At 39.9% G+C, this 130,170-nt stretch overlaps 1 protein-coding gene and 1 pseudogene across 2 annotated transcripts; one reads left to right on the top strand and one right to left on the bottom strand.

Annotated features, from left to right (window-relative positions):
* Positions 1-20,334: 20,334 nt before the first annotated feature.
* Positions 20,335-21,357, bottom strand: LOC129251467 (putative nuclease HARBI1; annotated as a pseudogene).
* Positions 21,358-24,923: 3,566 nt separating this feature from the next.
* LOC129251499 (eukaryotic translation initiation factor 4E transporter) lies at positions 24,924-105,494 on the top strand. Of its 2 annotated transcripts, none has more exons than XM_054890836.1 (7): positions 24,924-25,197; positions 25,532-26,453; positions 84,136-85,202; positions 85,266-85,494; positions 88,494-90,101; positions 90,159-90,530; positions 104,934-105,494. In XM_054890836.1, the coding sequence occupies exons 2-7, from the start codon at positions 25,637-25,639 to the stop codon at positions 105,185-105,187; spliced, it is 4,347 nt and encodes a 1,448-aa protein (XP_054746811.1). In that variant the 5' UTR covers positions 24,924-25,197; positions 25,532-25,636; the 3' UTR covers positions 105,188-105,494. The 2 variants fall into 2 exon arrangements, with proteins under 2 accessions (XP_054746811.1, XP_054746810.1); XM_054890835.1 differs by having other exon boundaries at positions 25,419-26,453.
* Positions 105,495-130,170: the final 24,676 nt, after the last annotated feature.

Here is a 130,170-nt window from a genome sequence, read left to right as displayed (position 1 = left end):
AATTTAGAAATACCATTAAACATTGCGTAGGTGGTATGTTGCAAATTTGACTTTTTTCCGCAAAATCCCCAGTGTGCGACGTCCTGTTGAAAGGGCCTGATGTGTTGGTGTGGCGTGCTTATGCACTTTCGAGAGCAGCGTATCGCGGTTTCCGACAATATACGAGAAATGTTTCACAAATCAAGGTGCGCCATGAAGACCAACCTGTTCAGAAATTTGTATGGCATGACGGATACAGAACGCGTTCTACTGATCTGTATGTCATGCAAGTCGTGGCATTTGGTGCCTCATGCTCCCCCTCTTTAGCCAACTTCATAATGAAGTATCAAGAAGTGATTAAAGGGATTCGCGAAAACACCTTCGTATATGATTGGCTGAACAAATTTGGAAGAACAAATGCTACTTTAAAACAAATACATGCTGAAGGTGGGTACGAGATAAGGCATTGGCTATCAAATTCAGTGGGTATTGTACACTCATTGGGTAAAGAGAGTGAATCGCCGGCTAAGAATATTGCCGCTTCCGTCGAGTTTTGAGTAAAAATGCTAGGCATGTGGTGGCTACCTCGTGAGGACTTGCTTACGTTCGGAGTGAAGTCTGAATTAATCGCTAAAACATAGACAGCACCAACAAAACGCCGGGTTCTAAACGCAGTCAAGTCAATTTTTGATCCGCTTGGACTTCTTGATTTCTTTAACGTACGTGCCAAAATTATTCTCCTAAATATCTGGCGATCTGGAATCAGATGGAACGAGGCACTGAAAGATGACGACGAGGCGGACCGGCAGCATTGGATAGAGTTGGTGCCGAAGCTTAACGACGTGCGTATAACTCGTTGCATGCCCTTTGGAATCTACGCCCAGTCAATTCAATTGCATATATTTCTAGACGCGAGTATTTATGTGTGGCAGTAGCATTTCTTGATAGCAGCATTTTTGGGGCTTCGACTAGCATTAAATCTGAAGCATCTATGTATACGTATCAATCATCGCATCTTTTAGACAGATTCAAATGATTTGCTTTATTCGATGATGCGCGCATGTTTCAACAGTTCGTAGCAGTTCTCATGGGCGAAATTTTTTGAAGGATCTGACGTAGATAGCTGGCGCTGGATTCCTTCAGCTCATAAACGAGACTAAGTGGGTAACGGATCGACGCATTGGTTTACAGGCCCTGGGCTTCTACGTATGGATGAGTCTCAGTGGCCGCAGTTGAGTATGAACGTTGAGTCCAGCAAAAGCAATATCCTGTGTCATGCCATAGTGAATCCTGCAAATCCATCAGCTTTGTTCTACACTTTACCTGATCTCAACCGACTCAGCAAGTTGGTTTGATTGATAGCTACAAAGCGGCACGTACTGAACTTTTCACGAGCTATACGGCAAAGGCATTTCAAGGCGCTACTCCACAACATTATACAGCTGAAGGGTGACCATGAAATGGATGTCGTTCTCATGCGCGCTTGCCAAGAATAGGTGTTCTTCTACAATATCAATTATTTAAAGGCTGGACACCCTTTGACCGATCGAAAGAGTGCGTTGTTTAAATGCTCGCCGTACTTGGGCGATTATGGAGTTCTCCGTGTGAGAGGCCGCATCGAAATTAACGTAAAGTGCTCCGTGATCCTACCCCGACGGCACCGAATAACATACCTAGTTGAATTTTACCACAGAAAGTACCACTATCCACACAGCGAGATCATCGTTAATGAGGTGCGGCAGCGCTACTGGATTTTTAGTTTAAAGCGTTGGCAAGGGAAGTTATAAAAAACTATCCAGCGTGTCCCATACGTCGAGGCTAACCCTAGCCGTCAGAGATGGGGAAGCTTTCTGTTGAGCGATTGTCGCCTCACATTCGGCCGTTCACGTTTACGTACGTGGGCTACTTCGGCCCCATAGACATTGTGATGGGTCGGCGCCGTGAAAAACGATGAAGAGTCTTCTTTACAGTCCTTACTATACGGCCTTTTTACTTAGACATCGTTCCTTCTCTCTCCACCGATTCGTTTCTGATGGTGCGGAAGTCTTTTACAACGCGACGTGGCGTATCTAACGAATTCTTTCTGACGGCGGGACAAATTTTCGGACAACTCAATCAGACTGGCACCGGGTTAGCCAAAGATTTTCGTGTTGCTGCCCAGATAGCTGATGCGTTTTGGAAGAGGTAGCTACGCGAGTATTTTTTTTATTTATGTATTTTATACTGATTGTGCTTATTTGTATTATATACTCGTATGTGTGTATACGAGTGATATAAGTGAAGTCGTAAGATCCTATGAATAATCAAACAAAAGGAAAGGGAATTACTTGTGTGTGAAAAAGAGTAGGCAATGGAAACTACCAGGCACAAGAAATTATACGCATACACACATACTTCCTTACCGCGGCGTCTTCCGCATAAAAACGAAAACAAACTGTATTTGGAGGCTTTACATTAATTTGTATTTTCACAATTTTACACACGGCACTTCGTTTTCATTAGTTTGTATAGTTTAAATCTCACAAGCCACAATATTATATAATCACTGAACTTTTACAAGCATGTAATTTCTCCTCCTTTTGTTTGTTTTGTATTGGGAAGAGAGCTTTTTTGTGTGAGAACGCGCCCAGGATCTCGTTTCAATACTTTGCAGCATTGCCTATCCCCGGGCTGATGAACAGCTTATAATCGAAATGGCGGGCTCCCACAAGTAAGATACCAAAAATTACTAACGCAACAGTTCGTATTTACATTAGTGGAGAAATATTTGTATTTAAATATTTATAATTATTTGTTTTGAATTATAATATGTATGTTCTATCTTCGTTATACTTATGTATAATATGTTTTTCATAAGAGCACTGATAAATTTAATCACACTTTGCTGAAAACATTTTGTATATAGGCAATTCCATTGAAATCTTATTGTTGATTATAAAGCTTTCACTTATTCTGTTCCTTGTTAATTTGTTTATTTGCCAACCACTTTTTATGTTATCTTCAAAAATTTTAATATTTTATGTCTTTTCGTGTTTATTACTCTTGTGTTTCAATTTTGAATAATTTCATTTAAATCTTAAAACTTTAATTGTTTGCCATATTTATATATTTTATACTTATTGTTCTTATTTTATATATGAGTCTGCGGGTAATATACAGGGTCTGGCACTCGAGGTGTAACAACTTCAGACCGCTTGCGCAACTGATGCGCGGGCATCAACTGTCCGTTAGTTGGCTAAATGACAGTCCAGAGTATTACTTACAAGCGCGCAGAAGCATTTTGCCGAGAGTAAACGCGAGAAAAAGAAAATCAGTGATGGATTTCAAAAGCAATAGTGTGATTGCATTATATTTGGCTGAAAATCTCAACCAGCTATTGTTCGTGAGCTTGAATAACTTAGAGTAAATAAAGTTTTTATTCATCGCACTACTACTCGTCACAGTGATAATGGTAGCATCACGAAACGTCATGGAGGTGGTCATCAAAAGACTGCAACGTCACGTAAAATGGTTCAATAAGTGAAGAAGCGACTTGAGCGAAATCCCAGACGAAGTGCCAATCCAATGGCGAAATAACTGAAAATATCTGACAGTAGCATCCGCCGCATACTAAAGAATGATCTTAAAGACAAGCCGTACCAGATCCAAAAGGCGCATGATCTCACTCAAAAGCAGTAAAAAGGCAGACTTGAGAAAGCGAAGACTTTCGCTTGGCGGAAAGCGGCCAATTTCCTAACATTGTGTTTTCTGACGAGAAAATTTTTTACAGCAATTCGTAAACGCCCAAAACGATAGGGTTTATTTGACCGACCGTTCATAGGAGAATTTGAGTCATCGATTGGCCACCAGGAGGCAGCACCCGGCACCGGTAATGGTTTGGGCCGCTGTAACCGCAGATGGGCGCTTTCCAATCGTTTTCATCGAGCCTGGCGTCAAGATAAATGCGAAATGTTATCGGGAAAGTATTCTGAAGGTTGATTTGAAGCCGTGCGCAGACAAACATTTCGTATGCCACCATGAGCGTTTCAAGAGGACTCGACACCGTCTCACAAAGCTCGAGTGAACCAAGAATGGCTAAAAATCAACGATCCGAACTTAAACTTAAAATTAATAACGTCCACACAATGGCTCTCAAATTCCCCAAACGCGAATCTGAGATGGCAAACGATTTTTAGAAAGCAGTTAACACTTCAGTAATGATATTTTCGAAATCTTCATCATTAATAAATATTTCGATATCTAAATTAAGATAGTCCTGCATATCAACTTGGACTTCGCTGAGCAAGTGCTGATAGCGGAAGCTCATCTTCTCCGTCTCACCGCTATCGTTATTGGGCATATCTGTTATCCCAAACCCAGCTGTAATGAAACAATTTCGTATTGCCTGTGGACTCACTTGCTTCTACGTTTTTTGCATGAAATAAACCACATCTAATAACTTAATTTTGACAACTCCATCGTAGAACTCGTCGCTACCATCCGAAACAAAATGTGTTTTAAAAATAGAAATTTGCAAGTATACATGAGCTTAAAGTTTTTTATAACGCCTTGATCAAGGGGCTGACAAAATTCTGTTGTGTTTGTTGAGAGAAAAATAACTTTAACATTTTTCAATTTTAGATCGCGAGGATGGGAAGCCGCATTATCTAGAAACAGAAAGACGCTCCGCTATTGAAGCTGAATGCTTTTGAACGAAAAAATATGTCATCAAACCAGACACCATCCAAGCTTTTTTGTTTGATCGCCCCGTAACGAGTGAATTGTTCGAATTTATGTTGCGAAATGACCGAGGTCTTGCAAATTTCCCAATAACAAAAAGGCGTTTCTCCAAGCACATTAACGCAGTGTAAAATCGTGAGCCTATCCTTAGGTCTCATCTGCATTATAAATGTTTCGCCAATCAAATCCTTCAATCAAATATGGTAGGTAGGTGAAATGGTTGAAGTGCCAATCTGGCACTCCTCAAGTAGCACTAAAGCGCCGTTTTGATACCATTATGAGACCTACACCAGGCAGATATCTACAGCCAGCCAGAGCTGTTGATATAATGGAGGACATTGATTGGATTTAGGTTGGCGCACTGCCCCCGGCAGTCGAAGAAAGGAGTCTCCAGTTACCTTAGTCGTCTAGCTGCCAAACCCGAACGTTTTCAAAGAGTTCAACAGTCTCCTTCTCTGAAAGGTCCCCATAGCTTCTGCAATGGGGGTTAAATGGCAACCCAAACTTCTCCGGGTGTGTGCCGATCGTCCAGTGATCTGTAAACACAACTAAGAGCTTGGAAATTGTTTGGCGAGGAGACCAAAGTACGTTCTGAGTCCTTCGAATTGGGGCCAAACGGTTTTCGAAATAGACATGAAGAAATCGAGCTCCATCTTTTCTGCGCTTTCCTGAGAAATAATTTGTGCAGTTCCACTTTAACGACTGTGAGGGGGATGCCGATGACCGGTAGGAGGTCTGTGATGCCAATTTAGTCCCCTTCCTGGCTCATTAGCAATCTCATTTCCCTCTATGTTCCTTTGTCGTGGAGCCCAGATCAGATAAATGTTACCTGCACACTCAAGAGATTTGATCTCCTCCTTACAGGAGTTTACTGATTTCGTTCTACACCATAGCCTCGTCAGAGCCTTAATCGCGGCTAGACTATCGGGGAAAATGTTAATATCTCGCTCGCTCCCGCGAGCATTTTGCATGCCTGCAAGATCGCAAAGACTTCTGCTTGAAAAACACTAGCAGTGTTCGGCAGTTTAAAAGAGATAGACAAGTTGGCTGATTTAGAGAAAACCCCTCCTCCGACTTCAGATTCCATCTTGGAACCGTCAGTGAAGACAGAGGTACAAGCTTTGGTACAGATTTTCCCCTCGATCCAATTCTGCCTATTTGGAAAGATTGCCGTGGCGCGACCCTCGAACTCTAGGTTGCGGATAGAGAGACTGTTCGAAGTTCGAAGGAACACGGTGTTAACTTCCCGAAAATGCTACCATATCCCTTGAGTGATTGCCTCCAGAGGCCAATCTCCTTTGACCTGATTGCACTTTGAGCTGCGATGGAAATAACGGAAAAGTCGATGGGAAGTAAGTGTAAAAAACCCGTATGGAGTTGCCTGACCTCCCATCGGGGGCGTCCCAGGTGGTGGATAGAGAAGCCCTGACATCACACGAGTGGCCTTCCCTGATGGGCTAGGTTCAACACTCGTGTGATGACTCAAAGTTGGCATAGAATCAGGGTGCCATCCGCGAACCAAACTGGCTAGGGAGGAGTCCCGAATAAAAACCATTAACACAAGTGGCAATCCACCCGCTTCGGCGGCAGGGGCATGGATTCTGGAGGCCCCAATCATTACTCAAGTCTCTCAGCTCTATGAGGGAGAGCGCATCCTGGAGGAGACGGGGTTGCTATCGTAAATTTTCGTCAGTGGAGGATGAGGAGCTGGACCTTCGCCCAAGCACATCCAAGGGTGCGGCCAAGCGATCTATAGCGAGAAGGCTGCTGGCCCACGACCTGTAGCTGTGATTGGTAAACTGGGGCCTGACCATCAGCTGACGGATCGACTGACCATCGACTGATGCGTCAGGTTGTTTCCTCCGGTCCTGAAGCCAACGCGAAGGGCTAAGAGACAAAGTACGGCACCATAAAGGTGGCGTGCGCGCCTCTGGCCTACTTCGAGTGGATCAGGACCGTGGTCAATAACGTGCCCCCCATGGGGAACACTCGCTCCGCATTAGCACGATACTTTGGCAAGTCCTCTCGTACACCAAGAGCAAAAACCGGGAAGGAAAGGAAGGGTCTGCTCTTGTGGTGCGACTGGATGAGGCCAGTGTTGATGTCATGGGCTCACGGTTCGGGAACCGTCTGAGTCTCTTCTTTGGGACTGTCACTTTCCATGTCTATCCCAGATGAGTGGCTCGGACGGTCCTTGCAGCTAAAGTCCCTTGACGGTGACGCAGATTAACTTGCAGCATTCCAAAGACGCTACTGCCCTAGGTCTTTAGGGGCCGCCTCTGTGGCTAAAACTCGATGAAAGGGGCCACGTTATTATATGACAGGAGTTCGAGTAGACCTAGGACCGGTCTTATAGTATCATCCCATCTCACTGTAACGGGTCTTGAGCAACTTCGTTGCCAAGACCTGGTAGCGGCTGAGGTGTGTTGCATAGGTAGACGCGTATGGTCGAAGTTGCATCTGCTTAATTTCCTTACGATACTCTGGAAGGGTCACCACCCGGGAAGGCCACTAGTCTCGTGAGTTTCTGTGAGCGGCGCAATCAGGACCTCATCCTATGTTGCGATGCTAATGCCCAGCATACAATATGGGGCAGCAGCAAGTGCAGTGGACGGGGCTCTCGACTATTCGAATTTATCGCGTCCTCTTTCCTAGACATACATAACAAGGGCTCACAGCCAACGTTTATAACAGCTAGAAGGCAGGAGGTGATTGATCTCACCCTATCAAACTCGAAACTTTGGTGGTCAATCAAGAACTGAAGAGTCCTTGCTGAAGATTCGTGCTCGGACCACAGGTACATTGGGTTTCAGTGTGGCGAGGAGGCACAAATGCCATTGCCCTCTAGAAACCCCAGAAAAACAGACTGGCAGAAGTTTAGGGGGGCGTTGCGGGACCTTAACGTTATGCCACCAAGACTTCGAAAAGAACAAGCCATTGAGGCAGCTGTTGTGAAACTCAACGCTTTTTTAACTGAATGTTTTGAGTCAGCCTGTCCAATTCGACCTCTCCCTAACCGGACTCCCTTTCTTTGGTGGAATCGAGAGCTCCAGACGTTGAGGCGTGAGTCGAGAAAGCATGACTTCTTTCATGCTGAAAAGTCTCGAACGACTCATGGAATTGCGCATACGTCAAAAGTCGCTGAAGGCTCACCCTCTGTCTCCATTTCAGCATGGAGTAATCCTCGATAGTAAGCTCCTATGGAAATCACACGTTGAAACAAAGACATCCAAAGCACTAGCATCTTTCTGGCAGTGCAAAGGTGTGTTTGGGAAAACGTGGGGTATTTCTCCCATCGAGGTCCTATGGATCTACACGGCTATGATAAGACCTATTATCACCTATGCATCTGTGGTCTGGGATGAGTAGACTCTCTCTCGTGGTAGTCAGGAGGATCTTATCGAGACTACAACGCACTGTGGCCCTCTGTTGCACCAGAGCTTTTCCGACTACTTCAGGCCCGGCATTAGATGCTCTTATTGGTTTGACACCACTTGATGCTTCCATCCAAGGAGAGGCCTTGAAGGCCATCTGCAGGCTGAAATACAGTGGGAACTGGAACGGCCCCTGTCTGGCATTGGAAAACAGAGAAGGCATGGACGCCGATCCAACGATTCTCTCCATGCCATCAAGAGTCGTACTTGAATACAAATACTGTTTTCGCATTTTTACGGATTTACGGATTTCCAGGACCGAGCATGGCTCCAGCTCTGACGTCTACGTGGAATCCATCGGGACAAAACTGCACTTTGCTCTTGGAATGCATGCATCTGTGTTTCAAGGGGAGGTGTATGCAGTTCAAGAAGCGACGAACTTTGCTGTGCAAAACCGATGGAGAGGCAGATCTATATGTGTCTGCAGCGACAGTCAAGCTGCGCTTATGGCCTTAGACAGCCCCCCAACCATATCAGGGGTAGTGAAGTCCTGTAAATCCAGGCTGAACTATGTAGGTAGACATAATAGCTTGATGCTACCATGGGTCCCGGGACACGTGGGTATCGCGGGTAACGAGACCTCTGACTCCTTAGCTAAGATGGCCTCTGAGGCCAACTTCAACAGATTGGGCATCTCAGACAGTGTACTCTGCCCAGCTAATGAACAGGACTTTGAGACGACGGACCACATTCTGTGCATCTGCCCCTCCTTCGCCCGAATCAGGATTGAGGTCTTTGGCACTGATGTGTTAAGAAGCGACCATCTTGGCTTCTTGGCACCACAAGATCTACTCAGATTTCTTCGGAGATCGGCAAGATTTTAAGAAAATTAAAAGGGATTCCAAGTGTAGTACAATGGACTTAATTCATGTCTGAGTGCAGCATTTGTTAGTTGACCCGACAAAAAAAAAAAAAAAAAAAACGTGTGAAAGGACATTCAGGTCAGCGCTGGGGCAAGTTTTACATGCTCCGGTGATGCCAATACATGCAGTCCCTAACACCCTCCCCAGTTCTGAAGAGCTTCCCACCGAACTAGGCATCCATAGGTTAAAATTGGCAAAAACACTGCGTTGTACATCCACACCCTCCCCAGTTCCGAAGAGCTTCCCACCGAACTAGGCATCCATAGGTTAAAATTGGCAAAACCACTGCGTTGTACATCCACACGACCTGTGGCTTGAGTCCACATTTTTTACCGAACATAGATTTGCAGGCGTAGAAGTCTATCTGTCGTTCTTCACACGATTTTCAATGTGTAGCCTCCAATGGAGCTTGGAGTCAAGTATCACTCAAAGATACCTAGCTTCCGATGAAAGTAGGAGAACGGGGTTGTTTATTTTGGGAAGTCGAACGTGTGGTAAATAGCACAAGCTCTGTTTTGTCAGAGTTGACTCGGAGGTCGTAAGAGGCAGCCTATTGACTGAGTACAGTCACAGATCTTTCTAAAATCTCTGCCATGACTGAGAGAAACGGTCCCGATAATATTAGGACTAAGTCATCGGTGTATGCTACTACCTCAGACCTTCGTCAATAGCAACCAGTCAAAGTAGAGACGAAATGAAACCACCCTGCGGCGTCCCACTGTGTACGAATCTAGTGACTTTAGCCCCGCAGGGACGAGATGCAGAGAGAGATAGGCTTTCCACCTCTAGTCTATCTAACGCAGTGACAATTGACTCGCCCTGATTTTATTAAAAGCTCCCTCTATATGTATGAAGACCGCCAAAGTGAATTGTTTGCTCTCCAGAGATTTTTCCGTGGATTTCCCTTTCAGGTAAGCATGTTGTGCTGGAGACAATTTGGACTCAATGTACTCTCGGATATGATAATTAATCAATCTTTGAGCTATAGGAAAGTTAAAAAAAAACACACGTAAAAATCAGAAAAATTCATGACATTATTATTTAAAACGATAGTACAGTCCATATAATTTAATGTGTGAAGATTATTTCATGCAAATGTTGACCGCGACTGCGCTTAAAAATGGTCCATCCGCCTAGTCCAATTTTGGCATACTCTTTCCAATGTTTCGGCCGGTATCTCACATATAAATGCTTTTATGTTGTCTTCCAATGCGTTAATTGAAGCAGGCTTGCCTGAATAGACATGAGCTTTAAGATAGCCCACAAAAAATAATCTAAAAGCGTTATATCGCACGATCTGGGTGGCCAATTGTCAGGTCCCGAAATGTTCACCGAACTCGCCTCTCAACAAGTCCATTGTTACGCGTGCTGTGTGGCATGTGGCACCGTCTTGCTGAAACCACATGTCATGTAAGTCAATCTCTTGCATTTTGGGCAAAAAAGAAAAGTTGGATATCATTTCACGGTAGCGCTCACCATTCACAGTTACGTTACGATTCGCAGCATCTTTGAAGAAGTACGGTCCAATGATACCTCCAGCCCATAAACCGCACCAAACTCAGACCTTTTCTGGATACATTGGTAGCTCTTGCAATTCTTCTAGCTGATCTTCACTCCAAAATCGACAGTTCTGCTTATTTACGTACCCATTGATCCAAAAATGAGCTTCGTCGCTCAACACAATTTTTCGATAAATAAGTGGATCTTAAACTTTCTTAACAGAACACGCATTTTTATAATAAAATTCAATGATTTGGAAGCGTTGTTCGTTTGTAAGACGATTCGTGGTTAAATTATAGACCACATCGATAATAGCTAAAAAATCACCCGTTAGATTTCTTGCAGAACAGGAACCACCAAAGTACTTGTTATCTGAAGCATCACAGGTAAGATATTGTGGGAACCATGAGATTTTAAGGGCGAAAAACTATTGATTGTCCAAGTGATATAAAAAGCTTTGGAAAAATCTAAAATCTCACTTCAATTTAAATTATTACGTTTCAATTGAATTAATTTTAAGCCAAATAATTATAAGCATTCCAATCGCGGTATTTTCCGATTAAGAAAAATCTATTTTCGTCAATTATTTTTGACGCGTTTTTTTCTGGCAACCCGTAATTTCGCCTATCAGCTGTTCATTACATAGATAACTAGATGTGAAACTTATTCATTTTGAGAGAGAGCGCGCCCATGAGGACGTTTCAAAACTTGGCAGCACTCACACATTATGGGATTTTGAACAGCTGATAGGCGAAATGGCAGACTGCCAGAAGAAACGCACCTAAAATAACAGACGAAAACAGTTCGTTTTTGCTTAATGGAGAAATGACGTGTTGAAATGTTTATAATTATTTGTCTTAAAATTAATTGAATTGAAATGTAATAATTTGAATTTACGTGAGTTTGTAGAATCCAAAGCTCGTTATATCCTTTTCTACTTCTACTTTTAATTAGTCTTATGTACATAATGTAATTTTATTGAAAACTGTGTGTTTGTTTATGTAAATTTGTACAATATATACGTAAATATTCTATGGTTGAAAAGCGTAGGTAAGGGAACTGAATTTGTGTTTGAGATATTTTACAAAAATTAAAGGTAATCTGCTTTAACTTATTCTATTCGTTGTTTGAGAATTTTTTTTTTTTGTTACCCAATTTCTGTGTTATATTAAAAAATCGCAATAAGTCATGTTTTTAATTATAACTTATGTTTTTCGCGTTCATTACTTTATTATTATTAAATTACTTTTGTATTTCAGTTTTAAATAATTTCATTTACATATAAATTTTTAAATTTTTTGCTTATTTATGTACATATTTCATACGGATTGTGCTTATTTTTAGTATATGTAGGTGTTTACGACTGATATAAGGCTATTGGGCAACCGCACACTAAATACTAACCTCAATGGTGGTGTGGAAACTAAAAATTCCAGACCTTTGGTTCAAAAATACCCAATTCATGTTTCTACCGGTGTGGCAATATTGGAAAATGTTATAAAAAATGCACATTTTTCAGCGCTCTCACGAGAAAAAGAGTTTCACATCTAGTCATCTATGCCATAGAGGTTAGTATTTAGTGTGCGGTTGCCCAATAGCCTTATATCAGTCGTAAACACCTACATATACTAAAAATAAGCACAATCCGTATGAAATATGTACATAAATAAGCAAAAAATTTAAAAATTTATATGTAAATGAAATTATTTAAAACTGAAATACAAAAGTAATTTAATAATAATAAAGTAATGAACGCGAAAAACATAAGTTATAATTAAAAACATGACTTATTGCGATTTTTTAATATAACACAGAAATTGGGTAACAAAAAAAAAAATTCTCAAACAACGAATAGAATAAGTTAAAGCAGATTACCTTTAATTTTTGTAAAATATCTCAAACACAAATTCAGTTCCCTTACCTACGCTTTTCAACCATAGAATATTTACGTATATATTGTACAAATTTACATAAACAAACACACAGTTTTCAATAAAATTACATTATGTACATAAGACTAATTAAAAGTAGAAGTAGAAAAGGATATAACGAGCTTTGGATTCTACAAACTCACGTAAATTCAAATTATTACATTTCAATTCAATTAATTTTAAGACAAATAATTATAAACATTTCAACACGTCATTTCTCCATTAAGCAAAAACGAACTGTTTTCGTCTGTTATTTTAGGTGCGTTTCTTCTGGCAGTCTGCCATTTCGCCTATCAGCTGTTCAAAATCCCATAATGTGTGAGTGCTGTCAAGTTTTGAAACGTCCTCATGGGCGCGCTCTCTCTCAAAATGAATAAGTTTCACATCTAGTTATCTATGTCTATGGTTCATTATCCCATGATGTTTGATCGCTGCCAAGTTTTGAAACGAGCTTTTGGGCGCGCTCTCACTCAAAATAAAAAAGCTTCGCATTTCATCATCTGACTTAGTTTGCCATAATTGTACGACCATTACTAGACATTTTTTTTCATTTCACTTTGTGTTATACACCGGGCCTTTGGGTACATAGGTGGCGCCTTTCCAAAACAATTACTTTATGTATCACGATTTTGACAAGTCTGACGCCAGTTCCCTTTCCAATACAAACCAAACGAGCAAAACAAACAAAAGTGGGAGAAATTACATATTTGTGAAAATTCAGTGAATGGCTTGGTAATATTGGGGTTTGTGAGATTTAAACTACTGACACTGATGAAAACGAAGTGTCGGTTGGTAATTTATGAAATCACAAATTAATAAAAAGCCTCTTAATGCAGTTTGTTTTCGTTTCTATGCGGAACACGCCTTCTCGCGTATATATGTTGTTGTAAATCCAACGAAAGTGCCCAAGCGCCAAGTAACGAAGCGAGGTTGTCGGAGCATAACATCGCAGCGAATTCGGGAACAGCAATCTCTTATCCTATCATTCTTGTATCATGAGTATTCTCGTCTTCAAAGACGCCCAATTATGGTATTATGAATGATATCAGCCTTTCGGCTACAGGGCTGTCTTATGAGTTTTGAGCTTCTTTATATGTAGTTCACAATTGCACAAATTTCTACGTGCCTTATTTAATGTTTCGGACATCATTCTAAATCTATATGGCGAATTTATTACAGGTAACAGCAAACACATATAAGTAAAACCCTACATGTATTTGTTGTTGCGTTTGGTCCAAGCATCACGTCAAAATCAGTAATCAAATGTAAACCTACGAATGTAAACATACCAATACATACAAACAAAGCATATCATGTTGACGTAAGCCATACCTACGGCGAAAAATTCAGCTGGGTGAATGCTGTCACCTTAATAAATCCACCTTGATAGGGGTATTCACATTGAGCTAGTTGCTTCGTTACTTTGGTGAATTGAATATCAAAGTTGGCGCAATTACAAAACAGTTACTTTATTTATCGCGATTTTTACAAGTCTGACGTCAACTCCCTTTGCAACAAAAACAAATAAAAGTAGGAGAAATTAGGACCGGACAGGAAATTGGCAATTGTACAAAGACAGTCGGAGACAGTCGGAGACAGTACAAGAAGAAATAATTAGGGCCGCCAAGAAAGAGAGCTGAAGCGAATTTTGTTCGTCAATCGAATCTACTAGAGATTCCTCTAGGCTCAGCCGTGTTCTTTCCAAAGACCATTCAATGGCTTCTTGGGTCAAGAAACCTGATGGAACTTGGACTGCTATAGCAGAAGAATCGCTAGAGCTTCTGCTAAACACGCATTTTCCGGGATGCAGCGCTTACGAAAGTGAGAGGGGAAACATTAGGCGGAGCCAATATAATCCACAGCATCTTGCAAATGAAATTATTACCAAAGAAAAAGTTGCATGGGCAATCAACCCTTTCTCACCCTTTAAATCTCAGGGGCCAGATGGGATCATTCCAAAGATGTTACAGGAAACCTTGGACTGTATCCTACCATGGCTAGTGGAAATTTTTAAAGCGTGTTTAAACTTAGGCCATATTCCAGATAGCTGGAAACTAGTCAAGGTCGTCTTCATACCAAAAGTAGGTAGAAGAGGACATGAATCAGTGAAGGACTTCAGGCCAATCAGTCTTTCGTCTTTCCTGTTAAAAACTTTTGAAAGACTTTTGGATACGCACCTCAGAAGCTCTTTGGAGAGCTCTGGTATATCAATTGCACAACACGCATACCTTAAAGGCAAATCTACGGAGACAGCGCTTCACGAGGTAATCGGAACAATAGAGGGCTCTCTAGAGAGCAAACATTATACCATGGCGGCATTCTTGGATATCGAAGGCGCCTTTAACAATGTTAGCACAGATTCCATCCAACGTGCGTTGATAGACCTGGAGGTGGGTAACTGGGTCATCTCCATGCTAGAAACCAGGATCATCAAAGCTAATATGGGTAATATCAACATAACCAAGAAGGTCCACGGGGGCACTCCACAAGGGGGAGTATTATCTCCACTTTTTGGATATGTGTGATCAGCAAAATCTTAATAAAACTTAACGGAGGTGAGGTAAAAGTGGTGGCGTACGCTGATGATGCTAATGGTGTCAGGACTGTGTCCAAATACGATCAGTGGGATCATCCAAATGGCGTTAGGCGAGCTTAACTCTTGGGCCACAGGATGTGGGCTAAGTTTAAACCCGCGTAAAACAGAACTTATGCTTTTTACCACCAGATAATTACAAAGTACCAACTTTCACCCTACCAAATATCAACGGACAAACTCTGTCACCATCAACCAGTGCAAAGTACTTAGGGGTAATTCTGGACTCCAAACTTAGCTGGAAGTTAAACGTCGAAGAACGGGTAAGGAAAGCAGAAATTGCTTTATATGCCTGCAAACGTATGCTAGGAAGAAGATGGAGTCTTCAACCTAAGCATACATTATGGCTGTATAAGGCGGTAATACGACCCATTTTATCGTATGGTTCGGTAGTTTGGTGGAAAGCTCTAGGGAGAGAGTGCAATACCAAATTACTCGGCAGAATACAAAGATCAGCCTGTGCAATAACGGTCGGTGCAATAAGATCATGTCCTAGAGAGGCTCTCAATGCACTGACACACGTTATTCCAATAGACCTACATATAAAGAAGACGGCAACCATGAGTGCATTTAGGTTAAATGAAGCCGGTCGCTGGAGGGAAAAAACTTATGGTCATGCTAGTCTATTATTGCGACAAACTCAGTTAATCTCGGTGAGAACTGACTACATCGTCCCGACGGTAACTTTCAATAGGAATTTTTCCACTCTCTTTCCAACTAAGGAAGAATGGAATAAGGGATTCTCTCTAAACAACTTCGACACTACAGTCTATACGGATGGAAGTAAAATGGGCTGCGGTTTTGGAGCTGGTATATATTCTCACAGACTTAAAATTGAGAAATCTGTGCGACTCCCTAATACCAGCAGTGTCTTCGAGGCGGAAGTACTGGCATTTAGGTTAAATGAAGCGGGTCACTGGAGAGAAAAAACGTATGGTCATGCTAGTCTATTATTGCGACAAACTCAGTTAATCTCGGTGAGCACTGACTACATCGTCCCAACGGTAACTTTCAATAGGAATTTTGCCACTCTCTTTCCATCTAAGGAAGAATGGGATAAGGGATTCTCTCTAAACAATTTCGACACTACAGTCTTCACAGATGGCAGTAAAATGGGCTGCGGTTTTGGAGCTGGTATATATTCTCACAGACTTAAAATTGAGAAATCTGTGCGACTCCCTAATACCAGCAGTGTCTTCCAGGCGGAAGTACTGGCATTTAGGTTAAATGAAGCGGGTCACTGGAGAGAAAAGACGTATGGTCATGCTAGTCTATTATTGCGACAAACTCAGTTAATCTCGGTGAGCACTGACTACATCGTCCCAACGGTAACTTTCAATAGGAATTTTTCCACTCTCTTTCCATCTAAGGAAGAATGGGATAAGGGATTCTCTCTAAACAATTTCGACACTACAGTCTATACGGATGGAAGTAAAATGGGCTGCGGTGTTGGAGCTGGTATATATTCTCACAGACTTAAAATTGAGAAATCTGTGCGTCTCCCTAATACCAGCAGTGTCTTCGAGGCGGAAGTACTGGCATTTAGGTTAAATGAAGCGGGTCACTGGAGAGAAAAGACGTATGGTCATGCTAGTCTATTATTGCGACAAACTCAGTTAATCTCGGTGAGCACTGACTACATCGTCCCAACGGTAACTTTCAATAGGAATTTTTCCACTCTCTTTCCATCTAAGGAAGAATGGGATAAGGGATTCTCTCTAAACAATTTCGACACTACAGTCTATACGGATGGAAGTAAAATGGGCTGCGGTGTTGGAGCTGGTATATATTCTCACAGACTTAAAATTGAGAAATCTGTGCGTCTCCCTAATACCAGCAGTGTCTTCCAGGCGGAAGTACTGGCGATTGGGGAAGCTTGTAGGCTACTAATCGCAGATTTCTCTTTTAAGGGTAATATCGCTATTCTCTCGGATAGCCAAGCTGCAATCCAGGCACTGGGTTCGGCCACAACAACCTCCAAAGTGGTGGAACAAAGTAGGAATAGCCTCACCATCTTGAGTGAAAACCATAAAGTTACCTTAATCTGGGTCCCGGGACATCGGAGCATTGAAGGTAACGAAAAAGCAGATGAACTGGCAAGAGGGGGATCTGCCATGAATAACGCTCTTGCAGAATCGGTACTCACACCATTAGGTGCAGTCAAGAGCACAATTTCCCAAAAATACCTCCGAATCGCTGACTGTAGGTGGAAAGTCCAGACGAAATGCAAAATTAGCAGAACGTTATGGCCCACCTACAACCTCAAGCAATCGTCGGCATTAATAAGAATGAAACGACGGGACGCCTGGAGACTAACGGCAGTCATAACTGGCTTTTGGTCTATCGGAGAACAAGCAGCCAAAATGGGTATCCCTCACAATACATATTGTCACAGTTGTAAACAACCGGAGAAAAAGGAGACAATATTCCATTTCCTCTGTGAATGCCCTGCCCTATGGAAGGACAGAATGTTAACCCTGGGCCAACCACTGTTCGAGAATCTCGAACAACTATCTGGCTTAGACGTTAACAACCTAATAAGGTTCCTTAACCGCACAGACTGGATATAGTTATGCTGTAAAAACCGTTAAACAAGTTGGCAACGAGGATGTGGCAACAAATGGCGCGGAAGCGCTAGTTGGATTCTGGAAGAATCACCACTTTAACCAACCAACCAACCCAAAGGACCGGAAGCAAGGTGGATTTATTATAGGTGACAGCATTCACCCAGCTGAATTTTTCGCCGTAGATATGGCTTACGTCAAAATGATATGCTTTGTTTGCATGTATTGGTATGTTTACATTCGTATGTTTACATTTGTACGTGGAGGTTGAACTTCCAGAAGATGTGAAACGGCTTTTTTTCAAATGTAGGATTTTCTTCCGCATACGCAATCTCAACAAGCGGTTGAGATTAAGAAAGCGAAACAGAGGATAAAGGGCTACAAAAAGTTCATTAAAATTAATCTTTGAATAGTAAACAGACCCTATTAAAGTAATGTTTTTAAACATGTTTTCTAATCCAATTCAAGTTGTGTTTTAGACTCAAATAAAGTACCTGTCCAGTGAAGTATTAGCAGGTGAAAACACGAAAACTGTCCGTCGAATAACTACAGTATTTGAGAATTAAAACATCGTACAAAGCATCATTTGCTGATTATCGAAAAGATGTACAAAGAATTGGCAATAATTTTATCTAGTGGTGGTTTATATACTGCTGCATTGAAGCTGCTTACTGGCTTCGGATTATCACCTCTGTGAAGCGTGAGGGTGGTCACAAGAAAATGAAATGGCGGGTGAGAAAAAGCAGTTTCTATACAAACATTTTCTTTCCTTTATTATTTTTCCTATAATTTAGATTTGCCTCATCGCAACCAATATGGCCCGGTCACTGTTACAAAAACTCATTTATGATTATGAGTTAGAAAATTCTACTAGCGTACGTAAATATATAGCAAACAAACTGCTAAGTCTCAACGCTTTTATACCGCAATGGCTATATAGTATAATGACTACAAGGTATGGAATTTGCTATAAAAACGTTTGACGTAATTTGTTAAAAAAAGGAATACCAACAGTTGGCGAATTGTCCAGAGCTATTGTATTTGTTCGTCTAACATAATCCCTTAATTGAAGCTGCCGAATTATCACATGCACTGTTGGAAGCTAGAAGCGAATACTCAGTTTCAGATATCGAGCAGGTATGCATAATAATAATTCGAATAATAGGCATAAATAATAATTTGTTTTTAATATCATCGGAGCTCACAAATTTAGAGGCCGATACCACACAGCGCACAGCAATTAAAATATCCAAATAAATGAAATAACATTATAATAAATTTAATTAAATAAAATACTTTATTTTTAATCAATTTTTCAATGTTCAATAACTTATGTTCTGTATATAAAATCAATAAAGTTGAATTATATAAAATGAATTCACAAGCATGTTACAAATTTGCCCTGTTCAGGGCCCTTACTCTGTAATGCGATGCGAAAGAAAAAATTCACAAAATCGCAAAATCGGTATTTTGACATTCGCATTCACATTTTGCGCTTTCGCAAGTTTTTCTCCCTTTTCGCATCGGCAGCACTCTGTATTGCCAAAGTGAATGTCAAACAGCTGTGACTATCGCATTTTTCTTGCTACAATATACAAAATATATAGGGCAACTCCAAAGACCAACAAGCAAACACAAAAGAAACAATTCGAAATCTTAGTGGACTTCATGACAACACATCCAGATTTGGCAAAGGGACTAATAAAGACGCCCAACGCAAAAACAACAGTCGATAATTTATGGAAGAGAGTAACTTCCCAACTAAATGCTGCTGGATCACCGATGCGTGATATGGCCGGCTGGAGAAAAGTAACTTTAGTGACATGTGTATTTTTTATTTCTATAGTGGGGTTATTATAATTTTCAGGTTTGGGCTGACTACAAACTCCATTTGAAAGCCAAAATGCGTCGGAACAAAACCAATATTGCCGGTACAGGGGGCGGTCCGTCTGTTTATTCCTCACTGAACCAATTAAAACAGTGAGTAAAGGAGTTGCTATCTATAAATAAATCTGTGGGCGGGATAGGTAGCACGCGGGAGTTTGGTGCGCGTCAGACGGATGTACCAACTAAAAGTTTAGGAGCAGCTTTTAATGATAGCGATTTAGTCGATATGCCCGAAGAGGAGAATGACAGCGATTCAGTCGATGTGCCCGAACAGGTGACTGAGAAACCTTCCTGCAGCCGTTCGGTACTCACTCCACGCAATAAGCAAAGCTTACTAGAAAAGCAGGTGGATAATCAAATTATGTACCAAAAAAATTCAACAGAAATACTGACTGAGATTAATGATTCCTTAAAAAATATTTCCAAAACCATGGAAATGGCATATAAAATGGTATATAAAATAGAAAAACAAAAGCTAAATTTAGCAAAAGAGCAGTTCGTCCATAGTCAAAAAATGGACTGTGATAATTTTAAGTTAAAACTTATATTAGCAAATTAGAAATTCAAAAACAAATGTTGGGTGTGGAGTTGCAGACAAATAAGACACATGAGAAACATGGAACTTCCTTTTAATTTTTTACTTATGTACGTATGTGCCTACACATACAAGTGACTTAGTTTTGATGTACCTGTCTATGCAAGGCACTGTGCATCGAAGTATTATAGCTTAAAAAATGTATACAATGTATATAATTTGTACACTATTGCTATTAGTTTTAATATATGTACACACTTTGTAGACCTAACTTAAATAAAAGACTGAATTCATATTTACTAAAAAACCATTTCATTTAAAAAAATTTTTCATACAGAATTTCGAGTGGCAATCATATCATTTTTTATTTGGTCTCTTACACGTCTAGCTATATTTCCAAAACTCAGATTTTCTACATTTTCTATATTTACCATGTTCACTTGTTCCGGTTCGATTTCTAAGCTGGGAGAATGAACTTTGAACATTATACATATATTATGCAGAGCACAACAAACATTTAGTATTTGCACAACCTTTTCTGGAGCATAGTGCAACTCCTTGAAGCTGGAAGGCAACGAAATCGGCCTTTCAAAACGCCAAAAACTCTCTCAATTAACTACCTTCCCTTTGAATGTTTTTGATTAAAAAAATGTTCGTCTGAATCCTCCGTAGAATTCCTGTATGGAGTAAGGAGCCATGGTTCCAACGGATATCCTGAGTCCCCTGCAGATAACAAAAATTTAAGGTATTTTTAGTTGAATAACAATAAATTACAATAGCCACATATGTGCATATGCATGTTCATAAGCATTTATTACATGAAAATGCATATACATATACATATATATGTGTATTAACAATTATACATATGTATGTTATATACTATATAAGACAATATTAATACGAGTATACGGACCACACATTAAGGTCATATTCTCGTAGTATATTAAAAAACTTACCAAGAATTCGTTGGCCAGAGTCACCGTTTTCATAGGCAGTTTTTAAATATTCGCGCTCACCGGACAAGTTCCATATGTGCGAATCATGCGATGCACCGCCAAATCTACCATTCACAATACCTTTTCAATTGATGTCAGGGATAGCCGTTGCTCTCGTTGGAGATTTCATCTCGCCCTTTATGCTATTTAGCACATACATAAAGGCTTCCTTACTAAGCCGAAAATTCTGCACAAAACTGATGAATAGAACAAACTGATGAATAAAGCATTCGTAATTCTTTAAAGTTTAACTTACCTTTGATCGCTGAGACTCATAATGTTGGAGTTATCTCTTATAAATCTCCGAGAAATCCTTTCCTCAGATGATTCGTCCCATAAAGCTACAGAATCCATTACTTTATATTATTTAAATATAGGTACTTTAGTTCCAATCGCTCGTTTGTTTTGGTCGCTTTCTTTGACATTTCGGTCAGTGATGCATACTAAAGCGAAAAATAAGTGAATAATAAAAAGAGCAACACTTTCAGCGATGCGATAGCGCTACAGAGTACCAATTACCCTTCGTAACGCAATTTATTTTCGCATCGCATTGCTTTTCGCATCGCATTACAGAGTAAGATGCTAATCATAGCGATCGATTTTCCACAAAAAACATGAAGCAAACTTTTTTATGCAATATGGTATGCGCATCTCAACAGTATTTAGTATGAAGTCATCATAGTCCTTAGCAGCCAAATTGGATTTCTGATAGCCATCAATATCCTATAAGGATAAAGAATTATACATGTAAAAATTGCAAATTAAAAATGTGATACAAATACAATTGAGCTCAATATTACATACATTACTTTCTGTACGCAGTGAGACTTTAATTTTGCCCTTGTTTCGAAGTTTTTTTGCGTTATGTTTCTCTATTTTAAACTTTTCCGGGTCCGAACTTCACTCTCTACATTCAATTTCCCCTTATGCATGCCCGTGGCAAATTCTGAAATATGTATGTATTAATAATTAAAATACCGCAAACTCAAATGATTTCTTTCATATCCACAAGAACTTACAATTCACACATAATAAATCCACCTTGCACATTAGCTACATACGAAATCTTCAATGAACTGTGGGAAATGTGGCGACTTTTTATTTTGTGACTATTTCCAGCGTACGTTTCACAAGTAAATCACACTGCAAATGAACAGCTGATTTTGACGTGATGCTTGGACCAAACGCAACAACAAATACATGTAGGGTTTTACTTATATGTGGTTGCTGTCACCTATAATAAATTCGCCTTGACCGGAAGAAACGAAGTTCTGTTCACGTAGTTCGCATGTGATTCCGCTTATCACATTAACAGAAATAAGTCAAAGGGATTGCATAGCTAAACACATTTGCCGATAATAAAGATAAATTACTTATTTGTAAAAAGTCAATGAATGGTTTGATAATATTGTGATTTATGACATTTAAGCTAAACAAACAAACAATTGCAATGTATTTTTATACGGATGGCAAGAAAGTGCTTTTATTTTTTTTTTTGTTTTAGCTCCCTTTATTACATTACATACATTTTTTACATATTACGTTTGAAATCTATGTATTAATTTATTAGGCATACATTTTTCTAATCTTCTCTAGGATTTGATTGAGTGGCAAGCCGACTGCTGTATCGCTGACTGATTCTGCAGATTTCTTCGTAAATTGCCGTAACATTTTGATCTCGGTGCAATGCTTCGTTTCGTACAAACCATGGCGCATTATCACACACGCGTAACACCTTTGATTGGACTCCCTGTAGCATTTCTTGATTAGATTTTGAGGCCGATATATCAACTCCGTGCGTCCATAGTGGCTTGAGACTGATTTGTAGACAAGTAATTAGAAAAGTGAACGCAGTCTCAGCCCAAGTTGTTTTCGCTTGAAAAATATATATATAAATATATGCGATCTCCACGTTTGACGCCTTCTAGCAGAATACCTAATTATTTGGCTTTATCTGCCTGTGGTACTGGGGCGTTATTTAGAAATACAGCAGGACATGAGCCATAGCGAAGAATGAAAGTAATCTGCATAGATTTAGTTTCGTTAGCTTTTATACGACAGGCTTTCAATCAGGAACTAATGCTATTGAGGTTTTCTTGTAAGTAGTAAGAAACAATTGAGGCATGGCTACTTTTGGACATTATACCTGTACCATCGGCAAAAGTGGCTGTATATGTGATCTTCGTGAAGGGTAAATCGGCTGTGAACAAAGTGTGCAAAAGGGGTCCTAGGATATTTCCTTGTGATACACCTGCTTTAATTTCGTGGAGGTTGGTAGTTTCATCGATTTACTTTGACAAGAAAGTGTCTACCATTTGCACGATTTTAGAAGCATATATAGTAATTATGCGGTAGGCTCATTTTAAACTTATATAGCAGGCCTTCGTGCCATAACTTACCACCTTACCAAAAGCTTTTGTAATATCTAAAAATACTGCAGTACAGTATTCCTTTTTTTCAAGTGCTTCTCTAGCGAATTTGTATACGCAATTATAGTCGAGCAATAGTCGAGTGATGTTTGCAGAGTCCAAATTGGTTTGTTGGAATGAGTTTTCTTTGCTCAATTATCGGATTAAGCCTTTTCAGAAGCAACCTTTGCAAGCAAAAGTTTACAAACAATAGGCAGCAAGCTACTTGGCCTATAGTTGGAAACAAAGTTTGGTGGTTTCTCAGGCTTTAGAATAAGAATAATTTCAGCAACTTTCCACTGAATGGGCAAGTACTCGTTTTTGATCATCGCATTAAATATGTAAGTGATGTATTTAACACACATGTGGGTAACTCTTTTGAAATCTTACTTGTTATGAGGTGCCGTTGTTGTTTTAAGTTCTTTGCTTATCGTGTGTTTTACTTCTTTCCGCATTTTGACTCTGAAATGGTACAATAACCTTCGAACTCTATAGTTTTTTCCATGTCAGTTTTTGCCAAGATTCCCTTGGACGTTTCCATCGGTGCAATATCAGACGTTGGCTGTAACAGGGTTTTCGTTGCCTTCCATAGTGAATAGTCCGTAGCTTGTGTAGGCGAGAGATTGGATTAAGTACTCTTGAGTTTCTGCATTCTTTGCGGCTTTTAGTCGGTTTTTAATTGTTTTGTGAACTTGTTTAGCAGTATCCAAATCAGTGTTGGTTTTTATGTTGTTGTTGTTAACAGCATAGGTAGCCCTGTCAGTGTAGGCATATCATCGTTCGTCTTCGTCTAGCTCATCTAAGGGTAGGCCCAGGAAACATGCTGTTTCGACAGGTTGGGTCCAAAGGGAGAGGGGGGTTAGATGAGTCGGTTTGAGGGGGCATGTGAAGAGGTGGTTAGTGTCGTGCGGGGTACCTTCACATGCCGGACATGTGTTTGATATGTCGGGGTCGATTCTGGATATGTAGGAGTTTAACCTGCTACAGTATCCAGAACGTAGTTGTATACTAGCCCTGTCTAGTGTTGGTTTTTATCGGAATATTTAGTGACAACGAGTCCTCGACCAAATCTGTATAGCATACTGAGTCTGTCTCTTTGTGGTGCAACCTTGCTGCAGTTTTATTTTCGTAAAAACATGATGTTAAAGTTAAAATCAGTGGCAAGAGGTCTTATGAGAGCTCGGGACATGTACCTATGGAGACCCTATTTTTGGATACACCTTTGCTTATGCAGAAATCGATATCGTCTGGTATTTTGTTTGGGTCGCTAGGCTAGTAGGTAGGGTGCCCTGTGTTTATGTATAATTATTTATGTTTGGCAATTTTTATTGCTTTCGCTTACTCCTCTTGTTCACAAAAACGTATCTTCCCTTCCACTTGTGTGTATATTCTTAAGCGATTACGTCGCAGCGAATTCGGAAGGCGCTATCTTGTATTAATATTTCGCTAGATTTTAGCAATGTTTGGCAACTCTATTTCTTGTGCACTTCGGAACGATTATGTATAGCTAGTCTATTCGATTTGTTTCGTTTCATATATCGCTTTACTTTTTACGTTCGTGGGGAGTAGGATATATCGTTTAGTTCGAGAAAGTAAAACGTATTTTGTTTATTCAGTCCTGTGCATAAATAACTATTATACCTCGAGAGGAAAATACAATTTAATACTGGCGAATGACACGCTACTCTTACTATTGCCCTATATAGCTGATGGGTTATAAATCCTCTGGATTTATATGTATACAATTTGCAGCAAGCCAGTTCTCGACTTGTATTTGTTCTTTAAAGTAAAGTGGATTTTTTATATACACTCTTAAGTAATAAAAGTGCGAAAAATATACACGCATTAGAAGTCTCATCATAACTGTGTTGTTAAAACTTACGCGTTGAAAAAATTGATTTTTTCATATCTATCGTCATCGATTTTTATTTAGTATTTTCAATGTTCATTGAAATTAAGAATTTCTTTATTGCAAGTATATTCTTTAATTTCATCGATAGTACCTAGTGCCAATAGTAAAATTTTATTTATGCTGCCAAGAGAATAAATCTTAAACAAACAAGAAATTGATGTAAAGAGAAAAAAACTGAAAGTAGAGTAATAATTAATTCTACATTTAGTGAGAATGAAATAAAATCGGTGAAATAAATAATTCTTTGTAAATATAAAAAGTATTCCAATAAGCTAAAGACAAATTTTAATTAATCTCCATTCAAATAAAATATATGGAGATGAGTTCGTCACCAACACCGCCGTTGGATACGGCAATTAACAGACACGTCCCTTTTAAAAGTTATAATTATCCGTTAGCTGACTCCAAATTTTCCAATACCACTGTTTCTATCTGTGATACTATCAAACGTTATAGTAGATCACAGCTCTTTGATCTTCGCAACGATTCACATTCTCGTCGCCGACCTGAACCTAACCTACAAGCTGATCTGCAGTCTCTTGGTATATGGAAATTTAATGCCAGTGGTAGCGTACATCAAAATGGGGTTAACGCAAGCAGTGAAGGAGCTTCGGTATCTGCCAATTTATGTGGCGGTAGTCATTCGGTACAAATTTCATCTACTTATTTGAATGTTCGTTCACAACGCTCCCCTTCAAGACGTGAAATAAATACGGCTGTAAACATTACAAATTCATCATACCAACATAATTTGTCTCATCACAGCCTTCACAAGACTTACATAGATCATCGTAGCATTTCTTCGTCTCATCTCATGCCAGCGTTTGCGAAGAGGCGAATAGCTGCTTCGTCCACAACCTCAAGTAATGCAACAGGAATGGTTCCCCAAAATTTACCTGGAAGTGGAAATTCTTCATTTGGACCCAATTCTCCTGTTGGTATACGCTCGCAAACCCCAACAGATGGAAAGGATGGCATATTATATAGCAATATTTCTGGCGGAAGTAATGGTAATATGAGACAACGCACTAAAGAACAATTATATAATTACCGACAAGGTGGAAGTACCACTGGCCATATTGTTGGAGAAGATCACAACTTATTCTTATGTCCTCAACGAAATGTATTGGGTAAGCTAAAATTAGGTAATATAAAGTGAAATAACAATAAATTTGAAAGAGTGGGTGCCTTCGGCAAAATATAGGTTTTTATAAATTCAAATCTAACGGTAACAACTAGGATATATTTTTATCTTTGTAGCACTTAAAGCGAAATTAAGTTCAGGATCTGATTTAAGTAACATTTATTTTAAATATGACATGACTTTCTTCTCCATTTTAGTTGTTTTTGCAAAATGTTTATGCAGCTCAAGAGGCTAAACTTTCCATTACTATCACGATATATTTGCATGGGGGGCGGAGGGGGAGGTGGCGCCCATTAGAAAGAGCAAGGCCACACCATTATAACTGAAAGTCCCAACCTCCTAGGGTGCCTATAGAACCCCCAGGCGAAGTTTAAAAATTAGGTTGTTTACGACCGCATTTGCAGTTTGTACTGAAATACAGTTGAAGAGAAGAGTATACAGCAATCGTCAACCCAGCAAGCATTTAACTTAGGTTTTATAATTCATAGCACTTATGAAAACGTTGTTTTATCGTAAAAGTTATGAGTGCCGATGGCGAAAATTTAGGCTATGTAATATGTACAGTGGGGAGCAAAACTGAGTACATGTTCGAAGACTTTGCACAAAAATGCCCACAGAATGAAAACGATCAAAGCAAATGAAACAATTTTTTTTTCTTTATTCAATAACAAATAATTAACAAAATTTCATAATTAAACAAAAAAAGGAATATGAAATATAAATGAATGGTACTCGTATGTACTCAGTTTTGCTCTTTTTGAAAGTGCAATTTTGTTGGCTTTTTTTTAATACTTGGTCCATAGACCTTTATTTTTTATTTTCTACCAAATTATGCAAAATGTCGTGGGGAATTTTTTCCCTTCATAGTTTATTCTTTGCCATAACATGTCGAGGTTAGTGGGAGGAGTATCATATTGTCCCAACCGTCGCTTCACTATTGACCACAAATTCTCAATCGGATTGAGGTCGGGACTTTGTGGGGGCCACTCCATCAACTTAAAACTTTGAGTCGTAAGCCATTCCTTAACCACCTGTGCTGTATGCTTGGGGTCTCCGTCCTGTAAGTTCAGCTGACTGATATGCGCATACGTTCACAAAGCTGGTAAGATGGGTTTGAAGAATACTCCTTTTTCATTATGCCATCTATTTTTACTAAGGGACCAAGCTTCCGCCACGTAAAGCAACCCCACGCCATAACATTGCCGCCTCCGTGCTTGACGGTTTCCTTTATATGGCGTATTTGCAATGATTCGCCTGGACGCTTCCAGCAATATTGCTTCCCGTCGGACTGGTAGCGGTTAAATTTGGACTCATCTGACCAAATAACTTTTTTCCAGTCGTCTATGGTCCAGTCTCGGTGTTTTTTGGCAAATTTTTAACAAGCCTGAACATTTTTTTAGATAATGCCGGTTTTTTCTTTTTGATCTCAGCCACGTATCCGATTTTTTGAAGGGCTCTTTTTGTTGTCCATCGACTAACATTTTTGCCAATAGCAGCCGCAGCATCTTTTGGTGTTAGCTGAGGGTCTCTCTTCAAGTTTGTGACTATGAGCCTTGCGTCACCATCTTTTAAAATCGTGGGCGTCCACCAGAATTTTTTTTAGAGGCAACTCCACACCTTTTCTGCACTCTAATTACCACCGACTGACTAATATTTAAAGCCTTTGCAATTTTTCGAGACGAAGAGTCTTGTTCTGTTAGGCACTTGATATTATTCTCAACGTCAAAAGCAATTTTTTCATTATTGATAAATTTTAAGAACACTTCAAATATTAATGCAATTGATTGCACTGATCTCACCGAAAGACTAAAATAAAATAAATTACATATTTCTTTCTTTTTGGGATGATTTTGCTGCTTGATAACTGTAAATCAAGATGCATTCGGCACAGACGAAAATTTGGACTAAAAATCGCGCTATTTTTATTCCAAATTTTGAGTATTCGTAAAAATATTTTTTTTTTTATGATATGTAGGTATATTCGAAATCAAAAAAGCGTGTCCCTATAAATAATACAAAATAATAATAAAAGAGTTCTTCCCTTTTGGTTGACTGGGTTTTTCTTATTTCCCTCTGTTCTCTCTCTCATCGTTCGTTTGACAGTTCGCTTCTCACATTTACACCAGATTTACGCACGGAGACATCTGGAAATTCTCTTTTCATGTCTCTTTTGCGGTCACACGAGCAAAATTGTTTTCGGTAACATTTTGACGTTTACTACCTTAGCATCTTCTGGTTCGAATATATTCTACAACCCGCTAACATGTAAAGCGGAAAACGTTCGTCAACAATTTCTTAAATATATGAATGAAAAATGCAAACTGGTTAAATAATAAATAATTTGTTGTTTTTTTCTTTAAATATATTTATAAATTTTTGTAATTGAATAAAAAAAATTAAATTAAAAATACTTCATATGTAAATAATTAACTTGAGTATCTAGAAATGCGGGGAAAATTAGAATTCAACATAAACATGCCCCATAATATATTTTAAATTATACTTACTTTACTAGCAAAAATAATCGTGCATTTCCCAAGCAGCGTTCGGATGTTTGTCATCGTTGTTATCTTCCGTTTGATTGAAAACCAACACATAACTCAGAACTTTCTCCCACAAAAGAAGAAAACAAATGAAGCAACTGTCAAACATTGCTTTAAGATTGGAAATACGAATAAGAAGAGCAAAGCGTGTCGCCAGTACAGGAGACAAATTCCCTTCTCTCTTCCGCGTCCGTCCTTCACCCCCGAACAAAATGTTTCCCTTCCAAATGTTTCCGTGTGTAAATGGGCACTTATTCTGCACGGTATTACAAACGTTTAGAAGAACATTTAGAATAATAGAATTTGGAGTATTATTTAGTAAAAATAGCTTTAAATCGAATCTTCAATTAATAAAGAGTGTTTAAAGTGAATATTGTTATAATACTTTTCTGTGTTTTTATTTAAATAAAATAAGCGTCTGTAATAGGGCATTTTTTCAGCTTATGCAAAAAATAAGTATTTTTAACGTTAAATATTGCTATTAATTCTTAATTGTAATTTATAAAAAGTACTATAATTCAAAAGGCTGATATAGTGACTACATTTGCGTGTTATGATTTTTAAATTCGGTCCACGCACTCAGACATTATAAACAACTTTACGTGGTAGAAATGGAAAGCCAACCCGCTCAAGATAATGTGCCGATGGCTCTCAGATTTTGAATGATAAATATTATATGTTACCACTACAACTGCAATTACTTCGGCCCTGAAGATTGGTTTCGGGAATTAAGGTGTCGTTAAATAGATGCTGTAATACGTGGGTGGTATATGATCGTATTTGTAGTGGTAAAGACATGTACGAGGAACATATTGTATTGGCACACTCGGAAAATCAAAGTTCTCAGTGCTATAACTTTTCTCCTAATGAAAGTATAAAAAAATAAAAAAACTGTGTTTTCTAAATGTATTTATTTATTACGCATGGGAGAGTAATTCATTGCAGCTGTAACGCGCTAATACTTTGTGTGTTCCCCTTTAGACTGTATAACGGCCTGCAAATGTCTCTTCACACTATAACCAGATTTGAAGGTTCGGAAGGTGTTATTTTATTCCATTCAGCAATTATTGCCGCTTTTAGAGAATCCTTTGACGTTATGTGGTGAGATCGTATCTTCCGCTCCAGAAGATGCCACACATGGTCAATAGGATTTAAGTCCGACGATTGAGGGGGTGTTTTTTTGAGCTGTTTACAATGGTATATGAACCACTCCTGCACAAGATAAGATTTATGTTTTGGGTCATTATCTTGTTGATATTGTCGAGTTGTCCTATTAGGGCCCAGTTTTTCGACACTTGGACTTAAATTTTCTTTAAGAACGTCGCGATACACATGCTTATCCATTGTCTCATCTATGAACACGAGCTTTCCGACACCAGATGCCGTGAAACACCCCCAAACCATCACATTTCTTCCACCGTGTTTAACAGTTTTGAGCAGATTATTTTCTTGAAGCTCTTTATTTGGCTTTTGCCGAATCTTTTATGCTCCATCTGATCCAAATAAATTGAATTTTAACTCCTCACTGATGGTGTTCCAAAAAGCGTTGGGCTTATTTAAATGCTGTTTAGCAAATTCCAGCTTCTTTTTCTTATTTACCTTCGAAATTAAGGGTTTGCGTCGAGGAACCCGGCCGTGATACCCAGCCTTATATAGGGTATTCTGATCACTTTGGGGATTGAAATTGATTTCAATTGAATTTTGCAGGGTCTCGGATAATTTGCCGGCGGAAGTTTTTGGATTTTGTGCCACCGTGGACACCACAATTCGCTCCTGTCGTTCGGTTAATTTATTTGGGCGACCAGATCTCTCCGAAGCTATTTTGCCAGTAATGCAATAAAGCATACCGATGTTTCGTCGTGATTTATCGACAAGTTTGCCGATTTCGCGATAGGATTTTTTTTCCCAAAATACAGTTTTATCATTAATTGACGTAGTTTTAGGGAAATTTCAGCACCACGGCCCATTTGGTCTATGTATGTTGAAATCGCGATCAAAAGTGATCGCGACCGTATACAATTCCTAAAACGTACGAATAAGTAAAAGGCAAGAGTGAAAATAACGGGAGTTTACCGTTATAACGCCAAAAGCATAAGCTAACATAAATACTTTGTGCCAATACTTTTTTGATGTGAATTTGTGCCTTATTTTACCTTTCAAGTTTGAGCTTGTAAACCTTTGTCGAAATAATTTTTTTTTTGTTCAGGCACGTAATAAATAAATACATTTAGAAAATACCGTTTTCTACTTTTTTATACATACTATACTTTCATTAGAAAAGAAGTTGTAGCACTGAGAACTTTGATTTTTCGAGTGTGACAATACTTTTTTGACTCACTGTATACTCGTATAATGTCTTATGTCGCACCCTTTGTTGGTTGGAAATTTTTTTTTATAATAATGATGAATTTGATAAAACAATTCGTTGTTGTTGTAGCAACATAAACATTCCCCATACGTGTACGGGGAGGGCTTCTGAAGTGACAGTCATTGGTCGGATATAAATCCGAGTCGTTCCGGTAACGTTGAACCGACTGTGTGAGAACGACAATTTTTTAAATCTAAATATCAATTCGTCATCTGAACCATTAAATTCAAAAATTTTGTTTCACAAAATAGGAGGCACATGGAAAAAGGTTTTCAAACAAAGTCGAGAGGCACCCGGCTCTGGCCAGACCTTTTTATAATTTGGACGTGAATTTAACATATTTCTATCATAGTTAACGACTTAAGCTTCCATGTAGCTTCCTAAAATCAAATTTCCTATCTATTTAAAAAGAATCTTCGAACAGGACGAAAAAAAGGATTTAAAAACTTCCACCATCGGCTGGGCACCTTGGGTCGTTTCTTTGCTGTTTTTGGTATACTGCCTGTATATATATTCAGCGTCATTTCTATTTATCAACCAGTCAGCAAGTAAACGTTGAACACTTAACACGTTATTGCCAAATAAAAAGTAATATACGCGCAAAATAAAGTATCATAATGGGCGATCAAGTAGAGTTTGTTTACAACACAATATCACGCGGAAGAAATCTGAGTGTTGATATATATAAACGACTTTCTTTCTGATATTCGTCGAGGAAGTACAGATGAAGATAACAATAATGAAGTGATTATTTGCCTGAGGAAGATGCATCCGATATTGAACAGGAAGAAATAATCGAGCCAAATGAAATACTTGACAGGAATAAAGAAATTGAGCACGATTTATTGAATGAGACGACGACTCTGCCAGATCCAAGATCTGACGATCAGTTTTTTCGCGGCAGAGATGGAACAAATTGGAAGAAAGATGAGCCCTCTGCGACAACACAATATTCTGCGACTTAGCTCGGGACTAAAACATAAAAATTCCGTTCCTATTGAGGTATTCAAGAAATTTTTATTCAAAATATTTCATTCATTATTATTTCGGAAACAAACGATGCGCCATTCAAAAATGGAATGAAGCACATCCGTATGCAAAAAAATACGTTTTGATTGATTATTGGTATTCTTTTGGTGGTGGGTGTAACACACAATCATATGCGGAAATTTTTAAGCATTCGGATGATTTGCCCATTTTTCGAGCAACAATGTCGATTCAAAATTCGGACACGATATATTCGTTTTGATAGCGGTCGAACACGTGAATTTCGCCAAAGAACCGATTAAGCTGCACCCATTCGTTATAAAAGTTATTGGCTTTTAAGCATTGAAACTAATATTTTTATTTTAATCGCTAGTGCTCTTGTTTATTTTATGAGCTAATTACAACTGAAACTTAAAAGTATTTTCACCAACTCATTTGTTCCTATGCTTCGCACAAATTCGGTGACAGTGTTGCTGTTGTTGGTGCAGTTCACGCTGACGTTGTTGTTGCAGAAGTTCGCACTGGCATTGTTGGTTCAGGTTGCGCTAACATTGTTGTAGCATTCGCCGGTAAATGGATGGGATTTATATGTCGTGGCATGACACGAGCAGTTCACGCACTTGCACACTGGCAGAATTGCTACGCCATCGTCTGCTCTGTGGTGTGACGGTGGCAAGGGTTTTCATGTGTTAAAGGCAAGCTAAGGAGTTCCAAGTGTTCCGTTATTTTGACGAACTGAGTCGATGGGATTCCAGGGGGAAGTGTTGCCATCGCTTTGTAGTTGACAAATACGGTATCATTTATGCGGATTTCTTTTTCGAAGGTTATTAGAAAAGTACCACTTATAGTGACCAAAGAATCGTTTGCCTCTCGAGCTTCGATAGTTTGGTCATTTATGATGATGAGACAACTGTTTATTTCAGTTACTGAACCGAGTTGGCTGAACACGATTATACACGATGCCTTGTGGTTATTAAACAGCTGCTGTACGCTTGTGGCATCTGCTTTGATCTTACAAAAGCTAGCAGTTGGTGCTATCGTGCAATTAGTGATAGGAAATGCTGGGTTGCAATTGCGTTGGTTTCCAAAAATATTGTCGTTTCGTTGTGTGCCACTGGAAATACCCTAACTAAACTGCAAATTTCCTTCATTTTTGGAAACTTAATAATAAAGTAAATGAAATCTTCATTTTGCAAAATTTTTAACTTAGAATAACTTAATATATCGCTTATGCCAACATTAACGCTGTACGCAGTTATCAATATTTTTGAAATTTCATTTGAGTCAAGAAGGACTTTGCTAGCAATGTTTATTTCTCCTAAAACTATAGAGTAAATGATATTTTGCAAATCCATTATTACTGCTCTATTTTTAGCTGAAAGTAATCCAAATAACTTCCTTATAGCTATTGCATTTACTTTGGTGGTTTTTAAAATTCGTTTGACTGTCTCAGTAATTTGGTTTAATTGTAACTGTATTTATGTGTTGATAGAGAATTGACGTTCAATGAGCGCCCTCTCCCTGTATTTACCTCATTAAAGTCGTACCTATTACGTTAATACTTCGAGCATGTGTAGAATGAATTGGAAGCGTATCCATTAGTTCGGATAATTTGGTATAATGTCCGCTTGGATAATCTTTTTCATATGGGATTGAGGGAATATGTGAAGTATGTTTTCCGTGTCCTTTAAAACGTTACGGGAAATCCTTAAGTTTGTACAGTGCGTCATATAGTCATAACTTTTCCAAATTGCTACCTTTCCGTCTGTTATTTTGCTATGCAATCCCTGACTTGAGGATGGTTCCATGTGTAGAAGTCCACGCAAGTGGGGAAAGTTACTGATCGCCATTCACTTGGGAATGGCCAGGACGATTCTTCTGCATATGGTTCAAGCAGCTCACAACGGCCGGGATTAGCCCACGTATCCTCTGGGTAGCTTCCGAACACCCGTTCGGGAGTGAGCTAAAGTGAGAAGGCGAAACACTCCAGGATAGCTGGTTGTGCGTTGGGTTTGGGACCCGCCACTTAAAAATCCCCCCCAATGAAAACTTTAAAAAAGCCTCGGATGAGACCTCCCTATACTGATGACGACCCCTGCAAACGAACTAAGGAATACGATTTGAGGGCATGCACCTGGAATGTCCGGTCCCTTAATGGGGAAGGTGCCTCTGCCCGGCTGGTTGATGTCCTCGTGAGAGTAAAGGCTGACATCACTGCCATCCAAGAGATGCGATGGACGGGGCAAGGAAAGAAAACCATAGGACCTTGCGACGTCTACTACAGCTGCCATGTAAAGGAGCGCAAATTCGGTGTCGGATTTGTTGTGGGAGAGAGACTTCGTCGCCAAGTACTGTCGTTCACTCCGGTGGACGAGCGTCTCGCAACAATCCGCATCAAAGCCAGATTTTTCAACATATCGCTAATTTGCGCCCACGCCCCGACGGAAGAGAAGGACGATGCGACCAAAGATTCCTTCTATGAGCGCCTGGAACGTTCCTATGAGCGCTGCCCCCGCCACGACATAAAAATCGTGCTTGGCGACTTCAACGCCAGGGTGGGCAAGGAGAGAATTTTTGGTCCAACAGTCGGAAAATTCAGCCTGCACAACGAAACATCCGGTAACGGACAGAGGCTGATCGACTTCGCCGGGGCCCGAAACATGGTAGTCTGCAGCACCAGATTCCAGCATAAGAAGATTCACCAAGCCACCTGGCTGTCTCCTGATCGAAAAACACGAAACCAGATCGATCATGTTGTGATAGATGGAAGACACGCTTCTAGTGTATTAGATGTACGTACGATCCGAGGACCCAACATTGACTCGGATCACTACCTTGTTGCAGCCAAACTGCGCATACGCCTCTGTGCAGCAAAAAACGTGCATCTACCTACGCAAAGAATGTTCGGCATCGAAAAGCTGCAATCACAACAGACAGCCAGAAGATTCGCCACTCGACTCTCACTCCTGCTCTCAGAGAGTACTGCCCAACAAACCGGCATCCACGAACAATGGAGCAACATTTCTCGTTCTCTACGTACCGCCGCCGAAGAAGAAATCGGATTCCGGCGAGCCCGAAAAAACAACTGGTACGACGAGGAATGTCATGCTGCCGCAGAAAGAAAGGATGCCGCCTATAGAGCCACGCTGCGATCGGGCGCAACGCGAGCCATGTGGGATCGCTACAGAGAGCTGAAAAAGGAAGAGAGACGTATTATCCGAAAGAAGAAACGAGAGGCCGAAATACGTGAGTGCGAAGAGCTTGAGATGCTGGCCAACAGGAACAACGCCCGAAAATTCTACCAGAAAGTTCGGCGGCTTACAGAAGGTTTCAAGACCGGGGCGTTTTCCTGTAAGAACAAAGACGGCGAACTGGTGACTGACGTACAGAGCAATCTTAGATTATGGAGGGAACACTTCTCGAACCTATTAAACAGTGACAGCTGCGCATGTCACCGAGAAAGTGAAGATCCCGATACCCCAATCGTTGACGACGGAATTGTCGTTCCGCTACCCGATCATGACGAGGTGAGAATAGCGATAACGCGGCTAAAGAACAACAAAGCCGCGGGCGCCGACGGACTGCCGGCTGAGCTATTCAAACATGGCGGCGAGGAGCTGGTAAGGTGCATGCATCAGCTCCTATGCAAAATATGGTCGGATGAAAGCATGCCTGCCGATTGGAATTTAAGTGTGCTCTGCCCAATCCATAAGAAGGGCGATCCTGCAATTTGTGCCAATTACCGCGGGATTAGTCTTCTAAATATCGCCTATAAGGTTCTAGCGAGCGTATTGTGTGAAAGGCTGAAGCCCACCGTCAACCAACTGATTGGACCTTATCAGTGTGGCTTCAGACCTGGAAAGTCTACCATCGACCAAATATTCTCAATACGCCAAATCTTGGAAAAGACCCATGAAAGGAGAATCGACACACACCATCTTTTCGTCGACTTCAAAGCTGCATTCGACAGTACGGAAAGGAGTTACCTGTATGCCGCGATGTCTGAATTTGGTATCCCCGCAAAACTAATACGGCTATGTAAGATGACGTTGCTCAACACCAGCAGCGCCGTCAGAATTGGGAAGGACCTCTCCGAGCCGTTTGATACCAAACGAGGTTTCAGACAGGGTGACTCGCTGTCGTGTGACTTCTTTAACCTGATGTTGGAGAGCATCGTACGAGCCGCAGAACTTAATCGCTCGGGCACAATTTTTTATAAGAGCGTACAATTGCTGGCGTATGCCGATGATATTGACATCATCGGCCTTAACAACCGCGCTGTTAGTTCTGCCTTCTCCAAACTGGATAAAGAGGCAAAGCGAATGGGTCTGGTGGTGAACGAGGACAAAACGAAGTACCTCCTGTCTTCAAACAAACAGTCGGCGCACTCGCGTATCGGCACCCACGTCACTGTAGACAGTTATAATTTCGAGGTTGTAAAAGACTTCGTCTATTTAGGAACCAGCATTAACACCGATAACAATGTCAGCCTTGAAATCCAACGTAGAATCTCTCTTGCCAACAAGTGCTACTTTGGACTAAGTAGGCAATTGAGTAGTAAAGTCCTCTCTCGACGAACAAAACTAACACTCTACAAGACTCTCATCATGCCCGTCCTAACGTATGGCGCAGAAGCTTGGACGATGACAACATCCGATGAAGCGACGCTTGGAGTGTTCGAGAGAAAGATTCTGCGTAAGATTTTTGGACCTTTGCACGTTGGCAACGGCGAATATCGCAGACGATGGAACGATGAGCTGTATGAGCTTTACGACGACATAGACATAGCGCAGCGAATAAAGATCCAGCGGCTACGTTGGCTGGGTCATGTCGTCCGAATGGATACAAACGCTCCGGCTTTGAAAGTATTCGATGCGGTACCAGCTGGTGGTAGCAGAGGAAGAGGGCGGCCTCCACTGCGTTGGAAAGATCAGGTGGAGAAGGACTTGGCTTCACTTGGTGTGTCCAACTGGCGCCGGTTAGCACGAGAAAGAAACGACTGGCGCGCTTTGTTAAACTCGGCCAAAATCGCGTAAGCGGTTATAGCGCCAATTAAGAAGAAGAATCCCTGACTTGACAGTAACAATACAAATCTGTCAAGAAAAGTAAAAATTAAAAACTTATAGGTTGCATTTATGAATCTTCCTATTGCCTATTAGAACGCTGGAACTTATATCCTTTTGTACCGTTTTTTTCTATAAATGCTTTAGAAAACTAATTTCTATTCTTTTGTTTGTCTTCACACAGACTTTATCCTCTGGATTGAAAATTCGCGTAACTTTATCCTTATTGAGTGTTTTCAACTTACTTTCCTGAGCTTTTATTAATTTTGCTTTAATTTGTGTTCTAAGATTAGTGGGCATGGAAGAAAATAACTCGATTAGTTCGACAGTGTCGTTCATAACCTGTTCTAATTTAGTGCATCTAGCAATTTCCGTAAGAGTGATATGGAATCTTTCTACTTGCCCATTGTTTGTGCTATGGAAAGGAGGAGTTGTAAAAATTTCTGCTCCAAAATGGTTCTTAAGAAGGGACCTTACAGTCTGGGAATTTATTGATTTTTCATTATCGAATGTATAATAATATTTTTTGGATTTTCAAAACACTTAAAAATAAGTAGTAAAGCATGTTTGACGTCGACAATGACCCTCGATTTAATTGGAATAACAATGACGAATTTTGAGAATTTGTGTACACAGGTTAAAAAATTATGTTTATTAGTGGAATAGATATCCATATGCAACATTTCCCCATGGCGAGAGGGTACCGGGGTCTTTCCCATTTCTGGATTAACTGGATGTCGTTGGTACTCTTAAATTTTATGTTAAGTTCTTTTAACTATTTGTGCATGTTTGGAAAATAGTAATCATTTAAGACTTGCTTTAAGATTTCCCGGACAGAACGGTGGGCTCTAGTGTGCTCCATAATAAGGGTTTCATTCCTGGTCATCCTCGTCAAAAATGTCAGTCTTTTTCGCAGTATACCGAAATTTTACTGATGGCAATTTCCTTACAATTTTATTTTGAATTTTGCCTTTTGTGCTGTCGGGACAATGCATCGGCAACAAGATTATTCTTGCCGGGTTTGTAAAAAAACTTAGGTGAAAATTCCTCAACACATGCTCTCCAACGCTTTATCTTTGTATTTGGATTCTTATCCGAAACAGCAATGGGTAGAGATTGATCGTCCGTAAATTCATGTATTCAAATCCAAGTCCAATTTAATTTTTACATTTTTTAATTGATTAGCCCCAATGTGGCCATTGTCTCCTCTTAAATACTTGGTGAGGGGGTTTAGTATAGAAGCATAATCTTTAATAAATCTTCTATAGTAACCTGATAATCCTAAAAATGATCGCAGACCGCGAAGAGTGCCAGGAGTTTGATAAGATATTGTGTCATTGAATTTATCGGGGCATGTTTTATGCCTTCCTTTGAATAAAATTTAAAAATTCAACTTAATTCCTCATAAACTTAGATTTTTCAATTGAAACCCGAGTCTGAAGTCATTTTATTTTCTTGCGGAAGCTCACCAAATTCATTAAGTCCATCTTTAATAATCGTGAACTTGACTAAGGTTATTTATTCTTTGCATTTTAGGAACGTGCTACCTGTCACTACCGCATATCTGGCATGATTCGCCTCTAATTCCTGAGCCAATGCTAAGGCACTAGGCGTGTCCTTTGACTGCGAGGACACAAAAACCCCTAGGTCATCGTGCTATATTTGTGACATAAGGATGTTATTAAAACATAATAACTTTATTTATGATTAGAGTCAACTTTTTCTCGACCTCGTCATAGTCCCGGGAATTGAGTATTTTCCTTGTCGAAGGGTTGACATCTCCTGTTCTACCAAATGGACCGGTCATTTGTCCTCGTAAGAGCGATAATTCCCTTTAATTTTAAAACCGTGTTAAACTATGACAAAACTTGATCGGCCGAACCAACAATTTTATTCCTTATTATTGCTACCACCTGATAATGCCTAGAGCTATTCTGATAATTTTCAAATAATTTATAGGCAGCAAATGCAGCTTGCCTCCAACCTACATATAATTTTATTCGAGTGGCCTCGCATCGAACGGCAAGGTCTATAGTCACTGCTTGATATTCCTCAACCAATACTGGAGTCTCTAAAATCCTTAGTCTTTCCATCAGTTTATTTATTGTCCTTTCAAATGTTGCCCTGGTTCTTTCTGTAACTGCGGTGAACGCAGCAGTTACCTTTATTCTGAACTGCTCTTTATTAATTTTAATTTTTCTCTGACTTGGGTACGAAATAAAACAATATCAATAGTCGTTTTAACACTTATATTTTTAGCTTTGATATGCACTTATTAGAAAATTTTCAATTTAATGCTATGTGCAAATTCACTTCATTTTTGTTCTTTTTTTTCGCTTTATATATAGTATAGGGTGATCAATTAAGAGGAGTTTTTTTCATTTGCGTTTTTTTTACAGATCGCGCGCGAGTTGTGGCAAACTGTCATCGTGGATTTGTTGAACAGCGTTTGGCATTTCATCATGGAAAGACTCACACCGCAACAACGTCTACAAATTGTTCAACTGTATTATGAAAATCAGCGTTTGAAGAAGATCCGCTGTTTTCGAGCAAAATTTTGTTCAGCGATGAGGCGCATTTCTGGCTCAATGGTTACGTCAATAAGCAAAATTGCCGTATTTGGGATGAAGAGCAACCAGAACAGGTTCAAGAGCTACCTTTACACCCAGAGAAAACAACGGCTGATAAACCAGCTACGATTGAAGCTCTGGAAGCCAACATTACGCGTGTTATTCACGACATACCAGTCGAAATGCTCGAACGAGTGATTGAAAATTGGACCTTCAGAATGGACCACCTTAAGCGTAGTTGCGGCCAACATTTGAATGAAGTCATATTCAAAAAGTAAATGTCAAAGAATGTCCTTTCAAATGATAAATAAAGGTTTTGAACATAATTTACATTTTTGTTTTTTTTAACTATTGAAAAAAGCACCCCATGATTGATCACCCTATATATATATGTCACTGAGTACTTACATTCAAAAGTGGTTAATCATATAAAATTATATTATACTAAATTTTGTTATGGCAGAGCTGCAAGCGACTGGACACAGGCTGGTTCAAGTTGTTCCGAAATTATTTTAAATGTCTCGTTTTCTTTTAAATTTTTAAAATTTTTATTTAAACGGCTTTAATTTTCTTTGTTAAAATTTTTTGACTTTATATAAGAATTTGATTTTTCGTTGTTTGGAAATTATTTTAAAAGCCTCTTTTTTTTAAGGCTTTAAAAGTTTTATTCAAACGGCTTTAATTTTTTCGTTAACAATTTTTCACTTTGTTTATGAATTTGACTTTTCGCGTTGGATGCCAGTTATTGGTTTTTAAGCACTATGTGCTCATTGAAACTAATATTTTTATTTTAAGCGCTTGGCGCCTATACTCTGGCCGAATTACTAAGACATCGTCTGCCCTGTGGTGTGACGGTGCCGAGAGTTTTCATGTGTTAACTTATATGGAACTTCTTCAATGAAAACCTCATTGATAATTATGATCCGCATGAAAATATTATTGACGAGCAACTACTTCCATATCGAGGCAGAACTAAATTCACACAATATGTTCCATCAAAACCGGCGAAATACGGCATAAAAACCTGGTGGGAATATGATTCCCAAATAAAATATCCGTTGCAAGGAAAACTATATTGTGGCCGACCATAGGGAGAAGAGCGTGAATTTGTTCAAGGAAAATGTGATGGTACAATCACCCAACCAATATGCGAACAGTGCCGATAACTTTTTCACATTAAAAGGAATAAGCTCCCCGCTGCTACAGCTCTTGCTTTAGTTGGCACCATATGCCGCATTCCACTAGAAATGAAAAAGAACAGTTGTTCATTATTTGTTATTGTTTCCTTGTTACAATCACTAGCTATGTACCAATTACGAAAATAGTGGTAAATTTACTTTCCACCGTACATTATACTAACGATTTTGAAGGTGAAGCAAAAAAACCATCGCCCGTGTTTATTATAATACACAAAAAATTGGCGTCGATAACATGGATCAAATGGCCACACATTTCACATCAAAATGGCCAACAAGTCGATGAACCTTTGCTATCTTTTGCAACATGCTGGATATCATGGCAATAGCAACGTTTTGTATTTGCACGGAAGTTTTTGAGGGCTTTACCGAACACATTAGCCCTTGCCAACACCGAAAATCGGATGAATAATCCAGCGAAGAGAGATACCTCATGAAAATAAGTATATGTGCATGACAATTTATGTGAAAAAAATATATTTCAAATGAAATAAAATTTATTGACTTATTTTTTACTTATAAATCTAATCAAAACAATTAAAAAACAATAATAAAAACTTCATTTTTTTTTTAACTTACAAAAATAAAAAATAAAATGAAAAAGTTTAATAGGAAATAATTATATGTGCATTTCACAATTTTGTCGCATTTCTTGCCGAAGTTCAATGATTTCAACTAATTTTTTTAATTTAATTATTAATATGGTTGCCTTTGGCTGAAATAACTTTGTTTAAGCGAGTGGGCATTGAGTCGGCCAATTTTTCTAGCGTGGATTTGCTAATTTTTCCCCACTTAGCGACCACAGCATCCTTGAGGTGCACAATGGACTCAAACTGACGTCCATTTTTGTAAACCTTGGCAGAAAGTATGCCCCAAGGGTCCTCTATTGGATTAAGGTCAGGACTTAATGCTGGCCACTCTAAAACATCAATATTTCGTGATGAAAAAAACATTTTGGACAAGTTTGCAGTATGTATTGGAGCATTGTCTTGCTGAAAAGTCCACTTGTCAGGATAAAATGTTTCCGAATAATCAATGAGCTCTTGGTCAAGAAGCTGTATGTACATTTCCGCGTTGGTTCTTGTCGGAATAAAGCATATTCGGGACTTTCCGGCATATCCAAAGGCAGCCCATACCATTAACGACCCTCCACCGAAGTTGCGTTTGTGACGGGTTTGTCGGGGTAGTCTTTTATCTTGCCAATACTTGTGGCAGCCATCTGGACCGTCTAAATTAAATTTTTTCTCGTCGGAAAAAACCACATTTCGGAACTCGTGAGTCCAAAATTTGTATTTTTCCGCGAATGCCAAGCGGGCCTTAAGGTGACTTGGTAGTAGCTTTGGTACAGGCTCTCGCAAAGCATATGACAGATTCTTATTTTCGCAAATTATTTGGTTGACTCGTCTCCTGGAAACGTTGAGGTTCAGATGGCTGCAAATTTCGCTGCAGCACATCTCTTTTTGGGCAGCAAGACGACAAATCTCCCTTTTGGAGCGTTCTTTAAAAAAGCGTTGGTCGGCCGCTGCGCTTGCTTTTACCATAACTGGATGCATTTTTGCAAAAGTTTGCTATGGTGTTGATGTGACGATCTACGCGGGAAGAAATTTCTGCAATTGTTTTGCCACTTTCTCTCATTCACAGGATCAAACCACGCTCTTCAGCGGTCAAATGGGTCCCACGTGGCATTCTACAGTTCAATTCAACAACAATATGACAATTTCTAATTGCTCACGCTTTTAATTAATTACTTACGTGATTAATAATTAAAAAAAAATTAAAAAGAATTGCCAAAATATTTTAATGTGATCGCGATCGCTGCCAAATACCCACTAATGTCATATTGCACATATACTTATTTCCTATGAAGTGTGCTATGATGACACACAAAACTATGATAACGGTACCGCGAATGGTGACGAAGAAGAATTTTACAGTAATATTCTTGCAGTAGGCTCAATTGTGTATACCAAAAATAAATAAAAAATAAATGTACCGTTAATTTTAGTAGAGATACAGAAAAAAAAATTTGTGCACATATACTTATTTCCATGAGGTAGTCGTCCTTTTCTAGAAGGAGGCGAAAAGCTTCGTTCGTTTCTATTGTATTGCATGCAAGAATCCAGTATGTCAACAGCTCTCGAAAATCTCGTATACATGTTTTGCTTGCCTTCCACCGAATCCATAAATAAATATCATTTCATATTTTACCATAAATTTCATTGCATTAAATTGTTTTTCTTCAACCTTCTTCGAAATAAATCAAAATAAAGATCAAAACAAAAAAAATCATTTTTTTTTCTCCTAACCAAAATATGTTCAGCCATTATTTTCTCTCTTTAGCTCAATGCATGCCAAAACCAATGATAAAAGGTAAGAAATTAAAAATATTTACCTGCGATACTTAAAAATTATTTGTAAATGTCGCCCATTTGTCACATATTCCCATACAAATGCATATGGGTCTGACCAAACCCGGGTGCCCAACGAAGGTTTTATAAAAGGTGCTTAACGGAGGTTAATAATCTGAAAAAGCGAATTAGTTTATTTTTCACTATTACTCTTTTCTAGGTGTAATATATTTTACGTATTGGTTAGTTGGTTAAAGTGGTGATTTTTCTAGAATCCAACTAGCGCTTCCGCACCATTTTGTTGCCACATCCTCGTTACCAACTTGCTAAACGGTTATTTACAGCATGACTATATCCAATCTGAGTGGTTTAAGAACCTTATTAGGTTATTGACGTCTAAGCCGTCGTTTCATGCTTATTAATGTCGACGATTGCTTAAGGTTGTAGGTGGGCCATAACGTTCTGCTAATTTTGCATTTCGTCTGGGCTTTCCACCTACAAACCGCGATTCGAAGGTATTTTTGGGAAATTGCATTCTTGACTGCACTTAATGGTGTGAATACCGATTCTGCAAGAACGTTGTTCATGGCAGATCCCCCTTTTGCCAGTTCATCTGCTTTTTCGTTACCTTCTATGTTCCGATGTCCCGGGACCCAGATTAAGGTTACTTTATAGTTTTCACTCAAGATGATGAGGCTATTCCTGCTTTGTTCCACCACTTCAGATGTTGTAGTAGTCCAACCCAGTGCCTGGATTACAGCTTGGCTATCCGAGAAAGAATCTCTTATTAGTAGCCTACAGGCTTCCCCAATTGCCAGTACTTCCGCCTGGAAGACACTGCTGGTATTAGGGAGTCGCACAGATTTCTCAATTTTAAATCTGTGAGAATATATACCAGCTCCAACACCGCAGCCCATTTTACTGCCATCTGTAAAGACTGTAGTGTCGAAATTGTTTAGAGAGAATCCCTTATCCTATTCTTCCTTAGATGGAAAGAGAGTGGCAAAATTCCTATTGAAAGTTACCATTGGGACGATGTAGTCAGTGGTCACCGAGATTAACTGAGTTTGTCGCAATAATAGACTAGCATGACCATACGTTTTTTCTCTCCAGTGACCCGCTTCATTTAACCTAAATGCCAGTACTTCCGCCTGGAAGACACTGCTGGTATTAGGGAGTCGCACAGATTTCTCAATTTTAAGTCTGTGAGAATATATACCAGCTCCAACACCGCAGCCCATTTTACTGCCATCTGTAAAGACTGTAGTGTCGAAATTGTTTAGAGAGAATCCCTTATCCCATTCTTCCTTAGATGGAAAGAGAGTGGCAAAATTCCTATTGAAAGCTACCGTTGGGACGATGTAGTCAGTGCTCACCGAGATTAACTGAGTTTGTCGCAATAATAGACTAGCATGACCATACGTTTTTTCTCTCCAGTGACCCTCCTGCCTATTTTTGGAATGAAGACGACCTTGACTAGTTTCCAACGATCTAGAATATGACCTAGGTTTAAACTCGCTTTAAAAATTTGCTCTAGCCATGGTTGGATACAGTCCAAGGTTTCCTTGTAACATCTTTGGAATGATCCCATCTGGCCCCGGAGATTTAAAAGGTGAGAAAGATTTAATTGCCCATGCAACTTTTTCCTTTGTAATTATTTCTTTTGCAAGATGCTGTGGATTATAGTGGCTCCGCCTGATATTTCCCCTTCCACTTTCGTGGACGCTGCACCCCGGGAAATGTGTGTTTAGCAGAAGTTTCAGAATCCCTGGTGGATTCGATTGACGAACACAATTCCCTCCAGCTCTCTTTCTTGGCGACCCTAATTGCCTTCTTGTACTGTCTTCGACTCTCTCTGTACAATTCCCAATTTCCTGCCGAGTATCTGAGGTTAAACGCTGATCTAGAATTTTCCCTTAGTTTCGAGAGCTCACTGCTCCACCAAGGAGGGTGGGATTTTTTTGCTAAATTTTATGGGGCAGGACGTTTTTTAGACCCTACTAAATGCCGTCTCCAGCGTTGTAATCCTACTCTAAGGTTTTCGGTGAGAGTGATTTGGTGGATGGTAATATCTCCTATCCTTTTATTTACTATGTTTCTGAACCTCTTCCAGTTGGTTCTTAGTGGATTTCTATACGGTAAGGGCGGATCAACATTAAGATCCAGATCGTACAAGATGGATGCAGCTGTGATCCGAAAAAGACCTTTTATTAGAGACCCTCCAATTGACTAACCTTACTGAGCTGTTTTCAGACAATAGATCGTCGATCACTTCCTCCCATTCCCTGAAGTACTCTAAACTGGGAAAGGTGAAAGTGGTAGTGTTACCCCTGTTACATACCGACAAGTTAGTGTTAATTATGAAATCATAAAGAGACTCACCTCGGTCGTTTATTTCGGAGCTTCCCCATAAAGCGTATCTTGCATCGCATTCGAGAAGTAGGGTTTTGTTTGGGTTTTCCTGCACAAGTTTGCGGGTCTCCTCAGGCGGTGGTGGTCTCTCATGTGGCATATACTCGTATACTACTGTGGGCAAAAAGTAAGTTGAATTTATTTGTCAAACTTCACGGGATTAAAATTTCGCTCTAGTTATTTTTTTTCATGAGTTGGCACTGTTAATAACATCTGGGCCAACTTTCATGTGAATGTCATTATCGGTAATATATTTACGCTTGTGTTTACCAAACGACCATGAGTGCATTTTTCGATTTTTACCATGTCTGATTTGATTGAGCAGAGAAGTGCCATCAAATTTTGTTTGCGGAATAAAATTTCGGCTACGGAAACGTTTAGCATGTTGCAGAAGGCATTTGGTGATTCGACCATGTCGCAGAAAAATGTTTATAAGTGATAGAAAGACTTCAAAGAGGGTCGAGAACGTGTTGATGACTTGGAGCGCTCCGGACGACCATCGACGTCAACAGATAACGTCACAATTGGATAAGATCGAACGTCACAATTGCAGCACCCGTAGAAACTGGTATGTCCCCATCTTTACGCATGATATTTTTAACTTCGATCACTTTTTGGTCAATCAACCTTTCAGTTAATTCTTCTTCAGAGAGGTTGATGAAGTTTCTCGAAAAAATTTTGCCTTGCATTGTGTTGAAACCTTTGTGGGGTGTAATCTTCACAGGTATGTTGCCAGCCCCGTTCATGGCGTCAAATGTACACGATTGCAATGTGTTGATTATTTGTGTTTGTCTTTGTGGTTATTATTTATTTATTTATTTATTTATTTTTTTTTTTTTTTTTTTGTTTAGTTTTTTTTTGGTTTGTTTTGTTTATTTGTGAGGTGTTTGCACTTTTAACTAACTGCAACTGTAAGGGAAGCGGTAGCGGTAAATAAATAGTCAATCGCAAGAGAACGCGTGAAACGGGACGTGTTAACGCGGCGGTTGCCCACTATCGACTAATGGAATAATGGAATTAAAAATGTGTTTAAGTGTTTTTTAGCTACAATACATGTTCTGGAATTACCTTCTATCAGTTTATAGTAGATATTGTAGTTTTTCCCAGTGAATCGTTTCACCGCGGTGCTCTGCACCCAGGGTTCCTGAATTAATGTAATGTCCACGTTGTCCTCCGCCAGGAGAACGGTTAGGTTGTCCATTACAGTCTGTGAATGCTGCAGATTAATTTAGACAACCTTTAAACCCATGTTTATTGGTTTCCTTTTTCGGACTCGGTGTTATCTAGCTGCATGCCAGTCAACAGTTCGTTGGCACCATCGACCTCATCCTGCTCCTCTTTCGCGTTCGCGGAAGGGAATATCTTCAGCTGGGCCTTCCTAATGCCAAACCGAGGTTTGCTTTCCACTTTCTCCAGTGGTCCCAGACTCTCTTCTGTAATTAGAAGGAGGAAAGACATGCTGTGCCTTTGCGGAGCTTCCGCTTTAATGATCGACCGAACGGTTATCGGCACCGAGCGATTTTGCGCCTGAAGGTAATTGATTGGCTTCAAACTCCATGTTTGGTGCCCAGATGGGAGCACTTGGCCTTCGTGGAATCTCGCTAGCCGGAATTAGCTTGAGTTTCAGGCCTTCCCAGGATTTTATCAATAACGTTTGTCAGAAAATGCAGTGAGAATTGGTCATCACATTTTATGACACGGTAACCGTGAACTACCTCCACCGAGTCGAAACCTGGTGTTTGGCCCTCCGGGTTCGCCATGACATGGTCAACGACTATGCGAGACAAGCGTGCCTCAATCTCTGACTAGTTGTCAAGCACTGGTTTTCCGCGATTAGAAGTTTCATCTACCAATGCCATTTGAAGGTGGTCCCGCGCCACCTCACTAAATCGCTTGGTAGGTTTGGAGGCAACTGCACCCTGATCCGATATCTTGTGCTTCTTTGTTACCTTCCCAGTTTCGTCATGCGAGCGGTTTCGTTTTTTGGCATCTGGCTTGTTGGCGGATTGGAATGCCAAGTATTTTTCAACCGCGTTTTGACATCTTGCCTTGTCGGTCTTATCTTTGGGATGAACTTTACCTTCGGCCTCGTTTTTTCGAATCTGCCAAGGATAGCGAGAGACCTCTGGTAGAGTTTATACCTCGAGGGACTTTTATTACCACGCTTTTGCCCCATGGCTTTAGCGGATGTTGTTGGTTGATTTATGGTTGTTGGCGTACTGTGCCCCACAGTTTTGCCGTCAACTGTTTCTTGGCTGGAGGCCAAGAGCTCATCCTCTGAGGGTGACCCTTTCTCCTGTCTATCTGTTTGCTCGTCCTGTGGTTTTGTCCGCGTGTTTTTTTTTTATCTGCCCGTGCTGTCGATGGGCCCGTATGTTTTCCAGTAATTTTGTCCGTTTGTTTCGTGCTTGTTTTTCCGTCATCCGAATTGTTATTTTGTTTTTTTTTTTTGAGCATTTCATCTGGTTCGTACGGTCTCCTGCCCGCCAAGGGAGCTGCGCATGTCGCCATGCGCGGTGGCCAAAGACGATTAAGGGGCAGCGCCCCATACCATGGCAAGGCCACCGTTACAACCTGAGGCGGCCTGATATCAGGAGGGCTCCGTTCGAAGACAGCCTTATTTAGTCCCCCGGCTGCCAAACCCACCCAATAGGCACGTGTCGCATCAAACCTTGGGTTGAGGTTGAGTTTTTTTTAATGAAGCTTACGTCTTCGACCTATGTGGTTCGCGGGAGACCTACTCTCCTACCTTTCATATCTGGGAGGCGTTCCCCTATCCACCACCTGGGGACGCGCCCTATAGGTATAACTGGTTCCCAGAAGGGATATTTTATATTACCTATATTTGCCAAACAAGTTCGGTAAATATTGATACCTTAAATATATTGATAATACAAATATATACAATATATAACGAAATGATGCTTGACATTGCCAACTTATTGTTGTGCACTGGTTTGTACCACGCGAGTACGACCACTTCTTTTTCAGCCTGTCACTTCAGATGTTTGGGAAAAACGATTAATCGTGCGGTAAACAAACATTCTTTTTCAGCAATTCGTATATCTTGCTTGCACTTTTACTACACTTATTTATTTATTTATTCAGATGATTCAATCCTAACACAGAAACGATAAACCTTATAATTATTAGTGCTAGTCAGAATAGGCTTAAATTTTCAAAATTTTACGAATATGTTTTAAGTTTCAAAAGAAAAACAAATTAAGTTGACATTACTTATGAATTACGTACTTATTATTGTATTAAAATTATCTCTCTTAGTACTAATATATCTCTGAACTGAAAAAGCTTCTCTAAGGACATGGAGTAGATTGTGTCAGAAAGATGAGAAACGTGGTATCTTGCCTTGATGCCGAACATATAACGAGTAATATTATTAAACAAAACATTCAACTTATGTTTACACGCATAACCACAATTTGTAAAGACTTTACAACCATATAATGACGATGACATAACATATGTTTTAACAATTATGATTCGAATGCGTAGAGCAGTCAAGTGTTATGTAGTCCAGAGCGCGCGAAGCATTCCGTACATCTTACCTACGACTAACTGATTAACTGAATCGAACGCGTTTGATTGGTCAAGTAGGGTAAGAAAAATGACTTTTTCTTCGGCAATGGGCTCACGAATATCTTCGATGACGTTGTTGTTGTTGTTGTAGCAGCATAAACATTCCCCATACTTACATACGGTGAATGCTGCTGGAGTGACAGTCTTTGGCCGGATATAAATCCGGGTCGTTTCGGTAACGTAGAACCGACTGTCGTGGAAACGTCGATGACGTCAATCAGAGCAGTTATACAATTATGTCCTTTTCAAAAAATGGTTTGCTGTTTGTGTAAAAGAGAGTTCTTAGACAGAAAAGCGATCAACTGCATAACTACCTCGAATGCCTTTGAAAGATAGGGCTTTTGGGATGGCCGTCGGCTTTAGGGATGGCCAAAATTTTAGCGGTCTTTCAAAATTTTGGGAAAACGGACATTGTTAGTATCATGTTAAAACAGTGAGTAAAATATGGAAGTATAATTGGTCGAACAGCTTTTAGAAAAATAGAGTGTATACCATCCAGGCATCCAGCATCCGGCATTTGACTTGATCTAGAGAAAACATTCAACGACCTCAGACTGATTAAAACACGAAAAGCTAAATTTTAGATCATTTGGTAGAGGGCTAAAAAATTGTATGTTAATGTTCGTGACTCGAGGTGGCGAAATATTTACAAATTTTTCATTTATAGAGACAAGATTTAACAAGCTTTAATAATTTTTGACTTTACTTTTAATAAGACCAATGGATTTGATTTTTTGCCAAGTTTGTTTGCTGCCAAATGCCCTTGCAAAACTGTTTTCCAAGTACTTGGAACTACATAGTAACGACTTTCCTTATAGCTAAAAACTGGTTGCGAGAATCATATGTTTTGTATATTTTCCAGAGACCGCCTCTCTATAGCTTTTTTAATTTCTGAATTGAACCAAATGTTGTCATGATTTCACTTAATAATTGTCGTGAGTGTTAAATAGATTTACTAAATTATTTTGCAAATATTGCATTTGGTCGTCGGTAGATATCATATTCTTAATAGAGTGCCAGTCAATTTTATTTACGTCATGTTTAAGCTTAACATAGTCTATATTTTTGAAATCTCTATAGCTAAACTGTTGAACGTCATCGGTCGTATTGACACAAGACAAACGTCAAGAAAATTAAGTCTTGTTTGGAAAAAAAAGGCATAGCTAGTTGGTCATATAATAAAATTCATTTTAAGTTATTGTTGTTGTAGCAGCATAAACATTCCCCATATTTACATGCTGGAGTGACAGTCCTTGGCCGGATATAAATCCGGGTCGTTTCGGTAACGTACAACCGACTGTCGTGGTTCGTATAGAAGTGGTCAATGAGAGATACACTACTATTCGTGAAGTACATTGGTGTTACTGAATTCACTGGTAGAAGACCAAAATTGCTCATTATGTCAGCTACGCAGTGTTCAACCAACAAATTGCAGTTGGAATCAGCAGCAACAATACCATCTTTATAAGATAACGATATTTTCTCAATGGTATTCGCTAGGGGGGCACAAACTGTAGGTCCCTTCATTTGTGGAACAACATCAAGACGCACGCCACAAATAGGAGAAGGAGCTCGGCCAAACACCCAAAAAAGGGTGTACGCGCCAATTATATACTATATAATATATAATACTCCAAATTCTATTAAAATTCTATTATTACAACTGTTCTTCTAAACGTTTGTAATACCGTGTAGAATAAATGTGAGAAGCGAACTGTCAAATGAACGATGAGAGAGAGAAGAACAAAGCGAAATAAGAAAAACCCAGTCAACCAAAAGGGAAGAACTCTTTTATTATTATTTTTTATTATTTATAGGGACGCTTTTTTGATTTCAAATATACATACATATTATAAAAAAAATATTTTTACGAATACTCAAAATTTTGAATAAAAATAGCGCGATTTTTAGTACAAATTTTCGTCTGTGGCGCTTTTTTGATTTCAAATATACATACATATTACAAAAAAAAAAATATTTTTACAAATTTTGAATAAAAATCGCGCGATTTTCAGTCCGAATTTTTACCTGCGGCGCTTTTTTGATTTCAAATATACATACATATTACATAGCCCAAATTTTCGCCAGTGGCACTTATAAATTTTATGATAAAACATTTTCATAAGTGCTATGAACTATACTAAACTGTGTACACTTCTGTAAACTGTATACACTTCTCTTCAACTGTATTTCAGTACAAACTGCAAATGCGGTCGTAAAAAACCTAATTTTTAAACTTCTCCTTCTATAATGGTGTGACTTTGCTCTCTCGAGTGGGCGTGGTGGGTGGTGCCACGCCCCTTTCCCCTCCACTCCGCATTCAAAAACATATATCGTGGCAGTAATGGAAAGTTTTGCCCATTCAAATAACGCAACATAAGACATATTTTCAATTTGATAAGTAATACATTTCATAAGAGAATTTACAGACATCAATCTACATATCGCTGCGTAAAAGAAAATTCTCTTCGACGGTTCCCCCTAAGTGTCTCAGTGTTTGCATAGATAGTAATCAAACTGGTGCCTCGCTAACAGAAAATGAAAATTTTCCCACGCCTTGTGAAAGATGAGAAGATTTGTTAATGTTTTTTTAAGCACACCGCAGTTTTCAGCAAAGTGTGATTTGCTTAAGGGGTTACGCCACTCTAGCTACTGTAAAAAAGCAGTTTTTTAAGGATTTTTTTTACATTGAAAGAAAGGTGCCAGGAAAAAACTTTTTAAGTATATTATTAAGCATGTATTTAAGTGTAATTACAAATATTTTTATTGAAAAATATTACAAAATGGCGCCTTTGGAGTGAATCTCTGAACGCGCCCTGCGAAAAAGGCACTTCACGGCAAGCAGTACAACTGACGTAAATGTCCACCTAAACCAAATTAAAAACATTCTTCTCAATCGACGTGAGTATAGCTGTAGAAATACGTACGGGATTTTAGAAATATTGAAATTTGTGTATTTTGCAGATGTTTGAAGTCAAAAGTAGAATTTTTCGTCTAAAATGGAACCGTTAATTGTTTATAAAAATTTTTCTAATTAATTAATAAAAAAATCCGTACGTATTTCAGTGCGGAATAATGTTCTAAAGATCCTTGTACAATTACAAGTGAAAATATTAAAAATTGTTTGTGTTATGCTGCTTGCCGTTTTGAAAAATCACGTTTTGAGATAAACACGCTTTAAATTTGAATAGTCGGTTCAGAGACGTCAGAGGCGCTCGCGCAAAAGTGCGAAATATTAGAGATAAACATTTTTTTCACGCATAGGACTTTTTGTTTTATATTCTAAAGAGTTTAAAGCATCTTTTAAGCATTAAATTTCGATATTTTGAAAATCCTAGAGTGGCCTAACCCCTTAAGGCAAGCATTCATTAGCGTAAATTGGTATGTTGGAGTCGATGCCTTAAGCACAATTTCTGAGAAATGCTCCCTTCTCCTTAGGAGAGCTGAACTTTAAAATGATCGGAGCGTCAGTTTTTATGTTGATAGATTTGCGCCTTAGAAAAATTCTTTTTACCTCAGATAGCATAGTATTAGTTCAGCTATAAATATTCAGCAGGCACCGCACACTTCTCTTTTTTTTTGCTGGTATGCCGTTTAAAGATGCATCAGTAGCGATTTCAGCTCTTTCATAGCGATCAATCTGCCTTTGCAGTGAACAGACTTCAACGCTAAGAGAAGTATTTGCGCACATCTCCGTTTTAAGAGTACCAACGCAACTTCTCTCATTCGGCACAGTCTCGTTTTACTGTTTCTACTCTTCAAGAGATTTTACTGTTTGCTTTATTCTTGTGAGCTCAGCCGTAAGCTCTCCTATGGGTAGCCGTATGCGCCCATCTGATTCCCTCGTTGAGTCCTTCACTGCACCTATGATTTTTGCCTCCAGCTGCGCGACTCATGCAGCGCTAGGCTCAGATTTTGTTCTGTTGGACTCAAACAAGTGGTAATTTTGTTTGTTTGTAGAAAACTTTAGACAAAAAGAGCAGGAGAAATTAATAATCCGCTTGAAGGCAGTAAGAGCGTGTCAGCGGTAGAGCAGTAGCAGTATCAACGGACAAACGAAAAACAAGTTTTTGCTTACGCGATTTGTTATTTATTATTTCTCTTTTTGTATGTAAATCACCACTTATTCTGATACGACACAGCTCAAAGAGACTTTGAAATGCTGGTTATAGCTCTCAAGCAAATTTTAGTTCATGATTAGAAAAGGACCGCAAAGATTGGAATTTCTGTGCAGAGCGAGAAAAAAGACGTCTGTGCTCTCGAACAACTTGTTTAATTTTTGTAGTTTTAGTTTATGTAATGCAATTACTGCAATGCGATTTTCCTTAGCTCCCCACTCCATTGAAACAAGCCAAGTTTGCCACAAAACTGAGTATAATTTATGAGTAGTCAATGTGTCTAAATGTATTTATTTATTACGTATCTGAACAAAAAAAAAAGTAATATCGACAAAGGTTTACAAGCTCAAACTTGAAAGGTAAAATAAGGCACAAATTCACATCAAAAAAGTATTGGCACGTACTTTATGTTAGCTTATGCTTTTGGCGTTATAACGGTAAACTCCCGTTATTTTCACTCTTGCTTTTTACTTATTCGTACGTTTAAGGATTTGCATACGGTTGCAATCACTTTTGATCGCGATTTCAACGGACATATACCAAAATGGGCCGCGGTGCTGAAATTTCCCTAGAACTACGTCAGTTAATGATAAACCTGTATTTAGAAAAAAATCCTATCGCGAAATTGTCGATAAATCATAGTCCAGCGTCCGCCCAAAAAAATTAACCGAACGACAGGAGCGAATTGTGGTGTCCACGGTGGCACAAAATCCAAAAACTTCGGCTGGCAAATTGTGCGAGACCCTGCAACATTCATTTGAAATCAATTTCAACCCCCAAACTGTTTAGAATACCCTATATAAGGCTGGGTATCATTCCTCGACGCAAACCCTTCATTAAATAGAATTTGCTAAAAAGCATTTAAATAAGCCCGACGCCTTTTGGAACACCATCATATTTAGTGAGGAATCAAAATTCAATTTATTTGGATCAGATGGACCACAAAAGATTCGGCGAAAGCCAAATAAAGAGCTTCAAGAAAACAATCTGCTCAAAACAGTTAAACACGGTGGAAGAAATGTGATGGTTGGGGGTGTCTCACGGCATCTGGTGTCGGAAAGCTCGTGCTCATAGATGAGACAATGGATAAGCATGTGTATCGCGACATTCTTAAAGAAAATTTATGTCCAAGTATCGAAAAAGTGGGCCTTAATGGGACAACTTGACAATTTCAACAAGGTAATGACCCAAAATAGGCGTCTTATCTTGTGAAGGAGTGGTTGATATGCGGGTGCAGGGCAACGTAGTCGCGCGTCCACTCACGGGTGGTGCGCAGGCTAGAGCACCTCCGCAAGTGGTACCAGCCATTGCAGGAATTGCACCTGACCGATGTTCGAGGAACCCTGGTCTGACACACGGAGCAGACTGTGCGTGGGACCAAGAGTTGCTGGCTTGTCCCCGCACTAGGGTTGGAGCAAGAGAATTGTGGGTCTGAGTTCAGGAGTTGTGTTGCTCCGATGGATTCCTAACCGTGTAGGTTTGATTTGTGGCGGCAGTTTGCAGTGCCAGCACATTTGACGGTAAAGCCGTTGAAGCAGGGACCGCCTGATGGCGATAGCAACACGTGGGTACATATCGTGTGTCTTAAAGTCTGAGCAGCTCTTAAGATGGCACCTCCCATTGCACTTGTTACACCTAACCGAGGTTGAGTTCGGGTGGAGCCCTTTGTGGCAGATGCAGCAGTATAATACTTCTGGTCCAGGGTTGGATTCGATACCAGCTCCGAAGAAAAGTGTTTGGAGCAGACTTCCTGCGTAAGATTGCTCCTGTGACGATAGATTAGGGGTGAGGTACGGTACACTGGACAGTGCTAGTTTACTGGGGCACCAGCATTTGATCGGGAAAAAGACGAGTCATTCCGGTAACGTGGAACCGGCTACCATGGGAAGGATTATTTTTTAAGATTTGTCGATATCTTTTGGGATGTATCGATATTGGCTGCATTTCCTATGTCGTGATGTAGGTATTTTACGATATGAGATTACCCATAGAATATAACTGTTAAAAGTCGTAAGCTCTTTGTACTTGAGAGCAAAAACCCTTGTATATTGTTGTTTTCTTTCGTCGATGTGAGTCAGAATCAAATATATAAATTATTATTTTTAATATCCCACGGCACTCTCCCCCGCATGCCGCGTGAGTTGGGTTCCATTTTCACCAAGCACGAGGTTTTTAATTGCTACTTGTTATGTTTTGTTTGAGATTTATGAATTTTCTTGCTAAATTGCACGTTTTAAGAATCAACCATTTCTGTATTCTGTAGTGATTTTTTTTAGTGTATTTCTAAATGTTTCAGATTGCGAAAAAAAGGTTTGTGCAATATACCATTGACTGATGTTCTAAAAGGGAATTGTTCGAAAACTTTTTGTTTCCATATGCATTTTATTTCTTTTGTAAATTCATTGATACCTCTCTGATTAGTATTTTGTGGGGTAAGTACCTTGCGGAAAGCACGTTAGCCTGCGTGCACATCGGTGGGGATGGGGAGAGCGGCGAAGGTGTTCTCGGTAAATTCCGCGAAGACGGCCTAATTAGCTTTGTTGAAGCTAATATATTACCGGTGATCCGCGGAAACAAACTCAGCAGGTCTCTCATTCGAGATGATAATGGGTAAGTGGTCTGATGCAAAGAATATCATAGGTCGCCGGTTGTTCTATTTTTCATCAGACCAGCGCTAGCAATTGTTATATCATGCGAGCTGCTGCGAACGGCTTTGCTGCAGGGGGCAGGGTAGTCGCGCGACCACTCACGGGTGGTGCGCAGGCTAGAACACCTCCGCAAGTGGTACCAGCCATTGCAGGAATTGTACCTGACCGATGTCAGGTTCCGAGGAACCCTGGTCTGACACACGGAGCAGACTGTGCGTGGGACCAAGTGTTGCTGGCTTGTCCTCGCACTAGGGTTGGAACAAGAGGTTATGGTTCTGAGTTCAGAGAGTTGTGGCGACAGTTTGCAGTGCCAGTACATTTGACGGTAACGCCGTTGACGCAGCAGTATAATACTTCTGGTCCAGGGTTGGATTCGATACCAGCTCTGAAGGGAAGTATTTGGAGCAGACTTGCTGCATGTTTACTCCTGTGACGATAGATTAGGGGTAAGGTACGGTGCACTAGACAGGGCTAGTTTACTGGGGCGGCAGCCCTTTGTCGGGAAAAAGTCGAGTTATTCCGGGAACGTGGAACAGGCTTCCATGGGAATGTATTCCATTTTCACCTAAAACGACGGCAAGCCGTGTCAGCACTCGTTTTTGTTTTTGTTATGTTTTGTATTATTTTTTCTGATATTTATGTTAATATTTTCCTAACAATGTTGCATGTTTCTAAAATTACTGCTTTTTGTATCCTGTGATGTATAATTGGTTCGATGTGGACTTCTTTTAAGTTTTTAATAATTGTTTTGTGGAGTAATCCAGTTGCTGAAATCAGAAATGGGACTGTTTTTACAGTATTTTGTTTCCACATTCGTTTTATTTCTTGTGTTAGTTCACTATATTTTTAAGTTTTTTCTAGGTATTCAGTTTTATCAGTGTGTATTGTAGTGTCCCAGTATAGGGTATATTCTTCATTGCCTATGATGTCTGAAGGGGTATATTTGTAATATGGGTCTTTGTTTTCTGTTAAATGTTGTTTATTGGTCATTTCTTGATGTATTATTTTGTAACTATCATATAATAGAGTTGTATGTATTATGAATTTTAATAGTTCTTGCGGCATTATAAATCCTTCCGATTCATGATGAAGCTCTCCTCTCTGTAGCCAGGTACAGCTCATCATCCTGTCAAGATCTGAGTCTTCCATAATGTGTAATTGTTTGCCATATAACTCTTTCTGTGCCCAAGCAGTTTTCTTCAACTATTGTTTGGGTAAGGTTTAGTGCTTGTCTGCAAGGACTATTGCTTTGTGTAGGTCGGATGTGTGGTGGAATTTAGTTGTGTTTTAAGTATCTGGTTAAGGCGTTTCTTGTATTGCTGTGACAGCTGATTTTTAATAGAGGTGTGGTCTATTTTGTACTTTGATGTAGTCTAAGATATTTGTACTTTATAAGTTCTTCCATGTTTTCAACGATTTGATCGTTTAATGTTTCAGTCATTGCGTCAGTCCATTTTCTTTTCTACACATTTATGATTTACATTTACCAATGCCAAAGCACATTTTTATATCGTTTGTTATTGGTTTTGTAATTTTTGAAAGTGTAATTTTATGTGTGTTTGTGTTATTGTATTAGTTAGATCATTTAACAGTGCGATATTGTGTTGTGGTTGCAGTTCTTCTTGCCGGTATGTCTCTTGGCGAATCCATGTACCTGTGTCGTTCTGCTGAGCAGGTTGTTGTAGTTGTAACATGTGGGTGGTGTAGTAAAGGTGGGGGTTGAGCAGGTATTGACCATAAGTTTTTCCAGTAGTTTGTTATTTGTTCTTTGGAAGAGGGGTTCTATTTAAAAGTCTTCTGCACATGCTAATTTTTTGTAAAAGGTTGTTTTGGAAAAGTTCGTAATAAATTCTCCTTTTGTTGGATTCTCTATAACGTGCTAGTCTGGCGGCGTACGCCTTATGTTTTTATTAATGGGTGTTCATTATTTCGTCTAATAGTTTATTATTTTTTTATTGTGTGAGTCGTCCTAAATGTCTCCGAAGTTCATTTACAGATAACCCTCCTACAACGCAGTCAATAGGTTCCTGAAAAAAGTCGCGTTGTAGGAGACTTTTATATATACATAATTGGCTCGTAGACCCTCTTTGGGTGTTTGGTCGAGCTCCTCCTCCTATTTATGGTGTGCGTCTTAATGTTGGGACCTACGTCAAATGGAGGGACCTACAGTTTCAAGCCGACTCCGAACGGCAGATATTTTTTATGAGGAGCTTTTTCATGGCAGAATACACTCCAAGGTTCGCCATTGCCTGCCGAGGGGCGACCGTTATTAGAAAAATGTTTTTTTTTAATTTTGATATTTCACCGATATTCGAACCTACGTTCTCTCTCTGAATTCCGAATGGTAGTCACGCACCAACTCATTCGGCCACGGCGGCCGCCATGAGACTTTTTACTCCATACAAAAATCAAGGTTAGGTTCCTGTTCGAAAAAAAAAAGTTTTATTTAACACATTGTGTGAGGGACACGTAAAAATACGTTTTTCGCAAACTGTGGGTAGAGCGCGGGTCACGTAGTTATACGTTTTTATAGATGGGTGGTAGAATAAGGGAAATAAAGATATACGGGTTATTAATGTTTGTTGTTACCCTTTCTCATACCTAGTATTACGATGTACAAACATATACAAATCAAAATAACGGTAAATTGTGTTTAACAGTAAACATCATACGAGCAAATTTAAAAGCAATTAATTTCAAAACAACTCCTATTTCAGTTTTAGTTAAGTGGCGTAATTCACAGTATACAGAAAGTAGCTTTATTTATTATAATAACGATAGAATAAGAAAATAAAAGTTAAACAAATAAATCAGAGCCTTTTTAAATTTATACTGATTTTTAATAACAATAAAATTCGCGCACATTTTTCAATAAATTACCCGCTCCAGCCGTAATGCACTGGCACAAAACGCCCGACCACAATGTGTTAAGTTAGTTTTCCATTTATTCAATTCAATATAACAACATAAATTAATACCAATTCATTTACGTAAAGAACACAAAACAAAATAAAATAAAAACTGAAAAAAAACGGAATTTCAAATGTACTGAATGAGTTAAACCGAAATTCCAATCACAACCTTCTACGAAACTTCCTCCTTGGGGTCACTTCTTATAACTTGCTCGTGGTCGTCCTAATTCAAAGTCAGAGCTTGATCCACTATCAGATTGATCCTTTTCAGCGATTACTGATTTTAAAAAACCTTCTATTGAAATTTGTTTCCCCTTATTTCGTAAATCTTTATAGATTTCCTGGTAGGCAGATAAATTGTTTTCTAGATTTCTTTTGAACATTTCTGCTCTATCCCTTACAGCAGTGGTCGCCAACCCGACGATCGCGAGCTACCGGTAGCTCGCAAAGGCAATTCTGGTAGCTCGCGCTGCTCACGTTGCAAAAAATCCAAAAGTCTGAAAATCATACCAGTATTAGCAAATTTCAGAAATTTTCATAATAAATAGATAAACAGCGGCAACACTGCGGTAAGCGATTTCGCGCCGACAAACACGACGCGAAGTCGCGTCTCCGTTCTAGGATCGGCTAGAACCAAGGTGGATTTATCAAGGTGACAGCATTCACCCAGCTGAATTTTTCACCGTAGGTATGGCTTACGTCAAAATGATATGCTTTGTTTGTATGTATTGGTATGTTTACATTCGTATGTTTACATTTGATTACTGATTTTGACGTGATGCTTGGACCAAACGCAACAATAAATACATGTAGGGTTTTACTTATATGTGTTTGCTGTCACTTGTAATAAATTCGCCTTGGCTGGAACCGATTAGCGTGTTCGAGAATTTTTTGGCTTTATATATACGCAATGCACATCGACATTGCGCTCAGTTTAATACTGAACGGCATTATCAACGTTCTGCGTGCAGCGGTTGGGTTAGAGTTCGAAACATTATGGCAAGCAGTAGTAAGAAGGCGAAGACATACCATTTCCATTCGGAATAGGAAGAACAATACTTTCTCACAGAAGTTAACCCTTAGGAGCATGGGGGGAAGCCAGGTTCCCACCTTCTTTTTTCTCAACTTTTCTCCACAGATTTGATATTTATGAAAATGGGACCGAGAAAATTTATTTATATGATAATCCATATATCAAAGAATGTAACTGAAACTAAGAAAATTGTTTTGCGTGAATTTATAAACAATTACAGATAAACAAATTGAAAAAATCGTCTATTTTCAGGAAAAAAATCATTTTTCAACAAAGTAATAGGACTATGAATAAGTTCGTGCGGTTTTACAACAGATGGCGTAACTTGATTATTATTCCATCGATCCACATTTCCAAACATTCATTGGAGAGCTACTGTCGTAAGGCACAAACGTCAGTATAAGTTTTTTATTTGAAGCGTAAACAACAATATTTTTACCACACTTGAAAATGTCGAATTTCGTGCCAAATAATGTGTTTTTGAGGGGAATTCTTCTTCATTATTTTAATATGAAGAAAAAAGCAGCCGAAAGTCATCGTATCTTGGTGGAAGTTTATGGTGAGCATGCTCTAGCTGAGCGAACGTGCCAGAAGTGGTTTGCACGCTTTAAAAGTGGTGATTTTGGCTTGGAAGACGAAGAACGCGAGGGTGCGCCGCCAAAGTTCATGGATACCGAATTGGAGGAATTGCTCGATCAAGATCCGGCTCAAACGCAAGAAGAGGTTGCAAAAACTTTGGGAGTTGATCAATCAACCATTTCCAAACGTTTAAAAGCCATGGGAATGATCCGAAAGGTAGGCCATTGGGTGCCGTATGAATTGAAGCCAAGAGACGTTGAACGCCGTTTTATGGCATGCGAACAACTGCTTCAACGGCACAAAAGAAAGGGTTTTTTGCATCGAATTGTGACTGGCGATGAAAAGTGGGTCCATTACGACAATCCAAAACGTCGGGCAACGTATGGATACCCTGGCCATGCTTCAACATCGACGTCGGCGCAGAATATTCATGGCCTGAAGGTTATGCTGTGTATCTGGTGGGACCAGCTGGGTGTTGTGTATTATGAGCTACTGAAACCGAATGAAACGATTACGGGGGATGTCTACCGACGACAATTGATGCGTTTGAGCCGAGCACTGCGAGAAAAACGGCCGCAATACGCCGATAGACACGACAAAGTTATTTTGCAACATGACAATGCTCGGCCACATGTTGCACAAGTGGTCAAAACATACTTAGAAACGCTCAAATGGGATGTCCTACCCCACCCGCCGTATAGTCCAGACCTTGCGCCATCCGATTACTATCTCTTCCGATCGATGCAACATGGCCTGGCTGACCAGCACTTCCGTAATTACGATGAAGTCAAAAAATGGATCGATTCGTGGATTGCGGCAAAACCGACCGAATTTTTCACAAAGGGAATCCGTGAATTGCCAGAAAGATGGGAAAAAGTAGTAGTAAGCGATGGACAATACTTTGAATATTAAATTTGTAACCATTTTACGTCAATAAAGTTTCAAATTTCGAAAAAAAACGCACGAACTTATTCACAGTCCTATTACATAATGTATAAAGATGGGACATGATACTATAAGGTTTTTGGGGTTGCTGATTACGAATCTGAGGTCAGATTTGAGAAATTCAATATGGCGGATACAAAATGGCGGACATATTTTTTGAAAAATTGTTGGATACTTACCAAGTTTGATATTAGGGAGTTTTTGGTATCCAACAAGTTTTCAAAAAATATGTCCGCCAGCGACCCCTGAAACCCTTAAAATTACATGCAATCATAAAAGCGGTTGGTAAGTAAAATGTGTGCTTCAAAGGGTTAAAGGCAAAAGTGTTTGTTTGTTATGTAATACATCTGTGTCAGTTCCTAAAAAAGGAAATATTGAGAGGCATCATAAAACTGTACATTCGAATTTTGAGAAGGCATTCCCGTTAAATTCTGCCACCAGAAAAGAAAACCTGAAACATTTAAAAATCAAGTTAATTGGACAACAGTCAATATTTTTGAAAACAATCGACAAAAATAAGACTGCAACTGAAGCATCTTATCGTGTTTCCCAGATAATTGCACAAAAGAAAAAACCTTATGAAGACGGGGAAATCATAAAACAAGCATTTTTGGAAGCTGCAGATTCTTTATTCGCCAACTTTAGAAATAAAGACGAAATAGTGTCTGCTATAAAATCTATGCAACTTTCTGCTAATACAGTGATGAGGCGAGTAGAAGTAATGAGCAATGATATTTTTTTACAGTTAAGAAGTGACTTAGATAACTGTATTTATTTTTCACTGCAACTGGATGAATCAACAGATGTAGTTGACACCTCACAGATGGCCATATTTGTCAGGATGGCTTTTAGTGATTTTACAATTAAAGAAGATCTTTTGAAGTTTATTCCACTCAAAGGACATACTACGGGGCTAGAGCTGTTTTCTCATTTAAAAAATCTCATCTCTTCTGAGAAAATTCCAATATCAAAAATGGTAGGCCTGACTACTGACGGTGCTGCAGCTATGGTGGGTTGTGAAAAGGCGCTCGTGGCGCTATGTCATAAGGATGAAAGTTTTCCACAATTTCTTCTGTATTAAACATCAGCAAGCATTATGTGGAAATTTCTAAACTTGAACAACGTGTGAAACTGGTGGTGAAAATTGTGAACAAGATTAGAGCTCAAGCGTTACAAAGAAGATTATTTAAAACCTTGGCTGATGAAATTGACTGTCAATACGGAGAGTTACTTCTTCACTCTGAAGTGCGATGGTTAAGCAGAGGACGAGTGCTCAAACGTTTCAATGATGTCCTGCCTGCTATACTCCAATTTTTCAAAGAACGCGATGAACCGATTCCTGAACTTTAAAATTCGACTTGGCTCAGAGATTTTGGTTTTCTTGTGGACATTACAGAGAAATTAAATGAGCTTGCAGCTTCAAGGCAGGGAAAAAGAATTAGCGGAAATGATTTCTGATATAAATGCATTTATTACAAAACTTGAATTTTGGGAACAAGACCTAAAAAACCGCGATACTAAGCATTTTCCTATTCTTTCCGAAAAGATATCCAAAAATCTATTAGAGTCCTATGACAGTAAATATCATATGGAAATAGTTTCTAACTTGAAGGAAAACTTCAAAAATCGTTTCAAGGATTTCATCAAAATTGCTTTAGTGACGCAATTTGTTGTTTCACCCTTCATGGACATTGATATACAACAGTTTGCAACTTGTGTTATGAACAACTTTGGCGAAGACATTGCTGTGACAGAAATGGAACTGATTGCTTTTCAAAGTGACTTGACTATAAAATCTTTAGGTTCAAATACAAAATGTATATGGACTTTAGTAAGTAAAGATAAGTATTCAGTTTTATGTCGTGTTGCGTTGAAAGTGAAAGCGTTATTCAGTTCAACTTATTTGTGTGAATCTTCTTTTTCCAATATGAAATTTATTAAAAATAAATACAGCAATCGGCTTACAGATATTCGAATGACTGTATCAAATTATACTGCAAATATTAAAAAAATTATCGATGAGTCAGAATGTCAACCTTCTCATTAAATATGCTCTTCTTATCTGCCCATATTTTATTTATATAATAATGTACTATTACTGTTTTGTTGTTTTTTTAAGTCGCTTGTGGTTTGCCATTATGACTGCAAAAAATTTTGTTACGATTGATAGGTGTGAACATGGATGTATATTAGTTATGCATAAGTATAAGCACTATAAGTCATAAGTTTATTATATTATATATAGAACGTATATTAGTAAAATAAATAAATGTATTGTATGTCGAATATAACTGTGTATTATTTAATTTATGTTGGCTTGTGCAAGTAGCTCGCTGTTTATTTCAAAATCTTGAAAGTAGCTCAACACATTGAAAAGGTTGGCGACCACTGCCTTACAGGATCGTTTTCTAACACATACTCTTCCAACTCCTTCCCCAGATTTAAAATTTTCACACCACTTTTTAGTGAAAAGATTTTATTTTTTACATCGGGAATGTCGTAAGGGCTGTCTTCAATCGATAATGATTCATTTGTTATTGCCACTAAAGCTCTCAGTGTTAATTGTAAAGATGAGTGAGATACCAACGATTTCCTTTTTCAAAATAAAAGTTCTTGACGGCATTTTTTCCATCATAAACAGGTCTCATCAGCGTTAAATATTTGATCTAGTAAATACTCGTAATAATGTTTCTTAACAATTTTTGCGAACTCTTTTGGATATTTATCTGCTGCATCAGCAGCTGCAGATGCTCTTTCACCCTGTATTTTCAAATTGTGTAATGCATGTCGGTTTTTGAACTTTTCAAACCATCCTTTGCTAGCCATGAATTGATGGCTGTCTTCATCGGTTGATGGTTGTCCTATTTCCTTTAAATAATCGAATATTTTAATGCTTTCTAAAAAAAAAAAGAATAAATAATTGGCGCGTACACTTCTGTTAGGTGTTTGGCCGAGCTCCTCCTCCTATTTGTGGTGTGCGTCTTGATGTTGTTCCACAAATGGAGGGACCTACAGTTTCAAGCCGACTCCGAACGGCAGATATTTTTATGAGGAGCTTTTTCATGGCAGAAATACACTCGGAGGTTTGCCGTTGCCTGCCGAGGGGCGACCGCTATTAGAAAAATGTTTTTATTAATTTTGCTTTCACCGAGATTCGAACCAACGACCTCTCTGTGAATTCCGAATGGTGACCACGCACCAACCCATTCGGCTACGGCGGCCGCTTAATTACATTTCCATCTAAGGGCAATCACTTTTTCGTCATATCTTCTATCCACACCTTGTTCCATTTGTTTATTATTTTTGCTCTTGGACGAGAAGTGATTTTTGCGGGTACCGATGATCCAGATGATATCGAAAATCTTCTTTCCTCTTCGTTTTATTTTAATGTTTTTGTTGTTGATTCATTTAATTTAAAATGTCTAGCAATATCAGCTACCCTTTCTTGATTTTGAAATCTATCCAAAATTTTAATTTTGGTTTCCATTGTGATAAATTTTTCTTTTAACGGCGTACCCTCCTTTCCTTTTCGCATTTTTATACCATAAATTACAATTTAATTGATTTAAGCTATAAAAAAATTAAAAGAAACTGATTATGAAATGTATTCACATTAATTTCCCCAAAATAAACTTGTATGACAAAAAATACAAGCTCATAAATCCTCTACCTTTAAAAGTTTTGAAATATATTTTATGAAAAATGTAATTCTCACTACTTCTCTTTACGGTGAATGACGAGAAAAACATAAAAATCCAAAAACTCTTTAAGAATTCAATTTTCGGGAAATCCCCTTTTTATAAATAAAAATGCGAGTGTAAATGTTAAAAAAAAAAATTGCGTTGTAACTTTGCCGTTAATTTGAAAATCGCGTTGTAGGAGTACCGCGGTATAGGAGGGTTAACTGCACTTTATTTTCAATTCGTATTTGCAACTTATCTTTTCGTGTGTTACATATTTTATTGTGTTGTGTTATTATAGGATATTGGTTGCCAAGTATTGTTGTAGTTATTGCAGCTATGTACGTATATGTGTGTGAATGTTTGTTATTGTGGTGTTATAATTTATCATTGTTGGTAGTTGTTTATAGTTTCGATGTATTTAGTGGTGTCTCTTTTAAATATTAATTTTGGAACTCGACGGCGAGTAATTGGGCTTACCCCTTCCAACTTTATTCGACTAGTGTTTATTTTATTTAAAATGTTTGCTATAATATAGTTATCCGGGTTGTTTGTGATTTCAGCACTGTTTGTATTATTGTTGGGATTTTGTCCTTAATTATTGTTTGGGTATATTGAATCGTTTGCTTGGTTGTTATTATTCGAATTTTGTGTAGTATTTTAGTTCTATACTGTTGCTATGTACGTTTTATTGGCAACTTTTTTTAATTTTTTCAATGTTAACATGAGTTAAAAGTTTTGTTTGTCACTATTGCTATTTTTTGGCGTGATACTCCTTGTGCAGTTATTTTATGTTCGTGTTGTGGATACACGAGTAATTGTATAAATAGTTTATGGATTTGTGTTCTGTATCCTGTTTTTAATGTGTCCAATTTCGTTGCAGTGTACTGGCCGTGCATAATATCTTCGTTCGGTCGGGAACCGTAATTCTATGAACCGTTTATCACACTAGTAGATGGTAAGTCTATTCTAGTGGTTGACTGAGGTCCGTGGATTCGTCATTTCTGTAATACCACATAGGCATTCCTTTGCGGTTTTGGTTTACAGTTTTCCTTCAGGCATGCATTCTACCAGCCTGTATGATAGGTGTTTTAACCGGATTGCTATCTTCGTCGTCTAAACTTATGTACCATGGTTTCGTCACATCCATGGTCTCCTATCGGAGAATCCCTATTCGGTTTTTTGACTAGAGTTTCTCTAACTCGGTAGGGTTCGCAACTGCCGGAGATAATATGTGTTCCGGATATCGATATCAAGGGACAATGCTCTGTTTTTTTGTGTTCTGATGTACTAAAGGTTCTGATTCAAAATTAACCTTACCATATTACACGTTTGCAGTACGACTACTTTTTGTATTTCTTCATGTGTTTTTCGTCTGTATTCATTGATTTTAGGTTTTGTGTAAAGTGTTGTGTAATATTCCGCTTGCTGATATTATAAATGGTAGTATTTTCACTTCTGCACAATTTTTTATAAGAGTGTACAATTGCTGGCGGATGCCGATGATATTGACATCATCGGCCTTAACAACCGCGCTGTTAGTTCTGCCTTCTCCAAACTGGATAAAGAGGCAAAGCGAATGGGTTTGGTGGTGAACGAGGACAAAACGAAGTACCTCCTGTCTTCAAACAAACAGTCGGCGCACTCGCGTATCGGCACCCACGTCACTGTAGACAGTTATAATTTTGAGGTTGTAAAAGACTTCGTGTATTTAGGAACCAGCATTAACACCGATAACGATGTCAGCCTTGAAATCCAACGTAGAATCTCTCTTGCCAACAAGTGCTACTTTGGACTAAGTAGGCAATTGAGCAGTAAAGTCCTCTCTCGACGAACAAAACTAACACTCTACAAGACTCTCATCATGCCCGTCCTAACGTATGGCGCAGAAGCTTGGACGATGACAACATCCGATGAAGCGACGCTTGGAGTGTTCGAGAGAAAGATTCTGCGTAAGATTTTTGGACCTTTGCACGTTGGCAACGGCGAATATCGCAGACGATGGAACGATGAGCTGTATGAGCTTTACGACGACATAGACATAGCGCAGCGAATAAAGATCCAGCGGCTTCGTTGGCTGGGTCATGTCGTCCGAATGGATACAAACGCTCCGGCTTTGAAAGTATTCGATGCGGTACCAGCTGGTGGTAGCAGAGGAAGAGGGCGGCCTCCTCTGCGTTGGAAAGATCAGGTGGAGAAGGACTTGGCTTCACTTGGTGTGTCCAATTGGCGCCGGTTAGCACGAGAAAGAAACGACTGGCGCGCTTTGTTAATCTCGGCCAAAATCGCGTAAGCGGTTATCGCGCCAATTAAGAAGAAGAAGAAGTATTTTCACTTCACTGTATATGTTAATGTCATTAGGGACACTTACATCAATTAACTGTGTGTTTTTTCTTTGTTGTCTATGATTGTTATACCTGGTCTGTTAAAGATTATTGTCTTATCAGTGTATATGGTTCTGTTCCAGAATAGTTTAAAATTTTCGTTCTCTAGTATAGTTTCGGGTGTACATTGATAATACAGTGGCTACTGTATCGTGTATTTGCGTGCATTTTGTCCCAGCGATAATTGGGCATCCTGAGTTAAGTGATCTATTGTTTACATGTTTGTATGTTGCATTTACAGCATCTGTCGAACGTGATGGTTAAATATTTTACTATATATTTTCCGTAGTTTCTTGTTGCCCGTTATTTCCGCTTGTAGATCTCCTTTTCTTAGCCATGTGTATGTGTTTTACTATGTTGACTTTATTAATTAAGTGTGGATGTTTTCGTTTGTTTTTGTTTCCAAGCTGCTAGAGTTTCTTCTATTGTATGTTTTGGTCTGATTAGGTTTTGGTTGTGGAGATTAAGAGACGTTAGTACTCTAGTACAATTGCTTTATGAAGTGCTGTGTTTTGGTTGTAGAAATATGTTGTTAAGGGGGGAAGCTGGTCTAGAGCGCAAAAAATGGGCATATTTTATGAATTTATTTTGACTCAACAAAGGAATCAATCGAAAATCTGTGAAATAGGTTTAATTTTTCGTCTGAATTAATTTCAAAATGGCCGCTGTCCAGCAGTTCTCCTAAGGTGCCTTTTTTTCTAGTGGGTCCATTGCCGAAGACGTAAACTCCTTAATTTTTGTCCTGGATCAAAAAATAAAATTTTTTTAGTTTCTATATAACAACAGAAAGAGACGTACGTAGGATTTTTCGATATTTTGTTTTTTCGCGAAATGGTGCACGTTTGAACAAAAAGTTACAATTTTCACTATAAAGAACGACATAAAATTGTTGATTAAAAAAAAAATTATGTAATATAAATAAAAAATCCTACGTACGTCTCCGGAGAAAGGTATTTCGAATGTATTGTCAAAATTTCGTAAGAATCGGTAAAGATTTGTTCGAGTTATGTCTTCGGCCAGTTTAAAAAAAGTGATTTCGAGAAAAACGCGTTTAAAGTTGTAAATAGCGTTCGGGGCATACCTGCGAGGCACTGCCGTCGAATGAAAAATTTGGGCATTTAGACATTTTTGCTGGCATCCCTCATTTGGTATATTATTTCTAAGACCCTAAAGCACCTTTTAAGACAAAAAAAAATTTTTCGATTTTTTCAAAATTCTAGACCAGCTTCCCCCCTTAAGATATTTATTTGGTGGTTGTGTAGAGGATGGGTGTCAATAAGTCCTCTCCCTCCATTTTGCCTGCGGATTGTTATACGCTCCTTACATCAATATGGATGGTATTTGTTACATTTAGTTAGTTTCGCTCTTGTTGCTATCCTTAGGTTTTCTATATCTGTATCACTCCATTTGATTATTCCAAAGGAATATGTTAGCAACAATATCGCGAATGAGTTCATGGCTTTAAAAAGGTTTTCGAGTTAAGGTAGCTTTTCAAGATTTTTTTATGCGCGCTAGATACAGGCGTTAATTCTTTTTTATTGTTGTATGGTCTATTTTTATTTTTTGTTTAAAACTTAGGTATTTATAAAACTCATTTTCTTCCATGTTTAGGAGTGTTTCAATGTTAAGTTTTTCTATTGTGTTTCTGTCTCTCCATTGCTCGCGTTCTATATATTAGGTTTTCCATTTATCTATCCCGAATTCCATTTTTATGTGTATAGCAAGTTTTTCAATTATTTTTATTAATATTTGTAATTCTTGTTGATTTTTTGCACACAATTTGATTACGTGTTTGACGTATAATAAGTGATTTATTTTGTGAATGTTTTGTTACTGATTATTTATATATGTTTCCGTATTTTGTTTTATTGAGTATGTTTGAGAGTGGATTCAGACAAATACAGAACCACAACACGTTTAATGCATCTCCTTGAAATATTCCGGTTTTTATTTTAATTGTATCTTTTGTTATATTGTACTCATGGATGGGGTTTATAGAAGTATTTTTGTTGTCCAGTATTTCATATTTATTTTAAGAAATTGTATATATTTCGAGTGTATTTTATATATTTTTAGCACTTTTAAGAGTCAGCTATGTGGTGTTTTTTAGATCCTTTTTTTTTATAGTCAATATATCGTATGTAAAGTAGATTCGTTGCTCTTAAATGGCTTGTTGTGTGACCATTTGGTCTATTATTACTTGTTCTTTACAAGCTTGACTTTGCTTTCTACATCCTTTTAGTTCATTTGCTAACCCCTTCGGACCTCATGTGCAGAATTATGCACATAATGTTTAAAGCCTTATAATATTTTTATTTTACTTTGTTGACAACACTTGGGACCTTATGTGCATAATTGTGCACATGCCGGAAAATTCGGAAAACTTAATAAATAAAGTGTGATTTTTTAAGAGCTATAGGAAAGTTAATAAACAAACACACGTAAAATTCAGAAAAATGCATGAAATTTTTATTTAAATCGATAGTAGGGGAAGTGGGGGATACTTGATCACGAGGGATACTTGATCAAATTACAAATAAATAATATTTAAATAATATAGGTTAGTGAAAACTGTAATTTGATCAAGTATCCCTCCCTAATATTTATTTAAATAATATAGGTTAGTGAAAACTGTAATTTGATCAAGTATCCCTCGTGATCAAGTATCCCCCACTTCCCCTACAATTCATATAATTTAATGTTTGAAGATTATTTCATGCAAATGTTGACCGCGACTGCGCTTCAAATGGTCCATCCGCTTAGTCCAATTTTGGCATACTCTTTCCAAAGTTTCGGCCGGTAGGTTAGGTTAGGTTGAAGCGGTTGTCCATTGTGGACACACTCAGGCTCGTAGCCCATTGTGATGCCGCATGGGGAAACTAGCCCTTATCCCTCCTGAAACCACAGTGTACTATTCAAAAATTTTGCTAGATCCTTAATTTCGACAGAGCCGAGATCTTCTAATTCATTAAAGAAATGTTTGCCCAAATTGGCGAGTCTACGTCTGGATAGAGCAGGACAATGGCACAGAAGGTGCGGAATCGTCTCTTCCTCTTCCTCGTCTAGACAACTTCTGCAGAAGTCATGTGTTTGCACACCCATTCTCTGGGCGTGCCTACCAATTAGGCAGTGCCCCGTTATGACTGAAGTCAGTATGTTGAGACTATGTTTGTCTCTCCTTAGTAGAAGTTCTGTGCGTTTAGCATTGAGAGTCGGCCACATCTGTCGGGCTATTTTGCAAGTGGCTTCGTTTCGCCATCTTTCATTCGCTATTCTTACGATTTCCTCGTGGATATGTAGTCTACATGTTTGCAAGGGTATACCTATATCAGTGTCTATGTGCTCATCAGTCAGTTTGGTGCCGATTTTCGCAAGTTCATCAGCTCTGCAGTTCCCCTCTATGTCGCAATGGCCAGGAACCCATGCTATCGTTAGGTGAAATGACTCAGCCATCTCGTTAAGAGATGTGCGGCATTTCATGGCTACCTTAGAGGTTGTCGACTGTTTAGTGAGGGATTTTATCGCCGCCTGGCTATCAGTGAAAATGTAGATATCATCACCAGATATCGCATCACACTGTACCAGTGTCACGGCTTTCATTATTGCCATCAGTTCAGCCTGAAAGACACTACAGTAGTTGGGGAGCCGAAAACTGATGGAAATCCCCAGATGCTCGGAATACACACCCCCGCCCACCCTGCCATCGAGCTTTGAGCCATCTGTGTATACATGGATGGACTCGCCCTGTCTTACCACGTCACGCTCCCACTCTTCCCTCGTGGGTAGGAGGGTCACGAACGTTGTAGTGGCAAGTGTAGGCGGAATTGTGTAGTCCACCTGTCTGGGAAGTCCCAACGTGCCATCCAGGATTTTGCCGTGGCCATAAATTGTGTTTCACCACTTACTTAAAGTGCTCAGCCTTATTGCTGCACTGCGCGCCATGTACTTTGCCTGCAGGTCTACCGGAAGGAAGTTTAGTATCACATTTAGTGCTTTCGACGGTGTGGTTGACATTGCACCGGTGATAAGAACAGATGCAAGTCTTTGGACCCTGTCAACCCTTTCGATGTTCACGCCCTTCTCCAGGGCATTCCACCATATTGCAATACCGTAGGAGAGAATTGGCCTAATTACTGCTGTGTGCAGCCAGTGTATCATACTGGGCTTCAAACCCCATTTTTTCCCAACGAGCCTTCCACAGGAGTATAGCGCCGTCGTAGCTTTGCGTACTCTGTCTGCGACTGTGAGTCCCCAATTTAGCTTCCTATCTAGTACAAGTCCTAGGTATTTAGCGTTTTCTGTTACTTTAAGGGGTTAAGAAGTTTGTTGAAGGGTAAGAATTTGTTGAAGAGCAGGTGTTTTGTGTTTCCTGCTAAACAGTATCAGTTCCGTTTTTCCCGGATTTACTTCTAGTCCTCGACTCTTGCACCATAGTGATAGTCTGTTGAGAGCTCTTTGTTGAAGATCACATATAGTTGGAAGGTGTTTGCCAGAGATTGCTATTACAATATCATCTGCGTATGAGATTACCTTACCTCCCATTTTATCTAGCTCCTGAAGGAGATTATTGACGGTCAGGTTCCATAAAAGTGGAGAGATTACCCCACCCTGCGGTGTGCCCCTGATCGGAAATTTCTTGATGGATGTTTCACCCAAATCTGCGCGAATCGTCCGCCCGACTAGCATACGCTCTATGAGCGAAACGAGCGCTCTGTTTACTCCCATTTCTGTTAGCGATTTGGTAATTGCTTCCGGGTGTATGTTATTGAAAGCACCCTCGATGTCTAGAAAGACAGCAAGGGTGTATTCCTTATAGTGAAGTGATTTCTCAATCGTGTCGACCAGCGAGTGAAGCGCCGTCTCTACTGATTTGCCTTTGCTGTATGCATGTTGGTAAGGTGATAGCTTGTTGCCAATCTTCCCCTTGATGTGCCCATCTAGCAATCGCTCTAAAGTTTTTAACAGGAAGGATGATAGGCTGATCGGCCTGTAGTCCTTCGATCTCGCATGTGTGGTTTTTCCTGCTTTGGGAATGAAGACCACTTTTACTTCCGCCCATTTCTTGGGGATATAACTAAGTCGTACTACTGATGTAGATGGGATGTCATCACCAACTTGTCTTGAGGCAGGGTTGGGATGGCTACCAGTAGTAGGCCGCGCTGCCGTGGAGGCGATCTCTGAAGGGACGGAGTAAGAGCCAGGCCCTGGCTTAGCCACAGGCTTGGCACCGCTCGTATGCGTGGTCTTTCCTGACGAAAGACCTGACCTTCCTGTAGGGTTGGGTCTCGTTTTGTGTGTGCCTTTATCCGAGGCTACGGTTTTTTTGTGCATATTTCATTCATTATCGTCCGCGCTGCTCGACGTGGCAAGCGGGGCGGACTAAGCTTTTTAGGGGGGAAAGGGGAAACGTCGACCATGGCAGTCCCCTCTGCCATGGCAAGGTCATTCTACCTCCTGAGGTGACCCGGTATCAGGAGGGCGCCGTTAGAATACAGCCGGATACCCCAGGCTGCAAACCATCCAGTGGGCACGGTAACGCATAACACCCTGGATTAGGGGGGAGTAGGGAAAGGATAAGATGGGATACCAGGGTTAGGGACGATGGGAACGTCGGTGCGGTGATCTCCTCATAGGGATTGGCTAGCCATTCAGTGCCGAACTGGCAATCCAATCCCCATATGGAGCTTCCCTCTTAGTTCGTGGTGAGTTAGCCTTCATGATATGAGGGTTAAATCACCACTTAAGCCTCATCCCCGCGGCAAGGAGACCAACATGATGAGGTTCGGCCGGTATCTCACATATAAATGCTTTAATGTTGTCTTCCAATGCGTTAATTGAAGCAGGCTTGTCTGAATAGACATGAGCTTTAACATATCCCCACAAAAAAAATTATCTAAAGGCGTTATATCGCCATTCAGTGCCGAACTGGCCAATCCCCATATGGAGCTTCCCTCTTAGTTCGTGGTGAGTTAGCCTTCATGATATGAGGGTTAAATCACCACTTAAGCCTCATCCCCGCGGCAAGGAGACCAACATGATGAGGTTCGGCCGGTATCTCACATATAAATGCTTTAATGTTGTCTTCCAATGCGTTAATTGAAGCAGGCTTGTCTGAATAGACATGCGCTTTAACATATCCCCACAAAAAATTATCTAAAGGCGTTATATCGCACGATCTGGGTGGCCAATTGACAGGTCTCGAACGTGCAATAAAATGTTCACCGAACTCGCCTCTTCACAAATCCATTGTTACGCGTGCTGTGTGGCATGTGGCATCGTCTTGCTGAAACCACATGTCATGCAAGTCAAGCTCTTGCATTTTGGGCAAAAAAAAAAAAGTTGGCTATCATTTCACGGTAGCGCTCACCATTCACAGTTACGTTACGATTCGCAGCATCTTTAAAGAAGTACGGTCCAATGATACCTCCAGCCCATAAACCGCACCAAACTGTGACCTTTTCTGGATACATTGGTAGCTCTTGCAATTCTTCTGGCTGATCTTCACTCCAAAATCGACAATTCTGCTTATTTACGTACCCATTGATCCAAAAATGAGCTTCGTCGCTGAACACAATTTTTCGATAAAAAAGTAGATCTTCGGCCAACTTTCCAAGAGCCCATTCACCAAAAATTCTGCACTGCGGTAGGTCGTTCGGCTTCAATTCTTGCACCAGCTGTATTTTGAAAGGCGTCACACCTAAATCCTTTCGCAAAATTTTCCACGTTGTTGAGTTACAGAGGCCCAATTACTGCGAACGGCGACGAATCGATAATTGATGGTCATCATTAACACTGGCAGATACAGCTGCGATATTTTCTTCAGTTCGCACTCTACGTAAGCGTGTAGGTGGTTTGATGTCCAATAATGTAAATTTGGTTCTAAATTTAGTCACAATAGCTCGAAAGCCGCTTCAGTGGGTCGATTAAACTGACCATAAATTGGAAGAAGCGCGCGATAAACTTTCTTAACAGAACTCGCATTTTTATAATAAAATTCAATGATTTGCAAGCGTTGTTCGTTTGTAAGACGATTCATGGTTAAATTATGAACCAAACTGAAGATGTTTGACAGTGAAACAAAACACGAAACGTGCGTCAGCTGTTTAAACTAACTGTTTAAAAAGATTATAGCTAAAAAATCACCCGTTACGTATGATTTTTCACACGTTTGTTTTTCTTACTAAAAATTAGTAAAAAAATTATTTTATTATCCATTAACAATAATTATTGTTAAATTTAACTTTTTTCAGTTTCTAGAATGGCTGTACTTGTTTCTTGTAGTTTTTTATGCGCTGAAAACGAATCTGACCTTCAAAATGCTCCATCACGTCAGGATTTTTTGTAAATGAAGCCTAAAAGGTCAAAAAATGGCCATTTTAGCCATTTTTGATAATTTTTTTTGGAATAGAAAATTTTTTTTTTTCAATTTTCGACGAAAAGGTCGCATAGTACAACTCTTTAGCTTTAAAACTGATTTTTTAAAATTATTGTACGATTTAAAAAAAAAAAGTTATGACATTTTGAAATTAACAGTTTCAGTTACGCCAATAGACGTTGTACCCAACGTATACGTGATAATGTGATAATCTTGTAAAGACTGGCTAAGCATGTGATATGTCTGTAATTTGGATTATTAGTATGATCATTCTTTGGTTTAATGAATGTTATTTCTACGTAAGAAAATATAGTAAAGTGTTTGTGTGGTTTAGTTCATTTTTTATTACTTTTAACAGTCTATTGTGTGCGGCCGCCGTAGCTAAATGAGTTGGTGCGTAACTGCCATTCGAATTTCGAAGTACGTTGGTTCGAATCTCCGTGAAAAACGAAAACGAAGAAACAGTTTTTTTTTAAGAGCGGCCACCCCTTGGCAGGCAACGGCAAACCTCCAAGATTATTTCTGCCACAAAAAAGTTCTTCATAAAAAAGACCTGCTGTCCGAGCTCGGCTTAAAAATGTAGATCCCTCCATTTGTAGAATATCAAGACGCACGTCACAAATAGGAGGAGGAGCTCGGCTAAACAACTAAAAGGGGTGTAAGCGCCAATTATATACATACAGGGTGAACGATATGAAGTGTTACCAACTTCAACTGCTTGTATCTATAAAACAGCTCATGACATCAACGTCAAAATTGTTCTAATGACAGTTCAATATATTGTTTATAAGCCATCAAAAGCATTTGCGTCTCAGTTTTGTTCAATTTTTTTTTCTGTAATGTAATTCAAACGTAATAGCGTGATTGCGTAATATTTGGCTGGAAAATCAAAACCAGCCAATGTTCGTGAGCTCAGTCACCTCAAAGTGGGTAAAAAGTTTGTGTGTCGCACTAAAAAATGTTACAATGATACTGGTGGCATTGCAAAACGCCATGGAGGTGGACCAAAAAGAACCGCAACAACGCCAGAAATTGTTCGGAAAGTGAAGGCTCGACTTGAACGAAATCCACGTCGAAGTGGAAGAAAAATGGCCAAAGAACTGAAACAGGGCAAGACAGCATTCAACGCATATTGAAAAATGAGGTCAAGGTCAAGGCTTACAAGTTCCAAAAAGCACACGATCTTTTACCCCAGCAAAAAAAAGTTCGGTGCGAAAGAGCAAAGGAGTTGTTGCGCTTGCACGAACGTGGCGAATTTCCTATTGTGTTTTCTGATGAAAAAAATTTCCGAATTGAGGAGTTCATAAACACTCAAAACGATCGTGTTTACCTGACCGAACGCTCATACGAGAATCTAAACCCACGTATGGCCACTCCAAGCAATTTCCCATCGCAAGTAATGGTTTGGGCCGCAGTGACCTCTGATGGACGCTCTCCAATCGTTTTTATCGAGCCAATGGTGTCAAAGTGAATGCGACTTATTATCAGGAAAATGTTTTAGAAGCTGTTTTAGAGCCGTGGACATGCAAACAGTTCGGTCGTAGACCATGGACTTTTCAACAGGACTCGGCGCCGTCTCATAAAGCTCGTGTGAACCAAGAATGGTTAAAAAATCATGTTCCACACTTCATTTCGTCCACACAATGGCTTTCGAATTCGCCAGACGCAAATCCGATGGACTATTCCATCTGGTCCAGTTTGGAGAGTAAGGTGAGGACTAAAAAATATGCCAGTATGGATGCGCTGAAAAAAGCGATTATACGAGAATGGGACAAAATACCTTAAGATCACATTCGTGCAGCATGCAACTCATTTGTTGACCGTTTGAAGGCTATAGTCAAGGCAAAAGGTGGTCATATCGAGCTAAAGTGAATATACATATGTTAAAATTGTAATCATTTTTGAACCCTTTTGTCTTTGAAGTCAATAAAAACTAATTTCACACAAAAAAGTTATGGTGTTTTGAATAGGTAACACTTCATATCGTTCACCATGTACATTTATATAGTCTATTTGTGTTGATGTTAGTACTGTCTACCACTTTTTGTGGATGTAGGGATATTTCCAATTATCTATATTTATGATAAGGTTTTTTTGTGGTGGTATAGTACTGTGCATCTTTTCTTGTTTTATCCATATGTTGTTTTTGTTATGATTATTATGTTATTTTAATTTAACCATATGTCTTACCAGTATGTTTGTATTTGTTGTTTTGTTGGGGGATTTATCTTTAATTGATGGTTGTTTTTTGTTAGAGTTTTATAAGAAGTTTTTTGGATGTACTTATACTTTCTATTTAGTTTCTTCCTTTCATTTGATTTTATATATTTGCGTAGCCTATATGCATACCTTTCACTTTTGATTTAAAGTATCTAGCGTGATTGGAAGAGATTCGTTTTCTTTAATCAATTGTTTAGGTGCTTGGTGACTTTCTTCGATGTATTTCCTCTATTGGGTTGTGTGATTGTTGCTGTGTTGTTGTTTTTATTGTTGTTGTAGCAGTATCTTCGCCCTGTCAGTGTAGTGTAATTACCGGTCGTCTTCGTCTAGCTCATCTAACGGTAGGCCCAGGAAACTGGCAGTTTCGACGGGTTGGGTCCAGAGGGAGAGAGGTGTTAGATGAGTGGGTTTGAAGGGGCATGTGAAGAGGTGGTTAGTGTCGTGCGGGGTACCTTCACATGCTGGACATATGTTTAGTATGTCGGGGTCGATTCTGGATAGGTAGGAGTTTAACCTGCTACAGTATCCAGAACGTAATTGTGCCAAGATTACGCGGGACTCTCGGGGAAGCTGGAGCTCTTCGTCTGCAATAGGTGGTGGTTGGACTCCGATAACGGCATTCGGGGGTCGGGAGCTTAACAAGGTGGTAAGGGTCTCCCAATGAATGTCGTTAATTGTCTGTCTGTACACTGTCTGATCCTGGAGTGGTCTGTCCGTTTTGTCCTGGATCTCGTCCACGTAGTTGAGGAAGTGTCTCCTGATGTGCCTGGGTTGTGGCTCAGGCACAAGCAGGTGTCTGCATGGGTGAGGCCTACGGTAACACCCTAGCAGAAACTGCTTGCCGAGCATTTTGTTGTGCTCCTTAACAGGGAGCATGTGAGCCTCGTCATGCAAATGTTGGATAGGGGACATCAGGAGACATCCTGTCGCGGTCCTGATGGCAGTATTCTGGCAGGTCTGGAGCTTCGTCCACTGCGTATCACTGGTTCCAGGCGACCAGATAGGCGCGGCATAGTTAAGAACCGGTCGGCCTATTGCTTTGAAAGTCGACAGCAACATTTCTTTGTTTTTGCCCCAAGTGCTGCCGGCGAGCGACTTGAAGACCTTGTTGCGATTCTGTACTCTCGTTGCAATAGCGGTTGTGTGCGCTGAGAAGGAGAGCAAGCTGTCAAAGGTGACTCCGAATATTCTGGGGTTTTTAACCGTCGGTATTGGGGTATCATCGACGTGCACCTGAAGTTGCAGCTTGACCTCCTTTGTCCAGGTGGTAAAAAGGGTCGCCGTGGATTTAGTGGGAGAAAGTTTTAAGTTTCTCGCAGTGAAGAAGCGAGAAAGGCGGGCGAGGTAGTCGTTTACTTTGGAGCATAGGCCATCAATGTCATTGCCCGACGCCATTATCGTGCAGTCGTCGGCGTATGAGACGAGGGAGGACTCCTTCTGGTGGCTGGGGGAGTTTCGAAATATAGAAATTAAAAAGCAAGGGTGAAAGGACACAACCCTGCGGTACACCTTGCTTTATTTTTCTCTGTTTTGAAGTTTGGTCTCGAAATATCACCGACGAGTGACGACCACTCAGGTAGTTCGCGGTCCACCTCTTCAGCCCTGGCGGGAGTGTCGACTGTAAAATGTCATCTAGTAGCGTGGCGTGGCTGACTGTATCGAAAGCCTTTTGTAGGTCCAACGCTACTAGGACAGTCCTCTCGCAGTGACGGTTTTGGTTTAGTCCACGGTTTACCTGGGTGATTATGACGGTGAGTGCCGTGGTGGTGCTGTGCACTCTACGGAAACCATGCTGGTGTGGGGCTGGAGTCAGGTGTTCAGTGAGGAGTGGGAGTAGAAGGGCTTCAAGCGTCTTCCCTACTGGGGAAAGGAGAGTTATCGGACGATAAGACTCCCCTTGGTTGGCGGGTTTCCCAGGCTTCAGCAGTGGGACCACTCTCCCTAATTTCCACTTATCAGGAATGATGAGATTGGCCATGGACATGTTGAAGACCTTTGTGAGGTATTCTACTCCCAATGGACTCAGCTTTTTCAACATCAGCATGTTTAGTCCGTCAGGGCCAATGGCTTTTGATGGTTTCATGTGTTTGATGGCGCCTCTGAACCTCGTCACTGGTAAAAGCAAGCGGTGCACTGTTGTATGGCAGTTTGTGCAGCCGTCTGGTGGCACAACGTTTAGATCTGTCGACCGGAGGATGCAGTACAAATTGCCGGCTAAAATAGCTCGCGCATCTCTTCGGGTCCGACGAAGTACGACCGTTGAAGGTGATATCCACCTTGTCGTTGTGCTTCGTCGGGTTTGACAGGGACCTTACGGTGGACCAGAGCTTGCTCACACCAGAGGTGAAGTTACAGGACTTCAGATGCTCTATCCATTTGGTCCGCTTATGTTGGGTGACCAGTTGCCGGATCTCTGAATTGAGATCCTTTATACGAGGATCCCCGGGATCGGCCTGGCGTAGGCGGTCACGCTCGTTTGCCATAACGGCTGCTTCGGCTGGGAAATTGGGACGTAATTCCCTGATCCGTCCAGCAGGTATGAAGCGAGCCGCGGCGGCTGAGATCGCCTTGCGGAAGGCGCGTTCGCCTGCGCGCACATCGGCGGGAGTGGGTAGGGCTGCGAAGATGTCCTCAGTAAATTCCGCGAATCTGGTCCAATCAGCTTTGTTGAAGTTGATGTATGACCGGTGATCCGCGGAAACAAAGTCGACAGGTCTCTCGATCGAGATGATAATGGGCAAGTGGTCTGATGCAAGCGATAGCATAGGTCGCCAGGTTATGCTATTTATCAGGCCAGCGCTAGCAATTGTTATATCAGGCGAGCTGCTACAATTGCCCACTACCCTAGTGGGGGCGTCGTCGTTTACAGTGCTGAACGTCGAATCGTCTATCTGCCGTGCCAATAGCTGTCCCCTACGATCATTTGGCAGGCTTGAATGCCAAAGATCGTGATGCGCGTTAAAGTCACCTACTACCAATCGGTTTTCTCCCCTGATGAGCGCACCAATATCGGGGAGATATCCTGCTGGGCAGCAGGTGACAGGGGGTATGTAAATATTATAAATTTCGAGCTCGGCATCGCCTGACCGGACAGCTATACCTTGACGTTCTAAGGTGCTGTCCCTGCGGTCGATGCCTTCATCGATGATACGATACTGCACTGAATGGTGTACTATGAACGCTAGGCCACCACCGTTGTCGCGCTCGCGGTCCTTTCGGTGCACATTGTAGCCGTCCCTGGTAATCAGGGGGGAGCTAGCGAGCAGTTTTGTGTCCTGGACCGCAGCTATCTTGATTCCGAACCGACTCATGAAGTCGACTATCTCGTCAATCTTGCTCGTGAGTCCGTTGCAGTTCAATTGCAGAAGCTTGAAGCTTCGCGGGAGTGTCGTCGTAATTCGGGGGGTGAGGGATGAATGATGTTGTCTGCGTGGGTCCTGCTGTGCGTTCCGCAAAATGGGTAGTGGCCTGATGTTGTTTGAGGGCCGCGCCACGGGTGGCGGTTGCGGGTGCAGAGCTCTGCAGCAGGGGCAACGTAGTCGCGTGTCCACTCACGGGTGGTGTGCAGGCCGGAGCACCTCCGAAAATGGCACCAGCCACTGCAAGAATTGCATTGAACAGTTGTCAAGTTCCGAGGAACTACGGTCTGAACCATGGAGCAGACTGTGCGGGGGTCCAAGAGCTGCTGGTTTGTCCCCGCACTGGCTCCTGACCGTTGAGGTGTTGTTAGTGGCGGCAGTGTGATGTGCCGGCACTGAGGGCAGTGTAGCCGTGGAGGCGGGGGCCGCCTGTGAGCGGGAGCAACACGTGGCCACATACCTTGTGGACCACTCCCTGTGTGTCTTAAGGCCTGAGCAGGTCTTAAGATGGCACCACCCGTTGCACTGGTTACACCTAACCGAGGTGGAGTTCGGGTGGAGCCGTTTGTGGCGAATGCAGCAGTAGAATACTGCAGGTTCGGGGTTGGGTTTGACGCCAGCCCGGAAGAGAAGTATTTGGAGCAAACTGGCTGCAATGAGTTGCTCCTGTGACGAAAGATTTGGAGTAAAATACGGTACAGTAGACTGGGCTTGTATACTGGGGCGGCAGCCCTTGGTCGGGGATAAAAACCCGAGTCATTCCGGTAACGTAGAACCGGCTGCCATGGGAATGATTGTTGCTGTGTCTTTTCTTTTCTTGCTATGTCTTCTTTCATCAATAGGGACTTCCACTGTGGATGGTACGGTAGACTCAGGGACCGTTATGACTGACGGATATCTGCCCTCGTCCGTAACCATTGGTTCCGGCTGGGCTTCCTTATCCCCGGTAGCCTTTTGCCTCCATGGTTTCATGGTGACAGAGCTGAACAGCTACGTACGAGTCCTTGTCTATGCTCAGGTTAAGTCACGCTCCTGTTTTAAGCCGCCGTTATGAGCCTTCAGCAGCCCGACGGCAAAGCTCATCCATGATGGCCTCTTGAAGCATAGTAAAGTCTTCTTGTCCTAGCGTCTCCGAAAGATATTTCTTCGGCAGCACTGCCAAATGGATGTCTTTGAGAGCCTCCGAATAGTTTGTCTGCTGTTCATTACTATCCAGCGGGGCTACTGGGGGAGGAATATCCTGCCGCTACCTCAGCCACACGGAAGGAGGCGGGGGATGCGCTCGCTGCCTCTTAGCGCTGGCTGTCTGTGTGGTGATCTGCTCGCTTCTCCGCTTTGCAGCGGTTGCGGGCTCAACTGTAAGTTTTCCGTTTCCTTGTTCAGGTGTCATGAGCCGACATAGAATTCCGATAGCTGTGGTCCAAGAAACAAAACTGTATGCTAGCTCTTATCTGAAAACCAGAGAGGGCAAGATCGCGAGCGAGACAGTGGTGGTCGTCTAGCACTCATAGTCTACCACACTATGCAGAATCGTATCATCGATGAAGACATCGACCGCAGGGACAGCAGCTTAGAATGTCACGGAATAGTTGTCCAGTCAGACGATGCCGAGCTCAAAATATTGAATATACATTTACCCCCTGTCACCTGCGGCCAGGCAGGATATCACCCTGAAAATGGTGCTATTATCAGAAGTGAAAACCGATTGGTAGGAGGTGACTTTAACGTGCACTACGAGTTTTGGCACTTAAGGCTGCCAAACGATCGTAGGGAAGAGCTTTTGGCAGAGTAGATAGACGATTCGACATTCTGCACCCAATAACAATTGCTAGCGCTGGTCTGATAAATAGCATAACCTGGCGACTTATGCTATCATTGGCTTCAAGTCATCTGCCCATTATCTTCTCGATTGAGAGACTTGCTGGCTTTGTTTCCGCGAATTACCGGTCATATGATAACTTTAACCAAGCTGATGGGACAGGCTCGGAAGTCGATGTCACTTCAGCACCTACAGTAAACAACTCCAAAATTTTGTGCGTCATCTTTGATAGTTTGCTCTCTCTACCGAAGGTACCACACCTGCAGACATTTCCTAGAGCCTGAATCACCTCCCAGGCACCTCATGAGGCATCTCTTCAACTAGTCCGACGATATCCAGGTCAAAACATATTTACAACTATCATACTAGACCGGACAGTAAACAGACAAACAGTAAACGACATTCATCGGTAGACACTTACCACCTTCCTAAACTCCCGACCTCTGAATTTCGCCATCGGAGTCCAACCACCACCTATTGCAGACAAAACGCTTCAGCTGCCTCGTGAGACCCCCGTAACTTTGGCCCAATTACGATCTGGATATTGTAGTAGGTTAAACTTCTACTTTTCCAGAATCAGCCCCGAACTACCCAATATATGTCCAGCATGTGAAGGCACTCCGCACGACACTAATTACCAATTCACATGCCCTATCAAACCAACTCTCCTAACATCAATCTCTCTCTGGACCCAACTTGTCGAAACAACACGTTTTCTGGGTCTACCTTTAGATGGGCTTACCGTTGAATTATATCCACGACGAAGACTGATGTTTTCACCGCCTTTCGAAGGATTTTGTAAATGCTGTAATAACAACACGTCTTTAAAGGGCTAGTGTTTAAAAGGCTACCCTTTAAATATACAAAATTTCTGATGTAGGAGGTATTGGGGAAGACACGCTGATTCACGTAATGAATCAATGATAGATATTTACCTGTATTCAGAATCAACGCGCATGCTCTGCACATCGTATGATTTGAAATGCGATTTGCTAAATGCTTAAGTATTTGTAATGTAAGTAAAAAAATTGTCAAATGGAAACTGCTAGAAACACATCATAAAGACGTGTTCAACGATTTAGTGTCAAATTTTGAATTTTTTGTTAAAAAATAGATATTTAGCTTTATTAAGAATCAACGCGCATGCTCTACAAATCGTATGATTTGAAATGCGATTTGCTAAATGCTTTTAAGTATTTGTAATGTAAGTAAAAAATTTGTCAAATGGAAACTGCTAGAAACACATCATTGCGATGTGTTCAACGATTTAGTGCCAAATTTTGAATTTTTTGTTAAAAAAACTGCGAAATAGTTTTTTTAAATCACATTAAAACGAATTTATAATATTTATTAAAATCCTATATTTTACAAAGGTTTTTTTTGAATTTTGTATGCAATGCCACTTAGGTGATTTAAGCTATTTCCCGTGTACAGAATTTTGAATCTAGTGAAATATAATAAAAAAAAAATTATTTTTTTATTCAATTATTGAATAATTTGTCTATTTGGCAGATCATGATCGCGACCGAGAACAAGAGCTTCAGTCAAACAATGGCCGCTTATCTTCACCTGTTACACAAGGTTCCTCCAGACACAGTCACAATAGCGTTGGTATTGCCCATGAACGACGAATCGGAAGTGGTCGCTTACTTCCACGCGACGTCAACTGGGACTACCGTACTGTTCAAGATAGAGACAAAATCCTAAATCTGAACTCTGTTTCCATATCGGAGAAAGACGCATTACCATTAACCCATTTAGGACAGGCGCGAAGTGGTGGTCGGTACTCTGATCGAACTCATGATCGCACTGCTGGAGGTAATGGATATACGGAACGACGACCATTTGATCGTCGTGGTGGAGGTTGTGACGATAATTCTCGTGATAAATATGAGCATGTTAATAGCACACTATCACCCAATGTCCATAGTAGTATAACAAGGAGAGATATGTACGGATCAGAATTATCCACAAACCAGCATACTGCATCTCATAACCGTAATAGACGCAATCACCAATATAACGAAAAAAATGAAGAGCCAGAATGGTTTAGTGGTGGACCAACATCACAACATGATACGATTGAATTGCGAGGATTTGAAGAAACTGACGATCATTACAATGGCAACATCAGTGGTAATAACAAACGACCAACATTATCAGCATCGTCACGAAAGATAACTGAAAGTTCATCATCGCGAGCAAGTAGTACCTTGTCTACTTCGAAAGAACAATTACATGAATCGCTTGACCAGGATAAAGCAGTAAATCGCAGCTTAAATATATCTCCAAATTCATTAAAACCCTCTAATAATTTCGAACATGGGGATTCGCTGAATAAAGAAGAAGGAAAAAATAATTTTAAGCGCAATGGCGATAGTAACAACAATCATAATAATTCAGAAAAAAATATAAAAAATAAATTAACTATTGATGTAGTCATACCTGATTTCTTGGAAGAAAAAAACGCAGCAACGCCAAATAGTTCGAGTAACGTACGAGTTAATACGAAAGATTCGGAGTTTAATTTTGACGCCTTCCTAAATCCAAATCTTGATCCGCTTAAACATTCGCTCATGGTTAGTTCTGTTTACATTATTTTACAATAATAGTATTTAAGGACAATGAAATTTTTTATCTAGCGAGGAGATAATCCAAATGGGGATGAAAATGAAGTAATGGGTAGCTCACGATTTAGTCGTTGGTTTGTAAAGAAAAATGGATCCAGTGGCACTCAATCATTGTCGGGCGGCAACAATGGCAATAACATTACTTTGGGACTTCTTGAAGATAAGAGTGAAGCTAAAAATGAAACAAATACTCTAATGGAATTTTTAAACAAACTGCCAACTTTGCCGGACCCACAGAAAGGTGCGTACTGAATTTTTTTTTCGAAAAATTTATTGTTTATTTAACTTTTATTACTCGTGGCTGGCATAGAGGATTAGCTTATTATAGAACATTTAAAAAGATAGAATCGTATTGACACATGATGGTCGTTCGTGGAAAGCATGCCAGCAGTATGTTGTTGTCGTTGTTGTAGCAGTATCTTCGCCCTGTCAGTGTAGTGTAATTACCGGTCATCTTCGTCTAGCTCATCTAACGGTAGGCCCAGGAAACTAGCTGTTTCGATGGGTTGGGTCCAGAGGGAGAGAGGTGTTAGATGAGTGGGTTTTATGGGGCATGGGAAAAGGTGGTTAGTGTCGTGCGGGGTGCCTTCACATGCCGGACATATGTTTGGCGCTTCCAGGTCTGGAGCTTCGTCCACTGCGTATCACTGGTTCCAGGCGACCAGACAGGCGTGGCATAGTTAAGAACCGGTCGGTCTATTGCTTTGAAAGTCGACAGCAACATTTCTTTGTCTTTGCCCCAAGTGCTGCCGGCGAGCGACTTGAGGACCTTGTTGGGTTTCTGTACTCTCGTTGCAATAGCGGTTGTGTGCGCTGAGAAGGAGAGCAAGCTGTCAAAGGTGACTCCGAATATTCTGGGGTTATTTACCGTCGGTATTGGGGTATCATCGACGTGCACCTGAAGTTGCAGCTTGACCTCCTTTGTCCAGGTGGTAAAAAGGGTCGCCGTGGATTTAGTGGGAGAAAGTTTTAAGTTTCTCGCAGTGAAGAAGCGAGAAAAGCGGGCGAGGTAGTCCTTTACTTTGGAGCATAGGCCATCAATGTCATTGCCCGACGCCATTATCGTGCAGTCGTCGGCGTATGAGACGAGGGAGACTCCTTCTGGTGGCTGGGGGAGTTTCGAAATATAGAAATTAAAAAGCAAGGGTGAAAGGACACAACCCTGCGGTACACCTTGCTTTATTTTTCTCTGTTTTGAAGTTTGGTCTCGAAATATCACCGACGAGTGACGACCACTCAGGTAGTTCGCGGTCCACCTCTTCAGCCCTTGCGGGAGTCTCGACTATAAAATGTCATCTAGTAGCGTGGCATGGCTGACTGTATCGAAAGCCTTCTTCAAGTCCAACGCTACTAGGACAGTCCTCTCGAAGTGACGGTTTTGGTTTAGTCCACGGTTTACCTGGGTGATTATGACGGTGAGTGCCGTGGTGGTGCTGTGCACTCTTCGGAAACCATGCTGGTGTGGGGCTGGAGTCAGGTGTTCAGTGAGGAGTGGGAGTAGAAGGGCTTCAAGCGTCTTCCCTACTGGGGAAAGGAGAGTTATCGGACGATAAGACTCCCCTTGGTTGGCGGGTTTCCCAGGCTTCAGCAGTGGGACCACTCTCCCTAATTTCCACTTATCAGGAATGATGAGATTGGCCATGGACAGGTTGAAGACCTTGGTGAGAAATTCCACTCCCAGTGGACTCAGCTTTTTCAATATCAGCATGTTTAGTCCGTCAGGGCCAATGGCTTTAGATGGTTTCATGTGTTTGATGAACCCCTGAATCTCGTCACTGGTGGAAACAAGCGGTGCACTGTTGTATGTCAATTTGTGCAACCGTCTGGTGGCACGACGCTTGGTTCTGTCTTCCGGAGGATGCAGTGTAAAAAGTCGGCTAAAATAGCTCACGCATCTTTTCGGGTCCGACGAAGTAAAACCGTTGAAGGCGATATCCACCTTGTCGTTGTGCTTCGTCGGGTTCGACAGGGACCTTACGGTGGACCAGAGCTTACTCACACCAGAGGTGAAGTTACAGGACTTCAGACGCTCTACCCATTTGGTCCGCTTATGTTGGGTGACCAGTTGCCGGATCTCCGAATTGAGGTCTTTTATGCGAGGAACCCTGGGATCGGCCTTGGGTAGGTGGTCACGCTCGTTCGCCAGAACAGCTGCTTCAGCTGGGAAATTGGGACGTAATTCCCTGATCCGTCCAGCAGGTATGAAGCGAGCCGCGGCGGCTGTGATCGCCTTGCGGAAGGCGCGTTCGCCTGCGCGCACATCGGTGGGAGTGGGTAGGGCTGCGAAGATGTCCTCAGTAAATTCCGCGAATCTGGTCCAATCAGCTTTGTTGAAGTTGATGTATGACCGGTGATCCGCGGAAGCAAAGTCGGCAGGTTTCTCGATCGAGATGATAATGGGCAAGTGGTCTGATGCAAGCGATAGCATAGGTCGCCAGGTTATGCTATTTATCAGGCCAGCGCTAGCAATTTTTATGTCAGGCGAGCTGCTGCAATTGCCCACTACCATAGTGGGGGCGTCGTCGTTTACAGTGCTGAACTGAACGTCGAATCGTCTATCTGTTCTGCCAATAGCTGTCCCCTTTCAGCAGTATGTTCTCTAGTATTGCTGCGATGTTAGGTTGCAGGCTGTCGCCCTTTTCTGCCCTATGACCAAACTGGTCCAAGTGTTTTTCCAAACATTTAAAATATAGAATGTAGACTATTGAACTGACCAAAAATTTTATAAGATTGAATTTAATGAATTTGAGTTCTCCAAATTATTGAAAAGCTGTATCTTTAACACCTTCCTCTGTGTAGAGAAAACGTTTTCAAAATTTTCCTGGATTGTATCGTCTTCAGCACGACAATTACAAATTGGTTATGAGCATGTATAAAGATTTTCTTTGGAGTGGTCAGGGTAAGATCTGCTGCAGCATTTTCATTTTGTCTGTAAAGAAATTATTTTTTCTTCAAATCAATCTCTTTGTAGTCCAATCCACAGCAACAATAAGTTAAATATACATTGAAATAGTATTAATTACAAACTTCAGTTACTTTTGGCCTGCTATATCGATTGCATAGTGACACTTTTTGTTTTCGTTTTTTACTTGTGAGAATTTTCGTTTAGAACTTGATGCTACCTCATAAAAGTAATCTAACTGGAAACGATTTTGTTGACTTTGAAATTAGCATTTGTGCGATGTATTTATAAATAGTATTTTGTTTTTTAATTTTTAATTGCCAATTTACTGTATATAGTACCCACCATAACTAGTGTAGAGGAACTAGAAGCACGTATGCGTAGTATGAATACTGGCACTGGAATGTCGTCCAATACTCCAACGACTGGGTCAGAAATTCCAAAGAAAAAGGATCAAGACCTGGCCCAAGAAATAGGTCTTCCAAATGCAACCGAACCGTTCAATTGTGGACAACCTCAAGCAGGAGAGATAGAAGCGTTCAAGAAGTTATTAGAACAATTAGGGTCTGGAAGCAAACAGCAGCATACACATCCTCAACAGCATTTACCACCTTCCAATTTACAAATGAATGTGTTAATACCGCCGCAAAATCGCACTGTGCCGGTACCTCCGCTGAATGTTATGCAGTTGGGAACTATGATGTCTGATGCACATTTGACCCATCAGGGGTTAATTAAGAATGATGAGTTGAAAAAAGTAATGCATCTACAATCTCTTAACCAACATCATCAAAATAATGGAGATATTAACAATGTGTCACAATCACAACTCCAGTATTTGTCAAGTTTGTTCGCAAATCAACCACAAAAACTTTTGGAGGCACGGCATATATACCAGTGTATAACACGTGGTGAAATACCAATTCATTTCTTGGAGCAAGAAATGAACAATCCAAATGCTTCACCACATGCCAAAGAAGTAATAGCTGCAACTTTACGTGAGACGTCGGCTGGGTCTATTTTAAACTGCAATGTATCACAGAGTCAGGCATTAACTAATTCAATGCCAGGACATCAACAGAATCATTCTCCTATACCCTTGTGTCACAACGGACCGCCCATGCCCAATCAAACTCCAACAAATACATCGAGTGATTCACTACAACAGCAACAGCTATTACAACAAATTCCGAATTCTAATGCTATACTTCCAGGACAAACAGATCTAATCTCTCTTCTGCCATTAACCCAGGCTTCAAATCTTCAAACTACCCCGAATCAACGAGATTTACAATTCCATACGCAAACAATAATGCAAAACGCTATGTTGAAGAAGAAAATAGAGGAACAACAGCAGCAACAAAAAGATTCTCTAAGAAGACGTCAGGAAATTCAGAAGCAACCACAAGCGAACATCTTGTCAGTACTAAATGAAATCGATATGCAACAAGTTCCAATTTCTAATAGCATGCAACAACAACCAGCGGTTACCCAACAGCAGCCTCATATTCCGCATACCTTGCAACATCAGCATCAACAATCACGACATATTAACTCACCAACGCCGCTAGCCTTCACACCAACATCAGTGCTTCGCAAGATGACTGCCGAAAAAGATAATCCGAACACAAACACAACAACCCACAGTGCTACAAACGATGTTATACAGCAGCAAAACAAAAGTCTAACACAAACTACTTTTATAAATTCCCAAAATACACATCAGCATATGCAGCATCAGCCAATTACAACTCAGCCAAGAATGATACTTGGTGGTAACCACTCACAACAACAACTGCAAATAAGTACCAATAACCAGGTCCCTCCACAATCTTTAGCTCAGATATCTCAGCAAATACCGATGCAGTCTTCACGAAATACACTAGCTCCAATGAAATGGCCGTTACATTTGGTAAATCAAAACATGAGTGCTATTAAGCCAATGGGTAAGTCCACTAGTTACTAGTTTTAGAAACGAGAAACATAATGATATTCCTTTATAGGGCGTCCAATTTTGAAAGGTCCTTTGCCGCCACAACCAAGTAGCCAGCAACATCAGCCGCAGCAAATGCAGCAGATATCTCAACTGATGTTTACTAAATTAGATTTTCAACAAATGCAACAGCGGTTGAAAAATAATCAGACCACGCAGCATATGTTAAGCCAGTCTACACCTCAATTTCCTCCACATACAATAGCGTCACCACAACCACCGAGCCATAGTAATCTCCTGACACATGTACAACAACAGCAACAAATGTATCACCAACAACAACGTGCCCTAGCTTTGCAAAGACATCAACAGCAACAACTTCACCTGCAGCAGCAATTGCTCAAACAACAACAAAACACAGTAGATACATCCAATCACAACAGTATGTTGTAATTTTATTATTCTTTTACTCATTACTTCCGCAAAAACGTTGTTCCATAACAGTTATTAGATGAGAAATATTTTTGTATTTCGCCAATAAGAGTTTTATTGCAGCGATTATTTTTCCTGTTACTTTGTAACTATTATGTAAGAGAAATAATTTTTTGTTACCAAAAAGAGTTATTTCCCAAAGTTTATTTTTTACGGTGCCCAACAGCAGTTATTGCCGAACGTATATTTTTTACGCTGCCACATAACAGTTACCCAACTTAATTTTTTTCGCATTGGTTTATTACTCATATGCAGGAGTTTTCAATATTAATAATGATCAATCATGTAAAGTGTAAACTTTACATAACCCCATGCCACAATAACACTTATATTTCAATTGCATATCACTTATTTCTGCACATTTTACCCCCTTACTCGGTCTAATTCAATCTCATCTCTGACTTGAACTATTGAGTAACATAATCGGGGAGTCATAAATATTTGCAATAATTGAATGCCCTGTTGAAGTGAGTTCATTTGAGTGGAAGTAGTTATTCTTTTTACAGCCCCGGATTTATTATGGAGTTTAAAGCATTTTAAACTTAAAGAAAGTAAATTACGCTATTATAAGCTCCGCTAGAATATGAGAGTTAAAAAATTTGTTCGTTGAACGTCTGCTCGCTGCCACTGTTAGGTGAAACAAGAAGAATTTTTCACTCTCTGTCTTCTACCTTGTCCTACGCTAACTGCTGGTTATTAAAGGTAGTCTTGGTTGGTTGGTTAAGGGGCTGTCTAGGTGACACGCCCCAGACTCAATTAGCACAAAAGGTGAGATTTTTATACACCATTTGAATTGGTTGTTGGTGACTTTATAGCTAAGATGGCTACTTTGGCTAGCCGTAAAAATGCGTGCTTCTGATAATTGTTGTGGATGATTCCTTCTTATCTTGCACGCTTGCCTAACCCCGAGAACCTCTGCTTGAAAGATGCTATTTCAATTCGCCAGGTGAAAGGACTTGGAAGTTGCGAAGTCTTTCGAGAATACAATCGCACCAACGCCGCAATCCATTTTGGATCCATCGGTGTGAAATGCGGTGGTATCTTCCTTGACTACTTAATTTAACTCCCATTCCTTTCGCGTGAGAAACATTACCTTAAATTCTAGTTTGAAGTCTAGGGTAGCGGTAATGTATTCTAATGGATAGCCGTTTAGCTTCCACCTATCAAGAATAGTACTATGACCAAGCACCCTAGGATTCCAACAACCATCCTCTTTAATTCTGGTGACGGTATTTGCTTCCAGTAATTGTAGTTGCAAAACTATTGGTAATAGGTTCAGTATGACATTCAGTGCCTCTGCTGGAGATTGTTTAATAACTCCACTTATTCCTGCGCAGGCTGCTCGTTGTACGCTATTTAACTGTTTGTACTGTTCGTTTAATGCAGGCCACCGTACTAACGCTAAGTATATCAAAATCGGTTGTTGTTGTAGCAGCATAAACATTCCCCATACTAACATACGGGGAATGCTGCTGGAGTGACAGTCCTTTGCCGGATATAAATCCGGGTCGTTTCGGTAACGTAGAACCGACTGTCGTGGAAACGGTCAAAATCGGTCTTCTATGACGGTGTACATACAGAGTGCGAGTCTAAGCTTTAAACCCCAATTTCTGCTAATAACTCTTTTGCACATAATAAGCTACTAAGCTACATAAGCGTTTTCTACTTTCTTTTCTACATTGGGCCTCTAGTTCAGTTTTGGATCTAGCACTACTAGATAGGTCGCTCTGTCTGTCAACCTCATTCATTGACGGTAGTATAATATCTAGGTTTTATTTGTAAACAAGATTAACTAGGTTTTGCTTGGATTAACATTACGACCACTGATTGTAGCCCATTTACTTAGCTTTCCCAGAGCTCCTTCTAGCATTTCACTAACAGAGAGCTCAGTACTAAAGATGCGATGCAAAAAACCTTTTCTGTTCTGTCGTTCAAGGAGCATCTCACACGTCACCCAATGTCTCTCGATATCCCTCTCCTTCAATTGATGTGGCACCCAGTTACCTGCGTTCTGAACCATTCCCATCGCGTGCAAATGTTTACCGACGGTTGACATGTCAACATTCTACTTTTTAGACATATCATCAACATTCTAATGGTAGCCGGTTCTACGTTACCGGAATGACTCGGGTTTTTCCCGACCAAGGGCTGCCGCCCCAGTAAACTAGCCCTATTAGTCCAAGAGCTGGCTACATGAAAGTGCTTGCATCAGGTACATGGCTAATTTATTTTTAAAATAATAGTATTAGTGTAGACGAATATAAAAATGAATGTCTGCCATTGCAAAACTGGGGCGCAAAGGGGGATACGCAGTGAAAGGGGTGAATTTTGGGTGGGAAAAAATTCATAAGGTACAGGGTTTCTATGTACGGGAAAAGTTTGGTTATATATTTGAGAAAGTGTAAAAAAATTGGCAGACATTTTGCGAGGGGCTAACTCGCCGGCAGACTGCGCTGAAGATTGCAAAAATTAATTAAAAAAAAATCATAAGGTACATGAATTCCAATTATTGTATTTTAAAGTTTAAACATTCCAAAAGCCATTTACAAAATGGCAGACAAAAAAGTGAGGGCTAAGGCCGCGGCAGACGACGTTAAAAAGTACGCTACACATTAACATATTTAGTCACATTCGCAATCGGAATCTCATTCGGACGTGATATCTCCTTCGCTATCGCTATATTCATCTTCATTTGATTCGCTTTCTGCATTAACGTCTTCATCGCCTGTAACAAAGCACAAAGCAAAATGATTTTTAGACATTTAATAGAATGGAATAGTTATATGTTCTGTGGATAAATATATTACCTTCGTTTGTTCCAGGATCAATAATATCTTGTATTGTACTAGGCAGCTGTGGTCCGTCGAACCATTTAAATGTATACTTTCCCTCTACTAATATCCATCCGCAAGTTTCTGCTCGTAAATATGATGGAATTTTCTTATGAGCATTTTTCCATATTGTAGCAATATATTTGGTCCTCAATAAATGCTGCGTTAATGCAGCCTGGCTAGGAGGCAAAGTGGATGAGTCAAAATTCTGCAATTTTTTTTTTGTGGAAAGGTTCCTCCAAATCGTTGACCTTATAGGTTTTTAAAAATAAGGCGAATCGTGCATCATTTACGGAGCTCAACAACGGAAAGTTGTACAAATTACAGATAAACTTTTCAAGAATCGGGAAAACAGCGGTTTCATCACCGTCTTCATGTCCAATTTGGCCGAATGCTTTTTGTAAGTCTTCATTTTCCTTTAAAATCTGTAAAGGACGTTGCTTTCCCTTGCGAAATAATGCTGGATTAAAATCGCAGCCAGTTAAAGCATGAAATCCTGGCAGAGATTGACACATTATCTCGCCTAACTTTTCATGCAACGTCGATACGTCAATTATTCGTTGCTTATTCCAAACCCCTGTTTGAATATAAACTTTGCTATTGTGCCGAGTATCTTCGCTGCTCTGAGTATCTTCGGTGTTGAAAGGATTCATATTTTGTTTTAATATAGTTATAAAATTCTGCAACTGAGTAGTATCTTTTTTAATTTGGTGTTTTTCTAAGTCTCCGGTGATATCTTGACTTCTTTTTAAGCCTGTTACATCGAATGTATGTGATACAATAGTTGATCGGATGCCATGGCTTTTAGCCCATCTTTGCCGCGCTGAGATAGAGTTTGTAAAGTGCGTTATACCTGTTAATCGTCTTAAAGCAGTAGCATTAACCGTTTGCTCTAACGTCAAATCAACAGGCATTCGTGAAAATGGCTTTTCTGTCCTCTTCTCACCAAAAAATCCATTTTTAAAATCTTCCTCGAGGCCTGGATGTGTTATTTGCACTCTTAACAAATTATCATGATATTTTAGTAGCCATCGAGAATAATTTCCTTGATTGAAAACAAAAAATAAGTTGACTAGCTTTGGTATGACTTTTTTGAAAAGTTCGAAATCACCGAGACTAATGCTTCTTGAAAACATTAGATAGTAATTGACAAAGCGAATGTACATCGCGTAATACTGTGCAGTTTTACCGTGTTTTCCGTTTAAAACTTGCGATTCAAATATCAAGTATTCATTTAGTAAATCATTCAATGATGTATTTTGAATTTCCAAAGTCGATAAAGATGTTGATTGCAATTGATTAACAATCTCGATCAAATCATCGTCGATGGTTTTATCTTCTTTTCGAAGGAATTCTTCGAAAAGTAATGATCTCAATCCTAAGGTCACTAACGGGTGCAATCGTTTACAGCGATTGAAATGTTTGCCAGTTAAAAATCCGTTTACTGATCCTGAAGCCAATAACCCACTTTCAACCATCATATATGTTAGACCACTCTCATCTATGAATTTTCCAACAGCTTTAAAATAAGCCATCATTATATAGAAACTACCAAGATGAATGAAAAGGTTATTGAACTGTGGTTTCTCGGTACACTGAATTTGATAAGCTACTTTAGCGATTGCCAAATCATGCGTCACTTGTATGTACTGTTGCGAACATTCTTCTGCTATTTTTTGGCTTTGGCGCATTGTTTCGATGACAACAGATACGTTCGTAGGTGAAATATTAATCGGTGTAAGATAAGATGCCTTTTGTTTAACTGACTGAGCATCTACAATTTTACTATTATACCCGACCCACATAGGTGTATTAGGAATTTTTAGGTAATGTGAAATTACCCATGTTACATCTAAACTTTCGTAAAAAACATAATTACTGGCTTCAACATCACGTAAATTGCTTTCAAGAGATAATAATTGGTCAGTGAGCTTTGGTTTTTTTTTCAAGTACGGAAGTATCTCCGTCGATATAACTTCATATGTTCTTCTCCTTTTCGCAGGAGGTCCACGAATAATAATGTTTTCAGCTTCAGGTTTGTCAGAACTGGAATGACCTGCTATTATATTTTGATATATAATTCCCACTGTATCATGCAGCGTATCTTTTCCGCTACACGTTTCAACAAATCGATCGTAGTTGTCAAATGCCACTCCTGTGCAGTAGTGAGGGGATAATTCAATGCTTTGAGGACAAATTACTGATTTATTGAGGGATGAAAACGTCGCTTCCGTTTCCAACTCCTCAGCAGTATTGTAGCTTACACATTGACCGTATTTATTAAGTAAATCTATAACTTTTCGGCTACTTGTCATGCTTTTTAAGGTCATTCCAAGCGTGATCTGCTTGGACGTTTTGATTTTACCATTATGAAAAGCATAAACTAAATCTTGGGCTATAGAGTTGACTTTTCGAGTACAATTGGAACTTTTCACAGTTCTGGGATCATTTCCGCAGATTGAAGAAGTTAAAAACTGTACAATATCAGTAGGAATTTTACATTCACCTTTGATCAGGTCCTCTGAAGTCAGCTGTTGAGGTAGTGGATCTTTTTTTATGGCCATAATTTTTTTCCTCAAAACATATGCAGCTCGTTGCAATGTTTCAGTATCTTCAAATTCGCTAAATGTTTCTGCCGATATAATACATTTTCTGCTCGGTGCAATAATTTTACGGTTATGCAATTCAATTATTTGTAATTGCTTGGCAAATTTTTTTTCAATCTTTTGAAGCAATTTCGTACTCGTTATTAATGGTTCGAAACTATCATATTTCTCCGAAAACAATTTATACAACGCACTTTTGGCGTACTGTACTAAAAATTTCAAAGAATAGCATTGCTTCCTTCCTATCGTATTTTCAGCGATAAAAGAATACAGTTCATTGTCAACTAACTCATGAACGTTTCTTGCAATATGCCAATCTGACTGTTTTGGCTCCGGAGCCGCTATGTATTTTTTAAAATACATTAATTTACATGTATGTATTATGGTAATGAACAACACGATTATCCCCTAATCTCTCGATTTTCGATAATATTTCATAGTCATTTAAGGCAGTTGCATTTGTGACAATTTATTCAATTAAAATTTTACTTTCAGATCGTATCAAAAGAAGCGCTTTTTGCCCTTGCTTCTTCCTTGCTTGATTACAAAACAAACAGATACCTGCATTCTTTAATTTTTAATTTCCAGTTTGTCGTTCCACATCTAATTGTTCATGTGAAAGTTGACTGTCACTGAATACATCAGACGACCGAACGTTATCGTCATTTTTTTCTGAAACATTTATATATATTTAATTGATCAATTAATTCTTTAAAAATATTTTTAAATACCGATGCACATTTTCAAAATTATTTTCTATTAAAAGTATGTGCATACTATATACTATATAAACAAAAAAATTATTACCAGCTGAATTGTCACATTGTGAAATAATAGCTGTGGAACCTTGCAGAAAATCATCCCCTATGGATTGATTACTCACTGTAAAAATTAATAAATCGTTTGATAATTTATTTCGCGTTTAAATATATACGTACACAACATAATGTATGTAAAATATATTATTACCTGCCGAATGTTCGGCCCGCGGAGACGCAGATGCCTCAATGGACGTGTGGCCTTGTGGTGATTTTGCTACTTCCAATTGAATGTTCTCTGTACAAATTGATAATAGTTCAATTATTTATACCGAGGCGTAATTAAATATCTTATAATAACAACTTTCAACGAATATTGCAAATTTACCGTTATATTTATCTAAATATTTATTTTGGATGGATGTAAATGCTTTATATCAAAGTCGATGATAACCACTGACACCGTCCACTATTTCTGGTAACACAATATCACTGTATTTCAAATCAAAAGCGATACGAATTTTAGAAATATCTTGGCACTTTTTTAATTAGTCTTCTTCGAAAATTACAATTTTTTCACTGATCAAGCTACAGTTAAAAACGCACTCGTAGCCATGATGCAAACAAAAACAAAACAAAATCAAAAATATTGAAATATAACGTCTACTCTCTTCTACGTTTTGGAATATACTAAACTCTCAGTGGTCTTTTGCGGCATTACTTTGTACTGCGTCACTTGCTCTATTATACACGAAAACATCTGCTTCCCCCCATCAACATTTACATTATATTCCGCTCCCAAATATACCTATATACAAATCTGAGACCTTATACCTTATTTGGCTACTTTCGCTTTCAAAATTTTGTGAGCATTTACCTTCACTTTTCACAAGTGAAGAAACCAAACACTGACTAATATTAATTAATCGTTTAAAATAAATTGATATACTTATAAACAACCATAATATTAACGTTGAAAAAAAAACAAATTGTTTATAAAATTCCCTAAAAATAAAAGTTATCAAATAATGAATATCATTGATATATTTCATAAATATCGATAATAATTCTACGGCACTTAAATATCAAGAATGTGACTAAAAATGTTGATATGTAGCGTACTTTTTAACGTCGTCTGCCGCGGCCTTAGCCCTCACTTTTTTGTCTGCCATTTTGTAAATGGCTTTTGGAATGTTAAAACTTTAAAATACAATAATTGGAATTCATGAACCTTATGATTTTTTTTTAAATTAATTTTTGCAATCTTCAGCGCAGTCTGCCGGCGAGTTAGCCCCTCGCAAAATGTCTGCCAATTTTTTTACACTTTCTCAAATATATAACCAAACTTTTCCCGTACATAAAATCCCTGTACCTTATGAATTTTTTCCCACCCAAAATTCACCCCTTTCACTGCGTATCCCCCCTTTGCGCCCCAGTTTTGCAATGGCAGACATTCATTTTTATATTCGTCTACACTAATACTATTATTTTCAATATAAATTAGCCATGTATCTGATGCGGGCACTATCTATGTAGCCAGCTCTCCGCCTATATCTAGTATACCGTATCCTACATATCATCAAGGGTTGGACATGCGTGTTCATCCAATAATTGTTGGAGTTGAGTATCTTCGAATATCTACGCTGCCCCTTCGCGATCTTTATCACTCTCGTCCAAATTTCCACTTTGGAAGCGTCGAAAGCACTCGTTGTATTTGATGGAGCGTGAGTACCGTAAATATTGATCAATATACGACACCTGTCAGCTGTACTTTTCTTTAAAAGGTAAAAATGAAGCATGACTTCCCGCAAACGCTGTTTTTTCGGGACGCCAGTACACATTTTTGACGTCAGAAAAAAGGATATTTATGCTTCAAACGAATGCCAACTACTGCGATCGAGACCTTACATATACATCTTCAAATCACAAGTATATTACTAAAGCGAACACAAAAATAGTATTAGCAGCAAGACCGCTTTGCTAAAGATCTAATGTGTATATCTAAGGTTCTTTCTAGTGTTTTAAGGAGAAAGGAGGTAAGACTAATCGGTCGTAAATCTCTGCTATCTCATGTTTCTTCTTACCCACATTGGGTATGAATACTACCATTACTCTTCTCCTGCTCTCGGGAATATAAGTTAGACGAAGGCATGCTTTGGAGATGCTTAGGAACCGAATCTCCATGTGCTTCTGAAGCTTATGAAGCATAATTGACATGATGTTATCTGGACCAGCTGATTTAAATGGTTCAAAACTGTTTATTGAAAAAACAATAGTCTCTGTATCTACTATTGAATCTATCTCGCCTTCTGAGACCCTCTGGAGGACAAACAAGGTTCTTGGCATGTCGAAGGGCTTGTACCCAGTAAAGTGGGTGAAGGTTTCGCTTTATTGCTCCTTAAACAATATCTTACTCCGTCTTGCGGGAGGTTGAATAGTATAAAACAGTGATCAGACATTGATATTCTATCTGATACCATCCAATTCCTCACGGACACACTATTGTTCTCGGTCAATAGCGTAAGATCCAGGACTTCCTCCCATCCCTGAAATCTATCTTAGCTTGGGAGGATGAAAGTCAGCTTGTAACCTTTATTGTTTCGTTACTATTGCATAGGGTATGCTTAGCATTCGTGTTGCACTCAATAAGGCAAATGTCTTGTTGGTTCTGTTTAACAGCCTCTTTCAGTTCCTTTAGCGACGCTTCTCTGTCGTGGATCATGTATGACGAAATCCGAACAAGATTCTGGAACCCGGCTTCTTCTATCTTTACTAGCGTGATATTTGGTACGCTGTTATTAGAACAAAGGTAAGCATTTAAACCTTTCTTGATAAGAATGCATGATCTAGGATTTCCTGGCTCTTTTCCATAGAAAAGATTGTACGCACTGTTGTTGAGCCGAATAATTTTGCCATGTTTTATCCAGGGCTCCTTGTATTAAACTAATATGAATATCCTCTTCGCTGAGAAGGATATCTAAACTGCAAGTGGCTGCTTTTGAATGTTTCAGGTCAATACGCACGAACCTCAACATCTTTGTTGTCGTCGGTGATGTCCACGTCCTTCAGCAGCTGACCCGAGTTAATATCGCTTTCACGATATGAGAAAAAAGAAATATCTTTTTTATATTTTGACGCCGAAGTGTTTATTATCGATATTCTTAAGACTAACTTGTTACAGAAATCTTACTGCTATTTATACTATTTGAATGCGGCGGTTGTTATCGCATTGAGATAATTCGTTGCTGATTGCCTATTGTTTACTTTTACTTGTAGATAACTATTTGAATGTTTATGGTTTGTTTTGGTGATACCGAATTTCTATTGTTGTTTACTTGATAATGTATGTGAAAACAAGTCCTATCGGCTTGATGTTGTTTACTTGATAATGCATGTCTATTGACCATGGACTGAAGTGATTAGAAAAGAAGAAAGTGAGGCCATGTCGTTAACTCCCGCGAAGTCGACCTCCGCTGTGTCGTCTTCCTCTGGGCTCCCATCGCCGCTGAATATATTCATTTTGGCCATTCGGAAGCCACAGCTGATTTTCTTGTCCGCCTTGGACAACTCTTCCAGTGGTTCTTCACTGATGGCCAAAAGGAGTGGACGAGAAGCATTTTTTCACCTGGCTCGTTCATCCGCGGCAACCAAATGCGATTTCTGGGTCTTTTCAGGACCTCACTCGCCGGGATCAGCTTGAGCTTCAAGCCCCGATATCGTTTCCCTTAGCGTAGCAACACTTTCAGCGAGGAATCCAGAGGTAGGTAGGTGGATGAAATGGTTAAAGTGCCAGTCTGGTACTCCTTAAGTAGCACTAAAGCGCCGTTTTGATACCATTATGGGATCTCCAACAGAAAGATATCTACAGCCAGCCAAAGCTGTTGATATAATGGAGAAGATTGATGGAGTTTAGGTTGAGGCACTGCCCCAGGTTGTCGAAGAAAGGAGCGCCCAGTGCTCTTAATCGTCTAGCAACCAAACCCGGCCATTTACAGAAAAAGTGCTTGACAGTCTCCTTCTATCCCGGTGAATGTCGTTTATTGTCTGTCTAAACACTGTCTGGTTCAGAAGGTATCTGTTTGTATTGTCCTGGATCTCGTCGGCGTAGTGTAGTAGGTGCCTCCTGACGTGGCGTTGGAGGGCGGCTCAGGCTCAAGCAGGTGTCTGCAAGGGTGAAACCCTAACAGGAACTGCTTGCTGAGCCGTTTGTATGCTCCTGAACAGGTAGTATATTGGCCTCGTTGTGAAGGTGTTGTATTGGGGACATCAGGGGGCAGCCCGTCGCTGTCCGAATGGCAGTGTTTTGGCATGTCTGCAGCTTTATCCACTGTGCGTCACTGGTTCCAGGCGACCACACAGGCGCAGCATAGTTCAGAACCGGCCGTTGTTGCGATTTTGGACTTTAGTGGCAATTGCGGTTGTGCACCAAGAGGAGAGCTAACTGTCGAAGTTTACACCCAAAATTTTGGGATTGTTTGCCGTCGGAAATGGTGTGTCGTACACTTCTACCTTGAGAGGTGGTTTGACCTCCTTTGTCCAGGTGGTAAAGAGGGTCGCCGTGAACTTAGTGGGGGAAAGTTGAAGATTCGTCGCAGTGAAAAAGCGAGAAAGGTCGATGATGTAGTTGTTCAATTTGGAGCACAGGCCATCGATGTCATCCCCCGACACCATTATCGTGCAGTCGTCAGCGTATGTGACCAGGGAGACTCTCTGTGGTGGCTGGAGGAGTTTCGAGATGTAGAAGTTGAACGACAAGGGTGAAAGGACACCACCCTGCGGAACACCTTGCTTAATCTTCCGCTGTTTAGATGTTTGATCTCGAAAAATCACTGACGATTGACGACCGCTCAGGTAGTTTGCGGACCACCTCTTCAGTCCTGGCGGGAGTGTCGGCTGATAAATGTGATCTAGTAACGTGGAATGGCTAACTGTGTCAAAAGCCTTCTTCAAGTCCAACGCTACTAGAACAGTCCTCTCGCAGGGGTGATTTTGGTTAAGCCCGCGGTTTATCTAGACGTTTATGACGGTGAGTGCAGTGGTGATGCTATGCACTCGACGAAAACCATGCTGGTGAGACTGGGGCCAGATGTTTCGTAAAGAGTGGGAGTAGGAGGGCTTCAAGTGTCTTCACTACTGCGAAAAGGAGAGTTATCGGCCGATAAGATTCCCCTTGGTTGGCGGGTTTTCCAGGTTTCAGTAGTGGGAGCACTCTCCCTGCTTTCCACTTGTCAGGGATAATGAGGGGCCAAGGACAGATTGAAAACCCTTGTGAGAAATCCTACCCCCAAAGGTCCCAGGTGCTTCAGCATCAGCGTGTTCAGTCCGTCAGGGCCTAAGGCTTTTGATGATTTTGTTTTATTGACGGCCCCCTGAGCCTCATCGCTGGAGAAAGCAAGTGGCGATCTGTCGTTCATCAGTTTGTGCAGCCTTCTGGTGGCACGACGCTTGGTTCTGTCGGCTGGAAGATGCAGTAAAAAAAGTCGGCTAAAATAGCTCACGCATCTTTTCGGGTCCGACGAAGTAAAACCGTTGAAGGTGATTGCCACCTTGTCGTTGTACTTCGTCGGGTTCGATAGAGACCTAACGGTGGGACAGAACCTACTCACACCAGTGGTGAAATTGCAGGTCTTCAGATGCTCAACCCATTTGGTCCGTTTATGTTGGTCTACCAGTTGCCGGATCTCCAAATTGAGATCTCTTATGAGGGGATCCCCGGGATCGACCTGGCGTAGGTGGTCACGCTCGTTTGCTAAACTGGCTGATTCGGCTGGGAAATGAGGACGAATGTCCTTGAGCCTTCCAGCGGGGATGAAGCGAACCGCAACAGCTGTGAGCACCTTGCGGAATGCGCGTTTGCCTGCGCGCTCGTCAGTAGGGACGGGACGAGGGGCGAAGGTGAACTCCGCGAAGCCGGCCAACTAGCTGTGTTAAAGTCAATATAGGATCGGTGATGCGCGGAAATGAAGTCGGCAGGTCTTTCAATCGAGGCGATAATGAGCAAGTGGTCTGATGCAAGCGATAGCATAGGTCGCCAGGTTATGCTATTTATCAGACCAGCGCTAGTAGTTGTTATGTCAGGCGAGCTGCTGCAATTACCCACTACCTAGTTGGCAGGCTTGAATGCTAGAGATCGTGATGCGCATTAAAGACACCTACAACCAATCGGTTTTCACCTCTGATGAGCGCACCTATGTCAGGGTGATATCCTGCCGGGCAGCAGGTGACAGGGGATATGTAAATAATATATATTTCGAGCTCGGCATCTCCTGACCGGACAGCTATACCTTGACATTCTAAGGTGATGCCCCTTGACATTCTAAGGTGCGGTCCCTGCCTGTCGATACCTTCCGTTGCTGTAGCCGTTGAGGAAACAGACGCGTGCGGGCGGGAGCAACACGTAGTTACATACCTTGTGGACCACTCCCTATGAGACTTAAGCCCTGAACAGGTCTTAAGGTGGGTCCACCCGTTGCACTTGTTGCACCTAACCGAGGTGGGGTTCTGGTGGAGCCGTTTATGGCATACCCAGCAATAGAATACGGCAGCCCTTGGTCGGGAAAAACCCGACTCATTCCGATAACGTAGATCCGGCTGTCATGGGAATGTTCCTATGGCCTGGAACCCAGACATAGGGACCCTCCATGTTCCTATGGCCTGGAACCCAGATGAATGTTACCTGCACACCTAAGAGACTCTATCTCCTCCTTATAGGAGTTTACTAGTTTCGTTCTGCACCATAGCATCGTCGCAAAGGCTTCTGCCTGAAAAACACTATTCGGCAGTTTAAATGAGATTAAAGTTTGGCTGATTTAGAGAAAATTCGTGCTCCGAGTTCCGATTTATCTTGGAGTCGTCAGTGAAGATAGAGGTTATAGCTTCGGTGCGGAAGTCCCGAGAGTATTGATTGATCTGCGCATTTGATTACCTTATAACCCCTTAAGGCTTCCGGTGAATGAAACTTCGGGTGAGGACCTTCGGGATTGACAAGTAAGTAATTCACTACGGCTCGAGACATTCCCACATCGATCTTCACCCAAGTTTGCTGAACATATAGATCGTCTCTTGCGACCTCGCTGAAGGGCGTGGTGACTGCTGGAGCTTCGGCTTGTGGCTCATCCCCCTTTTTGGGCGTCTTGGGATGGGTATTACCGCTTTCGTTCTGAGAGCGATTCCTTTTTTATGCTTGGTTGCCTGCGTTAATAGTTTGTGCGGATGTACGTTCTGAAAACTTCTTGCACTCCTCGATCACCGCCTCGTAGACAAACTTCTGGTACCGTTGCTTCATGTTCATGCCCATGCATTTCGTCTTTTTCTGAGTCCCTCTAGACGCGACTGCGCCGGAGGCCACCTTCAATGCTGCTTTGAAGGCAAAAACTACAACTACTTCGGGGGTACTCCTCTTAATACTTTCCTACACTCTGGCTATGTTTGGCGCGATCCTGAATGCTAGTTAAGTATTCTTGACTTGAGGGCAACAGGGTGTCGTCGTCCGAGTCGAAGGCAATCTTTCCCGGAGTTCGTTCTCCTTTGTCCTTTGTCATAGCAGTGCCGTCAACTAATTTGGTTTGTTCTTTTTTTTGTGTATATTTTGTCTTTCATATTTTAGTCCCACGAGTATGCTCGGAAGGGGTGGTCACTCGTCCGCAGAGCCGGCATGCGAAGAGAGGGCACGGGTACCACAACACATAAGCTTAACGTGCTGTACCAATCTTGATCTGATACCTCATAGTAAGCCTGCGCGACATCGGTGACCCTGGCGGAATGAACGCTGCCCATTATGTCGGCATAATCTAACTCCTCATTGATGCACGCAAGCTCTTTTACTGCGGCAAGATTTTGGTACCCAAGAAGGGAAGATTATCATACATTGTACACGTAGTGTTATGTAGGAAAAATTTGAACATGGACCTTTTATAAAATTGTTAAATATATTCATATTTTTTTGGAATTAGAGTTGTAAGAGTATTTATTAATTTGGTATAGTTATAAACGTTTAAGAATTATCAGCCAGCGTAAAAGATATTCCTTGTCAAATAGCTGTTATGAAACCACTTTTTCGTCCAACTTCCGGATTGGGCAACGCTTTCAATTTGTAAATTCGAAATAACTGTTATTTGGTCTCTGATATTAATACCTAAAATTTTGGTTTTCTTCCTAGTTTGTATGCCATCATCCTTGGCAAGTGATAGTAATGCTGTGTCAAATAACGCCGCTGCCACTGCGGTGAATATAATAAATTATCGAGATGGTACATTGTCTCCAACAAGTAATCAACTGGCGCAATGGTTTTCGCCTGAGCTATTAGCGCAAGCATCTGCGGGGAAACTTCCACTGCTCAATATGAATCAAGCTCTAAGTTTAGAAGAGTTCGAAAAAAACATACAACATTCCTCAACAACGGTGCACAATTAATGCCACAAATAACTTGGCATATTTTATTTAAAATTGTGTGTTAATTGGGAATCAGATTATTTTAATATCATTCAATTAAGTTCATATGCTTGCTTGGCATATTAAAAGACCTAAAAGTATCCTTTATCTATTAAAAGTTAACCACAAAATTTGAGCAAACAAAAAAACATAGTTTTTAATATAAAACTAATAGGAAATAAAACTTTTACTGTAGCATATTCTCTTTTTATCATTATTGTAACTATTCTACCATACGTTTATCAATAAGTATCTCAATTATTGTAAATGCATTATTTAAATTGAAACGATTGTACTTTTTAAAATGTAAAAAAAAAAAAATAAATATATATACATGAACTAAAAAATAGCAAACAATAAAAGTTCGGAAATACCATTAATGATATCTTTATGCTATAAAAAATTGTTTTATATAAGATTGTCAAAAAAGTCTTGCGGTATTTTTATTGAATTTTCAATTGTTCATAAAATTGGTTATAATAAGGCGATTTAAGTCAAATATGCGCCGTTTTGTTCGATGACGAGTTCCCAACGAGATGCCAATTTCATAATGCCCCTCTTATAGAAGCTCGCTTCCCTATTGTCAAAAAACTCGGAGAGTCAATATTCACAGGACTCTCTTGTGGACAACTTCCGACTACCAAGCTCGTTCGCCATGGAGGTGGTAATCACTTGGTGCGAGATCCGGACTATACGGTGGATGCAAAAGAACCTCCCATCCGAGCTCCCGGATCTTCTGGCGCGTCACCAAAGATGTGTGTGGCCTGGCGTTGTCCTGATGGAAGACAATTCGGCCTCTGTTGATCAAAGATGGCCTCTTCTGCATGAGTGTTGCATTCAAGCGGTCCAGTTGTTGGCAGCACAGGTCCGAATTGAGCGTTTGGCCATAGGGGAGCAGCTCATAGTGGATGATTCCCTGCCAATCCCACCAAACACACAGAAGAACCTTCCTGGCCGTCAATCCAGGCTTGGCCACCGTCTGGGCAGCTTCACCGCTTTTCGACCACGACCGTTTGCGCTTCACGTTGTCGTAAGTGACCCACTTTTCATCGCCAGTCACCATCCGCTTCAAAAACGGGTCGATTTTGTCGCGATTCAGAAGCGATTCAGAAGCGATTCGCATGCATCCATACTGGCAAAAATGTTTTTTTGCATCAAGTCGTGTGGCACCCATACATCGAGCTTCTTTTTGAATCCAAGCTTCTTCAAATGGTTTATAACGGTTTGATGACTCATACCCAGCTCTTGGCCGATGCTACGGCTGCTACTATGCCGGTTTCTTTCGATCAATTCAGCGATTTTATCGCAATTTTTGACGACAGGCCTTCCGGACCGTGACGCATCTTCGATCACCTCTGCACCAGAACGAAAACGTTGAAACCATCGTTGTGCGGTGGAAATGGAAACTGTATCGGGTCCATAAACTGCACAAATTTTATTGGCAGCATGAGATGCATTTTTGCCTTTATCGTAGTAGTACTGTAAAATATGCCGTATTTTCTCTTTATTTTACTCCATGTTTGCGACACTATAACTCACGAACGACTAAAAGCAAACAACAATTAATCAAACACGTGTTAGCACGTGAAAAGAGCTTTCCAAAAAGCTTTAGCGTGAACCGATGCGACGAATACAACTAGAACTACCCGCTTGCAAAGACAAGCTTGCGGAAATACCGCAAGACTTTCTTGCCAACCTTATATAATACTTCGTGTGTCGTGCGTTCAAAGTTTTTGTTGAGAAAATACGTGAGATTCTCCCCTAGCTTTTTTAATATAACTAAAAAAAATTGCAAAACCTGGCGAATAGTAACGAGCCTTGAGGTACAGTTGGCCATGGAAAGTACGGTTTCATGCTATGAAAAATGTTTTATTTTTCAAACTATTTTCGGAAAGTTCTTAAACCTTTGAAAAGAAACCTCACAGAGCTTTTCAGCAATTATTAATATATAAGTCAATAAAGACGTATGTCATTTTACCAGCATTCCTCCAACATTCGAGTGGTATGATTCTGCCGTTACAGCAACGACAATACTGATCGCTATACAATAGCTGCTTTTTGCGATGACCTTTCTCAGTTGCTCCTGGAAACGTTTGCGATAGTTAAAAAGAAATAATGTTACCGGTGGTTCATAGCCTTCCCGAAATAAGATATTTCTAATCAATGCTGCCGCTAATTTCATAATCAACATAACTTCATTTCCTCTGTTAACTCTGAATTTGGAGCACAAACAAAGCAAGGCGTGAGTTCCAGATACTCTTGAAATTTGGTATGTAAACATCTATGAACGACTCTGTAAAGGTAGTAGTCTGGTCAAATACTGATTTTTTATAGATATTTTTAGGTGCTACAATGAGAAATTTTTTTTGAAAAATAACATAATGGCGGACTTTTGAAAAAAAGGTATGTTTTTCGGGTGGAAATCAGACTGTAGTATGGAAAGTTAGGACTGAAAATAAACGAAAGTAGCACCTGAATGACAAGCCTACAGAATAATAATCAGTTTACCTTTTTCGTTTCAGATGTCCTGTAGAGCCAAAATCCTGTTGACAAGCCACCTTTCTTTTTTTAAGACGCTTACTTTGGTGCCACACTACTACAAAAAAAAAAAAAATGTTTTTTGTATACTATTTAGTGTCAATAATAACATACTATAAAATCAAAACGATCGCATTTTATTTTCTTAAAAAAAAAATATCTATAAAAAAGGAGTATTTGACTTACTGCCGCTAAGATTCAGTATATCAAAAAAAGAAGTCAAAAGCAATAATTCATTGACAACACGACGATTGATGTATGAAACTGGAATACTGAATACTAGCGCAAGGTTGTATCACCGCAGAGTTGTATTCTGACTTGATTGCCGCATAACGCTGACAGCTAATTTAGTCGCGACTTCATCAGCTGAAGCGTCCATTGAAGGAGTGTATTATATTCAGAAATGTTTTCATGTCCCTTTCGCCAAACTCAAAATGTTTTCCAGTCATCTTATAGCATTGATAATACTTTACTTCAATCTGTTCATGAATTCAAAGATCTAGGGGTGATCTTTGACTCACATTTTTCATTCAACAGTCACATTAACTTTATTGTGTCCACTTCTTACTTAATCTTAGGTTTAATACAGCGCAATTGCTCGATGTTCTCGTACCCTTACACTCACAAATTACTTTTTACTTCCTTTGTTCGCTCTAGATTAGAATATGCAACATTTATCTGGAGGCCTTGCCACCAATTTGCTATTGAGAGAATTGAACGTGTACAGAAGGTGGTCCTTAAATATGCTCTCACGTCGTTTAAATTCTCAAATAATATCCTATCCTATCATTCCCGTTTGATTTTAATTAACTTAAAGTCTCTAGAGAGTAGAAGGGCTATATTCTCACTGTCTTTTGTTTCTAGTGTAATTAAAGGGGAAATTGATTGTTCATCCCTAGTACGTTGCATTCACTTTCATATTCCTAATAGATCTCTACGAATACTAACCCATTTCATCTTGAATTTCTTAACACGAATTATGCGCGTAATGCTCTTATTGCCCGCGCTTTAAAAGAATTCATGAGATCTCGGGTTCTATTCCGCTTGACTTTTCGGTTTCAAAGAATGAATTTTATAAATTTCTAAACTCTTTTTTTTTAATTTATTTAATAATTATCTGCAGTAATTTAAGCTCATATTAGATCTACTATAAGTGGTCTGTAAAAACAACAATTACGCTTTAGACTTGAAATAAACGAAGGGCACTTGGGGAAATCACTAAGTGGGCAGTTGAAGCGGGACTAAAAGTAAGACCCATATACTATGTACCTAGGATTAATGTTAGATAGCAAACTAACGGTGAACCTCGATGTGGAAGAATGAACGAAGAAAGAACTGAATGCTTTATACATCTTCTTCTTAATTGGCGCGATAACCGTTTACGCGATTTTGGCCGAGTTTAACAAAGCCCGCCAGTCGTTTCTTTCTCGTGCTAACCGGCGCCAATTGGACACACCAAGTGAAGCCAAGTCCTTCTCCACCTGACTTTTCCAACGCAGAGGAGAGAGAGGACTTTACCACTCAGTTGCCTACTTAGTCCAAAGTAGCACTTGTTGGCAAGAGAGATTCTACGTTGGATTTCAAGGCTGACATTGTTATCGGTGTTAATTCTGGTTCCTAAGTGAACGAAGTTTTTTACAACCTCGAAATTATAACTGTCTACAGTTACGTGGGTGCCGATACGCGAGTGCGCCGACTGTTTGTTTGAAGACAGGAGGTACTTCGTTTTGTCCTCGTTCACCACCAAACCCATTCGCTTTGCCTCTTTATCCAGTTTGGAGAAGGCAGAACTAACAGTGCGGTTGTTAAGATCGATGATATCGATATCATCGGTATACGCCAACAATTGTACACTCTTATAAAATATTGTGCCTGAGCGATTAAGTTCTGCGGCTCGTACGATGCTCTCCAACATCAGGTTAAAGAAGTCACACGACAGCGAGTCACCCTGTCTGAAACCTCGTCTGGTATCAAACGGCTCGGAGAGGTCCTTCCAAATCCTGACGGCGTTGCTGATGTTGAGCAATGTCATCTTGCATAGCCGTATTTGTTTTGTGGGGATACCAAACTCAGACATCGCGGCATACAAGTACTTCCTTTCCGTACTGTCGAATGCAGCTTTGAAATCGACGAAAAGATGGTGTGAGTCGATTCTCCTTTCATGGGTCTTTTCCAAGATTTGGCTTATTGTAAATATTTGGTCGATGGTAGATTTTCCAGGTCTAAAGCCACACTGATAAGGTCCAATCAGTTGGTTGACGGTGGGTTTCAGCCTTTCACACAATACGCTCGCTAGAACCTTATAGGCGATATTTAGAAGACTAATCCCGCGGTAATTGGCACAGATTGCAGGATCGCCCTTCTTATGGTTTGGGCAGAGCACACTTAAATTCCAATCAGCAGGCATGCTTTCATCCGACCATATTTTGCATAGAAGCACCTTACCAGCTCTTCGCCGCTATGCTTGAATAGCCGCTATGTTTGAATAGCTCCGAGTCGATGTTGAGTCCTCGGATCGTACGTACATCTAATAGACTAGAAGCGTGTCTTCCATCCGCCCGTTACCGGATTTTTCGTTGTGCAGGCTGAATTTTCCGACTGTGGGACCAAAAACTCCCTCCTTGCCCACCCTGGCGTTGAAGTCGCTAAGCACGATTTTTATGTCATGGCGGGGGCAGCGCTCATAGGAAAGTTCCAAGCGCTCATAGAAGGAATCTTTGGTCGCATTGTCCTTCTCCTCCGTCAGGGCGTGCGCGCAAATTAGCGAGATGTTAAAAAATTGCGTTTTGATGCGGATTATTGCGAGACGCTCGTCCACGGGAGTGAACGACAGTACTTGGCGACGAAGTCTCTCTCCCACAACAAACCCCACACCGAATTTGCGCTCCTTTATATGGCAGCGGTAGTAGACGTCGCAAGGTCCTATGTTTTTCTTACCTTGCCCCGTCCATCGCATCTCTTGGATGGCAGTGATGTCAGTCTTTACTCTCACAAGGACATTAACCAGCCGGGCTGTGGCACCTTCCCCATTAAGAGACCGGACGTTCCAGGTACATGCCCTCAAATCATATTCCTTATTTCGTTTGCAGGGGTCGTCATCGGTAAAGGTAGTTCTCAACCGAGGCTTTGCAATTCTTTGCATTGGGGGGAATTTTTAAGTGGCGGGTCCCAAACCCAACGCACAACCAGCTATCCTCTAATGCTTCGCCTTCTCACGTTAGCTGACTTCCGAACGGGTGTTCGGAAGCTACCCAGAGGATACTTGGGCTAATCCCGGACGGCGATCAGTATTTTTCCCCACTTGCGTGGACTTCTACACATGGAACCATCCTTTATGGAAAATGGTCGGTAAGACATTTATCTCCACGACTTGCACATTGGATTTACATGGCGGTAGTAAGAACAGTAATGATTTATAGCATTCTAGTATGGTGGACAAGTTTGAACAAGAAGACATACGCTAAGATATTAGAGAAATTACAAAGAGTTGACGAGCTGTTTATAACGGGTGCAATGCGCACCACTCCTACAACAGCATTGGATAAGATACTTCACCTTCACCAAATACACTGCGTGTGCAACTGGGTACGACAGTGCCGGAACAGGATGAATGAGCTAGGAACTCAGAAACAAATCACTATGTACTGGGTTCTAGGAGACAAGAAAATTGAAGGAAACGGGAAAGGGGTTATGCTAGCACTAGCGGTCGCCCCTCGGCAGGCAATGCCAAACTTCCGAGTGTATTTCTGCCATGAAAAATCTCTTCTTAAAAAATATCTGCTGTTCGGAGTCGGTTTGAAACTGTGGGTCCCTCCATTTGTGGAACAACATCAGGACGCACGCCACAAATGGGTGGAGGAGCTCGGCCAAACAACCAGTAAATGGTGTAAGCACCAATTATATGTATATATATATATGCATATGTTTTTGTGTACTTTTTATCCGTTGGGGAACCACGTAAAGAAATATACCAAGCCAATATTTACAAGCTATCAGAGAACAATAAGTAATTGTTTCGAAAATTGCTCTAGTATCGAAATGTCCGGGACAGAAGTTTATTACCAGCTATATGTAACTGTGTTTAACAAGCGGGAGGTATCCTGGGGTTACTTTCTCTTCAAATGCTCTGATGATATGAGGCCAGTATGAGGAATTGAAAAAATTTTTATCGTCCAATGTGACGACCGCATAGTATTTTTTATCGCCTTAATTGCCTTACTCGTAATATTCGTCACTTTTCTAAATGCATGGACAGTTGAGCGATGTTTTCTGAAGCCGATCTGATTTTCTGAAAGGCCGGCTTTTTCATTTTCCAGATGTTGCTCCAGACTCATACAGATTAATTTCTCAAGTTCTTACCCATCGGGTATATAATGCAGAGTGGTCAATATGAACTTGGATCACCTGCTGGTTTATTTGACTTCTGAAGTAGGACATGTCGCTGTTTCTTCCATAGTTTGGGAATTATACCTTCACTAATAGACTTCGTGTAGAGGTCCACTTTGGATTGCGCTTGATCACCAGTGCTTTATATGGTATGCCGTCAAGTCCCGGAATATTGGTGTTGCCCAAGCTCTCTACAGTCTTAATCACCTCTGCATCATTGATTGCCGTGCTACCGTTTACTTTAGAGAGCCTGGACTGACTTTGCGTAACACTTTGTCTAGAAAAATCGGACAAGTTGGTGTCTGTTCAATCCTGTACGCATCACCCCAGGGGCTTTCGTCAACATTGTGGCATAACTCCTTAAAGCTGATCACCTTGCAACTTTTTATAGTTTTTTTTTTAGCTCTTTGTGCTTATTTTTGTAGTCCTCGTGGAGCCTTGTATGTTTCACCGACCCGTAACTCCTTTGAGAAAGACGCCTTGCTTTGGGACATTCTCCTCTTGGAGTGCTGCCCTGTTCGTTCCACCAATATACAGACTTTCTCGACGTGGTCTGCCTATTTCAGCATATGGCGGCATCACAGTCTCTATTTATGTGCTTCACCAGTAGCCTCGCATGTAGGTCTACAGCATGATCTTCCTCGTCAAGCGTTTCCACCCTCCAACCCTTGTTGGCTGTTTTCCTTATGGTTCCTGGTATCCGGACGGGTTCGTCAAGGTTCATCATAATGGGAAAATGATCGCTGTATGTATAATAGTCGCACACCTCACAATTTGCCGAACAAAGAAGGGCTTTGCTGACGAAGGCAATGCCGATTATTGATCCTCCACCATTCATTTCGAAGGTGTTACTTCCATCCGTTTTAACAGAAGCGCATCCAATAAAGAGAACGCTTTAATCAGGGCATCACCCCCTTTATATGTAAAGGACACATATTTGAGGTTCGTATCGCGAACGTCTTTCACCGGCTCATCAAGGAACTTTTCAAATTCGTCTTGCGACAACTTCGGCGCTGTAGAAGTAGATACTACAATTTTTTTTCCTGGAAGGTATTTCTTCCAGATGCCCATGTTGCAGATGTGCCTTTCCAATCGGAGATCAATGTTAGGTTAAGTTGAAGCGGTTGTCCTGACACGCTCCGGCTCATAGCCCGTTGTGGTGCCCTATTTCTCCTAAAACCAGTGTGTGCTTTTTAAAAATTTTAGAATATCTCCTATTTATGCAAGATTGTCTCCGCCTCATCTAGACAATTTCTATGGAAGCCATGCCCATCCTTTAGGAATGCCTACCTATTAGGAAAGGCCCCGTTATGACTAAAATCAGTGCGCTAAGACTGTGTTTATTTTGACTTAGCAGATATTCTTTGCGCTTAGCATTGAGAGTCGGCCAAAGTTGACGGACATCCTTCGTTTGCTTTCCTTACGATTTCTTCAAGGATGAGTAGCTTACATGTTTGTAAGGGTATCCCTATGTCATTGTCTATTTACTCATCGGTCAATTTGGTGCCAAGTCTCACTAGTTCATCAGCTGACTGCAATGACTCAATGTCGCGATGGCCAGGAACCCATGTTATTTTTAGGTAAAATGACTCAGCCATTTCGTTAAGATATGTGCGAAATTTCATGGCTACCGTGGAGGTTGTTGACTTTATCAGTATCAGATCCATTTTTTCCAGATTTACTTCAAGTCCTCGACTTTTACACCAAAGTGATAGTCTGTTGAGAGATATTTGTTGAAGATCACATAATGTTGGAAAATGTTTCCCCGAGATTGCTATAACAATATCATCGGCATATGAGATTATTTTCCTTCCCATTTTTTCAAGTTCTAAAAGAAGATTATTGAAAGTTAAGTTCCATAGAAGTGGAGAGATTACCCCACTTTGGGGTGTACCGCTGATTCGGAATTTCTTAGTGGATATGTCACCTAGACTTGCGCTTATCATTTGCCTAGTTAACATTCGTTCTATAAACGAAGTGGTATTGCTTCCGGATATATATTATTAAAGGCACCCTTAGTGACTAGAAAGACACTCATTTGCCTTTGATGCATGCGTGTTGGAACGGTGAAAGCTTGTTGATATGCACATCTAGCAACAGTTTTAGGGCTTTTGACAGAAAGGATGGTAGGCTAATCGGCCTGAAGTCCTTCGGTTTCGTATGTGCGGTTTTCCCTCGTTTGGGAATGAATACCACTTTTTCTCCTGCCCATTTTTTGGGGATATAATTGAGTCGTATCGTTGCCTCGAAAATTAAGGCGAGTATAGGTGCGATCATATCTCTTGTATGTTGCAGATCAGCGGGGATGATTCCATCTGGCCCGGCGATTTGTAAGGTTTAAAGCTGGCAATGGTGAATTTTATGTTATCATCCGTTATGAAATCTGTTCCCCCATTCCCGTTGGGAACTATAGGTTGAGTTCTACTGTCTTCGTTGCAGAGGAAACCTGAAAAGTGTGTCTGCATTTGTTATTCTAGTGTTTCTTCACTGCTAGTTGTACAATTGCCGTTCTCTTTTATGAGGTAGCCAATGTTGCTGTAACTCGGTGATAAAACTTTCCGGAGTTTACTGGTCTCTGAAAGGCTTTCTATCTTTTGAAAGAAGTCTCTCCAAGACGGAATGTTAGCATTCTTTGTATCCATCCCACGAGTTAGTTCTCCTCGCTTCGTTATATATTACATAGTTCTGCATTCCTTTCTAAGGTCTGCTATATCAGTGGACCACCATGGTGGAGGTCCTGGATTTTCTTTCAGGATGTTCCTGTACACCTTCCAAAGACTCCTGTTTATCAGGTCCCAGTTTTCTTGAGAGATCGCATTGTGGTAATTGCGATCACTCACCGGTCATATATAGCTTTCCTTCGCTATTTCCGCGAAATACTTCTTTGCCGTGACATTAATCGTCAGCCAATGTCCCTTCACTCGATCGTTTGCGCTTGCCTTGCGCAGATCTAGTTTGGCCTTCTCCCGGTGTTCGGTGATGAAGGCTTCAGCCCACGCCTTGGAGTCTGACTGTTCGGCAGTCAGATCCTCTACTCTGATGCCCTTCAGTCTCTCCAGGGTACTGAAGGCGAATCGCCTGGTACGATAATACCTTTCTGAAGCACTTATTTGCTTCCGGGGGTCAGTACTACCCGGAGAAGTGATAGTGTCAGAAGGGCAGGCACCAGGAACCATTGGCTGAACCATGTGGTCCTATGCTGCCGACGTTGCGGTAGGTGTTTCTCCTCCCGGAGCTCCCGTGCCACCTGGAGTGACAGGAAGAGCAAGATCCGCTTGTCTTTTGACAGGGCAGATCTTGCTTCCCAAGAGTTGTGTTGCGAGGGGTTGTCTACTGCGGGCACCATACGTGGATGGAGTGTCGCCCCCAACTTGTCGTATGACAGGGTTGGGATTGTTACTATGACGCCTAGTAAGATGCCTCGCTGCCGTAGAGGCAGCTTCTGAAGGGACGGAGCGGGAGCTAGGCCCTGGCTTAGCCACAGGCTTCACTCCGCTTGTGTGAATGATCTTTTTTGTAGAAAGAAACCAACACTTAAGCCTCATCCACGCGGCAAGGAGACCAACTTGATGAGGGAGATCCACGTTACAGCATCAAAGTTTTTAAACTGGTCACTGACCATCACCACATCCACTTTTTCCTCAAATACTCTTAAGAGATTTTGTGCAGCTTCGCAGTGGTTTAGATTAATCTGCTCTACTCCTCATTTCTTGATTTTTACAAACGCGACTTGGTAAAGAGGACATTTTCTGATTCCAATCTGGTGGTTTATGTGTTTCTTCCACTTATCTTTCCCGCTCGTCTTCGCTTGATAGTCCTCCTCGCCACATTTAATGCAGTTCTGGCTTCTGTCGCCCGCACCCTCTCCAGGTGCCCATAGTCCAGACATCTGTAGCACCTCTTCGGTGATTTCATCTAAGTTGCGAGTCTTCAGCAGTGTGTCGTAGGTAAAGTCTTTAATTTGCGCCTGGTCATCTAGCACCTTGCTAAACTCCTTTTGATACACCCCTGTGTTTGCCATTGATGCATTCCATTTCAATTCAGCCGGACTATTCGGGACATGTTCTTCGATTTCGATGTAATTCAAATATGTTGCTCTCTGATCAAAATAATGAGACACGTGTTTTTTTCTTTGCCCGAAAAAATTTTTTTTCAAGGTTTATCGGCAATTTTGTTTTTCGGCTCAAAATCGATGTTTTTTAATTATATAAGAATTTTTTTTTAAATGCTAATAACTTAGTCAAAAATGAACCGATTTTAGTGATTCTGGGTTCAAGATGGTCATCATTACTTACACGAGCGACTTCATGTAGAAACAATTGCAAAAAAGTAGTGAACATGTTTTTACTGTGCAAAAAACAAAAAGTGCGAAACAGGTTTTTTACTCTAAAATTCATTACTCAAAAATAACTCATTTTAGTTACTGGGCATTCAGCAATTGAAGCTTGAGGTGACCTCTTGATTTGGAAAAAGTTAAAAAAAAACATACACTTTATGAAATATTGAATTTCGAAAAAATTTCGATTGTTGTTTTTTTTGCAGAATAAAAAATGTTTAACTACTTTTTTGCAATTGTTTCTACATAAAGTCGCTTGTGCAAGTAATGACGATCATTTTGAACCCAGAGTCATTAAAATCGGTTCATTTTTGACTAAGTTATAGGCATTTAAAAAAAAAAAAATTCTTATATAATTAAAAAACATCGATTTTGAGCCGAAAAACAAAATTGCCGATAAATCGGTTAAGCCATCTCGTGCCTGTACTTCTGCTTTTTCGATGGCACTGAGGCCTCGCTATCCGCAGAACGCTGCCTCTTGATGGCTAGCTCTTCTTCTATTTTGTTCGCATACTTTAGATTGGAGGCTGCGAACATTGGTTTTTACAATGGAAGCTTTGTCTCTTAAGTTAATATTTGTATTCATCTTGTTCTACGACTACCTGCTCGACGAGGCGAATGCAGTGGTCTATTTAAATAATGGGGAATTCAAACTTTCCACCACGGCAGCCATGCCGTAGCAAGGCCACAGTTACTTCCTAAGGCGGCCCGGTGTAAGGAAGGCGCCGTTGAAATACAACCGGTCTGGTAAGCCCCCTGGCTGCAAACCATTCTATAGGCACGGTGTCGCATATTACCCTGGACTAGGGGGTGGGCAAGGAGAGGAAATAACGGCATGAAAGGGGTTTGGGGATGACAAAGGGATCTTCGTCTGTACGGTGATCTTCGCATGGTGATTGGATGGCCACGAAGTACGCCATAAAGCAGATGGATGACTACCCAATCCCCAAATGGAGCTTTCCTCTTAGTTCGTGTTGGGTTGGCCCCCATGATATCGGGGTCGGACCACCACTTAAGCCTCATCCCCGCGATAAGATAAGTTTAGTTAAGTTAAGTTAAGTTAAGTTAAGTTAAGTTAAGTTAAGTTAAGTTAAGTTAAGTTAAGTTAAGTTAAGTTAAGTTAAGTTAAGTTAAGTTAAGTTAAGTTAAGTTAAGTTAAGTTAAGTTAAGTTAAGTTAAGTTAAGTTAAGTTAAGTTAAGTTAAGTTAAGTTAAGTTAAGTTAAGTTAAGTTAAGTTAAGTTAAGTTAAGTTAAGTTAAGTTAAGTTAAGTTAAGTTAAGTTAAGTTAAGTTAAGTATAATAAGTTAACTTAAGTTAAGTTAAGTTAAGTTAAGTTAAGTTAAGTTAAGTTAAGTTAAGTTAAGTTCAGTTAGTTAAGTTAAGTTAAGTTAAGTTAAGTTAAGTTAAGTTAAGTTAAGTTAAGTTAAGTTAAGTTAAGTTAAGTTAAGTTAAGTTAAGTTAAGTTAAGTTAAGTTAAGTTAAGTTAAGTTAAGTTAAGTTAAGTTAAGTTAAGTTAAGTTAAGTTAAGTTAAGTTAAGTTAAGTTAAGTTAAGTTAAGTTAAGATAAGTTAAGATAAGTTAAGATAAGATAAGATAAGATAAGATAAGATAAGATAAGATAAGATAAGATAAGATAAGATAAGATAAGATAAGATAAGATAAGATAAGATAAGATAAGATAAGATAAGATAAGATAAGATAAGATAAGATAAGATAAGATAAGATAAGATAAGATAAGATAAGATAAGATAAGATAAGATAAGATAAGATAAGATAAGATAAGATAAGATAAGATAAGATAAGATAAGATAAGATAAGATAAGATAAGATAAGATAAGATAAGATAAGATAAGATAAGATAAGATAAGATAAGATAAGATAAGATAAGATAAGATAAGATAAGATAAGATAAGATAAGATAAGATAAATAAGATAAGATAAGATAAGATAAGATAAGATAAGATAAGATAAGATAAGATAAGATAAGATAAGATAAGATAAGATAAGATAAGATAAGATAAGATAAGATAAGATAAGATAAGATAAGATAAGATAAGATAAGATAAGATAAGATAAGATAAGATAAGATAAGATAAGATAAGATAAGATAAGATAAGATAAGATAAGATAAGATAAGATAAGATAAGATAAGATAAGATAAGATAAGATAAGATAAGATAGATAAGATAAGATAAGATAAGATAAGATAAGATAAGATAAGATAAGATAAGATAAGATAAGATAAGATAAGATAAGATAAGATAAGATAAGATAAGATAAATAAGATAAGATAAGATAAGATAAGATAAGATAAGATAAGATAAGATAAGATAAGATAAGATAAGATAAGATAAATAAGATAAGATAAGATAAGATAAGATAAGATAAGATAAGATAAGATAAGATAAGAATAAGATAAGATAAGATAAGATAAGATAAGATAAGATAAGATAAGATAAGATAAGATAGATAAGATAAGATAAGAATAAGATAAGATAAGATAAGATAAGATAAGATAAGATAAGATAAGATAAGATAAGATAATAAGATAAGATAAGATAAGATAAGATAAGATAAGATAAGATAAGATAAGTAAGATAAGATAAGATAAGATAAGATAAGATAAGATAAGATAAGATAAGATAATAAGATAAGATAAGATAAGATAAGATAAGATAAGATAAGATAAGATAAGATAAGTAGATAAGATAAGATAAGATAAGATAAGATAAGATAAGATAAGATAAGATAAGATAAGATAAGATAAGATAAGATAAGATAAGATAAGATAAGATAAGATAAGATAAGATAAGATAAGATAAGATAAGATAAGATAAGATAAGATAAGATAAGATAAATAAGATAAGATAAGATAAGATAAGATAAGATAGATAAGATAAGATAAGATAAGATAGATAAGATAAGATAAGATAAGATAAGATAAGATAAGATAAGATAAGATAAGATAAGATAAGATAAGATAAGATAAGATAAGATAAGATAAGATAAGATAAGATAAGATAAGATAAGATAGATAAGATAAGATAAGATAAGATAAGATAAGATAAGATAAGATAAGATAAGATAAGATAAGATAAGATAAGATAAGATAAGATAAGATAAGATAAGATAAGATAAGATAAGATAAGATAAGATAAGATAAGATAAGATAAGATAAGATAAGATAAGATAAGATAAGATAAGAAGATAAGATAAGATAAGATAAGATAAGATAAGATAAATAAGATAAGATAAGATAAGATAAGATAAGATAAGATAAGATAAGATAAGATAAGATAAGATAAGATAAGATAAGATAAGATAAGATAAGATAAGATAAGATAAGATAAGATAAGATATAAGATAAGATAAGATAAGATAAGATAAGATAAGATAGATAAGATAAGATAAGATAAGATAAGATAAGATAAGATAAGATAAGATAAGATAGATAAGATAGATAAGATAAGATAAGATAAGATAAGATAAGATAAGATAAGATAAGATAAGATAAGATAAGATAAGATAAGATAAGATAAGATAAGATAAGATAAGATAAGAATAAGATAAGATAAGATAAGATAAGATAAGATAAGATAAGATAAGATAAGATAAGATAAGATAAGATAAGATAAGATAAGATAAGATAAGATAAGATAAGATAAGATAAGATAAGATAAGATAAGATAAGATAAGATAAGATAAGATAAGATAAGATAAGATAAGATAAGATAAGATAAGATAAGATAAGATAAGATAAGATAAGATAAGATAAGATAAGATAAGATAAGATATAGATAAGATAAGATAAGATAAGATAAGATAAGATAAGATAAGATAAGATAAGATAAGATAAGATAAGATAAATAAAAGATAAGAAAAGATAAGATAAGAAAAGATAAGATAAGATAAGATAAGATAGATAAGATAAGATAAGATAAGATAAGATAAGATAAGATAAGATAAGATAAGATAAGATAAGATAAGATAAGATAAGATAAGATAAGATAAGATAAGATAAGATAAGATAAGAATAATAAGATAAGATAAGATAAGATAAGATAAGATAAGATAAGATAAGATAAGATAAGATAAGATAAGATAAGATAAGATAAGATTAAGATAAGATAAGATAAGATAAGATAAGATAAGAAAAGATAAGATAAGATAAGTAAGATAAGATAAGATAAGATAAGATAAGATAAGATAAAGATAAGATAGGTAAGATAAGATAACATAATAAAAATAAAGTTTTTCAATTAATTTAAAAAAAATCCTCCATCAGCATCGATTCGGAAATAATTTTTTTAAATGTTCATGAATTGAGTAACGAAGGCTTCTTATTAGAATACTCGTATATGTGAAGCACCGTTTTGCATGCGATACACCTACGACTAAAACTTATTAACAACCAATAGCTAGCGCCACAGTGAGAACTTTGATTTTTCGAGTGTGAGAATACTTTTTTGACTCAGTGTGTATAAATTCACTTATTTAAATTTGCATATGTCATCTTTCTGTGTGCCTGGTAATGAAGCGTTTTCTATAGAGTATTTGGATTTGGTTGAAGGGAATTCAACAAAGTTTTTTACAGAGCATCTTAGACAGACATAATGAAGAGTCGGCGTCAAAATAAAGTGTACACCACATATTGTTAAGATTTGACTATTTGTTTACTTAATTTTATAATTTCAATTATTTGTTTATAAAAATATGGTTCGTACTAAAGGGTGGTTAAATTTCAAGGGCCGATGTTGAATGTGGACTTCTTTCTTTGGGGTTATTTTGAAAGAAAAGGTGAACCCCGATAAACCAGCAACCATTCAAGAGCTAAAGGATGAGATAATTCGGCACGTTAACGGCATAGAACCTCAATTATGCCTCAGCGTCATCGAAAATTTGGACCATCGGATGGAGGTGTGCCGCCAAAACCGCGGCGGCCATTTGGCCGATATTTTGTTCTATGCGTAATTGAGCCATACCAATATTATCATAATAAAAGAAATGACAATAATTTCCTAAAAAAATTGTATTTTATTCAATATCAACACCGGCCCTTGAAACTTAACTACCCTAGATGGGAACTATCTGCATTTGGTGGTCTTTGGAGGTATGGCCGCCGAGGCCGCGGCGGCCATTGGGCCGATGTTTTGTTCCATTCGTAGTTGAGCCATACCAATATTATCATAATAAAGAGAAATAATAATAATTTTCAAAGAAAATTGTATTTTATTCGAAACTAACACCGACCCGTGAAACTTAACCACACTTTAAAATAAAACCCATATGAACTAAGGTTTCGAACTTAACACAAAATTTTTAAAAATTCCGCAAATGTTCAGCAAAATTTCACAATTTTTACTAGATTGTGAAAAATCAGTGTAATTTGGAATGTACTCAAAACTTGCACTTTATTATACCAAAATTCAATAATCTACAAAACCGCGTACCTGAAATTTTTCTATAAATTCTAGTAAAAATTCTGAAATATTTGCTGAACATTTGCAAAATTTTTATAAATTTTATTTAAGTTCGAAACTTTAGTTTTTATGGGTTTTATTTTAGTGCGAACCATATTTTTATAAACAAATAATTTAAACTATAAAATAAGTAAATAAATAGTCAAAACTTGACAATATCTGGTGTACACTTTATTTTGACGTTGACAGTATGTATCATATACCATTTTAGATGATTTGGAAAAAATTCAAATATAAAGTCATATTAAAAAGCTACTAACATTCTTCGCTTCTAATCACCAACAAATTCTTATCAACTGCTGCTAAATTTACATAACTCAGTCCTTTACTGTTAACTTTTCGTGAAAAATGTGTCTGTGACAGAGCTGATTACAGTGAATTCTCTCTTTACTATATTGGCTCTGCATAGTTTTTGGCTTCTGTATGAAAGCAAATTGACAAATAGCCGACGGCATTTTGAAGGAATTTGCTTGTGCATTTCTACATATGTTCGCTTCATAGACGAAATTTTATTCAATTTATATTTTCAAACAAACTTAAATGCACAAATCAGTATAGTACACATATTTTTTTAATTATATGCGCCAACATTTAAAATCAAAGTAACTTTTATGTTCGTTGCTTTAATTTAAAAAGAATAATTAAAAAAAATGCATTATAAACGACCTCACATTTTAATATATGTATTCGTTTTAGTAAATTTAAAACTATACAAATTTTATGAAAATTTTTACGAATTTTTGTGAGCCGAAATTAATTTTAGACGAGAATTCATAGAGCATACATGTGTTTTGGAATATTGATATATATGTATATCAATATATACAAACCTATATTATGTTAGTTATGTTTGTGCAAAAGCTCAATTGCATCTTCAATTCTTATAGTGTTACATATGTATGTACATACATACGCACTGCGCACGTAGGCCGCGCTCGCCGGGGATCGGGCGACTAAGCTAGGCTCTAAGCCAACGTGGGGATTGGCAGGTTGCGGATAGCCGAACGGCCTGTAGTAGCAGGTAAGTTGCGAATAAGTTCTAACAAATAAGCAGCCCCCTAGAATGAGCGGCAGGAACGGAGGAAGCGGTCTAAAAGCTAGCTAATCTGAAGAGGTTCTGTGGCAAAGGCGAATCGGCACCGCCTTTAATAAAGCGACTTTAAGCGACTGACTCATATTGGGCGGTTCCTTGGTCAGCGTCTGTCCATGTTAAGGGCGGCTGTTAAACCAATACGATCTACGTTAAGACTGAGCCCAGTAAGTTCTTAATTATGGAATACTGGAATACGTTAGGGCAGAGCACACTTAAATTCCAAACGGCAGGCATCCATACCATATATTGCATAGAAGCTGATGCATGCACCTTACCAGCTCCTCGCCGCAATGTTTGAATAGCTCAGCCGGCAGTCCGTCGGTTCCCGCGGCTTTGTTGTTCTTTAGTCGCGTTATCGCTATTCTCACCTCGTCCGTTGTTCCTATTGACCAGAATCTCAAGCTCCTTTCACTCACTTATTTCGGCCTCTCGTTTCTTTTTTCGTATAATACGTCTCTCTTCCTTTTATAGCTCTCTGTAGCGATCCCATTTGATTCGCGTTACGCTCGATCGCAGCGTGGCTCTATAGGCAGCATTTTCTCTTTCTGCGGCAACATGACATTCCGAGTCGTACTGGCTGTGTTTTTGGGCTCGCCGGAATCCGATTTCTTCTTCTTGGCGGCGGTACGTAGAGAACGAGAAATGTTGCTCCATTGCTCGTGCATGCCGGTTTGTTGGGAAGTACTCTCTGAGAACAGGAGTGAGGGTCGAATGGCGAATCTTCTGGCTGTCTGGGGTGCTTGCAGCTTTTCGATGTTAAACATTTTTTGCGTAGATAGATGTACGTTTTTTGCTGCATAGAGGCCTGTGCGTAGTTTGACTGCAACGAGGTAATGATCCGAGTCGATGTTGGGTCCTCGGATCGTACGTACGTCTAAAACACTAGAAGCGTGTCTTCCATATATTACAATATGATCGACATGATTTCGCGTTTTTCGATCAGGAGACAGCCATGTTTCTTGGTGAATCTGGTGCTGCAGACTGCCATGTTTCGGGCCCCGGGGAAGTCGACCAGCCTCTGTCCGTTACCGAATGTTTCGTTGCGCAGGCTAAATGTTCCGGCTGCTGGAACAAAAATTCCCTCCTTGCCCACGTCTTCCATCGGGGCGTGCGCGTAAATGAGCGAGATGTTAAAAAATCACGCTTTGATGCGGATTATTGCGAGACGCTCGTTCATCGGAGTGAACGACAGTACTTGGCGACGAAGTCTCTCTCCCACAACAAATCCGACACCGATTTTGCGCTCCTTTACATGGCAGCTGTAGTAAACGTCGCAAGGTCCTATGCTTTTCGTGCCTTACCCCGTCCATCGCATCTCTTGAATGGCAGTGATGTTAACCTCTACTCTCACGAGGATATCAACCAGCCGGGCAGAGGCACCTTCCCCATTAAGGAACCGGACATTCCAGGTGCATGCCTTCAAATCGTATTCCTTATTTCGTTTGCAGGGGTCCTCACAGTGTAGGAACTTCTCATCCGAGGCTAAGTGGCGGGTCCCAAACCCAGTACACAACCAGCTATCCGGAATGCTTCGCCTTTTCACGTTAACTCACTCCCGAACGGGAAGCTACCCAGAGGACACTTGGGTTGATCCCGGGAGTTGTGAGCTGCTTGAACCATATGCAGAAGAATCGTCCTGGCCACTCCCAAGTGAATGGCGATCAGTAACTTTCCCCAGTTGCGTGGATTTCTACATATGGAACCGTGCTTCAATTGCAAATTGGGGTTATACAATTTTAGTTGAAGTTCTTCATAGACTGCTTGGGTTCCGTTGTTTCTATGTCCTCGAGCAATGTCTTGGAACTTATTATTCTTAGGTCATTGCAGTCCGCAATTTCATTGTATGTGTGTCTGAATGTCTTCAAAAACGATTCGTCTATAATTATTGAATTTAATTGGGTTGGATTAAAATGTGTTTTAATTAAAGTAATTACTGTTGCATTGTCGGCGGCCGCCGTAGCCGAATGGGTCAGTGCGCGACTACCATTCGGAATTCACAGAGAGAACGTCGGTTCGAATCTCGGTGAAACACCAAAATTAAGAAAAACATTTTGCTAAAGCGGTCGCCCCTCGGCAGGCAATGGCAAACCTCCGAGTTTATTTCTGCCATGAAAAAGCTCCTCATAAAAAATATCTGCCGTTCGGAGTCGGCTTAAAAATGTAGGTCCCTCCATTTGTGGAATAACATCAAGACGCGCACACCACAAATAGGTGGAGGAGCTTGGCCAAACACCCAAAAAGGGTGTACGCGCCAAGTATATATATAATATATACTGTTTCATTGTCATTGGTTTTGCCATCATTGCGTACTCTTTTATAAACTTGCGGTAATACCCGCTGAGACCGAGGAATTCTTGAATGTCTTTTGGAGTTTTTGGTAATGGGTAGTTAGCACGCATTTCACCGTTTTGTCATTTGGTCTTACCCCATCTTGGGTTACGATTTGCCCGAGGAATTCTGTTTCCCTTTTTAAGAACTCACACTTATCTGGTTGTATTTTTAAGTTGGCCTCCTAGACACGATTTAATATCAATCCGATTGAATTCAGATGTTCTTTAAGTGACGTAGAGTAAATTATAACGTCATCTAGGTAGACCAAACATACTTTTCCTAACAAGTCACCCAGCACTACGTTCATCAAGCGCTGGAACGTGACTGGTACTGTTTTTTAAGTCAAAAGCCATTCTTAAAAATTCATAGTGGGTTCCTTCCACAGAGGATGCTCTTTTATGCATATCTCCATTATCTATTTCAACTTGGTGGAAGCCTTCAGCAAGGTCAAGAGTTGTGAAATACATACTCCAACCAAGTTTATCTAATATTTTTTCCATAATGGGGATGGGATATTTCTCGTCAATAGTTTTGTCATTTAGTTTACGTAATCGACTCGCCATTTCTTCTCGCCCTTTTTTGGTACGATCAAAATAGGGGCTGAGTACGGTGAAGTAGAATGTCGGTTTGTACATATTATTATCCAGCCTCTCCTGGATTTGTTTCTTTTCCTCTTGTGGATATAGGGGTACCGATATGATTTTGTTAAAAAAGGTTTATCATCGACTGTGTTTATTCGATGTCTAATAACGTTTGTAAATGTTAATTTAGAGTTGCCTTATCATGTTGGTCTCCTTGCCACAGAGATGAGGCTTAAGTGTTGGTCTGACCCCCACATCAAGGCGACCAACCCAATAACCATGCGAAAATCATCGTACCGACGAAGATCCCTCTGTTATTCGAAAACCCCTGTAATCCCATTATTTCCTCTCCTTGCTGAGGAAGAAGCTCTTCTGCGTTCTCCGGCTGGGTCCAATGGTGCTGCTTCGGATAGCAAGAAGATTCCAAGGATCAAGCCCGATAAAGAGAAGCTGCAGGCAAAAGCTCGGTATAAGGCCGCGTGAAAGTTTGTGACCGATTTGGCAGCAAGTCCAACCTGACGAAGCAAGAGGAGGAACGGTTAGCTTGGGCCAGAGAGGAGATAAAAAATGGCCGGGCTTTCTACGCAGCAAAACCACAGTTCGCATCCTCCAATCCGAAGTATGCGAACAAAATCGAAGAAGAGATAGCCATCCAGAGGCAGCGTTCTGCGGATAGCGAGGCCTCAGTGCCATCGAAAAAGCAGAAGCATAGGCACGAGATGCCTTAACCGAAAAACGGATACGGCGAAAGGCCTTCGACGTCGAAAGCAGCGGCAGTGGCCAGTGAAATCGCCAAAAAACATCTGATAGTGGCACTCACTGACCGTAGTGACAAGCTGGGGCGAATTTCACAGGAACGGTGGAACCCATGCTAGCATTTGACGGAGCAGAGTGGTTCAGCGGCGTCAAAATTATAAAATATAAGGATGACTCCCGCTCACATGCCTAAGGGAAGCAGTAAAAACGCTTCAAGGCCTGTGGGAAGGGGCATCACTTGAAATTGTAGATCGCAGCTGCATTCCCTCAATACCGAAGGTAAAGGTTTTCATTCCGCGAGTGGTAAAACCGAAAAATGCGCTGCGACTGCTACAAAGACAAAACACGGACGTGGCGACTAGAGAGTGTTGAGCGTGGCAAAATCAGCAACCAGCAGGATTCGTGAGGATGGCTTGGGGATTTGGTAGCGTGCACCTTAGCCTCAAAAAGCGCAACCCGGCAGATGATAACCACAACACGCTCGCTGCGGCGGAGGTGGAAAAGGATCTCTGTATAGAAAAGATCCTGGAAGCCTCCCTCAATATACAGAAAATGGAGAAGGGTGAGATGGAGGAAGTATCCAACCCCGAGAAGGTACTGAGGCTAGAGGCTGAAGGTCCTTCAGATAAACCTCCACAAGAGTAAGAATGCCTCAGCCAAGCTCCTGCTCCACATAGAGGGAGTCGGCTACGATGGGGCTCTAGTCCAGGAACCATGAATAGCATCGGGCAACATAGTCTCCGGTCTAAAGTCACTTAACTACTACACCTACATCCCTATTGGAAAAAATTAGGTAAGAACAGCGATGATGGTTAAAAAAGTATATGTCCTTACATTGATCACAATCTCTCTTCAGACGATCTGACAGTGGTGGCGCTGGAGAGCTGGAAGGATGAGACGTTTCTCCTTGGGTATTGCTATATGATGAAGAAGCACCACAGATAGAACTTCGGAAGCTGGTAGAAAGAGCTGCCAGAAAGAAGCACGCTCTGGTGGTAGGAACTGACGCAAACGCACATCACACGGTTTGGGGTAGTGCCGACATAAACGACCAAGGTGAGTCACTATTTAACTATATTCTTCAGAGTAGCCTAGAAATAGCTAACAGAGGTGAAGAACCAACATATGTTGGACCAACCTCGAAGAATGTACTTGATTTAACACTTTACACAAGCAAGCTTGTTATGGTACAGAAATGGGAAGTGTTTAGTAGGCCCTCTTTCTCTGATCACAGGTACATAAGCTTTCAGGTTATATTCCGCTCAAAAAATAAACTTAAATCCTTGACAAATCCTAAGAATACAATCTGGGACTTGTACAGGGATATACCATCAAAACCACCAATGATACCCTGGAAATATAGATCACACGTTGGACTTGATAAAGGGGTTGAATTGTTGCAACTACTCTCGTTAAAGCCTTCAAAAGATCCTGCCCCCCAACACGTAACAGACGCAAGGTCAAGCCTCCTTGGTGGAACAAGGAATTAGGAGCAAAAATGCGTAGGGTACATGAATTCTATAGGTTAGCCAAAGTTGGTGACAATGAGTTCTGTTGGAAGGAGTATAAGGATCTACCAAAAGTATGCAAGAAAGAGATACGTAAAGCCAAGAGAGAATCTTGGAAAGACTTCTGTAGCAGTATGGAAGACACAAACGAAGTGGCTAGACTTAGGAAACTCTTATCCAAGAATCCGTGCGGACACTACAGATCTCGAACCAAGCGGACATATTGTGCACGACATCCGGACGAACGTAATTACGACAAAGAAGATAGAATGGGCTGTACAAAGTCTCGACCCATATAAATCGCCAGGACTGAATGGAATCTTCCCGGCCATGCTCCAAAAGGAAAGCCATATTGTGGTACCATGGTTAAGAACGATATTCAGGGGATGCTTGAGGTTCAGCTATGTTCCTGCATTGTGGAAAGAAGCGAGACTTGTGCTTATTCCAAAAGCTGGAAAAAGCAACCCTCTCTACTCGATGGAATACAGGCCCATTAGTCTGATCTCATTTCAAGATTCTAGACACATACATTAGAGACATAATTGCGCCGGACGTATTATCCTAGGCGCAGCACGTTTTCACTAAAGGCAGATCTACTGAAATTGCACTTTACTCACTTGTATCATACTAAACATAGAAAAGGCGTTAGAATGGAATAGGAGTATGCTCTAGGAGTATATCTAGATATATCAGGGACCTTTAACCACGTTAATGTGCAACCAGCGGTGTGCCCATAACTTAGTCGAAACGAACCGATTTTAATGATTCTGGGTTCAAAATGATCGCCATTACTTACACAAATGACTTCATGTAGAAATAATTGCAAAAAAGTAGTTGAACATTTTTTATTTTCCAAAAAACAAAAAGTGGGAAACAGGTTTTTTACTCAAAAATTCATTACTCAGAAACAACTCATTTTAGCTACTGGGCATTCAGCTCAATTGAAGTTCGAGGTGTTCTCTTGATTTGGAAAAAGTAATAAAAAAAAAAATACACTTTTTGAAATATTGAATTTCGAAAAAATTTCATTTTATTTTCTTTTTTGCTAAATAAAAAATTTTCAACTACTTTTTTGCAATTCTTTCTACATGAAGTCGCTCGTGTAAGTAATGGTGATCATTTTGAACCCAGAATTATTAAAATCGGTTCATTTTTGACTAAGTTATAGGGATTTAAAAAAAAAATTTCTTATATAATTAAAAAAAATCGATTTTGAGCCGAAAAACAAAATTGCCGATAACTCTTGAAAAAGATTTTTTTCGGGCGAACAAAAAAAACGTGTCTCATTATTTTGACCAGAGAGCAACATATTTGAGTTACAACGAAATCGAAGAACATGACCCGAATAGCCCGGTTGAATTGAAATGGAAAGCATCATAGGTTAATTCCCCTGTGAGGCCTGAGACTGAAAGTTTTCTAAATATCTGTTTATGTTTCCTGCATTTGTCTGTCGTTGGACGTTAGGTCTACTAATGATATTTTGATTACTATTTGCTTGGATCATATTCACGTCCATAGGTTCTACAGGTGGTTGATATTGAGGGTTGAAAGGTCGGTATGGCACATTTTGTAATCTGTGATTGCTACCATTTTGTTGGAAATTGTCATGCTTGTTCCTTCTACATTTCATTGGTTCTGGCATCTTTTCCTTAAATACGTTCAGTGAATTCGTTATAACCGCTGACGCTGCATCAGCATTCCACGAACATTTACATCAAATTAGTAAATGTATCGATCAGCAACAAGAATGAGTCAACAACAGTCAGCATATTGATGGTCGAAATAGGTGTAATGTAGAAGTAAGAAACATAATGTAATTAATCTTAAGTTGAGCTTAAACGAATAAAGACAAATGAATCGGACAATAGTCCGATTGTCCTTTTTGAAAAATTAAAATCGAAATGTAAAGTATTAACTTATATAATAAACATGTGAGCGAATAAACGAAAAGTAATA

The sequence above is a fragment of the Anastrepha obliqua genome, unplaced genomic scaffold (genome assembly GCF_027943255.1).
Source record: "Anastrepha obliqua isolate idAnaObli1 unplaced genomic scaffold, idAnaObli1_1.0 ptg000023l, whole genome shotgun sequence".
Lineage (NCBI taxonomy): Eukaryota > Metazoa > Arthropoda > Insecta > Diptera > Tephritidae > Anastrepha > Anastrepha obliqua.
This window is presented reverse-complemented; position numbering and strand designations above follow the sequence as displayed.

Coding starts and splice junctions, on each gene's coding strand:
- LOC129251499 (XM_054890836.1), top strand. CDS start 25,637: ATGGAGATGAGTTCGTCACCAACACCGCCGTTGGATACGGCAATTAAC. Junction 26,454..84,135: donor TCCTCAACGAAATGTATTGG/GTAAGCTAAAAT, acceptor TCTATTTGGCAG/ATCATGATCGCGACCGAGAA. Junction 85,495..88,493: donor TTTGCCGGACCCACAGAAAG/GTGCGTACTGAA, acceptor TACTGTATATAG/TACCCACCATAACTAGTGTA.